General features: G+C 28.0%; 4 protein-coding genes and 1 long non-coding RNA gene across 13 annotated transcripts in view; 3 read left to right on the forward strand and 2 right to left on the reverse strand.

Moving 5' to 3' along the window:
* Positions 1-6716, forward strand: part of LOC101238528 (uncharacterized) — a 23885-nt gene extending 17169 nt beyond the window's left edge. For 4 of the 7 annotated variants that reach the window (XM_065790792.1, XM_065790796.1, XM_065790797.1 and 1 more), the window contains 7 exons: positions 2199-2385; positions 3001-3036; positions 3452-3814; positions 3913-4308; positions 4531-4971; positions 5316-5525; positions 5901-6716. In XM_065790792.1, the coding sequence (XP_065646864.1) occupies positions 2199-2385; positions 3001-3036; positions 3452-3814; positions 3913-4308; positions 4531-4971; positions 5316-5525; positions 5901-6274 (2007 nt within the window). In that variant the 3' untranslated portion in view covers positions 6275-6716. The remainder of the gene's footprint in view (positions 1-2198; positions 2386-3000; positions 3037-3451; positions 3815-3912; positions 4309-4530; positions 4972-5315; positions 5526-5900) is intronic. The other 3 variants (XM_065790793.1, XM_065790798.1, XM_065790800.1) reach the window with 1 other exon arrangement.
* A 26290-nt stretch (positions 6717-33006) lies between these two features.
* On the reverse strand, positions 33007-92937 carry LOC100215466 (valine--tRNA ligase). 3 transcript variants are annotated; one of them, XM_065790802.1, is made up of 27 exons: positions 92840-92922; positions 92531-92669; positions 88291-88366; positions 88039-88115; positions 87898-87921; positions 87651-87775; positions 86489-86855; positions 82295-82403; positions 78009-78097; positions 75794-75884; positions 73613-73755; positions 70989-71092; positions 70824-70905; positions 68742-68818; positions 63097-63358; positions 53712-53837; positions 41290-41542; positions 36161-36288; positions 35889-36044; positions 35757-35821; positions 35377-35509; positions 35195-35306; positions 34944-35028; positions 34657-34747; positions 34471-34584; positions 34355-34390; positions 33007-33168 (listed from the first exon to the last, which is right to left on the reverse strand). In XM_065790802.1, exons 2-27 carry the CDS (start codon positions 92654-92656, stop codon positions 33094-33096), a joined length of 3126 nt encoding a protein of 1041 aa, XP_065646874.1. In that variant the 5' UTR covers positions 92657-92669; positions 92840-92922; the 3' UTR covers positions 33007-33093. The 3 variants fall into 3 exon arrangements, with proteins under 3 accessions (XP_065646874.1, XP_065646875.1, XP_065646873.1); XM_065790803.1 differs by having other exon boundaries at positions 92531-92679; positions 92840-92900; XM_065790801.1 differs by having other exon boundaries at positions 92531-92937.
* Positions 92938-101265: 8328 nt separating this feature from the next.
* On the forward strand, positions 101266-102507 carry LOC136076053 (uncharacterized). The gene has a single exon (XM_065789518.1). The coding sequence runs from the start codon at positions 101266-101268 to the stop codon at positions 102505-102507; it is 1242 nt and encodes a 413-aa protein (XP_065645590.1).
* A 27037-nt stretch (positions 102508-129544) lies between these two features.
* Positions 129545-132823, reverse strand: LOC136076512 (uncharacterized). Its single transcript, XR_010636329.1, has 2 exons — positions 132687-132823; positions 129545-129931 (listed from the first exon to the last, which is right to left on the reverse strand). It is a non-coding gene; the product is annotated as an uncharacterized LOC136076512 (long non-coding RNA).
* Positions 132824-140449: 7626 nt separating this feature from the next.
* The window catches only part of LOC136076921 (prostatic spermine-binding protein-like), a 5682-nt gene continuing 1952 nt past the window's right edge, over positions 140450-144179 (forward strand). Inside the window, exons 1-2 of the mRNA XM_065790804.1 lie at positions 140450-143268; positions 143441-144179. The exon at positions 143441-144179 is cut by the window's right edge and continues 1952 nt beyond it. Of these exons, the coding sequence (XP_065646876.1) occupies positions 143854-144179 (326 nt within the window). The 5' untranslated portion in view covers positions 140450-143268; positions 143441-143853. The remainder of the gene's footprint in view (positions 143269-143440) is intronic.

Below are 144179 nucleotides of genomic sequence, written 5' to 3' on the forward strand. Positions count from 1 at the left end.
TTAAATATAGGGGCCAGTTTAGTATTAAAACTAAAAAAATTATGTTTGATATATTAAACGCTTCTATATGTTTTCACTTAAACTATAACTTTTAGGATGCTATTAATTGAGCTTGAGATAGTCTTAGCCTAGAAATTTTCATTTTACTTAGCCTTTGCTTCATTTTCTAACAGGCGTTTAGAAAATGGTGAGTAAGCGCTCCTCCAATCAAGATTATCAACAATTTGCTAAAACATGTTTTTTTTTTGTTTTTGCTTTTTTGTTAGCCTTAAAATTTGTGATAAAAATTATACTTTTTTCCTGAAAGCGAGGGATTAATCAAAGTGAAACTAAATTTTTTTTTTATTTGAATTACAAAATCTTATTTTTATTTTTAAAGCACTCTTTAAAAATAAAGGGTGAATTTCCTTGTAAATTTTCTTGGAAATTGAACACTCTATTCTTTTTCTAATTCTAATTGAAAAGTACCTTAAAAACAGGGGTGTGGAGTCGTAAAAAAAAAGTACCGACTTCGACTTCAGTCGTTTAAATTTTCAGAGTACGACTCCAACTCCGACTCTTTGAAAAAAATCTTTGATATCTTTAAAAAATATTACGCGAAAAGTTAAAAAAATTTTTTGTGCCAAATTTACGAAAAGGTCTTTAAGGTTTAGTATGAATATAAGGTTAATTGAATATTTTGTACATGCACGTGCGATACCGAAGAGTTTTACTATTGGAGTCGGAGTCGCGATTTTGTTTAGCAACTCCGACTCCGCTAAAAATGTCGCGACTCCGCGACTCCGACTCTTAAAATTTCTTAAAACTTAAAATCTTAAAAGCCCTGCTTAAAATTTTTTAAGCCCTGCTTAAAAGTTTGTATTTCTAGATGCATTTTTATGAGTACTATTATGAAAAATTTTTATAGCGAAAATTTTGTATAAATGAAGTCTTTACTTTAACAGCACACTTTAGTATGTCCATTACATTTTTTATAATTTGGTCAACGAGCGTTACAGCTAGTTGTTTGTTGACATTTACTTTGAAGTTGAAATCATATTTACATATAATTGAAAACTAATCAACATTGATCTGACGTGACCAATATTGTCATAGTAAATATTACACTAAGTTGACCTTGCACTACCAAAATGCCAATATGGGCATTGTGATTTTTACTTTACAATACCTACGGAGATTTTTGCATACCCGACAAAAAAATAATTTTACTGAAAAAAATTATCACTTTAAGTTTTAAACTAAGAAGCCAACATTACTAAAACGTGTTAATAATAACTAGTAATCTATATATTTAGTATTAATTAAAACTGATACTTTTGAGAGAAACTGTGGCGCAATGGTTATAGCGTTTGCTTTAGATGGGCTCGAGCGAGTTCTGAACATATTTTGTGTCATCGGTAAAGAAGGAATGAACTTCCTTGTTAAATGCTTTTTCGCGGTGCTTTGTGACGAGACCGTTAGGTCTTATTGGTAGACCTAAAATAAAAATATAAAATAAAAATAGTAGCACTATAGTTACATGATATTACTATAGTTACATGACATTACTATAGTTACATGATATTACTATAGTTACATGATATTACTATAGTTACATGATACTACTATAGTTACATGATATTACTATAGTTACATGATACTACTATAGTTACATGATATTACTATAGTTACATGATATTACTATAGTTACATGATATTACTATAGTTACATGATACTAATGACAAGTTTAAATAAGTATTAATAAAAGTCCGACTTTTATTTTTTATACATAACAATTCCAGTTCAATAAACTAAAGTTTTACAAGGTCAGATGTTATTAAGAAATATAACTAAAACAAAGTGTTACTTTGGTGTTAATGCGACGCTAACCGTAACCGTTTTTTTGATTGCTTACACAAAAACGCCGTCGGCATATCTTCAAATCCAATACAATTACGCAGATAACATAAAATGCGTAATTATTTAATATTATTTTTTTTTTTTAATTAGCTGACAAGTAAAATTGCTTATTTTTACGTACGTTTTAGAATTAGGGTAAAAATAATGTTTGATAATCAGTACATTGAGGTCGATGAGGGATTAGATTTACTTATTAGTGAGGTTTGTAAATTTATTATTAAAAATATTAATATTTAATATTTTTAATAAATAATATATACTGTTATTATAAATATTTCAAGTTTTTGTTTTAAATTAGACAAACAATGTTCCTGCAAATCGAAGTCAAGATAAAAATACAGAAGAAGACAATCAAGTTAAAAAATCGAAGCTGCATAAAAAAGCTCCCAAAAAATATGTTATTAAAGGCTATACTGACTCCTTGAAGGCCGACAAAAAATCTTATGGCACGAAAAAAGATAAAGTTAAAGCGAGTTTTGGAACAAGTAAGGCTTTTTAATTAAATTATTTTTAAATAAGTAATCAACGTAATCAACTAAATAACTTTAATTGAAAAGAATAAAAATTTATATCATAACAGTTAATGTAATATTTATATGTGGTAATAGTTTAACAATTTTCTACTAATATAGAATCATTTAATAGATTCGTAGGAATACTTAAAAATAAAGACTCTTCAAAAAAAAAAAAAATTTTTTTTTCCTGATAAGTCTTTATTGATGAAACACAGTGTTTAATGAAAAAAAAAAATTATTAAGTGATTTTCTACTACTTTATATATATATATATATATATATATATATATATATATATATATATATATATATATATATATATATATATATATATATAATATATATATACATATATATATATATATATATATATATATATATATATATATATATATATATATATATATATATATATATATATATATATATATATATATATATATATATATATATATATATATATAGTAAAAACACTTATCTGATTTTTTCTTTTTTAAATATGCATATATAAACTTAAATATTTATAACAAATTTAATTTATGCCTTTGGTTTATTTTACAAGAATCTTTTTTTTCTCTCTTTAAGTACCGGTATTTACTATAAATCCTTTTGATGCTTTTGGTAAGTTCTTTATAATTTTTTTTACAATATTTTTATTTCATACACTTTTATTGTTTTGCTGTTCAAAACTTGTTTGTTGAAGCATGATCTATTTTCAATACACATTCCTATGTGCACTTATATATATATATATATATATATATATATATATATATATATATATATATATATATATATATATATATATATAAATGTACATATATATATATATATATATATATATATATATATATATATATATATAGAATAGCAAATAAAATTTTTGCTCAAGGTTGATTGCACACGATGACCCCCCTCCCCTCCCCTACGGTACGGGCATGTATAAAAGATAATGTATAAAGGATAATGTACAAATTTGACGCTTTTGAGAATCATAAACATTTTAAATAACATTTAAACTTCTCCTTTCTTTTAGGAAATAATGAGCCGAATTTAAATATGCCAAGTAATTATAATAAAGACCAAAAATTAACACCTGTGTCTGCATTTCCTCCGTTTCCCCAACATCCAATTGTATCCAGTCCGTTTCCAGATAATTTCGGTGTAAACATATTAAATTTGAACAATAAACAAGATAAGCAAAAACCTGACAATGTTGCTGATCAAAAACATTTGAATGAAGAGGTCAAAACCACAGCTGTCGAAATGTCAAACCAAAAACAATCAAAAGCGCCTATTGTGGCAAACAGTGGACCAGCTGATCAAGAACTAGATGAAGAAGGTGATGACGACGATGATGGGTTTATTTCAGATAAAAATAATACAGTTCTTCCAACAGGTGAGTTTATCTATTTTACAGACCAATCTTTTTTTAATTTTTTAAAAAAGCAAACAACAAGTATTTTTGATTTTTAAGGTAGAAAATTTTTTTTTTAGCATCTAGTCTTTCTCTTCCAAAAGGATCAGATATTGACTTCCAAACAGTTCCAAACAATCCATTAAAAAATAACCAAGGAACCCCAGAGCCAGTTGTTAATGCTCCTGATTCTGAAATGCCGGTAAACCAGAAGAATACAAAAAGTGATGAAGAGGAAGACGATCAAGATGTTGATGAAGTTGACAACTTGCAGTTACCTGCTTCTTTACCTGTGGTTCCCAGCCAACCATCAAGCGATATAAATAGAGAGCTATTGGATAAAGTTCAAGCAAACAGTAGAGGAATTGAAGCATTAAACGGCGATCTTGCAGAAACCAAAAGTAAAGTGGACGCTCTTGCAGTATCTATAAGTGATATAGGAAACGATTTAAAAAGGATTGAAAAAAAATTAAATGGTACATAAATATATACGTGTATATGTATGTGTATATATATATATATTATATATATATATATATATATATATATATACATATATATATATATATATATATATATATATATATATATATATATATATATATATATATATATATATATATATATATATATATAAAAACTATAAATGGTTTTAATATCATAGAAAAAGTTATAATGGTAAAGTTATTCTATCTTAGAAAAAAAAGCTAAAGAATCATTTGTAAAGTTTGCTGGACCACTTGCTCCACTACAGCAGCAAAATCCGTTTTTTGGTTCTCCAAGGATTATTGAAATCATCAAAAGACCCAGCTTTAAACTGGTTAAAAAACCTTTTTTTTTAAACCGTCCTATACCTATTAATATTATCCAAGGATCTCAGTTATTTAGTAACCAACCTCCTTTCCCTATCTTTAACAAAATAAAGCAGAGAAGACCAATTAATTTACCGTTAGAAAGAAGAAAACCTAAAGTGGTAAAAGAAATATTTTTACCGTTGCCTCCTCCAGACTCACCAGCAGCAAAAGACATAGAAGAGGGAAAACCTATGCCAGGTCTACCATGGCCCATCAACCAAATTGTTACAATGATGATGAGACAACTTGAAAAGTCAACTCAAGAACCAGTTAAAATTCCTAAAGGTATTTATCATTTTTTGTTTGAGCTTGTATTAAATATTACCCCTTCATTTTAAATTTATGAAAAATATAAAAGGTTTAAATAAAGTATATTAGTTTTAAAATAAACTTATATATATATATATATATATATATATATATATATATATATATATATATATATATATATATATATATATATATATATATATATATATATATATATATATATATATATATATATTATATATATATATATATATATATATATATATATATATATATATATATTATTATAATTTATTATTAACATATTTATATACTATAAGATTATCATTACCATGTTTAATAACAAAATTTGTATTAAGTTCAACTTCATGTTACAAAGCCACTTCGTCAACCGTTGCCATCACCTGATATTGACTACCCACCACGTGAACACGATATTGATCAATTGGAATTTGAACTTGGAAGGATACCGATTACAAGATTAGGAATTAAAGAAAATCAAAGACCAAAAATTGTCTTTTTTCCGAAAGAACAAAATTTTGTAAAACCGTTTGATTTTATAGGAAAAGGTAAATAAGTTGCTATATTAATTATAATTATATTTTTATAATTATATATATTTATATATTTATATATTGTTATATTATTATAATTATATATATATATATATATATATATATATATATATATATATATATATATATATATATATATATATATATATTGTTATATTAGTTATAATTATATATATATATATGTTATACTGTTATAAAAGTAAGACAGTTGTTTAATAATCAATGTTAAACTTAAGCACATTTAGGTTTGGGCATTGAATTCATGGGCGTTTAACACTTTATTATAAAAATAACAATTTAAATAAGTATAACTATTTGAATACAGAAGTTGTGTCTTTAGGTGTAAGAAAACCAAATAAATATTTTTAGATTGTGATGAACCATGTTTAAATGGCGGATTTTGCGCTGGAGGAAATATTTGTAAATGTCCAATTCACTTTGATGGCCCAAAATGTGAACGAGGTCTTCATCGGTCTTTTACAGAGTTAGTTGAAATCATTCCATCGGAAGAGGATATTGCACCAAAAAAATCAAACTTATTTACGTTTCCTCTGGGTGTTTCTACAAACGATAACGATGAAGAAAAAGAAACTGTTGGTCAAGTTGACCAGAAAGAAATAGTAGATGCTCTATCAAAGTTTATTGATCAAATTCCAGCTCTTTCTGAGAAACGGAGCTCTATACCAGAAAAACCTCAGAAATTTACTGAAGAAGAAATGCAGTTTTTAAAAAGAAAAAAATAGAAAAAACATTTTACAAATGTTTTTTAATTAGTTTGCAAAAAACCAGTTTGATTGGCTCAAAACAAGCTTTTGATTGATTTTGATTGGCTCACTGAAAATTCAACTTTTATAGTCATTACAGAATTAAAGAAAAAAACGGAATTAGTTTTTTTTGAAGCGACAGTTTATTTTTATATATCGAGATTTGTGAATTATATTTCTTACTTACATGTGTACTAGGTTTTTATTAACTTTGCTCACTATAGCAACAGCAATTACGCTTCATTCAGTTATGTTTTATTCATTTTCATTCATTTATTGTTATTGTTTAATTTATTCTAAACAAAAGAGTTTAACAGAATTATAATTTTGGTTAAAAATTTGTAGATATTTTGTTACTAATTGTTCGTTGTTTTAACCGAATTTTGTGTGTAATTAAAATGAAGTTATATAACTTAAAAAAGTTGTTTTTTTGCTTTTAAATCTGACTTTATTATTGCTTATATTTTTTTTTAAGAGGGACGAAAAAGTGGGAGTCTGGTTAATTGGTTGTCTGCATTAGCAGGGCCGACTACACGGATTTCGAAGTGAGGGGGGGGGGGGGAGGTGACACAATCGTCAATTTTTGAAAAATATAAAATATGGTCGTCCATAAATTATGCCACGCAGTTTTGACATTTTTTGCATCGTAACACTTAATTTTCCCCCTTCCCCTCCCCTCAATATTACACAGAAATTTTGTACCCCGCCTTAAAAAAAAGTTTTTTAATTTTTTTAGGCCGGGTTCGTAGAAATTTTACAAAATACAAAACGAATTTAGATATAATAATGTCAATAGTTTTCTGAGCTTCTTTGAGTTAATTAATTAGTACTTTTCAGTCTGTTTTAGACTGAAAAAAACTGTTTTTGTACCTGGTACATGTTATATTCTTGCAGAATATTTTGTGTGTGAATTAAAACTAAAAAATAGTATTTTTGTGTGTGCGTGTGTGTAAACTGATAACATATATAATACCTTTTAACACACAAACACATATTATACATTCAAAAATATTATTTTATAAATATAATTTTCTTGCAACTTGCAACAGGTTAACAGGCTGTAACTACTCTGTTAATGAAGTGTACACATCGACTAAGTAAGATTTAGTCGTAGTTGATTTTACAATCAACATAGATACATCAACTTGAGGGTTTTGGTTTGGTCAGACTCTCTCTTAATTAAAAAAGTTTTCTCTAGATTTGAAACTAAAAAAAAACAATGTTGCGTCACAAAATCGAGATCCCTTCTCCTCCTCGTAACAAATCGTCACAAAATCGCCTACCCCTACCCCTCTTCCTAAAGCGCGACGTAATTTGTGGACGACCCCTATTATCGTTAATTTATATTGTAAAAATAAAATTAAAAGTAGCATTAGATATTTTATTTCAAATGAGAACTTGTTTGACTGAGCTTTCATAACCTTTTCGTAAGTTCGGTCACTATATACATTTTTATCAATATCGCAATATTGCAAATTTAACATCCCAATAACAAATTGCAATACCACAAATTTAAGACCCTAATAACACATCGCAATAACATATTGCAATATCACAAATTTAACATCAAAATAATGAAAACTAGTTTTCTAATGTTACTTAAATAACATTAAACTAAACGATTAAAATTAAAGTAAACACACAAGGTTCGATTCTCGGACCTCTGTTATTTAACATTTTTATGTGATTAATTTTTTTTTTCCTTCCTGACGTTGGAATTGCTGGATATGCAGATGACAATACTCCATACTGCACACGAAAAGACGTTACTTATGTAATTACCAACCTCCAAAAAGCTGCAAATCAATTGTTAATATGATTTGAAAGTAATGGAATGAAGGCAAATCCGGAAAAATATCACCTTATCATTATCAAACATACTAACCTTGAAGTTACTATTTCTAATTTAACAATTAAATTATCTGAAAATGTTGAATTACTCGGAATAAAACTCAACAACAAAAAAACATATATATATATATATATATAATATATATATATATATATATATATATATATATATATATATATATATATATATATATATATATATATATAAATACGTAAGTGTATATATATGAATAAAGAAAATATCTTTATACTGAGTAATTCCATGTCAAAACAACCAGGCCATGCAACCCTATGTCTTTGGATTTTTTATATATTTTTACCATAGTTAGTACATTATAAAATAAGATAAATCCCAAAATTTCAAGGTCTAACTCCCAACGGTTAGTGAGTAATGGATGTTTTAATTTTAGCTAGTATTATTGATTTGGTCATTTTCCGCCATTTTTAATTTTACATTTCTGTTTATAAAACCATGCCTTTAAACGTGTGAATTCTAAAAATAAGTGACTTAGTCAATCACAAGGTGAGGAATTTAAATATATAAATAAAAAACTCATTTTATAATTAAAAAGTACCTAAATATCAATTATAAATGTTAAAATAACGGACACCTGCCACTGTAAAATTTTTAGGTGTGCGGTAAATTTTTTAAGCCTAAAATTTCAAATTAGGTCATTGTATGTTTGAGGAACATTGTGTGAAAAAATCATTTATGCCAAATACATAGTTTTGTAAATATTTTATTTTTGTACTAAAAATGTATATATAATTGCAGGGACGGACCACGATTTTTTGGTGTTTGAGTTAAATAACTTCCAGCTAAGTTCTATACTCCAAACCTTTGAAGGTTCATACTTATGTCATTTAAGAATGTTTGCAAAAAATTGCGCTGCGAAGAGCCTGGGAACAAAAATACCCTAAAAAGTAGAAATTATCCGCCCAAACGTGAAGGGAATTGATTTTTCCAAACAGAAAAATTACTTACTTAAATAAGACTAAAAGTTGTACATATTTTTAAAATTTTGTCAAAAAATCATTTAACATTCAGAAGGTATAACCATGTAAAGTTTACAACCCCCTCAAAACGAGGGGGTTGTTTAACTAGGTATGATTTCTAAACAAATCATTATTTTTCAATGAAATTTTATTACCAAAAAGAAATTTCTACCTAGTTTAGGATATTAGAATTCATATTTCAAAAAATTAATTTCCCCCACGTTTTAGATTTCTAATTTTTAGGGTATTTTTGTTCTCAAGTTCTTTGCAGCGCAAATTTTTGCAAAACATCTTTAAATGACATAAGTATGAACATTCATAGGTTTGGAATATAGAACTTACCTGGAAGTTATTTAACTCAAACACTAAAAAATCGTGGATCCGCTCCTGAATTAAATGTGCAATTTTTATTTCTTTTCCTAAGACTAATTCCATTTCAAAACAACCAGGCCATACAACCCTAATTTCTCTGATTTTTTTTCAATTTTCGCCAAAGTACTTTAGGAAAAAATAAAAATTCCTACCTAAATCTAAATCTAAGTGATTCTCAAGTTATGAAAGTTTTTTTAATGTATTTTTTGTTTCCTTTTTGTTCTTTGGTTCCTTGTCTTTTCCAATTATCAGTTTAATTGCTGAAAAAATAAGTTTAATTGCTGAATTCAGACACATTCATCTAATTTAAATGTTGCAATTAGTTCTACATAAATAATGTATTTAATACTTGTGCATTTTTAAAGTCGCAAGTATAACATTTTTTAATTCATTATCAAAATGATTTCATGTGATATTGGTAAAGTTTTAATATCAGAATGCCATAAAACCTCATATTCTTGAAATAAAGAGATTTTTTAACTACATGACCTAGACACTGATACTCGTCAAAACATTTTATGGAGATCTGAGTTGCGTGCTTGTGAAAAACTATTCAACATTTGTAATCACCATTTTCACTACTTTGGAAAAAGATTTGAAAAAAAAAATGGCAGTTGTTGTAATGTTTAAAAAGTGCTTTAAAAAAATGAAAGGTAATTTGATTTAAAATATTTTTTATGTAATTATATTGAAGAAACCCTTCTTTAGTTCTCAAATTGTATTACTTTTCTGATGGATGTGGAGGACAGTATAAAAATTTTCAAAATCTATGCCATCACTCAGAAGATTTTTTATTGAAAGCTGAATAGATATTTTTTGCAACCAGTCATGGCAAATCTTCTTGTGATGCAATAGGTGATACAGTAAAACGAACAACAGCAAAAAAACGTCCAAAGAAAAATCAAATACTAACAATCGATGCAATGTTTGAATTTTGCACTCAAAAAACGCTCACAATAAAGTTCTTTAAAATTGATAAAGGAACTATGGTTAATGTAAGAGCTATATAAAACAAACGATTTGGAAGGGAAAAACAATACCAGGAAGTCGAGGATTTCACCATTGCATACCAGTTTCGAAAGCATCTATATTATTTAAAAAAACTAGTAACAATATAAATCCAAAATCTATTAATATAATTAAAAAATCAAATTACCAAAATTTAAGTTTAATAAATTTTGAGCTAATGCAGAAATACAAATATTACGCATGTACATATGACTCGTTTTGGTGAATTGCAGTAGTTGAAGAAAAAGATGAAGAATATAATGATATAAAAATAAAGTTTATGCATCCACATGGTCCATCTGAACAGTTTTTCTGGTCGAATAGGAATAATTATTGTTGGATACCAATCACCAATGTAATAACATTTAATAAGTGCACCAACAATAATATCAGACAAATATGAACTTTCAAAAAAAGATTTTAACAAAATTATAAGTATATACTTGTAAATCAAAAATTTTTAATGGATATATTATAAAAAATTGTATATCAATTCAAGTATGCATCATTTTTATTTATTTTAAATACAACGATAAGCGAAGTATGCTATATTTGCTTTTTTTGTAATATTTTTCATTTAATTTTTAAACTATGTATTTGGCAAAAATGATTTTTTTACACAATGTTCTTCAAACATACAATGATCTAATTTGAAATTTTAGGCTTAAAAAATTTACTGCACACCTAAAAATTTTACTGGGGCAGGTGTCCACTATTTTAACATTTAAAATTGATATTTAGGTACTATTTAATTATAAAATGAGTTTTTTATTTATATATTCAAATTCCTCACCTAGAAATTAACTAAGTCACTTATTTTTAGAACTCAAATATTTATAGACTTGGTTTTATAAGGAGAAATGTAAATTTAAAAATGGCGGAAAATGACCATAACAATAATAGTAGCCAAAATTAAAACAACCATTACTCGCGAACCGTTGGAATTTAGACCTTAAAATTTTGGGATTTATCTTATTTTATAATGTACTAACTATGGTAAAAATATAAAAAAAATCTAAGGACATAGGGTTGCATTTAAAAAAAAAATTGGTTGTTTTGACGTGGAATTACTCTACTATCATGTATAATATTGTATACTTGAAAGAGTGCTCAATAGATAAACTAGAGCTATATAGTATATATGTTACTGTTACCCGCAGTACCAGGAATTAGCTAAATGCTAATGTTTATAATATATTTAATATTGCAACTCTGAGTTTCAGGTGTTATAACAATCATCAGACAAGTAGTAAAAGTTTAATTTTGCTACGATTTGCTTAGTGGACGTTACGGTTTATATTTGTATTTTAGATCGCTACGGGACGGAAATTGATTAGTAGTTAGGATAATAATATTATTAATTTGTTTTTAGTTGGCTAATAATTGTGAAATAGTTATATGTTTAATGTTGTTTAAAATATTTTTTATGTGTTAATGTGTATTATTTGTGTATTAAAAAATAATAAAATAAAAATAAGAAAATAAGAATTTAAATTGATATAAAAATATACATAATATTATGAAATATATTCCAAAAGCTGTGTATGTGAGTAATTTATTAGTTAGCCTTGAGATATATGGAGCAGATTAGTATAGTTATTTTTATTTATAGTTGTTAGTCAGGTTTGTAGCGAGTTTTATAATTTTTTAATTAGAATTTATTTTCATGGCGGCATTTTGATATAATTTCGGTTCTCTTATTTAACAGTTCTTCAGGTTTTGGATATGATATTATAGTAAATTTCTCATACAGACATAGTGGGCACCTTTTGGAAATATTCGAGTAGGGGGCTACTGATTTGAGAATAGACCATGTTAGCATAGGGGTTTCATTAAAACTGTTTTTTAAATCCCAGACATAGTCTGATAGGGCGGTAGAATTGTATTTAATATTGTTGAATGATGATTTATAATATATAATATATATATATATATAATATATATATATAATATATATATATATATATATATATATATATATATATATATATATATATATATATATATATATATATATATATATATATATATATATATATATATATATATATATATATATATATATATATATATATATATAAATTGCAGAATGAGTTCATAACAATAAACAAAAAGTCCTTATAGTTTACTATAAAAATTATATTGAGATTGTTCGATGTCACGATGGGGGCATTTGATGGTGCTGAAGTTTGCAAATTAATAGGTATTTTCATGCTGTGTCAAATTTCACAGAATTATAACAAAGAAAATTTCGGCCTATATCGTGAAGAAGGTCCTGCCGTATTTAAAAGCAAAAACGGTCAGTAAATGGATAAAATCAAAAAGCATATAACACATATTTTTACAAGAATCTTCAAATTACCATTCAATGTAATATAAAAGTTGCTAACTACCTCGATGTTACGTTAAATCTAAATAATAATACGTTACAACCATATTGTAAACCTGATAATCAAATAAAGTATATCCCTTCTAACCACTCTTCAAGCATAATAAAAGCAATCCCTCGTAATATTGAACAGCGGTTATTTTCCATGTCAATTAATGAAACTGTCTTTTATAATATGATTTGTGTAGAAGCTGTGACGAGCGTTATTATATGTAAGTTACATAAGCTAAATAAAATATTCAACCAAAGTTCTATTAATATTAGTTTAAGAAAGTCTATCATAAATTCGTATAACTTCAAAATTTTGCACAACGAAAATCAATTAAAAACCAACCAATGTAACTGTGTAGATAAAACAATTTGGCTTTTAAACAACCAGTGTTTGTCTAACAATATTGTCTACTAAGCAACCATAAGTTCCAGTGATCATGTTCATAATAAAAAGGTATATTTTGGCATTAGTCATACACCATTTAAATTAAGACCCAAACCATCTCAAGTCATTTGCATCAGTTAAGTATAGAAATGAGACAGAACTCTCTAAAGAAATATGGAACTTTAAAGACCAAAACATAAAGCCTATTATAAAATGGAAAATTATCAAACATTGCAAACCTTACAATCAAATGATAAAACATGCCACGAAAAATATGTAATTTTATTACATAATTGTAAAAACCTAATGAATAAAAAAAACGAAATTGCATCTCAGTGTCGGGATTCAAAAAAATTCTTATGACCTTTATTTGGCATAGGAGACTAGTAAACTATAACGACTTTTTGTTTTATAGTTGTTTATTACATCTAAAATCATTATACAGTAATTTTTACGTTTTTGTAAAGGTTTGTTTATGTTTTTTGTTTGCATTAACAGCTGATGATTTCCTTCGGGCATGACACTTTAAGTCCCGCTAATCAGTTGTTTTTATTCATCTAAATATGTATATATATCTATGTATTGTATATATATATATATATATATATATATATATATATATATATATATATATATATATATATATATATATATATATATATATATATATATATATATGTATATATATATATATATGTTAGGGTGTGTTGATTTTTTTTCTTCAAATATCAAAAAAGAGTAGTGAAAAAAAGTATTTTTATGATTAGAACAGAAATTTAAAAAAATTTCATTAAGCGCTAGGTCGGTGAATTTTTACACTTTTGGTCATTTCAACGTTTATAATTATTTTTTTTAATGAAATTGCGCTGATAATTGTTTTTGTATCTATTATCATTATAATCAACGTTCTTAATAATACTGAAATTTAAAAATGCATATTTATATTAAGTAAGCGCTGGTGTTACCTAATAGTCATTTTTACAAGGCAATGCCCTGGCCAGAGACCCCCCATCCCAAAAAAAAAAAAAAAACAGACGCAAAGGCTTAAAATTCTAAAAAACCTTCTACAATTACTAAATTACATCACTAATTTGAAAAAGAGGCTCTAAAATAACACCTTTTTCCAAATATCGTAGGGCCTACCCCCTCCCCCATTAGGAGCTTTGGGCAAGACTAGCCACGACCCTGTTACAATGTAAGCATTTTTCTTTACAAATTAAGCATTTTTTATTGTTCATATTATTCTTGCCCGCAAATAGAATATAAAAACTTACCCTGTCAATAGTTTTAACTAATAAAGGTATTAAAGATACAAGTTTTTAATTAAGATATCGCTTTTTAGTCTTTAGCTACTCCACCTGCATTTTAACAAGGGTTGCCATATCTTTTTTGCCTCTATTTCTTGACATTAAATGTCTACTTGCAAGCTGAGCACGTATATAAAATTTTCTTCTACCGTGTGTGTAAACATGGCCTGAAGCATCAGTTACGATTTTGACGCATCTTTCAACTGACTGTGTATGAGAAGTCCAAGAAGGAACTTCCATAGGATAGTTCACAAACTCTTTGATGGTGGCAAATGTAAGAGTGCAGATAAGTTTCGGCTCAGTTATATTAGGTCCCATGTTATAAGGTCTGCTAGCTGATCAGCATTGATTGGCTTGTAAAATGGCTTCCGAATGTGCATACCACGCTGATTGCCTAATTGCTGGCATAATAATACCTAAAACATTTTTATTCTGTGTTCTAAGTAGCTCAAGTTGATACAAAACATATCTAGGTCCCTCTTTCCAATTTGATTTCACTTTAATGTTAAACCAGTTAGATATGTAAACACTAACAAAATTTACAACCTTTTGTAAATTTTCTAGATTTTCACCAGTAAGCCCATGATTTGACACCCAAATTCTGAAAAGTCGAAGTGCTGTTGTTAGCCATCAAATGTGACAGACTGGTCCGATTTTCAGCATTGCTAACCTGCTAAGCAGAATTCCAGTCTTTATTGCTTGGCAAATTTGATAGGCACAACTTTGATCAGTGCTTAAATCCTTAATAATCTACTGACTGAGATATATTAAAGGAGGACCTAAATTTATTATGGTGAAGTTTGAATTGAATTCAATTTCAGTTGCTGTGTCAAGCATTTTCCTAAGTGGTCTAGACCATTTATTATAAGAAAGTGTTACGCCACCTAAATTTTCAATTAAATACCTTAACCCTAACTCACCAGTGTGTAGATCACAAACAATCCAAACTAACCTTCTATTTAATTTTTTTTTCTACCCATTGCATGACACCACCTGCCCAACCTTTATTTACATTTGTGCTATCTCCTCCAATAGCCATTAGATTTTGAATTTGATTCTTACTTTTTAACCAGTTAACCAAGTGATCTGCAATAACTTCTGCTTTTTTTTTTTTACCAGCTGTCGCATCTGGAACAAAATGAAAAAGATAGTCACCCCCAGGGTCTTTTACAACAGAGTAATGTTCCTCTTTAATAAAGCTGGGAAAATTTTTTTCATTCACCACTATAAACATTTTTGTAGCATCTACTCTCCCATCAAAAAAAAAGGCATGTAACTGGGTTTTTTTCAAGGTCTCAAACTGATTGTCTAATTCTTTTGCTAATTTTTCTTGAGCCCTTTTGATCTTGTTATGATCTATAATAAGATGGAAATCACTCTCGCTTATAAGTTTTGCATCTATCAAAGTAGCAGTGGCTATTTCAGCTGCTTCTCTTAAACTTGTTTGATGTCTCATGCTAGCCAGAACGATATTTTTGATTTTCATAGTATTGTACATTAAGAATGTTTGATTCAGGAAAGATTTACAGTTAGTTGGAATATTTACTTGGATTACATTATGCTCACTATCATCTTGAAATGCTATAGAGGAGCTATTTGCACAAACTGTTTCAACAGTTTCGTGACATACGTAATCCTAAAAAATATAAATAAGTTCTTTTTTCTTTTAATCAGTATCTAAACAAAAATATATGCAACTTTTATTGTGTCTCTAAACATTATTCAACAACTCATTTAACACCCCACTAACTAAATTTCATATTTTTCTACAAAAGTGCTACATAAATTTTTAATTCGACCAAATAAATGTACCCCCATTTGAATATAGAATATAAATAAACAAAATTTTTAATATGAAATAGATATTTTGACAAAAAATAATAGTTTTAAACTTACTTGCCCTATGTGTGACTGAAAAAAAGATACAGATTTATTTTCGTTCAAACAATCTAATTTTTCAAGTTGGTCATTTGTTTCATCTGGCTTAAAATAAAAGTAATATAGTAATATATATATATATATATATATATATATATATATATATATATATATATATATATATATATATATATATATATATATATATATATATATATATATATATATATATATATATATATATATATATATATATATATATATGTATGTATATTTGCATAAATATTATAATAAAGTTGGTATATATTATATTGTAGTATATGCAAAATTATTTATAAAGCCTTCTAATTAACCAGCTACATTTTTTTCTTTATCATTGCTACTTTTTGTTGTTGTTTTTTTATTCAATTTTTTTAGATTCTTTCCTATCTGCACCACCAAACCACCAATATGAAAGGTTTCAAAGCTTTCTATTTTCGTTCTCTGAGAATGAATTGAAGCTCTACAATTGGTATTTTCTCTTCTCTCTTACATTTGCCTTTTATATGAATTTTTTCCATACATTCTGAAGTACATTTGTACTCTGAACAAAGAATAACTTTACATTTACATAGTAAAATGTCCACACGTTAGTTTAATATTTTAAAAAAATCTTGCTTTTTCAGCTTTTTCCCACGTCCAATCAACAGCCGATTTCCATAAATATTTGAGTTTTTTAAAATTTGTTTATTTAAAGATTACAACTGGATATACAAAAAGTGCATTTGCATTTAACCATTGACCAAGTAAAGCTGGTACCATATCAGTTACTAGCTGATTTACAGTATAGTCGTATTTTTTTCACTAATTTCTCTTAACATTATACCATATCGTAAAATACCTCTGGCTGTTGGAAGCTCAGATACATAAAGTTCTTTTCCTTTGCCTACAAGTTTGCTCATTTTAATAAATAATGCATTCCTTGTTCTATTTGACATCTTTAATAACCTAAATAAGTTTACTAGAGCTTTCCTTTTAGTCCGAATATGAAGTATAAATGAAAAGATATACTTTAGTAATAACCAAAATAAGTAATAATAAAATGAAAAATTACTATGCTAGCACTGAAATAACTTCAGTTTTAAAAATATCACTCCTGTTAAAAACTTATAAAATTATATTTTTTCACAACTCTTTATTCTAAATTTAAAAAAGTACATTCTACCATAAAAGTTGACACACCCTATTGCTCGATAAGGTCTACTCTTTTACGGTGTTCTTCAAGTGTTATGAGATCAAACTGTTGGTAGTTTTATGCATTTAGTTTACTCCTCTTCTCAAAAATGGGCATTACATTCAATTTTTCTCACAAGTCGTGAACTACACCAGTTGCAAACGAGCACTTATAAATAAGCGAAAGAGGTTTGGCAAAGGTAGCTGCACATTTACTAAGGACCCGTGAATGTAAGCCGTCGTAGCCGGTTTACTTTCTTCAATCAAGGTGGTTTTTTTGAGGCAATTTTGTACTATATTGAGAAAAAAACTTGGTAGGTCGACGACATAAATTGCTTCAGTAGGACTTTCAAAAGCTGCCATTGGACCTTCGAGCTATAGAGCAAAAATCAATTGAAAATAGTTATTCAACAATGATATATCACAGCTTTTGGTAGTGATGTTGCTATTAGCTGTTTCTAGCAATGTAATAATGTTCCTGACACTCTACGTGCTTCGTATATAGCATGTAAGCGTTTACGGTTTCTTTCGGACTCCCTGGCGAGTTTTTCTTCGTAGTTGTGCCTAGCAGATTTTACCATTTTAGTAACCTTTTGTATATGGTGCATTGTGATTCTTTGAGTAATTTGTGCGTATTGCAACCTGCATTAATGCACTTGGCCCAATAGACGCGTCTTGATTGCCTTAATAAGACTTGGTGTTACCCATTGCTCCTGTTTCTCAGTGAAGGGAGTAGTTATTGATGGGATGTGTAGTTTGATGGCTTCATTATTTATGTTTACAAGGAGTTGGTAGTTATTGTTTGCATTTAGACCAGTAAACTCTGTTTCCCAATTAACAGCTGCAGTGTGCGCGGTTATCGCTCAAAATAGTTATTTAACAATGTAGTTTGCTTGGTTCCAAATAAGTTGAGGTCAAGGCCTACAACAAATAAGTTGAAGTCAAGGCCTACAACAGTGAGTTTACCTTTAATGAAGCAGTGTGCTTTGGAGTGTCGCCGAAATAGTTACCTTGTTTAATGAAGATGGTCATTTGTTATGACCAGATCAAGTATGCTTGACGTGTTGATTACTACGGCACGTTGGATATATGACAAGCTGAGTTATGTGACATCCATCAAGGCACCTTTGGAACCTGATATCGCTTTGACGCTTATTTCTCACGTGAGCAACAGTTGCAATACCACCTTTAACTTCGATAGACTCATAAGATCTATGACTTAAATTAAAATTATCATATAGTAGCATTGCCGAGCAGTTTATATTAAGCGGTATCTGCCGAGCGGCGTGATCGATGTGATACAAGATTTAGGCGGAGCAGATAGTCTTGCCAAAAGCTATTGGCGTTAGTCATTATTGAGTGAGCATCGGTTGTTTGCCCACTAGCATAGATGGCCAGATGGAATGGTGGAAATATTTTGCTGGATTGTTTTTATACTAGTTATTGGTTTGGGACGATTTACAGTGGAGATTTGTGAGTTAGGCAGTGCGACTAGCGTAGTCAGCCAGGGCTATGACATTGATACAACTAATGCGACATGTTCTAAAATCTATAATATTCCGAAAACGGATTATCTAGAATGTTAGCAGCGGCGAGTTCTTTGTTTAGATTCTTAAGCTGGATGCGTGCAGCGTTAAATTCGGTTTGTTGCTCCGGCGTTCTGTCTTCGCGTGCGTAGACACCCTTGAATCTCTCTTGTTTGTGATATGCGCATGTTTTGAGTGTTTCAGTTCAAGATGAAAGATTACATAGTGAAACCTGGGTAATGTTCGACTGTTTTTGCTTGTTTTGAGGCGGTTAACACGTACAATACCAGTAGCATCCTTTAATCCCGTTGCTAAAAAAGAAAAATTCTAAACAAGCTTTTATCGTCTACTGTGCGAGATTTGTTAAACCAACTGCAATAACTTTTAACTCGTGACTTTGTATATTTGTATTTTAAGTAGATATAAAAGTACTTAATGTTGCTGTTGCTGTTTGCTCCCGTCCGTTTTTTCAATAAGCAAAGATACAAATGATGGCGTGGCTGATGATTTTATTTATTTCAATCTGTTAAAACTTTTGACCAAACAATCAATTTTGTCTTTTAGGGCTTTTTCCATTACTTCACTAGATTTCAGTACAAGTACAGCTGTCTTGATCATTAGAGCGATATCGTTCTGGTAACTTCTCATCAGGGGCGAGTTTTGTCTCTCGTTAAGGAGGGGGCTAAAAAATCTTTAAAACAAATAATTATGATAATCAAGTTTATATACGTATAATTACGTTTAATAGTCAATTTCATTCGTCAGTATAATAGTTCAATTCTGTATAATAATTCTGAAAAAAAGTCCCAGTGAGGGAGGGGGGCTACTACCCCCATGGATCCCCCTAAAACCCGCCAAAGCTTCTCATGAGAGTAGCGTTTAAATCCTTTATACCCCTAATGCTACTTTAAAAGCGCTGATGGCTATTTCTTCGATTGTTGACATTGTTGACAAGTTTTCAGATTTTCAATTTTCAATTTAATTTATTTAAATTAAAATTTAAATTATTTTAAATATTTTATTTATAAAAAATACTTTAATATATTTATATATAATATAAACTTATCCGTATATAATAACTAATAATTACTAATAATAAGTAATTTGATTTGTCAAAGCTTATTGTGATGAAAATTACTTCGAAAACAAACTTTGAAGAAAAAAGTTAAGTGTGAACTACCGACACTTGAAAAAATTAGGAAAAGAAAAAATCAAACAAAAAATATATGGAATGCAAAACTCGTTTAAAAACTTATATATAGAATTAAAAATATGTTAAAGTCCTTTAACAATAATTATAAGATTTTATATATAAACAGGTATAAATTTATATAAATATAGATATATGAATAATTAAAAATAATATAATGTATATTAACTTACTCTTTGAGTCGATAGAATCTTGTAGTATCGATAGAATCTTGTAGTATCGATAGAACCGTGTAGTATCAATAGAATCTTGTAGTATCGATAGAATCTTGTAGTATCGATAGAATCTTGTAGTATCGATAGAATCGTGTAGTATTTAGTAGAAAGTAAATGTATAGTAATATGATTGTTAAAAAATTAGAAAAAAGAAAAAGATAGTAAGGAAAAAAAAGAAAAGTATTTTACTAGAAATATTACAAAGTAAACCTATATATATATATATATATATATATATATATATATATATATATATATATATATATATATATATATATATATATATATATATATATATATATACATATATATATATATATATATATATATATATATATATATATATATATATATATTATATATATATATATATATATATATATATATATATATATATATATATATATATATATATATATATATAATAAAGTTATATAGGTGCTCCAAGAAGGTTTTATCACTGAGCACCGCGGAGTAGCTATTTGCCAGGCAGTTCACGCCTCTTTCCTTACTAATGATGCATATGCAATATTCTACTACTTTATACAAAATTTCTTATCCAGAAAAATTTTTTTTATATAATTTCTTCAAACTTTTGTTACATATGGCCTGTAGAAATTATAATAGAACTTTTATAAACTATTAATTTATAAAAGTTCTATTATACACTAATAAGTGATATATATAATAAGTTATTCTATGAAACTTCAAAAAATAAAGTTAAATAATAAAAATTACTATAAGTAAACAGCAATAATAGTTAAAAAACATATAAACGATTAAAATTGAAAAAAAGATTTCCCTGAGGAAGATTTGAACCTGCAACTCTATCAGCATTTTACATCCATCGCACTTCATTAAAAATTACGTTAAAAATTTCCGGTAACCAGGAAATTTTCAACAAAAAAAAAGTTATTTTATAATTAATGGGTAAAATTTTGTCTTATTTAGGCAGTTGTTACGGACAAGTTGTTATGGTAAAATATTGTGAAACAGATTATAAAAATTTATTATTATAATCTGTTTCACAATTTTGAACTATTTAAAAAAATTATTAGCAATAAAAAACATGATTTCGATGATAAAAAGTACCGACTGGTTTCTAAAAAAAAAAAAAAAAGGTCCTTAAAAACTAAAATTTCCCCGACTGAATTATGTCAAATACCCGACTAGCTTACTAAATTCGTCAAAAAACCGACTATAACTTAAAAATTGCCTTTTTTGTGGGAGTGGAACACCCCTTCCCCTAAAATAGATTATGTATGCAATCTTTACACATAAAAAATCTTTGTTTCTTTAAAACACTCTACCATAATAACAACATTTGTTAATTTAAAAAAGATTTTATTCTATATATTTTGCGAGTATTTTACATCGTAGTTGAGAGAAAAAGCTAGAAATATGTTAGACACAAGCTCAAAAGACAAGCTAACTCGGAAAACATCTACTTTTTGTTGATTCATTAATGTAATGTTAGTAAAAGGAACATATAACCACTTGAGGGTTTTATTGCTTTTCTAACTAAATGCGCGAGTCTTAAATTGATAAACATGATTATAAAAATTTGACCAAAAGATGTGTATTTTTCGCCTGTGGGTCTTTAAAATTTTATATTTTTTGTTGAAGTATTTACAGAATGCCCAAATACTACGATAACAAAACGCATATTTTTGAAACAAAGAAATGTATTTTATAAAACTATGAGTATATTACAATAAAATTTTTTTTAAAATTTCCGAAAATTTTGAGTAAAATTCCCAGAAATTTTGGGAAATGAAATACATGACCGAAAGTTTAATTAGGTATAAATAATGCTAACACGCTATGAATTACATACTATTCTTATTAACACGTTAATAAACAAACAAAAATTAAAGATCAAAAAGTTAAATCAAATAAAAAGATATAAGGATTTTAAGACTTTTACTCGACTATTTATTTTTTCATAGTCGAGTAATTTTGACTTTCGACTATTCTAGACTTCGATTTAATCGAAGTCAATAACAACACTAGTTCTTTTCTATATAACACATCGCTCAATAAGTCCGTAGGATGACATATAGATGGCAACACAAATACCGAATCCGTATTGTTTTTAGAAAGTACCAACCTTCAAACGATATCTGTCAAAGTTTTATGACAATCAGACCATTATTTACCAAGTTAGTGTGTGAACGATTGAATCAACTTTTTTGAATTGAAAAAAATGGAAAAGTCAGAATTTCGTGTGCTCATTAAGCATTGCTTTTTGATGGGAAAAAACACGGTGCAGACCAAACAATGGCTTGATAAGTGTTATTCGGACTCCTCTCCATCGAGGCAAATGGTTGAAAAGTGGTTTGTTGACTTTAAACGTGGTCGTACAAACACCGATGATGCTGAACGCTCCGGTCGCCCAAATTCGGCAGTTACTGAGGAAAACATCAAAAAAATCCATAAAATCGTCTTATCCGACCGCAAATTGAAATTGAAGGAGATTGCCGAGGCCATAAAGATATCAGAAGGCAGTGTGTTTACAATATTTCACGAACATTTGGGTATGAGAAAACTTTGTTCGAAATGGGTGCCGCGTTTGCTAACACCGGACCAAAAACAACAACGAATCGATGATTCTGAAGCATGTCTGGCACTATTTCACCGAGATAAAAAGGATTTTTTGCGTCGCTACGTCACAATGGATGAAACATGGATCCACCATTTCACTCCTGAGTCAAATCGACAGTCGGCTGAGTGGACACCAGCGGGTGAAAGCCGCCCAAAGCGCCCAAAGGCTCAAACTTCTGCTGGCAAGGTTATGGCCTCCATATTTTGGGATAGCCATGGTATATTGTTTATTGATTATCTTGAGAAAGGTAAAACGATCAACAGCGAATATTACATGGCATTATTGGAACAATTGAAGGCTGTAATTGAAGAAAAGCGACCGCACATGAAGAAGAAAGAAATTCTCTTTCATCAAGACAATGCACCGTGTCACAAGTCAATGAAAACAATGGTAAAAATGAATGAATTACACTTCGAATTGTTGCCCCATCCACCATACTCGCCTGATTTGGCCCCCAGCGATTATTGGCTGTTCTCAGATCTCAAAAGGATGCTCCAGGGAAAGAGATTTGGATCGAATGAGGAGGTCATCGCCGAAACTGAAGCATATTTTGAAGGAAAAGATAAATAGTTCTACAAACATGGTACCGAAAAGTTAGAGAAGCGCTGGAATGACTGTATCGCCTTAAAAGGAGACTATGTTGATGAATAAAATCAAATTATGTCAAAATGTTGTTGTTTTATTAGCTATCCTACGGACTTATTGAGCGATGTGTTAATTATACGTGGAAAAAAAGTCAAATATATAAAGAGATTTTTATTAAGGCGTCTTCTGTAGGATTTTTTTTTTATAGAAGTTATATAAAATTTTTTGATGACCAAATTTTTAAATGTTTATAGAAATTTTATAAAACTTTTTTTCTGGGATACTTTAGGCAACTTTACTATACAAGAATTCAATGTAATATTTTCACTAAAGGTTTTAATCGACATAAACACCGAAAAGGTTTTTACTAGTTAGAAATGTAAGACTTCCCTAACCCTTAACGTAATATAAAAACAAGTTTTATTAAATTTTTATGACGGGAGCAGTATTATTCTATACAAAAACTGAACTTTGTCTCTGATAAACGTTTTTAAACAACTCTATCATTTAATGTTTCTTAAAACCTCAAGTTATTAGGTTACAAGACAGAGCAAAGATTTACCACTTATTACAGAGAAAAACTATGGCACCACCACATATACAAACTAAAAACATTTTTTATTATTCAGACAAATTTACGAGTGTTATATAAAGTTGATTGTTGTATAAAGTTTATAGCAAATTTATTGTTGTCAATGTTTTAACACTTTTTGTTGCTTTTGTTCTCTTGCTCACCTGATCGTCAGCTTTTGATTTATTTCTCGTCTAATGATAAGCACCAGTACCGACTTGTCATTATCTCATTTTTTGTACGTTTTTTACGAAAAAAATAAAGGTTGTTTTCATCCGACTGAGTGTCTGGCATTTGTTTTAATGAACATAATAAGTTCATTGTCATATTATGTTATTCTTAAAGAACTTTTGTATCAGAAGTTGTAAACCATTTTTCCTTGTAAACTAATTATTGAAATTCAAAACACTCTTGAAACTAATTTATAAGACAAATAATACCAAATACTTTTGAAACTTTCTTAGGTGACAAACAATGTCAAACAATTTTGGAACTTACTTAAGTGACAAACAATACCAAACACTTTTGAAACTTAAGTGACAAACAATACCAAACACTTTTGAAACTTAGGTGAAAAACAATGCAAAATTTTTAGCAACTACACTCGATGACAAATTAAATGTTTTAACAACAGCCACAATAACATTTGTTGTTTGAGCATCAAGCTCAAAACGATGTCCTTTTTTGGCATTTGAAATAACACTACGTATTTAAAACAAATATCATACTTGATAGTAAATTACTTATTACGCACTCAACTGTTGATAAATTATGCTTTGTTTAAACGTATTATTTAATAAACTTTCATTTTAACCCCCTCCCCTTCAAAAAAAAACAACAAATAAACAAAATTGATCCATTTCACCCTATAAATGTCAGTCACAAGCAATTTATCTTTTGTATCATCTACACTTAATTCAAATTATATTAGCTCAATAAATACATTAAACATTACATGTAAATTAAATTCTCCAAAAAACATTTTAAAAACACACAAGGAATAGACACCCACTCCTACCAACTGTAAACAATATTTTTAAAACTAAGGGAAATCTTTAATAGTTATGAGTAATTCTTTTTTTTTTTCCTTTCATTTAGCCGTACAAATATTTACAAGTTCCGTGTTTTATAATATATATATAAAAATGGCAGGGACGAGAAGAAGACAGATTTGCCTTATCACCAAGTCCCTTGTTTTTTCTAGACATTTATATAAATACGTTGTAACTAAAATTAAAAATTAAAAATGAGAGAAAAAAGCAAAATGTTTCAAAGAAGTTTATATAAAATACAAAATAGTTAAAGTCTTTCAAAGTTGTTTTTAATAAAAGTTAAGCAAGTAATTTATTCTCAATAACACGAAGATTACCTTACGGTCAAGCAATGCTATATATATTCAAATTTCAAAGTTATTCATATATATATATATATATGTACACACACATATACATATGTATATATATATATATATATATATATATATATATATATATATATATATATATACATACACATATACACACACACATATTTACATATACACACACATACACAGATATACACACCCATACACATATACACACACACACACACACACACACACACACACACACACACATATATATATATATATACACACACACATATATATACGTATATACACACACATACATACATACACATATACATATATATGCATACACATATATACATACACACACATACACATACATACACACATGTACATACATACATACATACATACATACATATATACATACATACATACATACATACATACATACATACATACATACATACATACATACATACATACATACATACATACATACATACATACATACATACATACATACATACATACATACATACATACATACATACATACATACATACATACATACATACATACATACATACATACATACATACACATATACATACATACATACATACATACATACATACATACATACATACATACATACATACATACATACATACATACATACATACATACATACATACATACATACATACATACATACATACATACATACATACATACATACATACATACATACATACATACATACATACATACATACATACATACATACATACATACATACATACACACACACATAAACAGATACACATGTATGTACACATGTATATATATACACACATGCGCATGTACACATATACACATATACATACATGCGCACATAAATGCGCATGTATGTATATGTAAATCTATATAATTACTTTTTCATAATATAATTGAATATAATGTTTATAATTAAAGACTTTAGACCTTTCTAGACAAACAAAGTATGCACTAATAGATAATTTTCAAATATAACATTTTTATAGATAGATTTAAAAATAATTCTTTGTTTTTTCATTATTTAAAAGTAATAGTTTTAGCTTTTGTTTAAACTGTTCAAGAGTTGTAAGTGTTTTAATATCATTACTAATTATCTTATTCCATACATTAGGTCCTCTAATAGTTATTGAGAACTTGGTTGACTTATATATAGTTTTGGGTTGTACAAAGTTGTTACTTGAATATTTAGTTATGTATTTGTGTTGAATTCTATTAAATAATGGTTTGAATATATTTGGTATTGTATTATTATTAGTTTTATACATAAAAATTAGCAGATGATATATATTTATTTGGTACAAATTTGATATTTCTAGATTGTTGAACAATGGTCCAAAATGTGAGAAGCGGTGTGCATTTGATAATAATTTAATTGCATGTTTTTGTTTGCTAAACAGCTTTTTTGTCTTTGTCTTATTGGTGCTGCACCAGGCAATGCTTGCATAATTCAGATAGGAATGAATAAATGAGTAATATATGTATTTCAAACATGATTGATCTAAGTACGGTTTGGCTTTATAGAGTAATCCGATATTTTTAGAAATTTTATTTTCAATCATGTTTATGTGGTTTTTCCAATTTATGTATTCATCTAAAGTTACACCTAGCAATTTCATTAAACATTCTCTTTTTACGATGTATTCTCCAATAATAAGTTTTGGAAGTGCAAGAGGGATTTTATCTTTTTTATGGAGGCGATGAAAAATAGTATAATTAGTTTTAGTTAAATTAATTGTAAGTTTATTTATATTTAACCTTTCGGTTAGTTTTAGAAGTTCAATGTTGACCGTTTTAAATAATGTTGTTATATCACTGTGAGAATAAAATAAATTTGTGTCATCAGTAAATAAAATAGAATCTAGAATATTAGAAGCTTTGCTTAAATCATTAATATAGATTAAAAATAAAAGTGGCCCTAGTATAGATCGTTGAGGAACGCCGCAAGTAATTGACATATTATTAGTTTTTTCATTCCCGAATGAAATATATTGTTTTCTAGTAGATAAGTAGCTTTTAAACCAAGCTATGCTTATATTTTTGATTCCGTAATTTTTTAATTTAAATCTAATTAAAATACTATGATCAACAGTGTCGAACGCCTTACTAAGATCTATAAAAACACCTAAAGTGAGCTTGTTTTTGTCAAAACCTTGAAAAATAATCTGAATGAGATGAAGAATTGCATGATCAGTTTTGAAGCCAAATTGCTTGTTATAAAGAATATTATTTTTTTCTAAATATGAGTATAATTTGTTATACATAATGCGTTCTAGTATTTTCGAGAAGCATGGAAGAATGGAAAGGTCTATAGTTAGAAATATTAGTATCGTCTCCAGACTTAAAAACTGGTATTACCCTTGCAATTATAAGTTATTTTGGAAAGACTCCTTGTTTAAACGAAAGATTAAATATATGCAAAAGAACTTTTTTAATATAGAAAATACATTTAATTACAACATTACTACTAACATTATTAAATCCTTGTGCTTTGTTTAATTTTAATGAACTCACAGCATCTAATAATTCTTTTTCAGTTAACTCAGCATTTTCCATAATTGAATTGCTTGGAGTCAAGTATTTCTCCTAGGTAAACTCACTGTGTTTTAATTTTGATGCTAAATTTAAATCTGCATTGACAAACACCTCATTAAATGTTTTAGCAATTATAGATTCTTTTGTAATATCTTGATGATAATAGTTTAGTTTTTTTGGAAGACCATTTAGCTTAAGTATTTTTTTTCCAACTACTTCTTTGATGACTTGCCACGTTTTTTGAGTATCGCCTTTAAATTTTACTATTTTATTTGAATAGTATAACTTCTTTGAAAGCTTTAGAATTGATTCAAAGTGCAATTATAAGTTTTTTTGGAAAGACTCCTTGTTTAAACGAAAGATTAAATATATGCAAAAGAACTTTTTTAATATAGAAAATACATTTAATTACAACATTACTACTAACATTATTAAATCCTTGTGCTTTGTTTAATTTTAATGAACTCACAGCATCTAATAATTCTTTTTCAGTTAACTCAGCATTTTCCATAATTGAATTGCTAGGAGTCAAGTATTTCTCCTAGTTAAACTCACTGTGTTTTAATTTTGATGCTAAATTTAAATCTGCATTGACAAACACCTCATTAAATGTTTTAGCAATTATAGATTCTTTTGTAATATCTTGATGATAATAGTTTAGTTTTTTTGGAAGACCATTTAGCTTAAGTATTTTTTTTCCAACTACTTCTTTGATGACTTGCCACGTTTTTTGAGTATCGCCTTTAAATTTTACTATTTTATTTGAATAGTATAACTTCTTTGAAAGCTTTAGAATTGATTCAAAGTGACCTTTATATTTTTATAGCTTTCTATTCACTCACTGACGAGTCCGCATTTTTATTTTGTGGAGGCCAAAACTTCACAGCGCTTTTTGAAGCAATTCTTTTGATCGTACAGCCCTGAAATTTTACAAATAATCTTTTGCCGACTAACAATAGCTATATTTGTTACATTTGATTCAATAAGTATTTTAGATTTACGATGCCCCACCTCCCCGTTGGTTAGATCTGGAACTCCGAAAAAAAATATCGGAAACCGAGAGGGCATCAAAAAGTGTTAAGTATCAATATAAATTTGATTAAAAATTTTACAAATATTCCACTTGTTAATTTCAGACAAATAAAAATGCGTCCAAAAAAGAACAAATACATCAACCGAGAAGAAGACCCAACCAACATTTAAATTAATAATAAAAAAAAATATGCTCCAAATATTTTTGTTAATTATTATATACAGAATTCAAAATAAATGTTTATTGAATATTAATCATAATCAATAAATGTAATAATTCAATTTTATCAAGACTAAAAAGTAGAAAATAAAATAAATAAAAAAAACTTTTTAAATAAATTAAATAAAAAAAACTTTTTAAAAATAGCTTTCTATTATGAACAAACTCATCGAAGTAAAGGAATAGAAAGTTTGGCGCCTTTAGCTTTATGTAGATTTAAAACGAATTTGATTTTGAAAGCATCTGACTTAAAAGGTGCCAAACTTTCTATTCCTTTACTTCGATGAGTTTGTTTGTTTACATACGTACATGAATTGCCTTCAATGTCTTCCAGTATTGGCTTTACAAAAGTGATTATTACTAAGTACATGATTTCCACGAGTACCAGAAACAGAAAAAAGTTATTTTCTACTTTTTAGTCGATTGAATAGAAAGCTATTTTTAAAAAGTTTTTTTTTATTTATTTTTTTTATACCTTAATTCATTTTCATAAGTTCTTTTTTTCAGAAACGCTTCATACAATCGTTTTTTTTTTTTTTTTAATGATTTTATTATTCCTGGTGTAATCCAAGGGTTTATAAATGTTTTAGTTTTTATAATTTTTGTTACCACCGGGAAAGCTTTATCATAGTGTTTTTTGAATATTCGAAGGAAACTGTTATAAGCAGTATCTGTGGTTTGAATTTGTAAAATTTCGTCCCAGTTTTCAGAAAATAGAGAATTATTAAAAAGTTCCATAGAAATGTCATCATATTTGATTTAATTCGATTTGTAATAATAATTTTTTTTTTGAGGGGTGTGTTCGACAACTTTATGCGCGATTATAAATATTGGGAAATGATCCGATATATATTCGATTTCGATGATCCGATATATATATTCGATGATCCGATATATATTCGATTTGTAATATTTTTTTTTTTTTTTGAGGGGTTTGTTCGACAACTTTATGCGCAATTATAAATATTGGGAAATGATCCGATATATCAGATATTATTATTCCAGTTTTTATTTTATGAATATTCATTATTATTTGATTAATTGAGGTTGCGGTATTCCTAGTAATTCGTGTTGGTTTATTTATTGTTGGAATGAACCTATTTTGAAATATGGTGTTCATAAAATTTTTTACATTTCTATTTGTGTTGTAATCAAGCGCATTATAATTAAAATCCCCAACAAAAAAGACACGTTTGTCACATAAAATTTTGTTTTTGAATAAATTTTTAAAGTGTTTTTCAAAAAATTTGTTATTGCCAGATGGCGGTCTGTACACAACATGTACAATGATGTTTTTAGTGATTTTATTTATAACTTCAATCGTTAATGATTCGCAATCATTACTAATTGCACTAAATTCGGTTAGCGGTTTAAAATTTAAAGAGTTGTGGATAAAAATACATACTTCTCCACCTATTGTCTCAGAATTTCTGACTTGATGAATAACTTTATGGTTTTGTAGTTGAAAATTTGAATCTTTTTCAACTTGTTTATCTTGACACCAGGTCTCTGTGAGACAAATAATTTTAAAATTAATTTCAACACTATATAAAAAATCTTTAAATTTATCAAATTTTTTTTGAAAGCTCCTAATATTTAGGTGTAAAATAGAGAACTCATTAATATCTATATCAGCAGAAAGATTAGAAATATCGGAATTATAATAAGAAGTGCATATGTTGCTAATTATTTTATCAGTGTTGAAAAAATAATGTCTGGATCTGAATGATTTTCTAAAAGTATATTTTTATTTGCCTGGAATGTCCTAAATCTTAATTTACGAAAATTCATACCTTCCGTAATAACAAGAAAGGTTATACTAACAAAATATTTAAAGTATAAAATAAAATAATTAAAGTTTAGAAGGTAATTTCCTGAATTCTTTTACTATTAATTTATCGTAATTTACAACCGAAAACATACCATTTTTCCTATGTATCTTTATTTGCTCGAATAGTTTTTTCCTGATAATGCAGTTTCCGATGAATAATCCTCATTGATATTCCCGATCCTTTTAGTTTACTCGCACTTTTTAAAACTTTTACTTTATCTTTGTAATTTAACAGTTTCATTACTATTGATCTTGGTCTACCTACTTCAATTTTTCCTGACCTGTATGCTCGTTCAATTACAATTTCTTTTAAAGTTTTGTTTCAAAAATATTTAATACCTTTAGTTCGGTGTCATCCCAATTTTCCTTTTCATTTTCAGATAAACCCTCTATTCGAAGATTATTCCTTCTTTGTCTATCCTCAAGCTGCCTTAGTTTGCTATCTTCCGTATCTCTGCTCTCTGATTTTGATATGATTTTTTTTTTCTTGCATGTCATGTGTAAAGTTTAGACTTTCTTCCATATCTTTTTGCACAATTTTATTTTTGTTTAATCTTTTAACATAATTTTTTTGTTCCTCTTTAATTAATATGTTTTCTTTTTGGAGTGTTGCACACAAATCTTTTACAGTATTTCTTTTAACAGACCATCAATTCTATCGTTTGTTAACTTCAGATATCCGCTTATTAGTTTTACAATATCACTTTGTTGCTTAATAAACATTTCGCTGAATATATCTCGTACAAGCTTTATTGAAATAATTTGTTCCTCGTTTGATAATTTATTCATGATGTATTACTTTATTTTATTTATGTTCTTTTTTCCGTTGATAATTCCTACTTTTAAGGATATATAAATACTAAAACTTAAAAATACTGCGATTTATAATTTACGATTTATTCGATTTATAACAATTTATAATTAAAATTGTACTTAGGCAAGAACCTGTACCAACTGGCGAAAGTACGCCAATCAGTATTAATAGTCCTTGTAATAAATTGATAATACAAATTATTGGGTAACAAAAATACAGCTCAATTTTAACTTAGAATTATTTACATTTTTCTGTTTCTTTAGGTCGATGCATGAAGCTCATTTTTTAAATGAATTGGCAGTTCGCACTTAGGCCAGTGTTTTTTAGCATACATCGCGCTTCGGCTAGTTTCTGTAACGAGTTCGAATTAACACAGGTTCGTTGTTAAAAGAGTCACATTTAATGATTGCGTTGAATAAAAGCGTAATTCACACTTAGCAATAGCGTTGATTTTCATTGTTATAAATATACAGGAATAAATATTGACAATAAATTTCTTACTAAAACTGCATATCACATGCCTAATGAAAATCAAACATTAGCATATCATCAGGGGCGCCGAGAGCCTTAACGCCGTCTGGGACAGCAACCCTGATTGGCGCCCTTATATTTCTATATATTTCTATATTAGTGAATGACCATATTTTTCTTTTTTCAGGTACCTTTTTTTATTTGGCGTCCCTTGGGTATCTGCCGCCCAGGATAAACTACTTTCGCCCCCCCCCTCTCGGCGTCCCTGCATCATATGCCAGCAGAAATGTTAATACAGCTTCAAATATATTTTTATTTCATTTTACAAAAACTCAAAATTAAAAAAAACTAACTAACTAAATATAGTATCATTCCGCTGGATCAATCTATTCTGCCGCTTCTTTGGTGAAATTAAGAAGAGCTACTTTAAGTTTTTCTAATTCTGTTGACAGTTGCGCAACCTGAAAAAAAAATGTGTATCTTCTCAAAAACAACCAATAATCGCTAAAACAGCGATAAGACTAATTTATAAAAAATTAAAATAAAATTTCACATTTTAAAGAGAAGAAATAAACTTAAACACAAATTTCAAAAATCAAATCAATAAAAAATACATTTATGAATTTATTTTTTGAGAATAAGTTTTTTATAAACTTAAATAAAGAAAACAATGATATGATGATAGACTAAATCTAAAAGTAAAAAATAGATTTTTTTTTTTAATGCCAAGTTTCAAAAGAGATGTTATTTGGACAAAAAAAACTTAGTCTTTTTTTGTCCAAATAACATCTCTTTTGAAACTTTATAAAGAATCAACTTAAAAGTTTTTAAAGCAATAAATGACAGTAAAAGAAAAGATTGTAAAAAACCCTTCTAATTTAAACATGTACTATATATTGTGCAATCCCACATGAATGGACACTTGATTTCATTTAAAGATTTAATATCACTCAGCATATTTTATATTTTTAAATTTGATTTGCTCCAAGCTAATTTTGGTCACCACACGAAACACTGCTACTTTCACCATTAACAAAAACAAGATGCAATTAAGGATGGAATTTTATGGAACACAAAGATTGATCAGTTTAAGTTTCATTTTAGTTATCTATTGGAATTGGATGTATAAAAATAATACAGGTTGGCTGGTCTAATATAAAAACAACGTACAAAAACAAAGTACATTTTAATTTTGAAGATAAAACTACCTATTAATTAAGCAAGTACAATGAGTTCATTATGTATAATCATGACAAAATGATGAGTTTTTGCAGAGTTTTTAAACGTTACTCTTTAGTTTTTGTATGAGTTTTTGCAGAGTTTTTAAACGTTACTCTTTAGTTTTTGTATGAGTTTTTGCAGAGTTTTTATACGTTACTCTTTAGTTTTTGTATGAGTTTTTGCAGAGTTTAGTTATGGAGTCTATCATTATTAAAGCTGGAGTCATGATCCCAAATGCACACCTAGAAATCCTCCAGAACTCTAAATTTCTATAATTTTTGTTATGTAGAGTCCAAAATCAATGCAATCAATCATATTTAGATTAAAAATAAATTACGGAAATATAGCCCGTACTAACTTGTTTGGAACCACACAATTCTTTTTTTACAAATGAAAAAATAAGCACAAGTACAAATTAAAAAATACCTTTTCGGTGTTCTGCTGTTGAACTTTTTCAGGTACCTAAACACAACTTGATGCTGAGTATTCTTTAAAGTTTGTATGTATATAAAAATTGTAGGAAGAAAAACCGTTTAATATACCTTTATCGCATAATCGTCAACATTCATATTTTCAATCAGTTTCTTAAGTTGCTCTTCAACTTTCTCCTGCTTAATTTTCATTTTCTCAACTTCTTTTTTAAAATCAAGAATACCCTTAAAATATAAGAGTAAAACGTTACCAAAGCGTTTCTGCAATGTTTAAAAAAAAAAAAATCCAATACAAACCTTTAAAAGTAACGACACTTCACAACGATCTCCAATTAACTGTACTGCACAGCCTCCTGGAGTTTCTTCGTCACTGTTTAAAATATGCATTCTAAAAAACAAAAAAAAACACCAAAAAGTAATAAAAGGGTTGTAGTATAGAAAGTCATCAGGTAACCTTACCACCAAAAACTAAGAAAATTAACAGTTTTATTATATTTGTTTCATATAAACTTATTTCCTTTTTATATTTCGATTCTATCAATTAATCACTATTAGAAAACTTATAATTAAAAAAAAAAACTTACTCATCCGAATTACATAGAGTGACGATAACACACTTTAATTTATTAAGTATAACTTTGATTTCATCATGATATGGTTTCAGGTATACTATGTTATCAACAAAATCAATTTTTTTAAATGATGATTATAATAATAATAATAACAATAATAAAATAGTATAACAATATAATAGAACTATATTAACAATACGCCATTATTTAAATTAATTCACAAAAACGTCACACAAAAAAAACATATACAAAATACTGCATACCAATCGGTTTCGCTTTAGTATTTACATATTCTTCTTTCATCGATCTAATTGTCTTAACAACTTCCATCATTTTATCAACTTCTGTTTCCAGCTCGAGGTCTGACCAAGGTAACTAAAAACGTGAAACAATAAAAATTAAAAGTTCTAGTTGCAGCGTTAATTTTAAATTAAATAGAGATTACCTCTGACGGGTAAGATGCAACACAAATAGATTCTGGAGAACCCTTTTGATGCGGCAACCTTTGATAAAGTTCTTCAGTAAGATATGGCATAAAAGGGCTTAACAAACGCAAACCATTATCTAAACACTTATATCTAGCTCTCTGTTAAGAAAATATAAAAAATAATTTTTGTAATTACTATAGCATATTTTGAAAGCAAATTTATTGTAACGCAGCAATTTGTAAAAATGAGCAAAATAAATAGCGAAGCTATCTTTAGCTATATGAGCTAACTTTAAATAAAATAACACATTAACCACCAACAACAAAATCGAAAATAACTTTGCAGCAAAAACCTGAAAAACTGTAAAAAGACAATTATCAATTCATTTTAAGGATACAACACATTTTGTGAACAAACTTTTTGATTTTCATCATTGCCATAAAACACAGGTTTTATTGCTTCCTAAAAATAATTTTTCAAGAAGTTATGAATTTATAAACCTTTTAAAACATAACAAAATAAAACTGACCAGATATAGGTCGCACAAATCATAGAGCCAAAAGTTGTAAAGCGCAGTTGTGCATTTGGGAAAATCATATGTTTTGAAGCCTTCATTTGATGCATTTGCAGCAGCAGAAAGTCGACTTAATATCCATTTATCCATTGGTGATTCACAACCGTATAACTTAAAATGAGCAAACCATTTTTAAAAAGAGTATATTTCCAAAAAGTAAGGGCAGAAATAATAACAAATTATAACAACAGATAAAAATGAAATTATAGTATGAAATCTTATATTACCTCGAACTGATCTTTAGGAACAAACTCAGGAGTAAAGTTTCTCATTGCAAATTTAGTAGCATTCCATAACTTGTTGCAAAAATGGCGATAACCCTGAATTCGGAGAACATCTAAGTTTACATCTCGTCCTATAATTTAAAATAAAATAAAACTGAACATTTTGTCATTTATCTTTATAGATTACTTATATTATATGTTTATATAGATTAAATAAAAACAAATTTAAAATAAATAAAAAAAGACGAATATTTTTATATATATATTCATATCTTCAGCTGCGTACTAAATATTAACTGACGTTAAATTAATTGCAAAACTTTGCATGGAGCTATGGAATAATCAAATTCATATTCTTAAAAACCGATAGTCCTATTGAGTTATCCATAATGGTAATAATCTCAGAAGTTTACTTACAGCTATTGAATATAATGCTATTCAACAAGCATTAACCATCGGAGCTGGGTATCGCTACCAAATATTTGAAAGCGCTATTGCTACCTTTCGCATCTTTGGTAACCAGAAACCGCTACTGCTCTTCCGCTACTTTATCAAACTTTAAATTAGTAGCACTAGTCTGCTTTAAGTCCACTTCCAAAATAATTAACACATGCAAAAGGTCTTTAATCATCTATCATTTTGCCCTAACTATTGTATCGTCTCGTGAGCATTCATGGTAGATGTAGCTGAAAACTAGTAGCTTGTAATATGGGTGCGCAAATAAATGGAAATACTAATTAAATGTAAACATTATAGAAAATTTAGATTGTTATATTTATATACAACAAAAAAACAGAAAATTATGTTTTTTGACTGATAGGTATTTTAACGCATCATAGCAGGAGTTCAAACTGGTGATCCTTGGTGTCTCCAACCATAGAACTACTTAAAGAGAAGTAGAAAATTTTTAATTCTCCTATTATGCCAAAATAATAAGATTAACAATATTGTCAACATTCCTATATTTATGAATGGCAACCCTCTCGCTGATCCCTCTTCTTTACCTCTTCTTGGATTATCTTTCACTACTAACCTCTCATGAAAACCATATAAAGAAACCATTGCAAAGTCAAATGCTAACTTTGCAATGGATTTGAAAACTTCTGACAAACTTTTATAACAATGGAATGTATAAAAAGTTAGGTTTTTCGAAAGATACAGCAAATCAACTAACTATTGTAAATACATCATTTTGTTGAGCAAGATTCCTTTTAATTATACGCTCACTAAAATTATCAAGTTTCTTATATATATGTATTAGTGTTTTCGTTTTCTTAAACTTTTATTTCTTAAGAACTCTTTTTCTAACTGTATCAGAAATGATGCATCATACATCTAAGGAAAAAAATTAAAATTTTTATATTTTTGTTTTATTTTATTTCTTTTGTTATAAAACCTTTTTATTATTTCTTCTCATCTTTAGCAATCAATCTAACCTCTTTCTATGGAAGAAAGTCTTCTGGTATCAACAGGGTGCAGCCTATATAATATATTGATATATTATATATGAATATATATCAGTCAGCCTATATGATATGTCCATTACAAATTATTATATAGGACATATAAAGCCTATACTGATAAGTCCATTAGCAATGCCTGGATTCTGTGGCGGAAGCATCATCTGTCAACTCCACTTGTCAGATTCAAATTGGCAGCAGCAGATCTGTCTAAGTACCAGGTGTCGCATAAACGCAAAATGGATGGCCCATCACGCCACATGTTGGTTCAAAAATTGCTATTTCCCATAAAGCGATTCGATCAGATCAAGTTGAACATTGGCCCATTTTCAATGAAAAGCAGGTTCGTTGCAAATATGACAAGTGCTCCACTATGACATATTCATTTTGTGAGAACAGTGACACTGCGCTATGCAGAGCCGGATTAACATATTCAGGGGCCCTGAGCACTTAACCAAGTATGGTACCCGAACATAACCAACCAATAGCAGGTAAGTGCAAGTTGCTGTGCAACATTAATATTTATTACAATATTGTATACACATGCTATAATCTATCCATCACACTGTCACACATCATGTAACTATGATGATATAAGTTGTAAACAACATGTATGAGTATGATGTTAGAAAAATTACACAGTAAAAAAGTACACAGTTATAAAACTACTACACTACTAGTAACTTACAATTTTTATAAATCAGACATTTCGCTTCCTAGACTTTGAAAGTGCAAAATCATTGATTACATTGTCAACGTCAACTGAAGTAAGCATATCTGTCTCGTTGCAGATCAGAGACAGAGAGTCCAATCTCTCCTGCTTCATTGTTGTTCTACATGGGTTTTTGAGCCTCTTCAGCTGTGAGAAGGATCACTCAGCAGAAATATTTGTTAGCATGTCGGTAAGGAAAATGCTAAGTGCAATATCCAGGTTTGGAAAAAACACTGCGAATAAATAACATCATACAGTTCAGCATAAGTGAAATCAATTTTTTTCCTCTGAAACTTTGAGTTGAGGTACTTATGCAACTGTTGCCGTTCACCAACGATTTTAAAACCTTATCTAGAACATAAGATTTCAAACAGAATGACCTTTTCCTATCTCTCTCATAGCAACGACAGTTCTATAATTTATTTCAAATGGTGATATTCCTGAACCATAATAAGAAAATTTCCCATAATAAAAAATGCACTGATAAACGAGGCTAGCAAATAAAGTAAAACACGAGGATTATAGTTTTTCTATAAGTTACAAATCTAAATATAATAATTGTTCCTAGAAATCATGGCTTATTCAGTTTAATAAACATAAAACAGTTACTGGCAGAAAAACATGAAACAGTTACTGGCAGAAACAATTATTAAAAGATGATTCTAGTGTATATGGCGCAAAACTCTAAAACACCAATTTTCCGACATAAACAACCCGTTGCTAAGGCCACTCATGCAGTTACAGTAATTTAGTAATTGCAAAAAGTTTGAAGTAGCTCGTCATGGTGCCCCTATCCATGCGGTGCCCTAAGCATGTGCTTAGTGTGCTTAATGGTTAATCTGGTACTGGCGCTATGTCCCAATAAGGACCGCAACTGTTTTAAAACCTTCCATCAATAAAATTTTTATTTATAATGATATCTTTATTAAGTGTGAATAACTCTCAAGCTAATATTCCAAGAAAAACTTTCTCTTTAACAACAAACATTAGTTTATCATTTCTTCACTACTGCATGATGTATTACATTAAGTTCCACTACTGCATGATGTATTATATATGATACAAATATATATTTTGCAATTTAAATAGCTTTTTTTAAATATATATATATATATATTTTTGGTGTTAAGCCATAGAATACTTCTAAATTTGTAAGTTAACTTTAATATAAAAAAAGTTATCCAAAAAGGGGTTAATAAATTATGTTTACCATTATTATCTCTTTTTTAATTATCTTTTATTCAAAAGGAGCCTTAAAATCACTTTATAAGGAGCCTTAAAAACAATTAACCTTTATTAAAAGTTAAATGAACAGATTTGCTAATATTAAAATTAAAATTTTAAAATTAAAATAATAGTAAATACATTTATTAAATGTTTATATTTTTTATTCAAATAGTTTATAATATTAAATGTGACTTTTTGTCACATTTAAAATTTTTCTAGAACAACTGTGCAATAATGTGTACAATTATACAATTATACAATATTGTGCACATTATCAAGACAGATAAAAATTTACATATTATAATAAAACATAGCCACGAAAAAATTGACTTTACTTAGAGAGCTTAAAATTAACAAAAAATGATATAAAAAAGTAAACTTTTTATATATGAACAAAACTTAGTTGTACTTTTTGCAAAAAAAAAAAGTTTTCTGAATTAATATTATCAAAAACAATGTCAAAAGAACAAATTAACAGTGAAATAATTTTTTGCATATACTTAAAAACTACTGGATCTGGATCTAGAACAATCTTAAAAACTAGGCAAAGACAGTCAGTCAACTGTTTCTCCGGCTCCAAATGTTACAAAAAATCTTTATCCATCAATAGCAAGTCAGGACCTGGAAGAAAGAGTTAGAAAATAAAGTTGGCCTCAAAAAGTTAACATTTATACTTGCAGAAATCTGGACTATTTGATTATGAAAGAGCATATAGATACAAATATATCACATTCTTTTGTGCAAAAAGTCAAGAATTTTTACGATATTCACTCTTATTGCAAGATAAAATATCCAAACTGTACCGAAAAGCAGCAAAAAAGTATCATAACATGAGCAAGAAAACTGTACAAAAACAATCTGACAAAGTTCAATGGCTGCCTAATTCTTGATGATGAAACTTATGTCAAATTAGACTTTAGACAAATACCTGGTCACAGATTTTATGCTGGCATAATGTGTGGAGCTGTCAGCGATAAATATAAATATACAAAGCTGGATAAGTTTTTCCTGTAAGATTTTGACCTGATTTAGCATACTGTCACTATGCTAAAGCAACAATGAATTGGTACTGAAAAAATGGCATTGAAATTATACCTAAAGATCCAACCTACCAAATTGTCCATAAATATATAAAAAACCTATAGAAAACTTTTGGGGTATTTGTACGTTAAAGTTAAAGAAAACACAAGGTAAAAAACAAAAAGCCATTACAGAGTCTGAGCTGCTTAAAAAGTAGAGAAAAGTTTGTTATTATATATACGTATATAACAATGTTACATACATGTATGTAATTATATTAACATTTGTATATGTATGTAAATAAATTATAACAATAGTATTGCATATATTTATACAATTAACTTAAAATTTTAGAATAATTTTATTTTTATTAAATATATGTATATATGTTATACATGAATAATATTATTATTTAAATATGTATATGTCACATAGATGTATGTAATTATATTAACAATTGTATATGTATGAATTGAAATTTTAGAATAATTTTATAATTTAGATGAATAGCATAACTTCAACAAGAGAGCTCAACAACAAAATTGAATACTAAATACAATTGAAGATAAAAACAAAAAAAATATTCAACAACAAGAATTGTTGCTTTTACTTTTAAAATTTATAAATAACTTTCAACAAACAAGATTTAAAATTTTTTAAATAAAATTTGATTACACAACTAATAATTAGATAATATAATTAAAAAAACTCACCTTGCGCAGTATAAGCGCACAGTGCGAATCGAAGAGCATCAGTTCCACACTCTGGTATACCATTTGGAAACATCTCTTTTTGACCTTTTTTAGCTTTTTCAAGTTCTTTAGGATCCAAATTGTATTCATCTAATCTAGATATCAAATCCTGTAATGATATACCTGTGATGACATCTAAAGGATCAATGATGTTTCCTAGTGATTTGCTCATTTTTCGTCCGTAAGCATCGCGTACCATTGCATGTAAATATACCTTAATTTTAAAAGTAGCAAAATACAAAGTAAATTACTATTCAACATATATATAGATATATATATATATATATATATATATATATATATAAATATATATATATATACATATATATAAATATATATATATAAATATATGTATATATAGATATATATATATATATAAATATATATATATATATATAAATATAAATATATATATATATATATATATATAAATATATATATATATATATATAATATATATATATATATATAAATATATGTATATATAGATATATATATATATAAATATATATATATATATATATAAATATATATATATATATAAATATATGTATATATAGATATATATATATATAAATATATATATATAAATGTATATAAATAAATATATGTATATATATATAAATATATATAAATTTATAAATATATATATATATATATATATATATATATATATATATATATATATATATATATATATATATATATATATATATATATATATATATATATATATATAGGGCTCAATTTAACGGTCGGACATTGGACATTGTCCGGCTAAAACCTCAAATTGTCCGATCAATATACAAAGTAATTGGACATTTTGATCCACGGGAATTAAATTCTACAAAATAAAGCTTGGACAGGAACGGCGTGCGATCAAGTGTGATCGATTTTTTTGTTTACAACATGATCACGACTGTTTAGATGTTTTGATGATTTAAATGTTTCAGAAATGCGCTGAAAAAAGTAATGTTAAGCTAAACTTAAACTAAGAAAAAAATTGAAAAAACTAAAGAATAACCAAAACAACTCCTTACATAAAAGAAAACAAATTAGCTTAAAAATAAAACTATAAAAACTCATGTTAAAATTACTTTTTGTTACATTTTTATTGCATTTGAAAAAAACTACTTTTAAAACTTATCTTTTAAACATTTAATTAAAGTAACACAAAATGCTTTTGCAAATTACTTTTATTGATTGATGATTATTGATAAAGAAATTTTATTTAAGTTATTAAAAAGTGAAATTATATTATTGAGAACAAAAAAATATAACATTTTTAAGTTCAAAAAGTTGAAAAAAAATTGTGAAAAAAAAGTAACATAGTCTTTTTAAAATCGTAATGTTTAATCATTTCATGCTTTAATTAGTAAGTCAAGTTGGAAAAATAAACTTTTAAACAATCCTTGTAAAAATAGAAACAAAAAAAATAAATAAAGCAATTAAATCATGGGAAGATTTAATTTAACTTTTAACTTATTCATAATTTAAAGTAACTTAAAAAGTCAATCTTTTAAAAGATTTTAAGAAAGACATGGAAAAATAGTTTCAAACATTTAAATTTATCATAAAAAAAAAAAAGATCAATGAATAAAAAATAAAAAAAAAAAAAGATCAATGGTTAAAAGTTATTCGTAATGTAAAGATTTTTTTATTGCATTTAAATTTTTAAAACATCAAAACAGCCATCGTCAAATTTTAAAGAAGAAAAAAAAAACGTATTAGTCACATCTAAAAAAACATACAATATTAAACTGAAACTATTTTATTAAAAAAAAAAAATCTGCAATGAAATACTCTGAATAATAAGAAAAGAAACTACAACTTCTCTAGACTAACGTTAAATAAACTGAATAAAATGTCAAAGATTTCGATAGCATTACTCGGTTCCATAAAATCAAAATAATCATCTTTTAAAAGTTTGAATGGACACTGTCCGACCCAAACAAGTTTTGATCAGACATTTTGTCCGGGACATTTTAAATAATTAAATTGAGCCCTGTTTATATATATATATATATATATATATATATATATATATATATATATATATATATATATATATATATATATATATACATATATATATATATATATATACATATATATAAATAAATATATATATATATAAATATATATATATATATATATATTGAAAAAAGTCATAACCCTAATATATATATATATATATATATATATATATATATATATATATATATATATATATATATATATATATATATATACGTATATATAAATATAAATATATATATATATATATATATATATATATATATATATACAGACACACACACATACATACATACATATATATATATACATACATATACATACATACATGCGGTAGTGGTGTAGTGGTAAAGCGCTCGCTTCATAAGCAAGAGGTTCCGAGTTCGATTCCCACCACGTCCCTGGTAGTACCGCGCTCAACTTGTTTCTCCGCGCAGCGGCTTTGTTCATCAAGGTTCGTGTTTTGGAGTTATATACAATGTAGATTCTCAAGACTTCTCAAGATATAGAAAATTTTATTGTTTTATTGAAAAAAATATTTAGTTTAATAATATGGCTATTTGTTTATTTTAATAAACAAAGAGTATAAAAAGCAACTAGTTATAGAGTTGAGAGAGGGTGATAACCACAAGTAGCCTCCTCATCTGTAGTGGCCTTCTCGGCTTTGGGGAGGTGAATTATGAAAAAAATATATATACATATATACATACATACATACATATATATTAATTCATATTAATACCATAGTTGCTTTTTATACTCTTTGTTTATTAAAATAAACAAATAGCCATAATATTAAACTAAATATTTTTTTCAATAAAACAATAAAATTTTCTATATCTTGAGAAGTCTTGAGAATCTACATTGTACATATTTTTAAAAATTTAGTTACTCAATTTTTTAAGTGTTTCCAATATCAAAACATATTTAAAAAATGCATTATAACTAGGGATTGCAATCCCGGGATCCCATATCCCAGACGTTTTTGGGTCCCGAAAATCCCGGGATTTTCGGGATTATAGCAGGATTGAACTAATTAAATTATTTTGTAAAACAAAATGTTCAAAGTTGGTACCTATACTGAATTATAACGAGTTATATAATGCTGCTTTGCAGGTTTATCCTGTTTATGCTTTATCCTTACGATAAATGGAACAAATTTTTGAATAGACCATGGAGTTCGGAAGTTTATCATTAAAAAAGTTTCACAAACACAAATTAAGGCAGGTTTGTTTGACTATTGTATAAAAAACAATCGTTAAGTTTGTTGGCAAGACTTCTCGCGTTAAAAAGATAAATTGTAAAATTGTTGAGCGAATTTGTGGTTAAGTGATTGCTTGAGTTTATTAAGTCGCTTGAACGTTTTGAAATGATAACCTTTTTATTGCTTTTGTTGTTTACCGCAATAATGTTTACCGCAATATATGTTAACAATAATGTTTACTAATGCTTGAGGCATCATTTTTTTGCAATGACTTTGGAATAACTGAAGAAATTAATTTTAATATAATGCTGCTTTGCAGAAAGAATAAAGATGATGAAAAAGAAGTCGCTTGACCCAATAAAACAAAGAAGAAAGCTGCTTCGTGCACAACGAAAAGGTTTTACAGATATAGTAAATGAAAGTGAAGGTGCATCTTAAGAAGCAGGATTTTTTTAGATATTGGTTTTTTGTTATTTTTTAAATTAAATTTATGTTAAGGCTGTTATTGTATTTTGTAACATATGTTATTGTATATTACCTTTTTATATTCAAGCTTTTTTTCATTGATTGAATAATTCTATTTTGGTTAAATGTTTTTCAAATATTAGAGTTTTCACATTTTTCTTTTTTCTGTGTTTTCAATAATGCTCAAGTCGTTTTATTTTTCAATAATTTTTTTACCTTTTTATATATTAAAAATTTTTTTTTTTCATCAAAAATCTTTATTATTGTTTTTCTCAATATATGAGTTTTTTGCACGCTGTGATAAATATCTTAAGATTGGTTTGTCTGATTGTGTTGAAATTTTCAGAAGTTGTTTATTATATATATGCACATTCACCTTACCAAAAGAATTCATGTTAGTTAACTGGTTCTTATAATAAGGTCTAGGTTCTAAGCCTTTTCGGGGCATTTTTTTTAGGCCTTAAACCGGTTTTCTTACAAAAGCTTCAATATTTTTTTAAATTACTTGATTTTGGCAGGGTGGGTGAAATCATCTGATATTAAAAAGCTGTGAAAATATCATGATCATACCATTATTAGTTTACAGGGTGTTTATCACAGCGCGTAGTTCATTTTTAGTGTCCATGGACCCAAAATTTTGACCAAAAAAAAATTAAAATTTTTTTTTTCATTTGCTGTGCTTTAAGTATAAAATACTATTTTTTATATGAAAATCATAAAATATGAGTGTATTTTTAAAATTTTGATTTTATTAGTATAGGACCACCTTAAAAAAAATATCCTTCTAAACATGAATGAAAACAGTGAAAAGGAAACATCATTTTTTCTACACAAAAAAGATAAAGACCCAACTTCAGTGTGGTCACATTATTTGAAGTCTGCGGATAATTTGGCAGCAAAATGTAAGAAATGTGGTGTTATTTTGAAAACATTGGGTGGTTCTACAAAAGGCCTTCATACGCACTTATCAACTAAGCATAATTTGAAAGTAACTTCAGCCGACAAAAATTTACCTAGTTCGAGTCAACAGTTGAATGATGCCAGAACCGACAAGAAGCCTCCTACGAAACGAAGAATAACGAGTTACTTTGCATCCGAAAAAAAAACAACCTTAGACGAAACACTAGCTCGAATGACAGCTTTAAACGGGCTAACATTTAATGTATTTATAATATCAAAAGATTTAAGGCAATTACTAATTACCAGGGGTTTCGAAAATTTGCCCAAGTCAGCAAACTCAATTAAAAGGATAGTGGTGAGTTACAGCTTAAATATTAGACAGTTAATTTCCAAAGAAATTTATCAATATAAAGCTTTGGGAACACGATTTTCTCTGAGCTTTGATGAATGGACCTCTACAACAAATAAAAGATACATGAATATTAATGTACATATCCCAAATAAGCACTGGAATTTGGGTCTTATTCGTGTATATGGGTCTATGAATGCTGAGAAATGTATTGATGTTTTAAAAACACCTCTAAAGGAGCATAATGTTAATATTGATACAGACATTGTTGCTATTAATACGGATGGTCCAAAGGTAATGGTTCGTGTGGGAAAAATTATTGAGGCTGAACACCAGTTGTGTTTAGTCCATGGAATTCACCTTGCAGTTTGTGATGTTCTTTATAAAAAAAGTTCTACGCCAATGTCCGACACCGAAGCACCATTGAAGGAAACTCAAGATATTGTTGATGAAACAGAGGATCACAAAGATGAAGAAAATATCGACGAGGAAATGGGATTAGGCTTTCTTCCCCCAACAAATGATGGGATAGCAAATATGGATTTACTCACCAATCAATAAAATATTAATGAACTAGTGAAAAAAGCCCGTAAGGTAGTTGTTCTTTTTAAACGATCCCCGACAAAAAATGATGCAGTCTTGCAAAAATATGTCAAAGAAGAGAAAGGCAGCGAGCTTTCACTTATTTTGGATTGCAAAACAAGATGGAACTCTCTTCTATCGATGCTAGAGCGTTTCCTTGCTTTAAAAACATGTATACAGAAAGCTTTAATTGACTTAAACCACCCAGTTTCCTTAAACGAAAGTTATTTTGTGGTTCTTTCGGAAATAATAGAAGTACTTGCACCTGTCAAATTAGCAGTAGATGCGTTATGCAGAAGAGATGCTAATCTATGCACTGCAGATGCAGTACTCATATTTTTATTCAAGCAGATTGCTCAAAAACAATCTCCCTTTGCTAATAAAATGTTCCAAGCTATAAAAACAAGAATGGAAAAAAGACGATGTGAAGAAATTTCTGGTGTTTTAAAATACCTTCAAAATCCAAAATATGATGCTGTGAATAATGAAACAAATGTCTGCAAAATTTTTGGAGTTCATCCTAAAACCCTTATTAGGAAGCAGATAAAAAAACTTTGAGACTAGCTGCTTTTAAAAATGATAATTTAGAAAAATCAAGTATTGATGTTGATGAAAATATAATGGCTGTCGTTAGAAATGAAGAATCACAAGTTCGAGCCTCCCTGTCTTTAAGAGAAAAGTTACAAGAACAAATTGCACAAAGCATGAAAGCCATTCAACCAGAAACACAAACTTCAAATTTAATGTCAATCATAAAGAAAGAAATGCATCTGTTTGAAAATGGTGGAAACCGGGGGCATAATTTGGAATTAGTATACCAATATTTGTTATCTATTCCACCGACGAGCATCGAACCTGAGCGGGCATTTTCTGCAGCTGGGTATTTGGGAAGTAAAATAAGGAGTAGGCTAAATGACCAAACCTTAAATGCTCTACTATTCCTCCGGGCATATTTTCAGACAAAAAAAGAAAGTTTGTAAATAAAATATGCATTTAATATGAATTGTTTTTTTGTTTTACATTTATTATTTAGCTACCATTTATTTATAAATATAAAATAAAGATTTTTTTAAATTTTTGTCTCTCAATATTAACAAACAACTTATTATGTTATTTTTTACAAAGTAGGTTGTTGCTACAGCAGCTACATCGGTAGCCAAATTTAAGAAAATTTATGTTTACAAATTTATTTTGAAATTTTGATTGTTTAGTTACTTTAGTAAAATACACTTTAAATGTTCAAATGTTATTCACATATCCAATTATTTGATGAAGGTTATTCTGTAAAGTCTGTAATCTTAAAACATAATATGGAAGGTACCGTATATATATTTCTGCATTATTTTAAGATCTTTAAATACACCTGCTGCCTGCTACACAATTAAAACAATTTAAGGCGCCATAGAAAATTAATTTAAGTCATTAAGGCATAATGAAATTAAATAAAAAATTGATAACATCAAAAAGTATATTCATATATGCAGTATTAAGTTCTGTTTTTTAGCAAATATCTCACATTATATAAAATCCCGGGATCCCGGGATTTTATTTACTTCAATCCCGGGATCATAATTCATGCCCGGGATTGCAATCCCTAATTATAACCATAAATGTATTATGCCATGTATTATATTATATCAAACAATTATGAAAACTAACTTAAAAACTCATAATTTTTTCACAATTGCATATATAATATTGTCATTATTATAAATGTTATTATTAATATCATTATTATTTACTATAACTATACAGTAGACTGATTATATTGCTCTTCAACAAAGAAGAGTACAAATGTTTAATTAACCAATGTGTTAAATTTGAAAATTTAAATCAGGTAAACTGCTGCAGTAAGCATCAAATCCTTCCATACTAATTGTTGTATAAAAGTTGTCCTTGATGGACAGCACTCTTCTTCATTTCCTGTAACTTTGGAGGTGCCTCAAGGTTCTATCTTTGGCCCTATACTTTTTTCAATGTACATTAACGATCTCCCAGATATTCTCACATCTAAGGTGGCATTGTTTGCTGATGATGCATTTTTCTTGTCTTGATATGAAGCCAACACTCTCTGATTGCTTGTAGGCAGAGCCTGATCTTCCACAAGGCATATAAGGCCCGGGCCTAGGGCCCCCAAAATTTAAGGGCCCCCTAATTTTCAGCTTTTAATATTTTTTTAGCCCATCAGAACTTTTCTGACGTAACAGTAGAATTTAAAAATATTTATTTCATTTAAAAAATTTTTAAGTAAAAAAAACTAAAATGTTTTTAAATATACCTCTATGTTTTACTCAAAATCTCAAAAACCTTATGTTCTGTTGCATTTTGGAATTAAAATTATGAACATATGGTCCACAACAGTCCAAAAAAACATTCAAGTCATTTTATCAAGAGCTTTTGGCCAAATGTTTACTTAAAAAAGTATAACAGTTATGACTTATAAAGGTCGCCATTTAGTTGAATCAGAAATTCAGAACTTCATAGATGAGCTAGAAAACAGTAAAAATGAAGATTATGAAGATGATTTGTTGATTTACACTGATGGTATATACATTTAGTGTGTTTTTCTTGCCTTAAGATATTTAAAATATGAATTTTTATGATATTTTAAGTTTAAGATTTAAATTTTAAGTTGTGATTTAATTTTTTCTTTAACCTCTTTCTATAAATAATTTTTTATGTGTAAAAAAGAACTGAAACGATTTCAAGATGATTTGTTTCGATTTAAGCGGTAAAATCTGTATATTCAGTAAACATATTATAATTTCTCTTCCGAACCTTATTGGCTTTTAGGATTACGGTAATCCTAAAAGCCAATAAGCGTAAGCTTATTTATATTATTTACATTTGTGCTATTTATATATATTTACATTTGTGCTCTTTTTTGTTGAAGAGCAATATAATCAGTCTACTGTATATTTCTGGTAATCCGATAACCTTCTCTAGCCTTATGCTTTCACCAAAATGCATGTCATTGGATAAATTTGTTGCTCGTAGTGCTCCTGTTGAAGAAATTGCTCCTCATGAAGAAATTGCTTTTCATGAAGAAACTGCTTTTCATGAAGAAATTGCTCTTCATGAAGAAAATGCTCATCATGAAGAAAGAGCTCCTCATGAAGAAAATTTTCCTGTTGAAGAAATTACAGTTGAAAAAAAAATTGCTTTATAAGAAGTAATTGCCTTTGGAGATCCCTGTTCAATGAATATTGAATATTTACCTGTAACATTGCAAGATAAGCCTGATAACTTGGATGATCCTGCTCTGTGGCCTCCTATGAATTCAACAATTCGAGAATATTCTGTGCTTAATCCACCAAAGCAAAATGTAGAATTTATATCTGATTCGGGACGACAAATTGGAGAAAAAGTTAGAATGAGTTCAAAGAACAATTTTTTCCGCCTAAAAAAATGGTGAAAAGATTCAACGGGAATGGCTCATATATTCTCCAAGTTCAAAATCAGTATTTTGCTATGTCTGCAAGCTTTTTGGAAACAGCGATCAAGGTCTTTGCACCACTGGATTCAGGGACTGGAAGAATGTCACATCAAGACTAGCAAGTCATGAAACGTCACTTTTGCATCGTATTAGTGTGTGCCAACTGTCTCAAATTTCCAAAACCGCTGGGCGTATTGACAGCCAAATGGCACAAAAAAATCAAAATGAGCGTGCATAATGGAGAGATGTTATAGTGCGCGTTGTTGAAGTATTAAAGTTTATTGCACAGCGAGATTTGGGTATTTTTGGCGATAATGAAACCTTTGGTTCTGAACAAAATGGCAATTTTTTAGGTTTATTAGAGTTAATCAGCAAGTTTGATCCTTTCTTAGCAGGCCACATCGGTGAACATGGTAATAATGGAAAGGGCCATGTCAACTATCTGTCCTCTCAGACTGAGGCAGGAATCTTAAAAGTAATGTCTTCTAAAGTCCAACAACATATTGTTAAAGAAATTAAGGAGGTAAAGTACTCCGGAATTATCAATTTATGTATGAAAAATCAAGGAAAAAAATATACTAATTTGGATACATGTAAGTTTTAACTGTCTAAATTCTAAATCCCTCAGGGTTCAATAAATGAGGGCACATTTATTTGTTCACACAATTTTTTGACACGGCCCCCAAATTTTGTTGTGCCTATAGTCCGTGTTGTTCTAGATTGAGCCCTGCATGGAGGAGGCATTTATGCTTGAAAAGGATCTCACTTTTGCTAGAGCATGGGGCTCTCTGTGGCTGGTTAACTTTAACTCAGATAAAACTTAATTTTTTTTGGCTAATCATTATCACAAAAATTTAGATCTTCCTATATTTATGAACAGTAATGTACTTGATGAGTCATCTACTCTTAGTCTTCTAAGACTAACTCTTACTTCCAATCTTTCTTGGAAACCATATATCATATGGCAAAATTAGCATCTGCTAAGGTTGTATCTCTTTATCCTGCTCGACACTTTCTCACTCCAGATTCTATTTTTTATCTCTATAAATCTCAAATCCGTCCTTGTTTGGAAAACTGTTGCTAGGGGCAGATCTGGGGCAGATCTTCCAATGATGCCCTTTCTCTTTTAGAAGATGCAAAAAGGCATTCTAAACATAGTTGGACCTGATCTTGCAGTCAACTTTCAACCATTGTTACATTGTTGTAATGTTGCTTTTTTCTCTTTTCTATAAATACTATAATGGGCGCTGCTCTAAAGAGTTACTGCCACTTGTGTTATTCTCATGTTACTTGCCATTTAATTAAGTCTCATCCTTCAATTGTAAATATACAGGCTTGGTTAGGAAGCGGGAGCGATTGCTCTCGATCACTGACAGAAATAATATTTAGTTGCAAAAAACTGGCCAGGTTTTGTAGTCGTTTTGAGAAAATTTAAGTTTATGTATGTCTGTAAAACAAAAAATTTTGTCTCACGGTCATACATGTAAACTTAATTAAACTTGAATGTTAAAACATCTTGGTGCAGAAGAATAAAAAGAATAATCGCCAACACTAAAAATCCACCAAATCTACGAAATAACTAATTTTATTGGTTCAAAAAATACGGTGACTAAACAAAATAAAGTTCTAGAGTTTTCTGTTGAAACTCTAGAACTATTACTATAATACTATGGCTCATTCTCTATCAAACGAACTATTACTATAATACTATGGCTCATTCTCAGAGCCACATCTGCAAAGCCGTAAACTAATATAATATCTTTTAAACTAATATTATTTGTTTACAAAAATAAATGTTTTAAATATATATCTTTAAAATTGTCAAAATTTTGAAAGTTTATTATGTATTATTGGTTTTTATTAGTATATTCTTATTTTTTATTTAAAAAGTACATATTTTTTATGTAAATGTAATTTTGTGTATCTGTTCCTTATTCTAATGTAATCTTTTAAATCAATTTTTACGATTTATTTTGTAAACAAAACGGCTTTCAACAATAATTCCATTTTCAATGAAATTGTTAATAATCATCGAAGTTAATAAAACTAATTATGAAATAAACTTAAAAGAAGTTTCTGGTTACTAAACTCAAACATACATACAAGGTAACTCATGCTATATATATATATATTTAGAAAGTTATTAAATATAAAAAGTTTTTAAGTTTTTAGATATTGGTTTACTAAATATTTTCGTTTCATTCTTACAAACTTGTTATACTTAAACTTTACTTACCTTGTTCTGTTTTAAATACTAATTAAAATTAAAAAGCCCACTCGCTAAAGATCATCAGCGATATTGTGAAGCAGTTCCGCTTCCTCTTCATAAAGTATTTTTAACCTTTTAACTTGATTTCTATCTAATTGATTTAATTTCTACAGTAACTCAATGATTTAATTATTTGGTTTGTTCATCTTACTAAGAATTGTTTCTAACTAAAAAAATTAACTTTTTTATTTATAAAATAATTTAGCTTAAATAAAACTAAAGATAGCATTAGTTTTATTAGAATCTTGTTAGACTTTTCGGAGCCGGGGCTATTTTTATATTGGAGGCCTTTTTATGTGCCACAGCGTAAAAATGATAAAAAAAAAAGTCTTGACTATTGCGGGGCCTGGGGCTATAACCCCTCTAAACCCCAACTCCATAATCCAGCACTGGAAATAAGACGAGAGTATATAAATAAAAATTATATTAAACTCTTTAATAAATTAAAGAACATTTGTTTCCTTATTAAGCAACCGTAAGATGTTACTTTATATAAAAAATGTCGCTTAATTTTATAAAAAAATTATGAAAGAGTGATGTTTCGAAAATATTTGTTCTAAACGTAATTTATTTTGCTTTAAGTTTTTTCACATTTAAAATTATTTTCTTTTTCTAGTTTATTTTTTTTGTAATTGTCTCTCATCAGTCCAATTAATCTTTTATGCGCTTTTTTTTGTTTTTTGAAATGTTCTCAAAACGACTAAAAAATCTTTAATTTTCCAGTAACTTCCAACTTTAATAGTGGTTACTTGCAGCCTTGTTAGAAGTGAAGATGTTTAAAAAAACAAAAAACAAAACAAAAAAACAATATGTTTACTACATCGCAATGAGATTTTTTGAAAAAAATGCTAGTTCTGCCATTTTTTTAAAATAATAGGCGGTAGAACCAGCAATATCTAACTACATGTTTACTTTAAAGTAATTTATTAATTAAATATAATAATTAATAATAATAATTATTATAATAAGTAATTTATAAGTTAAATGTTAATATGTTTATTAAATAGAAATTATTAAAATTTCTGATTTTTTATCTGTTTTTTTATTTTTTACTTTTTTATTTACTTAACCTTGATGGTTATTATTCATTACTATCTCAATTATTATTTTATCATCAACCAATATAAGTTAAATAACATACTTCCTTAAAAGGTAGTTCTCCAGTTAACTCTTGTCCGAACATAACCATACGTGCAACCCAAAAAAATAAAATATCATGACCTGTTTCCAACAATGTTGTAGGATAAAAAGCTTTCAAGTCAGCAGTCTAAACATTAAAAATTTCTATAATATTCATACTCAGGTAAAAAAAAATACTAATTGAAAAAAAATATATCTTTAGATTATATTAAAGTACTTATTTTAAAGTATATAACAAAAAAATTAAGAAGTACAATATTAAATCATTAATCATTTTTTATTATCAAAATAATTAAATAATAATTAAAATATTAACTAATAATTTATAATTTATTTTTAAATTATCTATAAATATTAAAATAAAATTATTAAGATAACTTAAATTATTAAATATTAATTTATATTTAAATTATTTAAGTTAAATTATAACTTATAACTTAATATATATATATATATATATATATATATATATATATATATATATATATATATATATATATATATATATATATATATATATATATATATATATATATATTATTTAAAGAATAATTAGTGCAACTAAAAATATATATATTTTCAGTTTTTAAAAATATATAAAAATATATATATTTTTTAAATATATATATATATTTAAAAAACAGGTATACATGTATATATATATATATACACATATATATACACATATATATATACATATACATATGTATGCATATATATATATATATATACACATATATATACATATAGATATATACTTATATAGATATATACTTTTACATACATATATACATATATATATACATATATACATATGTACATATATACATATATATATATATATATATATATATATATATATATATATATATATATATATATATATATATGTATATCTTTCTTTTAATTATATTTATATATATTTTTTAAATATATATTTATATGAAGTAATGAAGTAAATATATATATATATATATATATATATATATATATATATATATATATATATATATATATTTAAAAAACAGATATACATATATATATATATATATATATATATATATATATATATATATATATATATATATATATATATATATATATATATATATATATATATATATATATATATATATATATATTAGGGTGGAGTGATTTTGGAATCAGAACTATAGTAACCCTGGAGTAAATAGATAGGTTATCAAAAAATAATAATAAAATGTATAACATGTACTTGCTAATAATGCCTGGAAAGAGGCTGGTTCACAAAAATGTACATTTATTTAGACAATCTATTTTCGAGGAAAACCGCCATTTTTTGATTTTTTTTCAAATCTGATCTTCCAACATTTCGTCAAGTAATTCAGTTTTTTTATTTAACTGAAAGCAATAACCAAAATATTTCCAGAATCTACTAGAAGAGGTTGAGAATTCTCTTAGTACTTTGTGGAATAAAGTAAACCCACGTCTACCTCTTCTTCAGAGAAATTCAATCTTAAGAAAATTAGGAAATCTTTTGAAAGAGTAAAATCTATAAACCGAGGACGTTGTAAATCTAAAAGTAAGGAGTATCAACATATGATTTTTAAACTCTTTGATATATCATCATGTAATTGTGAATTAGCGACTGTTTTATGTAATGACAGGGATGTTAAGTGTAGCATCATCAATTGCCAAGTAGAGCACATCTTGCATCTTTGTAAAACTAGAAAGGTATTTGATTAAATTTTTTATATATTATTGTATATATTAGAATATTTGTTGTTTTAACTGCAATTATTGTACTAAGAATTTTTTATTATACTTTAATTTCACTTCAATTAAACTAAAGTAGTTGATTATTTTTAAAAATTATATTTAAGGTCCCTTCTGAAGACAGGGCATATATTCGTGACCAGAGAAACAAGATTGGTCCAAAAGGTATTTATCAGCTAGGAAAGGCTAATTTAAAATCTGGTACATTTACTCCGGAAAGGTTAGGTCAAGTAGAGCTTATAGATCATGTTAAAATGCCTTATGCTCATAACTCGTTGATTGATTCTGGTCACATATCTGAAGTTTCAGCATCCGATCCAGATGTTTTGGTAACATATATATGTATATTTGTATATATACATATATACATATATATATATATATACATATATATATATACACATATATATATATATATATATATATATATATATATATATATATATATATATATATATATATATATATATATATATATATATATACATGTATATATATATATATATATATATATATATATATATATATATATATATATATATATATATAAATTATGTTATAATAACCTACAAATGAGTACTCAATGTTCTTAAAGAACAGAGCAATAGTAAATTAGTAAAAACACTAATCTAACTTTTTTCTTAAATAACTTGTGTCACCATCTGTAAGTTTATCAGGAAGGTTCCTGACTATAATAATAGAATATAAGAAAAAAATTAAATGCCTTTTATCTAATTTATTTATTTATATATATATATATATATATATATATATATATATATATATATATATATATATATATATATATATATATATATATATATATATATATATATATATATATATATATATATATATTGCAAACAGCACACTGGGGCAACGCTAAAACAGCTTTGTTTCAACGATTTCAACGTTTTTTAAATGTTGGCCCTACAAAGTTTGCTGCTTGAGATCAATAGTTGTTTTTTTTTATATTTTAAATACTAAGTATTTTTACAGGTAAATGATTCTGAGGAAGAATATAATCCATTAAAAAGTTCTTAATATAATTTAATTAAACTTGATGGATTTGCAATAGAGGCTGTCAGGTATATAAAATTTTCATACATATTGAGTTTAGATGAGAATTTCTTATATATACTATATTAAAAGTATGAAAAAAAAATCATAAGTTCATTGTTCATCCCCAGTAGGAGAGGAGAGGGTGAATATAAAATGTTAAGTGATCACATATAGATAATATACTTTGCTTTTTCGGTTTTGTTTATTTATTTTATAGTTTCTTATTTGTAGGTATGATGTCTCATCTCATGCTGCAGCTGCACTAGCGAATGCTCTATTACTAGATTATGGAATCATTAAACATGGAGATTTGAATCAAGTTGTAGATCGAAGCAAAATTGAGAGGTAAAAACTATTTCATTATATATGTTAGACAAATATAAATATATCTCTTTATTTATTAGTTTATATAAATACTTATTTACAAACCATTTAATATGATATTTTGCTAATACTTTGCTATAATACTTTGCTAAATTTTTGCTATAATACTTTGAGTTGTTTTATAGAGAGAAGAAGAAAGTAATGTCAAGATATGGTGATCAACATGATAATAATTTAAGTAACTTGGTGTGTTTGGGTGTTGATGGTGAAGATGATAAAAATGTTCTTCAGTTTAAGGATGTCATTGAAAATGGAGAAACTTGTCGAGAGTTACTGAAAAAGAACATCATTTAACTTTTACTAATGAAAATAGTTCTAAAAATGGTTTATATCTCTCTCATAAAAATCTTGCATCAAATGATGCAACTGGTTTACTTCAAAGTGAAGTTGTATATAATGTTCTGAAAGAGTATGATAGTTTAAATTCAGTACAAGCTCTCCTTCTTGATAATACAAATGTCAATACAGGTTTCAAAACTGGAGTTGTTGCATGTTTAGAAAAGAAATTAGAAAGAAAAATACACCTAATCAGATGTACTTTGCATCACAATGAACTTCCATTTCGAAAAGTATTCAAAATAGTTGATGGCAGTTCGAAGTGTCCAAATAAATTTTCAGGACCTATTGGAAAGCAAGTTTCTATAGATTTCCATCTTAACCCACAAGTGAAGTTTAGCAAAATTGATACTCCAGTGGAGATACTAAATATTCCCATTGAAGTAGTTAATGATTTAAGTCACGATCAAAGACTATTATTTGAATATTGTCTTGGAATTTCTAAAGGATTTGTTATTCCCATATTTTTTAAAAGAAAAATTGGTCCACTAAACAACGCAAGATGGTTGACTTTAGCAATTCGAATTATGGCTTTGTATACTCATACTGAAGCACCAAGTCTAGGGCATGTAAGGCTTGTGAATTTTATTGTACAAGTGTATGCATACATTTGGTTTCTTATCAAAAGGTCTTCTAAATTTATGGATTCTCCAAGTATATTCTTTAAAATGACAGAACAGATAAGAAAGCAAGATGAGGAAATACAGAATATTTGTTTTAAAAATCTAAAAAAAAAATTCATATTGTCTATTGCCTGAGAACTTTTTATATTGTATGCTTTGATATGAAGATTCTAACATAAGGAAACAGGCGTTACTAGTTATTAAAAAACTCAGGACAAGTAAAGATAAAGAATGCCGTGTTATAAATATTGCTAATGTTGACATAAACTTTCAAGCAACTTCTTGGACAGAATGAATTGACTTTAAGAAAAGCAGTGAACCGGCATCAACAATATGGTTGAAGGATGACCAAATCGATGCACTAATTGCAACTAAAGAAGTTCAAATTAGATACAGAGGCTAGTGACCAAGTATATGGCAGGGAAGCTCGTCATAAATATATTTTGACCAAACTAAAATCCAGGGAAATTTATTTTGAAACTAAAAGCGACTTTGTGGTTTTTTAATAAATAATTTTGTTATGCATTTGATGTTAATAAAACATCTTTATATGAATGTACTTGCTTTTACTTATTTGATTGCGAGGAATATAAAAGTGTGTTTAGGATTTAGGACCAATGCAGTAGTAGGGTAGTGGTAAAGTGTTCGACTCACATTTGCAAGATATTTATTTTAGAAATATTTCGCATATGCTCGTCCCTTTGGCAATTGAAATCTTATATTCATGAGTTTATAATGTTTATAATGTATATAAAGTGTTTATAATGTAAAGAACAATTAAAAAAACAACTTAGAAACATGTTTGGATTTTGGTGATGGATCCATGACTATTTTTATTACCACTAATTGTACTTTGAAAAACTAAAAGTAACTTACATAAGTAAACTTTGTATATACAGTTAAGTAATTTTAAGTTTGCTGTTTAAAACTTGATTGCATTTTATATTAATAGATATGCGTTAAAATGAGGTATAAAAACTTGCTAAAAATAAATGTTTTAATGAGTATATTGCTTATATACCATTATATTAAATAAAATTTTTATAATTTATTATTAATTTATTTGACCATTTCATTATGAATAAATTTGTTTGAAAAAATAAACTTTTGAATGGTTTTGCTATTTTTATTAATTGATTTCATAAATTGAAGAAAAACGTGAAAATTAAGAAAAAATGCGTTTTTTCGCATTTTTTTAAAGTCGATTAAGCTTGCCATTTTTTATTTTGGATAGCTGAAATTTTTCATGAGCTTATATTTTACCCCGTTGAACTTACTCCCGGGTTACTAAAGTTGAATTTCCAAAAAAGTATGAAAATCACTCCACCCTAATATATATACACATATATATATATACATATATATACATATACATACATATATATATATATATATATATATACATATATATATACATATACATATATATACATATATATATACATATAGATATATACATATATATATATATATATATATATATATACATATATATATATATATATATATATATATATATATATATATATATATATATTTATATATACCTTTTTTTTAATTATATATATATATTTTTTTAAATATATATTTATATGAAGTAATGGTGTGATGCAGAATTATTTCTGGTGGTTTAATTGGTCTATACTTTTTCAATGTTTCAATCCCAGGTGATTTTTGAATCCCAGATATTTAAAAATGCTAGAAAAGCTTTTATGACAGCAAGTTAAACAATATAATATGTACTTTAAACAAGGTGGGACATCATATATATATATATATATATATATATATATATATATATATATATATATATATATATATATATATATATATATAAATTAATAATCATTTATAATATTATGCTTACCATTTTGATTTTAAATCAAAAAAATGCTGACCGCAATCTCCTGAACTAGTAAATTTTGAAAACAATTAACTTCAAATGATTAAAAAATATTAATTTCACTGCAATCAAATCCCAGTTTCAAAATCAATTGCATAGTGATATTAGCAAGTTTAAGTCTTCTGAAAAAACTTTATTTTGCAGCTAAATTTAATATTCATGAACTTAAAAAAACATTTTTTAATAAGCTTTTGGGAACAAAAATAGAAAAAAATCTGATAAAAAACAATATGATACCATTATTAAAGTAAAAAAAAAAGGTGCCTATTTATGAGTTAAGTATTTATAACTATTGAAGACCACTGGAAGATTAAGACATATGGAATCTTTTGCTAACAACTCAAAGTGTCAATTGATCAATCCATCTAACTACTGAAAAAAGTAAAATTTATCTTAAAAATATCAATAATATAGCAAGAAACACGTTTGTGAACTAGTGACATAATACAGACGACATGATAAAATGGTTTAATACATCTGTGATAAAAAAAATGGTATTTTTTTCAGTTTTACATTAATAAATTTTATCTATTAAACTCTCAAAAACAACATAAATCTTTACTTCACTCTAAGCAGTATATAGAAACATCAGATTAAACATTTGGCCTTATAAATCACTCTAGAAAATCTTTCCATTTTAACTGATTACAACATGTGGGTTAAGAAAATTGGAGATCTAAACTTTAACTTTAATGAAAAGTTTTGATGGGGTCAAATTATGCAAGCTTCTTGGCCACTATATCTTGCATACTATAAGCCACATATATGTATCGCAATCCAATGGATTATATAGAGATGATGGCTTGTTTTACATTTAATTTAATAAATAGTTTCTTCCAATCATATAGAAAACCAGGTGATCTCTCTCCATTTTGGCTGAACTAAAAAGTACCAATAACATCAAAATTAAAGTTATTAAACAAAAGATAAGTTAAAATGAGCTGGTTTCAAAATATTGCCAACAACCATAACGTTTTCGAAGGAGTCACTGCATCAAATTTTTGTTATTAATTTTTTTGTCATTGATTCCTTTGTAATACATAATGATCACCTTAGACATGAAAGTTAGATAAATGTTTTTTTAATAACAGTTCTTATAATTTAATTTTACATATTACATATTACATAAGGAATATAAATTTGCTCTAGTATGTATCAAGCACTCTCTACCAGTATTTTTTAACATATATACTTATTAAATATATAAATGTAATGCAAGTTTTATATATACTTATTAAATATATAAATGTATATAATATTTTAATGTAATTATATTACAGGGCTCGAATTAACGCAAAAAAATCTAATCACAAAAAAAAAAATTCACCCCCCTCATTCCACGTGAGGCTTCTCGTATTTTATAAAGATAAGTTTTTATAACATTGATAACATAAAACGTGTTTAAAATAAAACAAATTAAATAGAAATGTTTAATTAAAAAAAATAAAAAAATGCATAAGCATCCACATACGTAGACCAAACGAGTAATGCCAGAGCAAAAAAACATGAGATACCACCTTTTTTATAATTTATTGCTTTACTATTAAAAATCTAATTACAATAAACGTACCATAAAAAATTTAAGTATAAATAATTTTTTCATTCAAATGGTTTTTAAGTTTTCATTAAACTTTTTTGTAACAATAACTGAAAAAAAAAATTGGTTTAAGAAATCAAAATTTCGTTAAGTTTAAGTATATGCTTAAATTATTTTTTTGGAAAAAAAATTTCCTTGAACAGAAGTAAAAAAATTTATTTTTTTTTTATTTAAATTTTTTTATAATTTAATTTTTGGTTTAACGTTTGCAATAACCATTGAATAGTAATTTTAAACAGAAAGTTATAAATCATTATAAAAAAAACTTTTAAGTACTATATTTTTTTGGTTAACAGGAAGTTACAGAAAGTAATTATTAAATAAATTTCTTTGGAATGGGAATAGTTTAATTTGGTCATTAATTTTTATAATTTTTAAGAGGTATTTATTTTCGTGCCTACATTTAGAAATTAGTTCAGATTTTTTATTTAATAAATTTTCCTGATTTAAATGAGTAATTATTTCAAATTTTTCTTGCAAACATAGCATACATTTTTTGGAAATGTTATTACAGGCAGGGGCAGATTTTAGAATAGACCATTGTAAATTAAATTTTTTATTTATTTTTTTTAAATCCCAAATATATTTTGACAGCATAGTCTCTTTTGAATATTTTTTATGTTTTAATGATTGTTTGTGGTTGGCATAACGTTTTTTCCATTCCCCCTCGGTTAGGCCAATATATTGTTTATCAGGATTATTTTGTGAGGAACAATGCACTTGTAAACTACATTTTTTGAAAGGAATTTTCCATTTAGAGGGCAATCTATTCTTTGTTTACAATTACAATAATCAGTGTTTTTTTCTTTTATATGTTCATTTTTATTAATTAACACGTAGTTGAGGCCTTTTATGATAAAAAATACTGCAAATAAAATTCGGCAAGGCTACAGTTTAACGGTCTTAAATAATTTTATTTTCTCGCTTGATACTCTAATGCGTGGAGACTAATGCTCAAAGTGGTGACTTTTTAATACTAACATAAAGAAAATTTATTGGCTTCAGAACATACATCAATTATCTTATAGCCTGCTGATACAAGGAAGTGCTGCAACAATGACTGAGGATTTGGCATTTTTTCTTTTATTCTTTTAATTCAAATTTCTAATGTTTAAAAACCCACCGCTAACAAGAGCGCAACAAGCAAAAAAATAAAATTATTTTAGACCACTAAACTATAGTTTTATCTAAAATTACATTGTATTTGTTAGGAATTTTTTTTATTTTTTACCTAGGTTTACCCATAGCTCTTCATTGCCCTGTAGTGCAATGATTTTTTGATTTATTTTACAGTCTGTGTTACATCTTAAAAAAAAATTAAAAAAAAAAATTCTGGCATTCCGGCCTAAAATATTGTAAATCCGGCAGGAACCGGAATGACGTAAAAGTCACAAATTCCGGCCGGAATTCCGGTACATCCCTACTTTTAAGAATTGTTAAAAAAAATGTTATATTAGAAAAAAAAAAAAAAAAAAGCAACAAAAAAAAAAAAAAAAACCAATTGAAAGTGTGAAAAGCAATCGCGATATGCTTAATTTGAGCCCTGTATTATATTTTATATATCCAAATTTTACCAAACTTTAGAGCAAAAAATTAAATAAACAAAATTATTTAAATCATGTGCAGTCAAGCATAAATTTACGTCAAAAAAAAATTAGCAAATTTATTGTTTTTAACTTTTAAATAACAACTTAATAAATTTAATAAACTTAATACAAAAAATTACTTGTTCTGGCCAACCAAAAACTGAGAAAGGAAACAATGCAGATGAAAACCATGTATCAAGAACATCATCATCTTGTTGCAAACATAACTTATCCTGTGTAACTTTAAATCTTTCAACAGCTTTTTCAAGTGCTTCTTCCTTTGTGCGTCCACTGACCCAGTAATCATTTGATTCAGCAGGACCAGATGGTTGTCCTTCAATGGTAACAAAATATGCTGGTATTCTATGACCCCACCATAGCTGACGAGAAATGCACCAATCTCTTAAAATATATTAAAATAAGTTCCAAAGCATACTTCAAATAAAAAATCATTTTAAATAACCATGAGTGAGATCTCGTCTCGTTCTCGTTTCTCGTGAGAAATGGGACTTCTCGTGAGAAACAAGAAATAGAAAATTCTCGCGAGAAGTAGAACGAGACTTAAATATTATATTATTTTCCAAACTAAAAATTATTATAATTTACAAAATGCTTAATAATTTGTTTTTTTAATTAATTAATATTTTGACTCCGTGATTTTAATAAATCTAATTAAAAATTTAATTTGTTTTTGACAAAAACAAATTAAATTTTTAATTAGATTTTTAATTAGATTTTTTAATTAGATTTTTTTTTAAAATCTAATTAAAAAATTTTAATTAGATTTTAAATATTCTTAATTAGATTTTAAATACAAAAACTTTTTGTATAAAATCGTGCACTTTCGACTTAATTTCATTAGTTTACCAGTGGAATTCAACTTGACACATATTGTTCATATTGAAAAGAAATATTCTTGCCTCATTTCAACGATCAAAAATGTCACCAAGAAAAAACAAAATCTGGAGATATTTTCAAAAAACAAGTGACGGTGCTGAATGCAAGGCGTGCAAAAAGTCTTTGAAAACAAAAGATGGAAACACAAGCGGACTTCATTGTCACCTCGAAAAAAAAACACAGCCAAGATTACGTTGAGTATTCTGAAAAAACTGACGACTCTCTTTATCCTCCTCCTAAGAAGAAACAACGAACCATGGTCGAAATGCTTGAAACGCAGTCCAAATATGACAAAGACAAATTCCATTCAAAAACAGTTTGACTCTGCAATGCTGGATTACTTTTGCACTGATCTGGCATCCTTTTCAGCAGTCGAAGAAAGAGGTTTCAAGAAATTGTTTGACATTGCAAACCCTAAACTGAGCCTTCATCACAGAACAACATATTCAAGAAAGCTTTCAATTCGGTCAAGAGAAGTTCAAGCTGGAATGAAGAGCATAATAACGGAGATTACGCCAAATCTAAAAAGTGCTGCTTTTACTTCTGACCTTTGGACTTCTAGAGCTCAGGACAACTACATCTCTTGGACTTTTCATGCTATTGTCAAAAATTGGAGACTACATCACTGGACACCCCATGTTCAACGGTTCCCAGGCAGACACACAGGTATCTTAATTGAAGGAAAGCTGGATTCTTTCTTAGAAGAACAAAATTTGCCTGCTGATTTGCCAATGTACTGCGTGAACGACCAGACAAGAAACATGAAACTTGCAGTCAAATTGTCAAAGCGCCTTGACCAATACTTGTGCAACAATCATATTTTGCAATGTGCAGTTCGAGATTTATTTGGAATGACTGCTGGAATGGATGATGCATTGCAAACATGCTAAGATTTGGCTTCTTTAACTCAGTCAACAGTTGCAGTCAACAGTTCAGTCAACAGTTGCAGCTGAGTTGCTTGAATCAGAATCAGACGCTCAAGGAATCAATTTTAGACAGTTATGCCAATCTGTTGACACAAGATGGAATAGTGAACTGGATTGCATAGCTTCTGTCCTACATCTAAAGAGTGCAATTATCAGCTTATGTGCAAATAAAGATATTTTTTCTTCAAAGACCATCAGTGCATCACAGTGGAAATCAATCGAGGGAGCAGTAGAAATTATGGCACCACTTAAAGAAGCTATGGAAACGTGGTCGGCTGAGTCTATTCCAACAATTAACACTGTCGCCGAATCTCTTTATTTAATCCATGACAAAATTGATCAATTTATTGAGACGGATGGAAAAAATGGCTACGGTGTCTCGTATGCAAAAAACTTGAAAAGCTGCATTGAGAAAAGATTTCCTCTTTGTCACACTGGAAACTTATTCAGTGCTGCAGCAAACTACTTAAATCCTGCTTTAAAGGGACTTCACTTGAAGCTCTTCAAAAAATTTTAAACAACAAAAGAATGATTAGCCTCACAGGTTAAGGATAATGTTGAGTGCCAACCTGTTGCCAGAGTCCTTTCAGCAGATTTGTCCCCTAATTCAAAACTGAAGCGCAAGTTAAACGTCAGACTTGAAACACAAAAGCCAACATTTGAACTGAATCCTATTTTGAGCGAAATGTGCCAGTATGAATATCTCCCTGATGCCAAAAAAGACTTTCCGATTCTTGATTGGTGGAAATTGCATTCAAATACATTGCCAGAACTCTCTTCATTAGCTAGACAAATTTTAGCTATTCCAGCAAGTTCAACTAAATCAGAGAGAGTTTTTAGCTCAGGTGGAAATGTTGCCCGATCATCAAGACACAATTTACACCCAGAAAAAGTAGAACAAATCATCTTAATCAGAAAAAACATTGTCTTGTTGGAAAAGTTTGGCAAAAAAATTCTGAATTAATATTTGAAAAAGTTGTTTACATTTGACAAATGTCATTCGTGTCTATTTGTCAAAACCATGTTTACATTTTTTTTTTTTTACGTGGATTTTAATAAATTTGTTTTCAAAAATTGTTAAATTTCTCGTCTCATTCTCGGTCTCATGAGAAGTACTAACTTCTCGTCTCGGTTTGAAAAAACCTAGTCTCGCTCATGGTTAATTTTAAAAATAAAATACAAACAAAACATTTAATTTGTTCTTTATTTTTAGATAAAGATATATACATATATATATATATATATATATATATATATATATATATATATATATATATATATATCTTTACCTAAAAATAAGCTTCAAATTAAATGAATAAATTAAATCAAATTGACTAAAATTTCCATGTCACCAAGCTATCTGGGATGAAAAAATTGCAGCACTTAAAAGTACTATTGACATATCTAAAGCTTCCAACAAAGTTTGGCATGCTGGTTTTCTCTATAAGCTTGCTTCATATGGTGTGTTTGGGAAAGTTTTTGAGATTATCAAATTGTTTCTTTCTAACCGCTTTATTAAAATCATCATCTAAAGCCAACACTATTTTTCATTTCCAGTAACTTCTGGGGTACCTCAAGATTCTATCCTTGGTGCTATTTTGTTCCTTATCTACATTAATAATCTTCCTGACAACCATACATCTAAAGTTGCTCTTCGCCTGATGACTCAACTTTATACTTTTAGATTGTTTAAAACAAGCAGCCAATCTTGAATCTGATCTCACTTCTGTAACAGATTGGGACTTGCAGAGGCTTGTGAATTTTAACTTCAACAAAGCAAGTTATTTACTGCAAACAACTACCGCAATACTATTGACATTCCTATATTAATGAATGGCAACTTCTCAAAGAGTCCTCTTCTTCATGTCTTTATGGAATATTGTTCGCTACTGATCTTTTATGAAAATTATATATACAATCGATTGCTAAATTAGTATTGCTAAGGTTGGTTCTCTTTATCATGCTCGCCATTTTATTACTTCTGATTCCGTTCTCTATATCTACTAATCTCTTACTTGTCTACATATGGAAAACTGTTGTCATATTTGGGCTGGTTTTTCTTATGATTCTCTTTCTCTTCTTGACTACGTCTAAAAGCGCATTTAAACGTAGTTAGACCCGCTCTATATGCCAACCTTAAACCTCTCTCCCATTATTGTAAAATTGCATCTCTACCTCTTTTCTACAAATACTATCATGGTTGCTGCTCAAAGGAGCAATTATCTCTAGTTTCATCAACTAAAAATAATTCTGACTTGACTACGCCATCAGTAAAATCTCATTCTTTTACTGTATCTGTTCCTGTGTGATCTAAAAAATTTTATTTGTCTTGTTTTTTTACCATGTTAACCCTTTGAAACTCTCCCTCGCTTCTTAAAGTTTTCAAGGCTCATACAACCTAGAACTTTTCAAGTCTTCTTGTAATAACTCCCAACTTAATAGTTGTTGCTAGTTGTTACTTTGTTGGGAGTGAATCAGAGTAAAAATAAAAAAATAATAAAAATAATTATACCAATAATTAAATAATTAAACCAATATATATTGTAACATATTTATACTGCAATATATATATATATATATATATATATATATATATATATATATATATATATATATATATCTATATATATATATATATATATATATATATATATACATACATACAAATATATACGGACAATTCTATTTTTGACTTACGTTACATGCGCAACAACTTTATAAAATATTTGCCTATTTAAACTGTAAATTAAATTTTCAGCTATTTTGTATGAAAGCTGTCTTGAGAATAAAATAAGCCAAAAAGTTTTGAGTTTAAAAAAAGAGGGCTTATTACTAATATTGCCACTGAACTTATGTGATGCAGAAAACAAGATAAAAAAATTGTTTCAACTTTTAGGTCAGATTTCTGCAAATTAGTGACGCGGTTTGTATTGGAAATTTTTACAAGAAGTCTATACCAATTTAAAAAATATATAAAAATTCATTAGAGGCTAAGGAAAATAAACTTGTTTTTTTGATACTATATATTTAACTTTTTATATCACTTATGTTACCAAGCGATTATTACTGTGGATTTTTTATTATTAAGAGTTAGACTTTTTATAGTTCGTAACAAAAGAATTGCAAAAGTATTAAACTCATTCATTAAAAGTAATTTTAAATAACTGGTGGCTTTCTTCATGAGTGATTTTTCATAACATTTATGAAAGTCATCAAATTGATAATAGTTTTTTTCGTAAGGGCAACTTTAAAAAATTACTTTAGTATGATAACTTTATTAATACTTATTCAGTCATTCAAATAAGAAAATTTGTCAAAAATTTTACTTACACTTCTTAGATTTAGGTGTATTGCCCTATTTTCATTAGGTTAAATTTTTAAAATGTGCAAAATAGATTACATAATTTACATTCAAATCTTTTAAAATACTTTATCACAGTTTAGGAGGGAGAGGGGGTGCAGATATATCTGATTGTTTGTAACAGGATCATGTTTTTGTTAACTTACTCTACATGAAAATTGCAAATGTTCTTTCATTACTTTCTTGAAATATATATACTTTTTAAAGTATAAAATCTGATCAACAACAAATCAAACATGGTAGCTCCATTTTCACATTAACTTATTTCGGATTATGCAAATAAATTCATGGTTAAATTAACATTTTATAATAATACTTTTTTAATGATGCAATAATAAGAAAAATCATACCTTTCAGAAGCACAAAAACGACTTGAATAAATTAATTTTAGTACTAAAGGTACATTTTAAATAGACTGCTATTTGTCTAAATCAATATTCATTTGCTAAAAATTAAATAAAACTTGACAACTTTTTGATTTTCTGCCATGGAATTGCCCATACATATATTTATACACGCATGCGCGCAGACACACATGCACAAAAAAGATACACATATATAGTGAATGTTTTTTTTTTTAAATATAAATTATAAAAACTACCTGCAGTTTTCCATCCATTGGTACCATGTCTTCTCATGCATTTGAGGTATTATCTTTAAATCACCATTACGTACAGCCTAAAGCCAAAGTAAAAGCCCATAAAAAGTAAATTTTTATCAACTAAAATATTTTAGGTAATAATAAGTATAACTAAAAATTAAAACTACATATACAAACTACATATACATACTACATATAACTACAGTCAGAGAAATAAGTATATGAACAAAAACATTTTATTGTGAAAAATAAACTTTGTCAGGTTATTTCAGAAAAAAAAAAGTATTTGATAATTATTTTTATATTTATTCTCAAAGCAAATTTAATCACAATTTTAAACAGCAAAAAATAAATCTATGTTAATTAATTTGGGTTCCTAAAATTTAACGACTCCCTTAGAGGTGTAAAAAACCTCAATAAGAAACAATTATCCGAACATGTAGTTTTGTAAACAAAGTTTTAAAATTAATTATTAAAAAAAGTTCTTTAATCAATTGTTAGAGAAATATTGTTTATTGTTGTTGAATAACAAGTAACTTTTAATAATTGAATGATATTTTTTAAATTCATTTAGATTTTTAATTGATACCAATAAGTATGAGAGTTAAAATCAAGTAATGGTCACACAAGCTCAGCACAATTTGGTTATTGATTTATTTAAGCAAGGTAAAACATTCGGTCAATAAATAAAGCAACTGAAATGGCATTAGGAACTATAACTGATCTGATTAAAAAGCACAAAATGTTTGAATATGTGCAAAATCAGCCAAGATCTGGAGCTAAGTGTAAAATAACATCCAGATTTGATTGATGAATTGTCAAGATTGTGCAAAAAATAAAAAATAACCCATCGAAAATGAAGACTTGCATTTGCTAAAAATTATGCCAGTATCATTCTGAAGGAAAGTTTTGTGGACTGACAAGTCAGAGTTTAATCTTGTGGAGTTTAATGGAGCTCAAAAAGTACGGAGAAAAAAAGGTGAAACATTCACACTCAACTGCATTTAAGAAACAGTAAAATTTAGTGGAGGGATTTTCATGGTCTGGGAAACTATGGCTTGAAATGGAACAGGAACTAGAGTTTATTGGTGGAATTATGGATTCTGAGGTTAATGTTAGCATTCTCAATAAAAATCTTTTGGCCTTAACTAAAAAACTTCAGTTGGGAAAGAATTTTATCTTCCAACAAAACAACAATCCTAAACATACATGAAAGAAAGCAAAAGAGTTTTTTAATCTGGAAGCAGATTGATTTACTTGAATGGCCTGCTCAAATTTCCAGATCTCAATCCAATTGAGCACCTTTGGGCTTTTCTGGATCAAAAACGCAGCACTAAATGTCTAACAAGAAAAGAAGAGTTAAAGATCTGTTCCAAGAAACATGGATTCATATTGATCCAGATACAAAAATCAAATGAATTGAATCAATGCCATGTTGACTTGCAGAAGTTATAAAAGGTAAAGGCGGTTCAATTTGATATTAAAAAGAAAAAAAAATATTTACTTTGAGAAACATTTAATCTTTAAAATTCTGTTAGGATACTTATTTATACTTTCAGATTTCTCTCATCTTGAAAATCACGGTCTCGGAAAATCTCTGATATCTTTTAAAAAAACATACAACATATTAAAAACATAAAACAGGGCAGCTCTTGATAATCAATGTTCAATAATATACTATTTTTTCTTTTTATAGCAGTACCCATTACCCATTATGAGGTCACCAAACTTGTGTTAACCTATATTAACTCTGTTTTTGAGTTAGATATAACCTTTTAGAGTTTGAGACCATTAATTTCTCATAACTTTATATTATATTTGTATTTCAAAGTACTATACTAGATGAAAATTTATAATAAAGTCAATTTTCATGCAAATATTTTTTAAAATAGTTTTTGGAATTTACCTACTAGTATGAATAGCATCAAAATACTAAAAAAATAGCAAACACACAGGCAGAGCTCAATAGTGACCCTCTTCAAAAAAATTTTTGAAGAGGGTCACTACTGAGCTCTGCCTGACTCTTACACAAAGTTGCTCCTAAAGAGCAAGAACTCTTTAAAACAGAAAAACTGTAAATACCTGAACAGCTTTTGCAGCCATTTCTTTACAATCCACATACCACTGAGGAATTAAAAGTGGCTCAACAATATCTTTTGACCGACTAATAAAAAAATTCATTTAGACTAGACTACATTCATTTAGACTAGATTTAAACTAAAAAATATAAAAAGTTTTTTAACTTGCCTGCACATAGGAATAACCATGGCATTATCTTCAGTTTTTATATACATATTTATTGATTTGAGAGCATTTAAAACCTCATATCTTGCAACAAATCTTTTCATTTTCTGAAAATGATTTTAAAAATAGAAAATAAACAAAACAATACTTTTGAATAAATTTTTAAAAGGAAACAAGAATTTAAAAATTTCACATTGCTATAAATAAAGTTATCAGGAATGTGCTTCACAGTTATAACAAATTAATCCAGCCACATCATAAATATTTACAACAGTTTATTAAATAAAATACCAATCATTTGTGTTAAAAATTAATCTTAAATTTGAATTCTATTAAGCATTATGTCAGGATGAAACCACATTTGTATGTTATTGGAATTTTATTCTTCTTAATTTTTCATTCATTTTTTTTTTTTTTTTTACAAATTTTAATACACTTATATTTTTTTAGAGACTTATTTTTTATTATATTATGTTCTTAGCATTGTAGCTGATGAAAATACAAATAAATATTAAATAGTTGTAGATATTTTAAAAAAACGTTTATAACCAACAAAAATATGTACACAATAATAATATATATTTTAGACCAAGAGTATGCTTCAAATACATTTTCACTTCCTATAGTATAATTAAAACTTTGAATGTTCCATGTAAACTTGTGAAAAAAAATCACTAAAATGCTAGTTAACGCAGTTTGTCTATTTACAATTTAACACTGAAATTCTTTTCACTCATGTTTAGGACTTTTTATTGGTATCACCAAGAGGCTTTGAGAGAAAGGTTTGTGGAATCATTCCACAAGCTAGTAAGCTTTGTGGAATCGTTTTTTACTTGTGTTTAATTTTTTAATTTACAACATTAGAAATCATCACTAAGTTTAATAAAAACATTCAGATAATCTTGATTTTTATTTCAGTCCACAAGTATTCAGTAGAACTGTGGATTTTTATTTCAGTCCACAAGTATTCAGTGGATGTTTTGCTTTTTGTTCTAGCTGTTGCTCAATGCATAAAATATTTTAGGATCAAAACGTGTCTTCTTTCCAATGGCATTGAACATACTTAAAATTCTAAAATTTAAGTATTGTTTTTTTTGCACCACCTGACCCAAAGAGCAAATTAACTCAAACTTACAAGATTGAAAAATTTGTGAATAAAAAAATTACAAATTTATTGCAACAAAAATAGAAACATTCGCTGAGACACTCATAACTAACATGTTTTAAATACTATTTGTACAAAACAGAAGTTAATCCAGGTAATAAAAATACAGGATAAAAATATTTATTGTCGTGTACCAAAATTAAAAAAGAACAAAAAACAGAAATATTGTAAATAAAAGTGCAATACTATATTTATCAACTTCAAAAGCATTTACAAATAAATATACTTAAAAAACAAGCATTTCTTAGTAATCATGGTGCAAAAAGTACATGCTTTAATTTTAAAATAAGCTTCACCCAACCTAAGACAAAGGTAATATTCATAACAAAGGTAATATTCATCCAATCAGGTTATTTTGTGTCAACATTGTTGTAAAACATGATTTTTTTTCATGAAAATCTTTATTCAGAAATATAAAAGTTAGAGATTGCTTCAAATAATATGCTTTCAAAATTGCTAAGTGACTTTAGCCCATTGCAACTCGCAATCGCTTAATTTGCCCCTTGTGACCAAAATATTTTCTTTTGCAAAGTTCCCTATGGTGACTTAATATAATATAATATTTAAAACTCCTCTTTCCTATAACCGAGCAGATAAACCATGTTTTAAGGAAAATTGTGAGGATTTAAAATTGATAAACACTGCCGAAATTTTATTTCTTTAAACATTTTTATCAATGTGATTTTAAATGAATGTATAAATTTGTAATAATTACCTGTTTTGAAGTTTATATTGTGCAAACAACTTGATGCAGATAGAGATGCTTAAATGTTATTAGCAGTAGACTTTATTTGTTAGTAAATTTTATATGTAAAATATTTTTTTCTCCCCAAGGTTTACTGTACACCCTAGACAATATTTTGTCTGACATTCAAAGTTCTGGAAATCAGACAGAAACCTCAGTTTCAATAATCATGCAGAAAAAATAATCTTTTTTAACAATAAGGATACTAATATTCTTAAAAAAAAAATTAAACATTTACTTAAAACAATACTCTGAAATACCAAATTTTTTATCATACTGCAACTGTGAACATTGAAAACATTGACTTAAATTAAACTAATTTTATTTTTTAATGACTAAAAAAAAAAAAAATTATACAAGATTTTGTTGTTGTTTTTTAAGATTAAAAAAGGAATGTATTTGGTCCGTTAGATAGTTAAAAACATTTTTAATTAACTTTTAAAAATTGTTTTTTTCTGACTTCCAAAAATTGCAAAAAAATATCAGACAATATACATTTAGTGAGTAAACCTTGTATAGCCTTTGTGCACACCTGAATTGCTTTCAGGACAGCTAACATCCTGTTAATTAATCTTAAAATACTTAAGATTTTCAGAAAATTTTGTAATGCAAATGAAATGAATGAGAAGTCAGCAATTCAATTTTAGAAACTTAATTCTATTTTATTTATTAATTGTAATGAAATATTAAAGCTTTCAAAATAACAAATCTACTCACAATAAATGTTTTGTACTCATCCTTGAAGTCATCAATATCTTTTATAAGACCAGATTCGTCAAAAATGGTTATAAATGGAAGGTTATGACGTTTACCTACTTCATAATCATTGTGATCATGAGCAGGAGTAACTTTTACAGCACCTATAAAAATTGTTTAATAAAATTTAAATAATTTTTTTTACTACTTTTAAATGTATACAGTTTATGTTTATTTAGTTTACTGTTTTTATTTTTATATTATAAAAAAATTTTCAAAATTTTTACTGCTTTCAATTTTACTGCTTTTAAATAATATTATTGACATAGAGAAGACATTATAATTTTTATTTGTAGGGGATTTATTAACTAGTTGATTTTGACTAAATTACAAAGCTTTAGTAAATTGCAAATTAATATCTTTCACTGCATAACCTCTTAACCCAAAGATTTGTGCTAAAGCAGTTCTTTAGAAAGATTTTCCTGTTCTGATATAATTCTATTCATATAATTATTATTGGGTGTAGGTGTTTAAAATTGGAAAAGCATTTCTCCCTCTTATAATGTTTATATAACTATATATAATATATATTATATTACATGTTTAATCACCCATCACTCACGATGACCACTAGCTTTACCAATAATAGCAAGTGTTACTAATGGAGCATTCATAATGAAATAATTTGGATGGATGAAGTTATATTGAACATCAGCTGATTTATGCTCATGGACTTCATTGAGCAGCATGTGATTTCCATACAAAAAGTCGAACCAAAATGTGTTGAAAATGATTTACAGATCCAAGATTATGATAAAAGTGGTTGTAATGAGTATGATGATACAATCATCAATCTTATTACAACCACAAAAATTTTTTAGTGGTTGTAATTTTTACCATTGATAAAATTGAATACAACTTTATAAAATTTATGAAGCAGAGTAAATATTTCCTTAATGATTCAGCAAAGTGAAAATAAAAGTGAAATTTCTTTAATAGCTCAACCAGGTGCCGCTCCATTATTAGATAAATGTAGCTTGACACTTGAAGAAAAGTTGTATGCATTTTGTAATGTCAAACAAATAGAAACAAGAGCTTATATTAATTTTTGCTTTATATTAAATATAAATTAATTAATTGTTTATACTTTTTACAATTTTTTAATTTGAAAAATAATTTAGATTAAGTGTTAATACAAATACAAATCTATGGTAGAAACTGCTTGTTTGTTATAATACTTAAATTGAGATTTTAAAAATTATGTCAGAATCCTGAGAAATTTTTGTAAAAAAAAATTACACACCAGGAATTCTGAGATGTAAAATATTCTGGAAGCAAGAAACCCTATTTGGTACACACTAATGCGTGAATAAATTAACAGTTTATAAAACAGGTTCGCCACAAAATTTTCATAAGCAAAAGAGGATATTAGAGGATTATAAAGGAGATTTTGCATTTAGAGGATTTTTTTTGAGAAACTACAAAATAAAAATAATTTGAATAAAAATAAAGGATTTTAAATTTTTTTTTTTTTTTTTTTTTATAGGTTTAACTTAGATTACTTAGAAAACAAGAATACAGCAATTCCAAAGAACTGATGTTAAAAAAACTAGACAAATAAGAATTTTTGGAGCACTTAGGAACAGTAGGTTGTTACTTTTACATTATGTTAGTTTACACTTAGAAACAGTAGGTTGGCTCCAAGTTTTGGAGCACTTAGAAAAAGATTTGATCATATTTTTAACTTTTTAGAGGATAAGAGATTATTTCAGAAGAGAATTTAAAAAAGGAGGAATTTAAAGGATTTTAGAGGAGTTGCAAAAAGGTTTTGAATAGATTCTTATTAATCACTTCATAGTGGTTTTAGCTTTTTTTGTGAATATTTTTGAAGAAAGACCTGAACATTTTTTATCCATAGCATTTACTTAATAAACACCTGTTAATTACAATTTTTTACAACTATAAATAGATAGTATTATTAATGTGTTACATCATATAGATAATATTCGAACTTTATTCTTATTTTTATATAATTTTTGAGGCACAAAAATGTGGGAGAAAAATAAAATAAAAACTTCATTTTGAACTTTTTATTATAATACTTTAGGTATAAATTTCTAAATGGTTTTTTAAATCCAATCTATATATACTTTAGTAAAGAATAGAAGCACAAAACTTGAATAAAAATAAAATATTTATTACCAGTTCCAAATGTTGGATCCACCGTATCATCAGAAACAATAGCTAACTTTCGATTGCAGAAAGGATGCAGAGCATACTTTCCAATCAAATGCTAAAATCATTAAATGTTTGATAACAAAAATAGCAACAACAATTTTAAAAAGTCTCCTGTATTTATCTTGAAATTAGGGAGCTGAATAAACACACACACAAAGATGTAAATAAAAAAATTATAAAATGCATTAGTTTGTAAAAAAAAGCAAAATCAAATTAGCAAACTTTTTGTTAAAAAAAATACTTTTCATCATATTTTAACATATAATTGCAATTAAAACCTCTACAAATTGAAATATAAATATTTATTTTATTTAGTTTTAACTAAAGTTTATTAGTCTAAACATTTTATTTATAAAAAATGAAACAGTTTTAAATATTACTTGTTCACAGGGCATTGATCTAGTAGAATGTTTTTTCATTTTTAAATAATACAGTCGTGTGCAAAGTTAAAGTTCAATTATTTTTATGATTTTCTTAAAATATTGCATTTACGTGAAAAACTCACAATAGTTTGACTAAAAAAATGTTATATTTTGAATAAAGATCTTTTTAAAAATAAATATTAAATTCTGCACATTCTTAAGTATTTTCTATTTATAAATCTTTTAAGATCCTTTAGATAAACTTTTAGATCCTGCTGGTTTGGAAACTAACATTTGAATGAGAAATTCAAAAATTAATGGTTCAAGTCAGCCCAATTCATCGATAAAATTTGTGTATATCTAAAATACATCAAACAAATTGATGTACTTTAGAATGGTTTTCAAAAAAATTAAAACATTACAACTTTCTTGGACTTCCTTAATATTAAATTAATAAAATACTTTCTGGGCCACCAGAAGATTTTTATGTAAGTTAAAATACTAAAGACGCAATATTAGAAAAACAAACAGATATTTATTTGTGCAGATATTTAAACTTCTGAATAAACATATTTCATATATCTTCGTCATACAAATTTTTTTCCCACAAACATAAATGCTTTCTCTCCTGTCTTCATGTTTTCTTAATGATTAACTTTTTCAGTCTTGTCTTATTTCACTCTTTAACGCTCTGTTTTATTTTATCAAAACTTAAATAGAAGTTGCTTGCACCCTTTATGAGAGCAAACTTGTGAAAAAAAAATTGAACACTTAAGGATTGATTATTATTTATTAATTATTATTCATTGATTATTAATTTAATGCCAAATTTTTTGACTTAAACTTTTATTATGTTTTTTCTCCGCCAATTAATTTTCTAGAACAAATATAAAATCAAATTTACTTATTCTAGTGTTAACAAATTGATTGGTGGATTTATTCTCTAATATTGTCATGGATAACGTTTTTGAACATAATTTAAAATATTAGGAATAGTCGCCATCAATGCTCTAATCATTTTTTGTTAGATTAAAGCCCTAAACCAAGATATGGGTCTATGGAATTGGTCAAATGGCTAAACAGATTAAGACTAAAATGTTGCATGATGAGGTTTTAAAAACATTTGTCTGTCTGTTCTCCAGCTTTCCGCTTCTATTTAAAAAAAAAAAAATTTTTATAAAACATGTGACATAATCAATAAAGACTTTTGAACTTCAAATCTTCAACTCTTGAAAATTTTTGCAAAGTTTTCACATTTTTTGTTCAGGAGAAAATCTAACATTTGGCATAAATACTTTTAAAATTGATACTATTTTATTTAGTCTTGATTGTAGCATATTTCAAATTACACATAGGACCCTGACTCTAATTATAATTGAAAAAATAACAAAATTTTGATAATAACAGTTAATTGTTAAATAATTAACTACTAGTTGTTATTATTAATGTAATTTAAAAAAACTTAAATTAGAAATTTTAAAATTAAATTAAATGAAAAATAAAAAATAAATGATAACTTATTTTGCACTTTTTATAAAAAATAAAAACCTGGTTTTTAGTACAAATCTCATTACAGCCTATTCAATTTTATTATAAGCTCCCATTTTAAGCAATTTAAGCCAGCATAGTTAACATGATAAGCTACCACTTTAAGCATTTTAAGCCAGCTTTTTAGAACTTTATTTTTGCTATCTATGTTTAACATATATTTAAAATATTTGAGTAACTTATAACAACTTATACTATGTAAACATATAACAACTCCTATAGTGTCATAAACATAAAAAATATAACTATATATCAATAAAAAAATATACCATATATCTTTGATCACTAGGATGCACAGCAATACCAGTATCTCCTAACATTGTCTCAATACGAGTTGTTGCAACAGTAATCTTTTCATCTATAATAAAAAAGATATATATCAACAAGTGCCATCTCATACTGAAATGCAGCATGAGATGGCACTTGCAAAAAATAATCATCTTAAAATTAAAGCCATCTGTAAGGGTTTTAATTCTTATATCAACTGAGAGTTTGGGGAGGCAGGACTAATGCATTAAAGGATATTACAGAAATTTTTTTTGATTGTTTTATTACTTTCTGTTTAAAAAGTGTCAGGATTATAATTGGCATGTTAAAAACTAAGCAGAAAATATTAGAACTGCGCCAACCTAATCGGCAATAATAGACACATACATATGTTACACACATATTGCTTGGTGAACTTTAATTAAAGATGTATACTTAAACTACCAATTTAAAAAGTTAAAAAGGAAACCGAAGTAGAGGATTGCGAAGTGCTGGACTTTTTGTTGTCCCTGGAATAGGGGGTAAATAATTTTCCAAAAATATGCAAATATGTAAATAAACTATTCTTATTTCTAAACTTTTAAAATAACTTTTGTAATTTAAATCATAATTTAGAAAAACCACCGAGATGAATGTATGAGAAAAACCCGTTCATTGAGATGACTATCCAATGATTTTAGAAACTTGGTTTATTATTTTATCTGTGAACAATCCCTAGGCTGAAGGAATTTTAAAATATAAAAAAGTAAGACTTTCTAACTGAAATAAAACCTTAAGATAGTGTGTGCACCTTATCAGCACCTATGGCAGTGACGTATCCAGAAGTTATTTTGAGATAAAGTTTTAAAATATTCATTAAAAAATTCATACACCTGTAAAAATTAATACTGATGTAGCAGTACATAAATCCTGCAGATGTTTTGTGGAGTTTTTTTTTTTAATCTATAAGTACTGTAGTTTGGAATCAAGTTTGGGTGCCCAAACCGGTATACCTGTGTCAGAATCGGCCTGGATACATCACAGTATGATAAATTAATTAGTCAATATGCATACACTCACGACGTCCATCTCTAAAGAATTTGGGTGATAAAATAAAAATAAAACAAAATTATAATAAGCAATAAAAAATAGCAGAAAATTAAAAAATAAAACTATACAAATATTTAAACATTTCAATTATTGTAATGGTTTTTATAAGAATATGTACTTAAAATACCAAGCATATATAAAAGATGTTTAACCAATTGTGACTAAAACTGAAATATATACATCATATACAAATAGTTATTTTTTTTTACTTTATGTTTCTTAGTTTTTAGTTATTGACTTTTTGAAGTTAAGACTTGCATATAAAAAAGAATGCATGGTTTGCGTTTTTTTTTTTTTTAATCGTTAATTATTAATCAAAATTTAATTTTGAATGAAAAAAAAAACTTATCGTAAAACTAAATAATTCGGTGATCATATTTCTTGAGGCATAAGTCAATAATTGCTTTCGGCAAAAGTTATAGAGCAAAACATACAACATTAAACATGTTTAACATTTGGTTCTATAACTGTCAAAAAAAATATATCTATTTTCTGTATTAAAAAAATTAATAAACTTTTCAATTAAGAAACATTAAAGAAATATTTAAAGCTTCAGTCTGAAGCTGAAAAGCTTCTTATCAAAACAAAGATTCTCATTAAAATACAGTACTTTCTCTTGATATCAGCAATAGCAAATAAAATTACATAAAAAAGATGTTAGTGAATAAACCTTGAATTATGTATGTAGTATGTAATGTATATAAATGTAATGTAGTAATGCATTGGCAAAATTTTGAAAAGTCAGTGAAGGAGAACTAAATTTCAAACCACATTCCCTGGAAGTTAACTCAGGTTATTTCTCTGTGAAACTGATTTTATAAGGTTATGCATGTAAGTCTCCCTCTCAACCCTGTAAGATGTAAAAATGTAGTATCTTTCTGTTTAATCTTTTAATTTTGATTTTATACTTTAAAAAATGGCAAACTACAATACTCTATAGCATGATGATTAAAATTTCCAGTTTTAATATTTACTTAGTAATATGGCATTATTAAATAAATATAAATATAAATATATATATATATATATATATATATATATATATATATATATATATATATATATATATGTATATATATATATATATATATATATATATATATATATATATATGTATGTATATATATATATGTATATATATATATATATATATATGTATATATATATATATATATATATATATTTATATATATATATAAATATATATTTATATATATATATACATATATTTATAATACAACCCTCGGAATTAGGAAAAAAAAAGGTTGGCAATAATTTGCCGACCTAATTCTTTTAGAGGTCGGCAAAAATTATTTGATACAAAGGTCTTACCATAAAACATAGAAACAAGGTCGGCAATTTTTTGCTGACCTGAAACACTTTCAGTTCGGCAGTTAGGTCGGCATTGCCGAATGCTGACCCTAATTCCGAGGGTTGATAAAATATTTATATATATATATATATATATATATATATATTTTTTTTTTTTTAACAAATAGAAGTTAATCCATAAATAGAAGTTTTTTAAAAAATTATTTATATTTATATATATATAAATATATATATATATATATATATATATTATATATATATATATATATATATATATATATATATATATATATATATATATATATATATATATATATATATATATATATATATATATATATATATATATATATATATATATATATATATATATATATATATATATATATATATATATATATATATATATATAAACAATTTAAAAAATTATTGTACAAAATAGAGTGCTCAATGTTTTTAAAGAAGTGAGCAATTAAAATTTAATTGCTCAATGTTCGTCAAGGTTCGTGTTTCAGAATTATAGAGTTGAGAGAGGGTTATAACCACAATTTAGTAGCCTCCTCATCTGTAGTGGCCTTCTGGGCCTTGGGGAGGTGAAATAACAAAAAAATATATATATATAACAGCGACGTATCCGTATAATATCGTATAATTTTATATTAGCACCAAGTTTATCATGGAAATATTAAAATAAAACAATTCTTTATTACTTTTTGTCTTGCTGTTTTGTAATGATAAAATTTGTGATGATAGTTACAAAATTGTTATTAATGTCATTTAGAAACGACTTTAAAACAGATTATTTATGTATTTTAACTCTATAAGCTTTCAACTTTCTTATTATAAATAATAGTAAAATTGCATTAAAAATATTTTAAATAATAAAAAAAATTAAAGTTTTTAAAACGTAATACTATTCATGCCTAAAAACTTGATTTAAAAAATAAGGAGAAGAACAACAGAAAAAAGTTATTAACTTTGCTGTACAAAAAATATGCTATGTGATAAATCTTTTTAGTCTATTTAAAAGAAGCATATAAATATATTTATTGAATGTTATAGTTATAACGCTTCTCTCACGAGTACTTGCAATAAAGTGTACTCATGGAAGAAACTATAAGGAAATAAATTTGATTTTATTCTTTATATTAGTTAGCAAATAAAGCATATTTATGAAAATTAGAGGCGAGTTGAGGTTAGCGTTAAAGCCGTCTACATAACATAATGACTATTTTGGTTAATTAATTATATTTTATTTTTGAAAAACGTAAATTACCAGGGCAAGGTATATTATATACATATTTTTAAGTTTGTCTTCTAAAAAAATAAAGAAAAAAAAAAGGTCCTCCAAATGACAGAATATTTAGACCGGTATGCCCAAAAAATTTCTGGATACGTCACTGTATGTATATACATATATATATATATATATATATATATATATATATATATATATATATATATACACATATACATATATATATATATATAAATATATATAAATTAAAAAATATATATATATAAATATATATATATATATATATATATATATATATATATATATATATATACACATATACATATATATATATATATATATATATATATATATATATATATATATATATATATATATATATATATATATTATATATATATATATATGTATATGTATATGTATATGTATATGTATATGTATATGTATATATATATATATATATATATATATATATATATATATATATTTATATATATATATATATATATATATATATATATATATATATATATATATATATATATATATATATATATAGACCAAATTAAAAATACAAGTTTTTTGTGAATTAAAGAAAATTTAACCTACCTGATCCTTCAATTGAATACATAAAATGAATCAAAACTCCAAATTCAATTTTTTGATTATAGCCTGGAACATCTAACAATGTTCTTCCACTAATTTCTTTTTTATCAACCTAAAAAAAAAATTAGGATTAAAATTAAAGATAAAAAACTTTAGAACTGGTTTGTAGTTATTTGTATTGGTATGTAGCACACTGGCAATGTGTATTTATTTAGTCCATTGGCTGTGTGTATTAGTATTGCCTGTGTGTACATGATTATTAGCCAAGTTTTTTAAATTAAATAAAAAATAAGATTTTTGAAATTAGAAAACAGAGCCACCGAATTTATGTTATATCACTGTGTAACATTATGGTACCACAGTTGTGGTTGTTGTATAGTGGTTGAGCACCCAACTTGTAAAAAAGAAGTTTGATTATCATAACTACTTTTGGTATTAGGGGTTCAAAACTCTATATTTTTTTGTTTAGCTTGTTAATCTTAATCAACATTATTTAGATAAGCTCGAAAAACAGTTAATTTTTTTAAAAATTTTTTGTGATCATCCTTTTACTTAAATTTTTAAAATTTTAAAACAAAAAATAATTTAAATCTTTGCAGTGATTTCTTTGTGAGTCAATTTTTGTAATATCGTGTTAAAATTTATGCAATTTAAATTTTGATCGGATGAATTTGAATTAAAATGAATACTAGTTAAAACAAAAATAAATTTTATCTGTAAAAGTTTTACTTCGCTAGAGAATACTTTACTTTATTTTTGTGAACTAAATTTAGATACCAATTAAAAAGAAAAAATTGCAACAAGTAGTAACAACTAGTTTAAAATTAAAATAAACAATAAATAAATAAAATCTCCTCAAGTAAATCTCCTAGTAGTTGACAAATTTTATCATACAAAGTTGCCATTACTCAGGAATGTTCTTGAATTCATCTTAATTGAAGTTAACAGTATATAATCTTTTGAAAGTGCTAGCATTGAGTTGCAAAGTTATTCAAGTTACATTTTGTTCACTAATTATCCCCTGTCTTTGTTTATGTGATTTTATTTGCTGTTGCTGATATCAAGAGAAGATGTGGCTACAAGCTGTGTTTTAATAAGAATTATTCTTATTATAAATAGTATAATTATAGAATATACGTTTATTTATAAATAGTATGTAACTTTTGTAAACTTTTGTTTTTAGAATATATATAACTATAAATTTTAAAAACCACTGGGAGAAATGTTATGCAATTGTCATCTGTGTGTTAAACTTTAACCCAAAACCTTGCTATTTAAATGAATAACTTTTATACTATTTACTGAAAATATTGAAGTAAACCATATAACCATATTAAGAATAAGTATAGAAACAGTCAGTCTGAAACTTACAATAACCCGTATTGAATAAGAGCATCAGTGTGGCACTCGTAGCAATCAATCATTCCCACAGTTTTGCGAGGTAACATTTTTGAATATTCAAATCATTTGAAAAATTAAGAAACAGGTAATTTAGGAATATTTTAAAAAAATGGGTCCTATTGTAAGAAAAATTGAAAGTATAGAATACAGTTGGAACCAGCAACAGATTTAACTGAGACAAAGCGGGTTATATAGTTGAAGAATGTGATAACTTTATTAAGGGATACAAGTAGATCATTGCCTTGGAGATCAACAACAATTTTTGATAAAAATACAAAAAGTACTTTTTTATCAAGACAGAAGTTATTAGCGTATTCTTTTATATTCTTTTATATTTTCATTTATATACATTTTTATTCTTCTACAGAAGAATACACCTATAATTTTAAGGTTTTACACGGAAAGTCCTCACAGCAATCCAAAATCACTAGCGATGACTTTCACAAAGTTACTTCGCATTTTAACAAGTAGTCGAAATGAAATGTTCCTAATATAAAATAATTTGATGATATATATATTTTACTCAGGGATGCAAAAGTTCAGGAGCCACTGAACATTTAAAAACATGCAGGGATACATTTGCAGTTATTTCAGAATATCTGAGTAGAAAAATAAGGGAAACAATTAAAATCAATAAAGCAAAATTTCAACTTAAACTGGAAAGTGGGAGGGTTTTTTCAACCAAAATGACACGGACAATGTGAAAACAATAATTTTGGACCATTTATCCCAAATTATTCTAACTGACATCACCATTACTTTTTATAATTTTATATGGTTTATATAAAGTTTTGAAGATTTTTTTATTACATTTATATACATTTTTATTATCTGACGATGCTGTGGTCAGATAATGCTGTGGTCAGATGATGCTGTGGTCAGACAACCCTGTGGTCAGATAATGCTGTGGTCAGATAATGCTGAGGTCAAATATAATAAAAAATCACAATAGGTAAGCGAAATATTGCTAATTTATAATTAAATCATAATATATTTTTAAAAGTTTATACGCTGCCTTTTAATTGAATTCAACAAATCAAATCCTCCTTCTTCAAAAATGCATATCAAACAACATAATTCAACCATTTAAAATAAGAAGTCCATTACATACCAAAAAAGCTAAAAATATAAAGAATGAATACATGAAAAAAATTACCAGTTTATGCTCATAACAAAGCAAAAGAAACATATTTAAGTAAAAAATTAATTGACCTATTAAATATATATCTTCAATCTCAATTAACACTTTTAATGACCAAAATCCTTCTATAAAATATACTGTTGAACTTAAAAACCAAAAAAAAACAATTTATAATTGTTTTTTACAAAAAACATTTTTTAATTGTTTGTATTACATATATAATGAATGGATGAAACTCTAACATGTTGTCGCTATCATTTCAACAGAGATGATGAAAACAATTGTGAACATGGGGACCATTTTCGATTAAATTTTAAATTTTAAACCTTTCAATGTCTTCTTTTTTAACACTTTGTTTTATGTAATTTTTAAAGATTTTTTCATTATACCTGACGACACTGATCACAATAGGTAGGCAAAATATCGCTAATGTATAATTAAATTATGATATATTTAAAAAGTTTATATGCTGCCTTTTTATTTAATTTAAGTTTTTTCTCTTAAATTAGAAATATTTTAATCAATTTTTTATTTATAAAAAAGCAAATCTTCTAAGCAAATTATTTTCAGATCTAATTTGTTTTTGCAGATTCAAATTCCTCATAAAATTCTTCAAAAAAATGAACTCATTTTTGTGAAGAATTTTAAGTTTCTAAAATTAGATAAAAACAGGTAGTTAGTGTGACACGTTCTAGTACCACAAGAAAGATTAACATCCAAGGTTTACCTGCTACTCCTTTCCTAATTCAAAACTAAAATGAAGGTTTTATATCAGACTTTTCTTTTGTTAAAACAATGTTTTATGTGGTAACTTGTTAAAACAATGGCCTATAATAAATGAAATTCACTTACAACCGTAATAAAAAATACCTTTCAAAAATATATTTAACATGCATAATTAAGAATCAGAAATAAGTTCATTTAATTTATTGATTACAAAAATTAAAGTAGAAATTATTGTAGATTTTCTATTTACATAAGTTCGACATGTTGAATAGTTTTTTGATATAAAGTTAGCATGTTGATTGACATTATTTTTTGACATGATTAAGTAATTAACTTTAAAGGAATTTGTTCATAATTTTTTCTTTTAGAAATAAATTAAGTAATTAACTTTAAAGGAATTTGTTCATAATTTTTTCTTTTAGAAATAAATTAAGTAATTAACTTTAAAGGAATTTGTTCATAATTTTTTCTTTTAGAAATAAATTAAGTAATTAACTTTAAAGGAATTTGTTCATAACTTTTTATTTTAGAAATAAATTAAGTAATTAACTTTAAAGGAATTTGTTCATAATTTTTTCTTTTAGAAATAAATTAAATAATTAACTATAAAGGAATTTGATCATAATTTTTTCTTTTAGAAATAAATTAAGTAATTAACTTTAAAGGAATTTGTTCATAATTTTTTCTTTTAGAAATAAATTAAGTAATTAACTTTAAAGGAATTTGTTCATAATTTTTTCTTTTAGAAATAAATTAAGTAATTAACTTTAAAGGAATTTGTTCATAATTTTTTCTTTTAGATTGACTAAGTAGTTAGTTAATAGAAACTACTTTTATGAAATTTAAATATTTTTTTTTAATTATTATTTTTACTATAATTAATAATTAAAAAAATTCTAAAATAATAAAATGAAGAAATAAAAACTAACTTCAATATCAGATATTGCTGAATTTAGAGCACATGACCAGTTCACTAATCGATTGGATCTGTAAATTAACTTTTTGTCATGCAACCGAACAAAAGCCTCCTTGACAGCTGTTGATAACTTTTCATCCATTGTAAAACTTACTCTATCCCAATCTACTGAGATACCCATCTTACGCATCTGATGGTATATACGATCTCCTTTAGTATTTTTCCATTCCCAGACTTTTTCTATGAACTTATCTCGTCCTAAATCATGTCTGCTTATATTTAGATCTTTCTTTAATTTGCGCTCTACAACTACTTGTGTTGCTATTCCTGCATGATCACAGCCTGGAACCCATAACGCTGATCGACCATTCATTCTATGCCTATAATTAGTAGCAATATTATATCACATCAGTGTCAAGTAAAGATAATAAAATACATAATTTAGTAATTTACTCAAAAATAAGCAATTTATTTATTATTATTTATGAGTTATACACGAATTCATATTTTTTTCAAAAAAGCAAAAAATTTAACCATCTTGAACTTCAAATAACAATTTTTAAATGCAATTTTTCTTTTTTTTTAACTTTTGTTTTTAACCTTTTTTTCTTTCATAAGTAAAAATAATTTTTGGAACAAAAGCTAAACTTGGTGTGTTCAAAGCTAAAACACTTGTATTTTAATCAAACCATAAAAGTATACATCACAAAATACTTGAACATCACTGATACTTTGAATAATTTGTGCAAGAAGCTAACATATCTCTAAAACCTCTTTACTTCTGAGCTACCACACTATCGCTGCATTACCGCTAAACTTACCTCTGTATCATAATTACTTTACCTCTGACTCTAAGGAATTAGATAATATCTTTAGATACAACATAACCTTAGCTGCTTTGATTATGCATCTAACTCTTTAACTTTACTAAACAACCTTAGCTATCTTATCTCTATTTCTCACTCTTTACCAATAAAATACTGAACAAAATGAAGCTGATGTGGATATAGTGTCTCATAACATGCAAGCAAAGATTTACAAAAATGCTTTAGATAAAGTAAATTATTAATTTGTAAAAAAGTAACATAAAATAACAAACAATCAATTTTAAAAGTGTTTTAAAATTTTTTAACTAACCATGGCATATAATACATTTATCAAAAAATAACACATACCATCTTGTAATACAATCTTCAATAGAGTTTGTGAGCCCATGACCAAGGTGAAGATTACCAGTTACATTTGGTGGTGGAATCACAATAACAAACCTTCCTTTGTCATTTTCTTGATGAGCAGATTTCTAAAGGAATTCAAATTTATTCAAATTTTAATTTCAAAAAAGTTTACTTAAACCCATAAATTTTGAAGAAAGAAAAAAGTGAAAAAAAAAGTTTTTATTTAATTATTATCAATTATACTTACATTATATTCAGGCTTGAAAAAACCCTAAAAATAAGTAATTGTACAATAGTTTAAAAATTCTTAACAAAAAATAATTTTCAATTAAAAAAATAATCATTAACTTCATGTTATTAAAATAAAAAATATAAATATGTAAATAACCTTTTTCTCCCACCAAGAATACCAACAACTCTCTACGTACAATGGACTGTATGCATCAGGAAACACTTCATTTGTATCTAAGAGATTAAATTGTTCAAGTTTTGGTTTATAAAACCTTACAGAATATTGTTGTGAATGTAGAACATCATTGTAAGACCATGTATATGTATATGTAGGACCATGTAGGACATCAAACTTTAGTTTTTAACATATAAAATCCAAAATAAATATAAAGAACATTAAAAAACCTACTTTTTTTCTCTCCTTCTGCAGTTGAAATATCATAAGTAAACAACTTTTTTACTTCTTTTTTAGGTTTCAATTTTTCCTAAATTTTTCATTTAAATTGGAATAACATTCATTATACATATATATATATATATACATATACATATATATATATATATATATATATATATATATATATATATATATATATATATATATATACATATACATATATATATATATATATATATATATATATATATATATATATATATATATATATATATATATATATATATATATATATATATATATATATATATATATATATATAGACACACTGTAGCTTATAGATGATTCTGGCCACATAATATTAGAAAAAAGGTAGTCTATCATTTTGCTAAAAAGGGTTTTTTACTAAAACATTAAAAACATGGCTTTAGTGATGTTTTTTGTGGCCTAATTCCATACACGTTTTTCGGGAAAGAAAAAATAATAATTGCTGCAGTTGCTTAGCTAAATACATAATATACATACATACATACATACACACATAAAAATCAGTATCTGCATCAGCATTTTTTTATTAATTTACCGATTTTCCAACCGATGGCACTTTAATATTTTTATCCTGCTTTATGATAATAATTAAACAATAAATAAACTAAAATTTATGCATTACTTAAAAATTTTTTGAGAAATTGTTTATTTTGACTTAGCTTACATGCAATATTGTTTATTCACAAAATGGTGTTTAAAAGTTTTAATTTAACAGCTGAATGTACTTGTATTTTAATTACCATAATGTTATTTTTAGAATAAATTTACTTTGTGTAATTCTATTGCTACACTTAAAAGTAACCTATTTAAGCATTGTTATCTATATGTGTTCAAGTATAGCCTACTATATTTCTATATTTTTTTTTTTTTTTTTTTATTTCAATTTAACTCCCCAAGGCCATGAAGGCCATTCATTAAGGAAGCTACTTTAGTTGTGGCTACAATCCTCTCTCAACTTTATAACTCTGAAACACAAACCTTGATAAACAAGGCCACTGAGCGGAGAAACAAGTTAAGCATGATACCAGAGACGTGGTAAGGATCGAACATCACGAAGTAAAATTATTCTAAAAACAATTTAATTATCTAAGAATAATTTAGATATCTGAACAACATATGATTGTTGTTTAGATATCTAAATTATTTTTCTAAATTACTAATAAATTAATAAAGAATTCTTTGTTAACTGCTTTTGATAGTACCATTTTCTTTCTAAAATGGAAATAAAAAATGTTCCTCTAAAATTGTATTTATTTTTTTTTGAAAGTTTTCTTTTCACAGTAAAAAAAACAAAAAATTTATATTTTTTTAACTGAGTTTTTCTAATATCTCTTAAAATAATGGCTTGGCTCTGATTTGGATCCAAGTATTTGTTTAGTAGTACTGATTCCATGAAAAAGATTACATGATTTAAAGTTGTATGGTTTTATATTTTCAAAATTTTAATAATAAGTTAATTCATCGGTAATGGCATCGGTATCGGCCTAAAATGTGTTATCAGTGCATAACTAACATACATACATACATACATACATACATACATACATACATACATACATACATACATACATACATACATACATACATACATACATACATACATACATACATACATATATACATACATACATAAAAACACTCACATAAGAACTTTGGGAACTTTAAACACAAAGAGTTGTTAAAAGCCATTATTTTACCATATTTGATAATCATAGCTTTTACAATAGAGTATGTGTATATGGGCTCCAACAGTTTTTACTTATTTAGGGAAAATAAACTTCCGTATAGTGTTGTAAAGTACAATTGACCTTACTTAGACTTTAATAGTTTAAAAAACATGATTAAGTGCTAAATAAATGTTTGTTTGTTTTTTTGACATAAACTAGGTAATGTTTTTCTTCATTTTAATTGAAATTTATCCTTTTTTATCTTTTCAGATTCAATGTGACCGACTGAAAGTCTTAAAATGAATGTATCCTGTGATTTAACAACTTGTACTTTACCTGGACTACTGGCACCTTTGCCAAAGGAAAAAACGACTGATATTATTTTAATAATGTCATGTCCATTAAATACTCATGTATCACACTCGAAACAGTGACCACAGACTCACTAGGCTGCCGAGCACCTCAGCAGTCTGTGAGTAGTTAGGCTATGCAATGATTCAGCAATCTGCTTTGATGATGCAACAACCACTGGTTGCAGACATTTAACTTGCTTACAAGTTTTGAGATGTATGATGACTACTGCAATGTGGCATTGCACAGTCAGCAACCTGGGTCTCTTGATGCATCATTTTGATTTACAATGGTAAAGGTAGTACTGCAACAAATTATAACTTTTTATGAAAAAGCCAACATTCCAATGTTGACAAAGTGCAGAGCATGCAAGAAGATTGTGAAGATTGTAGAGAACAACAAACTTCATTCAATTGGAAAAAATTCTAGTGACATCCCAATCACTCAGCATAAACTGGAAAAAATGCAGTCGGTGTTGGTATCAACTTTCCAACTGTGGCCACCAAATGTGGAATGTCTTATAAAAAATGCTGAGGATCCACCATTGGATGCAACACTTAAGATGCGGCAGAATTGAAACGTCAGAAACATGCATGCAGAGGTATTGCAAAATTATCCATGACTTTGCCATCTGAAACTGTGATCGTTGAAAGCAGAAATGATACCACTGAAGAATCTGACAATTCTGCATCTGAAGATGACATGATAAGTATTGAAGAGCTGACATATCAAAAAGATGATGCCTCTAAACACAAAGTTAGGAAAACGAACAGGAACTGTGGTGTTTGTACGTCTAGATGTTTCAAAACATCTAGACGTACAAACACCATCTATTTCAACAAGATTGAAAATGATGCCAACACAGCAGGCTGCATTTACATAGGGTCTAATAAGAATCATGGTGATGTATTTATAGTTGCTTCATCTTATGCAACCAAGGATTGTTCCTGACACAAGCTAATAGAAGAGTTAGCATGAGAGATTCACAACAACTGGGAACCACTGACACTTTGTACTGGGATAAAAAACTGATTCAGACTGTCATAAATCAGCATATCACGGAAGAATCCATGAATTGTTGGTGATTCAAAGCAGCTAAAGCTTCTACAAGTCCCAAGTTACACAGAAGAGACGCATAAAAGTTTCTGATTTCTGCAGCTTGCCTTGCCATAAAAGATAAAATTCAGTATGCTGTTCTTTGGTCTGGATATCACCACCACATTGGTGAAATTCTGCTCTCCTATGTGTATACTAACCTGAAGATTGAAGTCACTTAAATCACAACTCAACTCGAATACTTCCATACTGCTCAAATGACTATAATTCAAATCCACAATTGTATGCAACAATAAGGGATGAAGTTATTGGTCATTCGTTGGAACAAGTGAAATTTCTATGAGATGACTACCGTGAATTGGCATTGCTCTACTCACAATTAACAACTGAGTTGACATTGCTCAACTCCTGTCACTCAAATTAATACAGTGTGGTGGCTCACATACAACAAGTGCATGTATTTCTACAAGTTCTGAACCTTGCAATGAACTACAGCTTTAAAAGGGATTACTGCAATATGAGGCTGTAAATAAGGATATCAGTCGGTAATTCAAGCATTAAATTAACATCTTTGGTATCTTACTGCTGAAATGATCTTGCACAAAAAATCTTTTCTAGAAAGACAAGTTTTGGCAGATGCTTTGCTTACACTCAAACCTGTGAACAATCTGCAGGGGCCATTGAATCAATTTGGAAAAAGATAAGGCAAGCCACAGTTTCTTTTTAGCAAAAACAGGATAACAACATACCTTAATCCAGGAAAACTGTTAATGATGCTGGACTGAGAAAAAAATGCATACTTTTAACTGAAAAATTATTCATTCTATTGTATTTCATAAAGCTCTTTATAGAATGACCCTAAAGATTTATTAAATGGCTTGCTCTTGAAAATGAAAAATCACGACAAGAGTTCAATTAAAAATCATCTGCGTTTTAGAACTTTATCTCCATATAGCAATATGCCCTTGATACAGATACTTTATCCCTTGATACATATAAAACTAATTATACATTTATTTACACATAAGTTATATGTAATTTTTTGAGTAAGTCAGTTATGTCAAAAGAATCGACAAAGATTTTTTACGAAATGTTTATGATATTATTGTTAATAAGTATAATATATCTACCTCAACTTTAGATTTTGGCTTTGATTCTTGTTTTTTTGCAAACTTCTCCAATTTAGCAAGTTTTTTAGCATCCTTTTTTAGTTGAGCAGCAGTTTTAGTAGAATCTTCATCTTTAGTTCCATCCATTTGGCTTTTGTGTCTAAATAGCACTAAAGACTGAGGTTTTATAGTACTAGTTCTATTTAAGTTACGAAAAGTAATATCACCATATATTTTGATTAACCCCTTGAACAAACTGCTTTGAGAGTATTTGTTAACACAATGCAATCGAGAAATACTTTTTGTAAATGAAAAGAAAGAAAACGAAACCTTTTCAGAAAAGATGTATTTAATGTTTAGCACACAATTCACCATTGACGCGTGTCATTAAGTAGTTTTGAACAATATATTATAGTTTAATTCAAAACACGGAAACAATTTTTTTTTTTAATATTATATTATAAAACGTTAATAGTCAAACTTTAAAAATTAATCAATTCAATCGTTTTTGTTTTTGTGGATAGCATTATTCCTTGGATTTTTTGTTTGTAAAATTTAGTAAGTTTATTTGGAAAACTTTTTAGATTACATGACAAATAATTAAAAAAAAAAAACGAAACCAATACATATCCACAAATTTATGATTTGTAAAATATAAACTTTAAGTAAAAGAAGCATTTGTTATTTCATAGCAAGAAATTTGATATCAAAACTGAGAAAAAAAGAAAAAAATTCATTTAATTAAAGTTTACGTTTATAGCAAATAATATCTAAAAAGTTAATATTTCTAGCTGCTAAAAAACGAATTAATTAATGCAGCTCATCTCCAGTTAAAGATGTACTATTTGCAAGCTGTAGAAGAAAAATATATTTGTCAATTCTGTTCTTAAAAACGTTAACTGACGGCATCTGCATGCTATTGGCAAGTTATTCCAATCATTAACAATACGATTTTAGGACGTTGGATGGTGATCTGAGAATTGGAGGATTATGCCAATTGATGATCTCAAAACCGTTTTCAAGTTTGAACTGTCGGATCTAGTTACCACGTCGCAGGTGAGTTTCCAAAGTAGTGAAATTGAGAAGCCGACACCTTTTATCAAAAGTTAATCCTATTAAATCATGAGGGACTTTTGTTGCTATTTTTTTTTAGGTAACGAAATTGAAAAACTCCTTTGATGTTATCTTTTAAGTAAGGGCAACATACCAGAACAGCGAATTCCAGATGCGGCCTAACATATATAATGTATAGATTACTTCAAAGCTTCATCTTGATCTAAATGTCTTTTTTAATTGGCCAAGTATCATATTTGCTTTATACGTGTTAAAAAAATGGAATCAACACATACGTGTTGCAAACTGTAAGTGTTGATTCCATTTTAGATTGTTAGATATAAAGATACCTAGGTCTCTCTCAATCTCCCTTGCCTCAAGAGTTAATGTTATATTTCTATCATTCATTACATATTCATGCTTACTATTTCCATAACCAAGATCCATAGTTTTACATTTTGCAACATTTAATTCCATTAGTCACTCCTTTGATCATTCTGTGATGTTTAAATTGTTCTGAAGAATCAGACAATTAGCATCGTGAAACTCAGGTCTTATTTCATGTAAAAGTTTAACAACTTTATGAATTAGTTTTATCTTATCAGTTATATAGATGATAAATAATGTTGAACTAAATACAGACCTTTGTGGAACTCCGCTTAGAATTTTGGTCCATTCGCTAGAGTGTTCACCTAAAAAGTTCGTTGTTTTCTACAAATCAAAAATGACTTAATCCATTTAAGAACATTGCCATTGATCCCATATGCTTTCAATTTATGAAGTAGTCTACTGTGAGAAACTTTATAAAACGCTTTCGCAAAGTCCAAGAATGCAATGTTGATTGAATTTCTTTTACCTAACGCTGTGGTAATGTAGTCGACACTTTCCAATAAGTAAGACGTCCATCCTTTTTTTGGACATAAATCCATGTTGGTAATGTGAGATACAGCTCTTTTTTTCGAGGTATTTAGTTATATATTCCCTGATAATCTTTTCTATTACTTTGAATAGAACTGACGTGATTGACGCTGGTTTGTAAATATGGGCATCGAGACGACTTCCTTTTTTGAAGGACAGTGTGACGTATGACTGCCTAATGTAAAATATATATATTTTTTTTTTATTTTTGATCAAGATTGTTATTTTCATAAAAAAATTTGAAAATCGATAATTGAATTAAATTTAGTTTCCATGCTTTTGGTGGCAGGAAAACATTCTCCGGGAAAAAATCCGACTGAAACAATCCCTTCAAAAAAATATCCCCCACCCTCCGTAGGAAATGATCTACCCGTAAAAAATTAAACAAAAATTTTTTTTTTTTTTACATTGCATGAAAGTAACGATATATCAATATAATAGTTGTTTATAATATAAATATTTTATACGGAGAGTTGGCAGTTTAGGACATGGGTAGTTTAGACAATGCGAATAATCTAAAAAATATTAATTCTTCAACAAAGTTAAATATATTAGTCAACTGAAAATACTTTCACACGTAAGCGTGATAGGATTTCTTTCAAAAAGGCAGTCAGGTAGCTTTTCTACAAACGTTTTGTGGTTTTTGATATTATTTCTAATTATTTTAATTCTTAAGTGTAAGGACTTACAAAGAAATTTACTTCACCCAAGTAATTATTTTTTGCATTTTTAGTGAAAGGGATATGTTCTGCGATGTTAATAAAAAATTCAACGATAAAAAATAAGTTCTTCACAAAAAAATTGTTGAATGTTTCTTGAGATCAGAGTTGAGGCAGCATTGGACGATTTTCACGGGGCACATTAGGACGTGTTGCGCGGATCATAAACTTATCTTCAAATAAAATTATGAGTCAGTTTCGTATTGCGATGGTTTTGTCGCAACTAATGTTGTATGAAAATAAAGTTTGGACTATCTATAAAATTTTAACAAGTTAAAATTTTATAGATAGTCCAATTTTAAATGTTAAATTTCATCATTAGGGATGTACAAAATAGATTTGGTTTTGCACGAATCTGCTTTTTAAATGTTTTTGGATATCATCAAGTAATAAGGCCCAATAATTTTTTCCACTCCGTTACCGTAACATAAATGTAACTACATCAGTGAATTATTATTATTTTTGTAACAAATTCTATTTTTGTAATGAAATATACTGGGTACTATAACTACAGCCTACGTGTTAAGTATATTAGCTAAATTTAATGACATAAAAAATTAATTTATGTGACAATGTCTGCTTCGTTACTGACATTTGCTAATTATTTATTATTTAAAAGCAAAACAGTGTAAGTTACATTTTAAATTAAAGGAAAAATCTTAGTATACAAATAAATTCAGTACATTGTCTTTTTAAAAAAGGTAAAGCGTCTTTAAAAAAAGAAATTAATTCGACAAAAATCTTTTTCGGATTTCAATTGCACAAATACTGTCCGCTCCGTTACTGGATCATTACCATACATCATTAATGTGAAGAAAGTCGTGGTAGCTTACAACATCACTTGCTTCAATCAACAAGATATTCAAATTTTCATCGAAATTAACCAGATCAATGATATTGTTGCTTAAATGTTGAAATTGGTAATCATTGATATCCATTGCATTGGCCGAAGTAATGCTTTCATCACTGTTAAAGTTCTGCTATAATTAAAAAGAAATTCACGGAAGTACTTAAAATAAATTTAATTATTGTAGAAACAAATAAATTAGCAAAATAATAAAATATACAAATATCTTTTTACCGTGCTAGTGTTTTTGGAAAACATATATCGCTTTAAATTGTAGCATGTGCAAACTGTAGCCCTCTTACAGAAGCAACTTAAATCTCGATGCAAAACATTAATTTTTTTGTCTGTGTGCAGCTGATGCAATTTCATAGTGCCTGTAATAGCCTTTAATGTTTTGGAACATTTTGAGTCAAAAGAAGTAATTTTTTATCCCTCAATATAGTAAAACTTTATTAATGAATGTCCATTGTTAAGAAAATTATATAAACTTTCTGCATCTGGAAGGTCACAACCCATATTAAGCAATTGATCTGCCTGACGTTTCACAGATCCTCCTATCGCATCTGGTGCTCCTTTGCCATGCCCACTTTAAAAAAATTCCAACTAGCTAAACTAAATTTTAATTCGTATATCAATGTAGAGAATAAGAAGAAGTTTTACTTATTCCTATATTGTGTGGTTGGTCCATCAGAAAAAAAATGAAGATCTGTAATTTGTAGGTTATCTATCGTGAGTTCAATTAGCACGGGTTCCAGATGTGCCCATATAGAAGGAGGATCGTGTCTCAAAGAGTCGGATATAGTTGTAAATGACTGATGTCCATCCATTTTATAAATTACTCCTGTATGCAATGTAGCTTGTTTGTTACTTGCTCCAAAATGTGAAGATTGAATTGCAGCAAAATTCTTGCACACATAGTTCTCAGAAAAATCTATATGTATAACAGCTTCGTTCACATTTACTGTTTCTTTTAATTGTTTGTCTGAACTGGTGTCTTATTATAAAAACATGCTTGCATCGCTCGTTTCGAATTGATTCACAGAATTTTAATTTAAGATCTTTAAGGTTCCACGCTTCACACTTTTCCTGATAACATTTGTTGTTTTCTTTTCTCCCATCTTTTCGTATTCCTGTTTTTCTTTTTCCCACTGGAACCAAACTATAATACTTTCATCTTTTAGCAAACCTTTTGCTTGAAATTGAACTTGAGACTTAAAACAAATGTTACATTCTCTGAACATGCATTCTCTTCTATCAGTACTACAACAAACTTGTTTCACTACTTCTTCAATATTTTTTTCTTTCAAAACACGCAGGTTAATAAGTTTATCACAAAGTAGTTGTATGTTCTCGTGTTTTTTGTACAGACATGTATCTCTATCTTTAGCCGACGGTTTGCGGACAAAAAATGGGCGATAACAAGTAAACGTTGTATATGAAATGTTGTTTCTCGTATATTCCGCGCTAAATTTTTCATGAAGGTTTTTTAATGAATTGAGTAGTAGCCGCTTTTGTTTTTTACCTTTATTTTTTGTTTACAGTCTGTTTCCTTCCAGTTTTTATTCTAGAATTGTCATCACGTGTAAGAAACTCTCTGATCAAATCCTGTGTTTTAGCATCAAGCGATGCATTACCACGATGGCATTCTCTGTTTGGATTTTTACTTTTTGATGAAAAAGAAGCGTTTGGGGTTTTATTACCTGCTAATAAATTTGACATCCTTCTTGTTTCATTTGTAAGAAAACCGTTTTCTACAGAAGAAGTAGATGATCTATCAGTGGTTGTAGGTGAACCAGGCAGGAAACTATTAAGCCTTAACCAACGTTTTTTGTATTTTTGGGCTAAACAATTAGCCGTTTCCAACTCGTCCGTTAATGTTTGTATTTTTCTATAAGCCTTTGTTTTTTGGTAAGCAACCTTTGCTCTACCTCTTTGTTTGCGTTCGTTATTCCTACTCAACTCGCGTTCCGGTTACTCTGATAACGATGTTTCAATCTTTCTTTTTGCAGCTCTAAATTTTGCTTTCTGGACGCGCCAACAACGACGAACAATTCGTTTTTTTCTTTCTGATAATTCTGATATCACTTTAACCTTCTTCTGCTCACACCGCATATGCCAACGTTAGCGTTCTTTTTCACAAAATATTTTTTTCTAATTGCCTGTCTCAAAACGCTTTCTGAATTTCAGTACGAGATTTCTTTGAAGTTTTCATATTATATGCCTAGTTGTATTTCTTTTGGAAAAATAGTATAATAACTATAAGTGTTAATACACCAAAAGTTTATTTATTATTTATTTATTATTATTACAATATATTTCAAGATTTACATTTATTTTAAAAGCCAAACGTATTAGAGTCAAATTTAAATAAAAACAAAACATTAAATGAAATCCTAATACTAAAATACTTACAAATTACTCTTACAATAACTTAAAAGTAAAAGAACGCAGCGTACATATGGTAATGATATTTAACGCTGCAAGGTAATCATATTTTATCGCTGCAGTAAGTCCCTAATGGTTGACGTGTTTATTTAATGCAGAAAATGGCTTAAAGTTTAAAGCTTTTGATTTTTTTTTATCTTCGTGATGTCAGCTCCGTTATGTTGTTGTCAACTCCGTCATTAAGAGGAAATCGCGGAGTTGACAGTAACGGAGTAGACATAATTATACATAATCAATAATATCTCATTATTACTTATTGGAAAACATCTTTAAAATCTTTTATTGCTGTATTGTCCAAAAGATTTAAAGAGTACTAAAACACGCCGTTTAAAAATTTGTAATTTTACGGAATAAAAAAGCGTAACGGAGTAGACTTCGAGTAAGATTATCATTTTTAAAATAAAGTAATTAGGCTCTCATTTTTATATAAATAAGGCTTGCAGCACGATATAACTTTAAATATTAATAAATTCCATAGAACTGGACTTTTTTTCATTATTTTAATTAGTGAATAAGTAAAAACTACAAACCTGTGACTATTTTAGAATGTAATAACGGAGTGGACAAAAAATGTGGGGACAGCAAGTTTTTGACAAGAGCTACAACCGGATAAGGTGTAAATTAATACATGTATTAAAATTAATTAGCCTTAATACTAAAGAAAAAAAATTATTGAGTATAACAATATAGTCCTAGATACAGGACATCTACGGAGTGGACATTTTTGATTAACAATTGTGCACACAAAATTTTAAATTTTAGTTGAAAATATCCGATAAAATGCTAGTTTATATTAACGATAAGTATTACTACCCATGGTGCTGTTTTTTATGTTACTTGTACAAGAATTGCGTTTTTACAGCTGTAGGACAAAATTTCAGTAACGGAGTTAATTCCGGAAAGTTCTAGAACATTTAATGACGTTAGAGATTTAATAGCTTTGATAGTTTTTACCAATAATAATTGTAAATATGTTTTTGCGCTGATTTATGACGGTGTTTTGAAGGATATTTTAGGAAAAGCATAGAGTATATATATTGAGGAAAAATTTGTAAATAGGAGAGTTTTAGTTAGGAGAAAAGATTATCGTTTATTGATTTAATTTATCTGTTTATTGATTTGTTGATTACGAGAAAAAACTACAAGCTAGCCGGGCATGGAACCAAGTATGAGATTATTTGATATGTTTGAAACGTATGATGGCACTTCGGATGCTGCTGTTTGGATTCAACGAACGAAAGTGATTGCTGAAATTCAGAACTTAAAGCTTGAACTACTTTTTCCGATTCTTCTCAGAGAAGCTGCTTATGCAGTGTACGATGCTTTAACCGCGGAAGATAAAAAAGATGTTGTGGAAGTCGAGCGTGTGTTATTAGCGGCGTTTTCTGTAGATGCCTATACTGCATATGAACTGTTTACAAAACGAAAATTATGTGACAGAGAAAAAGCCGACGTGTTTTTGGCTGATTTAAGACGATTAGCCTATCTTGCTAAATTATCAGAGGAGTCTGTGCGTTTGGCGTTTGTTGTGGGTTTGCCAGAAGTTTTATCATCAAGATTTCGAGCCGTAATGGACCCGATTGATATAATGTTACCCAGAGTGAGAGCTGCTTTGAACTGTGCAAATGTGATTGACAGTGACGCTGTTGGCGCTGTATCTAGACGCCATGCTACAAAAACCGCGTTAGTGTGTTACGACTGCAAAGGTTTGAATCACATTACAAAGAATTGTTTGCTTGCGAAGAACTTGTCACCGAAGACTGTTAGATGTTTTAAATGTGGTGAGGAAGGACACATTGCATCGAAATGCTGGAAGCTGCAGGGAAACGATTGCAGCGAGGAATCTGCGCTACCTCGCTCCTGAGCAACGGTGGAATGAGCGCATTATCTGTTATTCGTTTAAAAGTTAACGGTATGGTTGCAACAGCTTTAGTGGATACAGGATGTTCGAAGACGATTTTGAATAAAAAATTCCTGCCGAAAAGTCAATGTAGGTACTCAAACTCTCAAAAGGTAGTAACGTTTGAAGGAAAAGTTCATCAGTGCACTGGATCAGCGGTCGTGATTCTTGAGGTTGATGGCATTAAAGCACGTGATGAAGTTATTTTAGTGGACTTCCAACCGTTTGGAGTTGATATGATGCTCGGAATGAGTTCCATTAAATTACTAGAAGGAGTATCCATTTCTCCTTTGGGAAAAGCGAAGTTCGGATTGAGTTACTGTGGAGCATCGGCTTTGAACAAGGGCAAAGTTAAGAAAATCGAAATAAAAAAGAAAGATCGCGAAGCAGTTTTTAATGGTGTTGAATGGAGAGTCAAATGGAAATGGAGAGATGGAGAAAGCCCCGACCGATTGCGCAATAAAGTGGCACAGTACGGAATTCCACAACACGCTAGAGCAGACTATGAAAACGAACTACAGGATTGGATTGATCGGAAGTGGCTGTTATAGTATGACGAAAATGAATTGGGGCCGCCCAAAGGGCAGATTCCTTTAATGGCTGTCATTCAGAGAAACAAAGACCACAAAATCCGACCTGTTCTGAACTGGAGAGAAGCTAACGATTTCATTGAGACATACACGAGAGATGCAGATGTGTGTGTCGAAAAGCTTAGAGAATGGAGAAGAATGGGTAACAAACCAGCAAATATTGATTTACGCAAGGCTTATCTTCAACTAAAAACTCTCTTTGGCCCTTCCAAACAGTGGTGTTTCGAAATAAAAGGTATTGTTTGACACGACTTGGTTTCGGATTGAACGTTGCGCCAATGATCATGAAATCCTTTGTGAGTGCCGTCATTGATCAAGACGAATTAGTGAAGAGTGGAACGTCCGCTTATGTTGACGACATTTTCGTAGACGAAAGTGTGGTGAGTCTTGATTATGTCAAGAGGCATTTTTTAAAATATGGTTTAGAAAGTAAAGAAGGTGAGCAGATTGGTAATGATGGAGTTCGTGTATTAGGATTGTGTGTGCGCAAGGTTGGTAACAAACTGATGTGGTCCAGAGGGAATCGAGTTGATGCTATCTCGCAAAAGTTAACCAGGAGAGTTGTGTTTTCAATCTGTGGACAGTTGGTAGGACATTTACCCGTGTGTGGTTGGCTGCGAGTGATTTGTAGTCTCTTGAAGAGGAAAGCTGTCAGTCTGACGAAGGGTTGGGACGATGAAATTTGTGATGAGAACGTTAAGTGGGTGTTTAAAGAAGTATTTGCTGAGGTGGAACGTTGCGAGCCTGCTTGTGGTGATTGGGCTGTGTGTGGTGATGAGGGAAAAGTGTGGGTTGATGCCAGTTCTTTAGCGATGGTTGTTCTTATTCAAGTTGGGGAAACTACTGTGGAGGATGCAACATGGCTGCAAAAAGAAACGTCTGATATTCATATAAACATGGCAGAATTAGACGCTGTGATACGTGGAATGAATATGGCTCTGATGTGGAAGCTGAAGAAAGTGACTGTTTTTACCGATTCCGTGACAGTATTCCACTGGGTTTCTGACGCCCTTACAGGAAAATCAAGGTTGAGATCAAAAGCGACGGGTGAAATGCTGATTCGAAGAAGACTGAGCGTGTTGCAACAGCTAATTGAAGAATACAATGTTAGCAATGAGGTAAAACTTATTCCTTCTAAAGATAATTTGGCTGACGCATTAACTAGAGTTCGCAGCAGATGGCTCAACAAACTGACTGTGCCAGAGTGTCGGAATAGTTGTATGGGAATCGTAGCTACGAAGGCTGAATCTATTTTCGATATACACCAAAGAACTGGACATTTCGGAGTGAATCGAACGTTAAACTTTGTTCGTAAAGCAATTCCGACTGCTACTGAAAACGATGTTCGAAATGTGATAAAAAGTTGCGAACCATGTCAGTCAATAGATCCAGCGCCAATACGGTGGGAAAAAGGGAAATTGGATGTTGAAGGAAACTGGGAGAGATTGGCCATGGACATCACGCATTATGGCACTGACAGGTTTTTGAGTCTAATTGATTGCGGACCTTCAAAATACGCGTTGTGACGACAATTATCAAGCTCATACGGAAGTCTTGCCATAGTCCAAATACTCAGTCCTGCATTATCCCTGATGTGGAAATAGAGATGAATACTGAAACTGGTCTAGAGAACGCTAAAAATCAAGGAGAGCAAGTTAAAGATGTATTAGAGACGAACGAGGAAAATGTCGAAGCTGAAGATAGACCCCAAGAATTCGACATGCTTTTGCGACGGAGTGGTCGGGAACGGCGCATGCCTTCGAAATACTTTGATTGCTATTTGGATGATCCGTAAGGATCAAGGAGGAGTGTAATTCCGGAAAGTTCTAGAACATTTAATGACGTTAGAGATTTAATAGCTTTAATAGTTTTTACCAATAATAATTGTAAATATGTTTTTGCGGTGATTTATGACGATGCACAGTGAGCCAGGTGGTGGACAAAACCTCAAAAATGAAAGTTTATTATTTCAATAATCATATTATAAAACATAATCGCAATACTCTACTGACTAATTAAAACATTTGTTTGAGTTTAATAGTATCTTTCAAAACCACAAAAATCAATTGCGGTTCCATGTATGATAATTTTATTTATTTTTTTAAAAAAGCGCGAGTTTTTTTTATTTTTGTGAATATCTTTTGTTAACAGTAGCTTTAAAAAAAATACGTGATGCGCAATTAGTTTATTTATTTTAACTATTAAATTGTATAGCTTTATCAAAAAAATCAATAGAAAAAATCGTTGTTTATAAAACATTTGTAAACTGGCTTTATTATAACAAGGTAAGTTTATAACATTTAATACTTTTATTTCGTACAAAAAGTGTCAGATAAGTTAGGGAACCTACGAGAACCTATATCGAGTGCTTGAGCTAGTAAATGCTACATGTCTATAACCTATTAGAACTGTATACATCGCCCATTATTTCCCATTTTGAGTTTATTTGATACTTTAAAAATACGAGTTTCAAATCGTATTATTCGCTTGAAATCGAAATACTTATTTGAAACGTCATGTTTTTTATTAAACCAAACAATAACAGATGTTATTTTTCTCCAATACAATTCAATGCACATTGTACTGTTTGAATAATACTTTTTTTGTTTTTTACTTTAGTTATAATATGAAAATTGGTGAGATTCACACACTTATAAGACAAAACAAACTACTTCCTAATGATAAATCATTTTCTTCATCAGTATTAACTCTCCTATCTTCAGTAGATATTACACTAAACGATTGTGAGTGTAAAAACTTTATAAAAGTATATCGTAAAAAGTGGATAGCTGCAAATAATGATGCAAATTACTTTGAAAAAAGCAATGAAAAATGGTTAGCTCAAGATTTTCAGTTTACGTACATTATGCTAAATTCTACAGTTAATGACGTTGGAAGACCTTGTTGCTCTTTTAAAAACTCATGCAACAAAACAAAAAAGAGAAAGCTTAACAAAGTTATTAACAGTTTATCTGGCTTTGAATTACTTCATGCAACAAAATTAAAATTTAGAAATGAGTTTAAGTACGAGACTGCTAGAAAAATTGCCGAAATTTCAGATGAAAAACCAGTTAAAAATCTTATGAAGTACACACCGGATGAAGGTCTAGCATTGGTTGTTGATGGTGGTTTATCAAAATCAACATACCAGCTTTTACGAAATGGCGCAGAAGAAAAAGGCTGCCACATTTATCCTTTATATAATAATATACGGTTTTCAAAATCTAAATGTTATCCCAAAAACGTTTATGTAGATGAGTATGCCGTAAACATACCGCTAAAAGACCTTCTTATGCACACTCTTGAAAGACTGTGTGACGTACAAGCTCCTGCAGGAGCTTGTACGTCACACAGTCTTTGTTATTAGCACATGTGCTAATAACAATGTTAGAAGAACTAACTAAACTAACATTTAGATGCAAAGCTGGGTTTGATGGTGCTACAGGGCAAAGCGTTTACAAGCAGGTTAGCCATAATGAAAACATTTGAACGAAATCTAAAAAATGAAGAGTGCTTATTTATGACTTGCATAGTACCATTAGAACTCAGCGGATTTTATAATAATAAAAACGTAGTAGTGTGGAGAAACGAAAAGCCGTCATCAACTGCATATTGTCGACCCGTTAGATTTTCTTTTCAAAAGGAAACTAAGAATGTTGTGGAAAAAAAAACTATTGATTCCGAAATTGAGAACTGTGATGTTATTAACATTACTTTTGCTGGGAAAGAATTAGCTGTAAAATGTTTTATTGAGCTAACCATGGTAGATGGTAAAATTCAAACAATTTTATCAACTATGACAAACTCGACACAGTGTTGTCCAGTTTGTGGTTTATCTCCAAAAAACATGAATAACTTGGAGAAAGTTATGAATTTAGACACCAATAATTTAGAGTTTAAATATGGTTTATCTAGTTTACACGCTTGAATAAACTTTTTTGAACTAATACTTCATGTTGGATATAAAAAGGAAACCGGAAAATGGCAGGCTAGAGCCGTAGCTGATAAATTAGCGGTAGAGCAAGTAAAGTGCCGAATTGAGACCGATTTTATGAACCAATTAGGATTGGTTGTGGATTTTCCGAAAAGATGAGGTTCGGGTAAGTCAAATTTTGTATTATATAAAATATATATTATATATCCATATAATATATTAAATATAAGATATAATTTTCTAATTTTTAAGGTACTAGTAACGACGGAAATACTTCCCGCAGAGCTTTTGCCAACTATAAATTAACCGCCGAGATATTAAAAGTTGATGAAACTCTTATATATTATTTTTATATTATTTTAGTCACTTTGTCATCAGGATATGATATAGATACTATAAAGTTTAAAGTTTTTTGCATAACCGCTCTAAAACTTTATATATCCAATTATTCATGGTACTATATGTCACAATCTGTCCACAAAATTTTGGTTCATGGTCATGCTATAATTGAAAGACAATTTCTACCAATCGGAATTATGTCTGAAGATGCCCTTGAGGCGCGAAATAAAGACTTCAAGAACTTTCGGGAACATTTTAGCAGAAAGACTTCAAGAAAAGATACAAACCAAGATTTGATTAATAGGCTTCTTGTATCCAGTGATCCCGTTATAACATCTCTTAGAAAACTAAAGTTAAATAACAATCAAAGTTTGCATAAATTTCCCAGTGAAGTTCTAGAGTTGTTGAAAGAATCAGCTCCGTAATTGAATGATTTGTAATATATAAATTAGTACAAGCTTTGTTTTCTTTTTCCTACAAGTAACCTTTTTTCTATATAGTATAAAAAAACTTAAAATAATGTCATTCAGAATTTGGGGGTAATAGATTTAAAAATTAAAAAATGTAATTCTTTAGACTAGAATTTTACTAATTACTACCATAATTAATCTATAGAATTTATATTTCATCATAAAATATAATTAAAACCTCATAAGCATTTTATGAGAACTCAAATATAAAAAATTACAAACCCGCGTTTTTTAAAGTTTTTTCTATTATTTTCAGTATATTCAATAATTTAACTAAAATTTATAGTAAAAGCGAATATTTTTTATTATAATGTGTTTATTTAGACATTTAAAGGACTTTAGTAAAAAAAAAATTATCAAAATAATTTTGTCCACCATAAGTCTAATATCCGGCCCACTGTGCGGTGTTTTGAAGGATATTTTAGGAAAAGCATAGAGTATATGTATTGAGGAAAAATTTGTAAATAGGAGAGTTTTAGTTAGGAGAAAAGATTATCGTTTATTGATTTAATTTATCTGTTTATTGATTTGTTGATTACGAGAAAAAACTACACTTATAAACGAAAAAAATATAAAAATTGCAGTAAAACATGTTTTTGAAGTTAAGAGAAGCTGCAGGTGTGTTTGGGTACTCTAAAAGTACGTTAGCCTACAGAATAAAAATGCTCAGAAATAATAGAAAATCAAAAAGTGATAACTTTTCAACCAAATATTCTGTGAATCAAGTATTTACGAATGCAGAAAAAGTTATGTTAGAAAATTATATATTGAAATCACCTAAAATAAATTATGGTTTAACTTATTACCAAGCTAGAATTTTAGCATATTAATACAGTAATGCTTTGAAAAAATATCCTGAACTATGGAGCCAAAATAAAATTGCTGGTATTGAATGGATGAAAGGATTTATGATAAGACACAAAAAGCTTTCTCTGCACAAACCAGAAAATACAAGTCTATCAAGAGCAACAAGTTTTACCCGTCAAAATGTGAATAAATTTCAAATCAACTTAGAGTACTCTGTAAGTCAAAATGATCTCCAGAACGCATATTTAACATAGAAAAAACAAGTGTCATGACCGTTGTGCAGGCACCAAATGTCATAGCTCAGTGTGGTCAAAAGCAAGTTGGCCAAAACGTCTCAGCTGAAAAAGGGCAGCTTGTAACTATGTGTGCTATTATTAATGCAGTTGGAAACACTATACCACTAGTTTTTATTTATCCTAGGGCAAGATTTCAAGAGCGTATGCTAACAGGAGGACCTTATTGTTGAGTTGGATTTGCTAACAATCCCAGTAGTGGATGGATGACAGGAGCACTTTTTATATGAGTGCTCGAACATTTAAAGTTATATTCAAAATGCAATAAAGAAAAGAAGATTTTGTTATTGCTAGATAACCATGAAAGCCATTGTACTATTAATGCAATCAACTTTTCCAGAGAAAATGGAATTGTTTTACTTATATTCCCACCACATTGTACACATAGACTTCAACCTCTTGATGTTTCAGTATTGGGTCCTTTTAAACAAAAACTTTCTGTATCTCAAAATGACTGGTTGGTAAATCTCCCAGGAAGAACTATAACAGTTCATGATTTAGCCAGTATAGTAACCTCTGCATGTAATAGCTCATTTACACCAAATAGTATTACTGCAGGGTTCAAAAATTTGTTTTGTTCTTTTTCAAGGAATGCATTTACAAATCAAGATTTCGACTATTCAGAGGTTACAAACTGAAGCCCAAATGACATCTCTTATCAATCTAGTAATAATGACAACAACAAAAAAGCTACGTTGATTTTAAAATTTCAAATGTTAGTGATCATTCTATAGTAAAAACTTTTGAAGCTACTGTGCCAAATAATGAGTCACTTGATGGATATAAAAACTCAACTGATGAGCCGTCACAGCCATCTGCACCAGTTTTATTTCCTGAAATGATTAGACAATACCCAAAAGCACCTCCAAGTAAGAAAACATCAAGAGGCAGGAAAAAAGGAAGATCAAGAATTTTAACAGACACATCAGAAAGACCACCAAAAACAGAATCTTTAACTTACACAAAGCAGAAAATATTTAACAAGCGTTTCAACTCCAAAAAAAAATTAATTACTGCAACAGTCTCTAGCTCTACCTGTATGCACAATAAAAGTAATTCTTGTTTGCAAAATAAAATAAGTTTAAATTTTAAAGAAAAGCCTGTTGTATACACAGATAAAATACACAGAAGCATTAAATCATGGAGATTTTTGTTTAGTCCAATGTGCTTCAACAGTTAACAACGCAACATTAGCTTTTGTTTGCAGAATTGAAGAAATAAATTGAAATATTTTGGTTGTTAATTTGTTGAATAAAAAAGTAGGATTTAATATTTTTTACTTTCCTGATATACAAAATAGGTGGTCGGTGCCAATTGCAGAAGTCTTAGAGAAACTTCCTATTCCAAACAATGCAGGAAGCATGTCAAGAGGTTCTTGTATGATATTCAAATTTGATTTTTCCACATTTAAACTAGGTTGAATGTTATGAATTCTCTCAATTCGATAAAAATAAAATATTTATGTTTATCTACATCCATTTTGTATTCACGCTCTTTGTTTTTTTATTAATATCTTTTTATGAATAAGAGTGATATGTGATTGAATAGCATTTTTATTTTAGTTTATTTGAGTATACAAATTAATGGATTGAGATCTTTATAAGAATAATTATGTTACTCCAAATAATTATGTTGATTCTGTTATTGTTAATAATTACTGCTGAACGAAAAAATTAGGATTTAAGAAACATTTTTTGTCTTAATATATTTCCTAAACTGCCCCAACATTGTCCTAAACTACCCCCTCTCGTGGGGTAGTTTTGGACAATGGGTAGCTTCGGTTTTAAGAAAAAAAATCAACTATAATTTATTTGAACTAGCTCGACTTTACTTTTTTTTGAAGAACGAATACCAAAATTACCTTTTTCAGCAAAAAATTTATTTTTTTGTCAAACAGTACAAAATCTGTAATATCTTTTTAAAAAAGTGTCCTAATGTGCCCCCCTCTCCCCTACATATCCTGTTACAAGTAAAACCTTAATCCTTAAGCTAGAGCATGCAAGTAGTGTACACACATCGACTACAAATAGGTAGAACATGCGAGGAGTGTACATATATTGACTGAAAAATAGGTAGAACATGCAAGAAATGCCGCTACATTAACTGACATTAAGGTAGAACATGTAAGGAGGGGCGCTAAATCGACTGAGATTTTTGGTTTGGAAAGGCAATCTAACAATTAAAAATTTTTTTTTTACAAAAAATTTTTTTTTGAAAGGATTTTTTTCCCAGGGTATTTTTTCTAAGCGTGATTTTTACCTGAGGGATTCTTTTTTGAAATAATTTTTTAACGGGGTAATATTTCAAGGGGCTTTTTTCAAGGAGATTTATTCCGCGGGAGTTTCCTAAAACCGTTGTTTTGTAGACTTTTTTCAATCTTAGATCTAGTAAAATAAATGGTGTAATAAAAAGTAGAAATAACAAGAAGTGAAAAGTATAATTTAAAATAGAACAAATAAAATTTTCTAGTAATAAAAAAAAAAAATTTTAACTACCTATACATTAAGCAATATGCCTTGTATCTTGTTGTTTGTTACTTGTAACCTTTTAACTTGTTGTTTGTAACTTGTAACTATGTAATTTATTAACCTTGTAACCTTGTTGTTTGTCACTTGTAACATTGGAACCTGTTAACCTTGTAACTTGTTGTTTGTAATTTGTTGTTTTTAACTTGTAACCTTGTAACTTTTTGTTTGCAACTTATTGTTTGTAACCTGTTACATTGTATCCTGTTAACCTTATAAATTGTTAAAAATCATGCTTTATTCAATAAAACTTTTAAATAACAAAAACCACAAGGATTGTCACACAACTATGAGCTTTACATGTTTACAAAAATGCAAAAGAAAACTTACAACATTTATTAACTAAAATGTGTGCAAACTTGTAAAAAGCGGTTTTGATTTTAATAATGAAATAAGATTTCAAAAGGGAATACTTCAGGTATACTTCAGGGAATAACAAAAAAAATCCTTCTTTACAAGCTATTTGCTATGTTAAAACATTCATGTTCAACATGAATGTTTAAACATTTTAAAAAACAAAATTTTGGCAAAAAAATTTACAATTTACTATCAGTTGTAAAATCACAACAAATTAAAATCAATAAAGTCGATTTAAAGAAACTACTGTAATGTACAATAGTTTCTTTAATTACGTTCCAAGTTTTTTTCCTTTTTTTGTCAAAAATATTTTTACAAGTGTTCGTATATATATGTATTTTTTAATATATGTATTTTTATTTTATATATATGTTTTTTTATTATATTTGTATTTTATATATATGTTTTATATAAAGTTTGTAATATGTTTCATTTTTATAAGTTTGCATTACGGCAATAACCAAGAATGAGAGGTCAGAAAGATTCCTTTAGCTAGAAAACCTCAAAAGGAAGAAGGAAGGTGATATAGCAAGGTTGATATTAAATGTGATGGAAAAGAATAAGCTAGGCATTGAAATTTGTTGTGGTCAAGGCTGCCGTGGTACAGTGGTTAGAGTTAAGGCTCAGGACCATGAGATCCCAGGTTTAACGCTGGCTCTAGCCCAATAAGCGACATTTATAAGGAAGGAGGCGTAAACTTCCTAGTTAAATACTCTTCCGCGGTGCTCTGTGATAAGTCCGTAAGGACATCTGGGAGCACCTTAAATACCATTAAAAAAAAAGAGGCTACAACAATGGCGCTAATATGGCAGGTATTTAAAACGGAGCTCAAGTGGTGTCTAGACAAAAAATTGACAACCAATTTCTATTCCTTGCTCTGCTTATGTGGTGCACACGTTATTAAATTGTTGGGTCCTGTAAAATCATATTTTGAAGATATTTAAAAACTCTACCATCTGTTGAGCTGCAGCCCAGTTTCTTAAGAAATCATTTAACAGGAGACAGAGCTACCATCGCAAAAACTTTCTCTTACGTGATGGAGCTCAAAGGTTGATGCAGTCAAGCCACTTGCAAAAAAAACAAGATCTTGAAAGCATTAAAGAGTTTGACCTTCGAGATAAATTTTATGATGAAATAGATTATCGGATTATGGAGATGTACTCTATTGAGATATTTGCCGACAAGTTTGTTACACAGAATCTTTCTGACATTGCCTGTTTCAACCTTTGAAGTTAAAAGATCTTTCAGCAATCTGATTATTTTCAATGACTATCTTCGTTCAACAATGGATCAGAAACAATTATGCTAATCAATAACCCTTTTGTTTAACCAAATTTAGCCTATAGCGTATCTTATGAAGAGGTTATTTTAAATTTTGTTGCAAGAAGACCTGGAAAATGACGTTATTACAATAATGTCAACGTGACTTTAGATTTTCTATGAAAATAAACAAAAAATAAGTATACCAATTTGTTTGCTATTTATTATTTTAAGATTTGCAGTATGATGGGGTATCCATTAAACATTTGGACACGGGCATTGCAAAAAGTTCTGGACGGGCCTGGCTATATTAATAAACAAATATATCGGGCTTTGTTTAACAGTAACATAAAAAACGTAAGCATATTACTTACTTTAAAACACATAAAAAAGAATTAACTAATTCTAGCGCATAATGGAAAGAAATTAATTAATTCTAGCACATTATAACTAATAATCGAGCCGAAATTTATTTCAATGTTTTTTCAAATTATAAACCCTTAAAAACACTTGCTTCAAAAATTCAATATCAGTCAGAGTGAATTTCGAGTTGACCCGGTTGAGCGTAAAAAAAAGCCCCGTTGATTGCGCTACGGAAACATCCCTTTTGGGGCAGTTTGGGGCAAAAAATGGGCTAATTTTGAGAGCACTAAAATATCATAAACTATATATCGTTGGATAGAAAATTTTATGCTGATCTATATTTATAGAAAAACTATGACTTGAAAACAATTATTTCAAAAGTATTAACGTTTGAAAAGTGTAAAAGCGTTAACTGTTTAACGCTTTAACACTTTTACACGCCACAAAAACTTCATTAGATTTTTTGTTTTCAGAATTAAATTGTTACAGCAAAAAACTCATTTCTTTTGTTTTCATAACAATGTTTTTCAATTGTTCTTAACTGTTTTCAAAATATCATAATGAATGCCGTAAACTGGGGTAACTTTGGCCAGCGGGGTAACATTGGCCATTTTTAAAAATTTTAATTAAACATCTGTAACTTTTAAACAGTTAAGTAACATTTTACTATTTTTGTTTTATTTGTAAATGCAATCTTTCTTGCTTAATTTTTGATATGAAGTTTGTTGCAAATGCTCTTTACTATAAGTGAAGAAGAATGAAAATTACATCTTGGTAAACACAATCAAAAACTGTAAAACAGAATGTTGTCTGGGCAAAGATAAAAATTATAGCAAACAACTCAGTTTTTCTTCTGTTTTAAAGACAAAGGTTCAGATAAAATTATGCGAAAAGTTTCTATCTTAAGTAACAAAATTTTGGTTTTTTTACAGGGTGGTCAAAGTTACCCGTAGGTTTATATTCCTTTGGGGTAACTTTGGCCAAATAAATATTATTCATTTTAAAGTAGTCTGATTGTTATTTATTATAACTAGAATATTTTTTTTGAAGCATGTTATCTAAATAATTTATTTTGAAAAAAAGTTTTTAGCATGAATGTATTTTAGGATTTTAAAAAAAGAATTTTTTTTTTTTGTTAAACTGTTTGTTGTTATTGTTGCTAAATCATAATTTTATTAACTTTATAACAAAATTAAAATGTATAGACTCTTAGTTTTAAATTTTATTGCTATTTAATAAAATTATATAATAAATTGACAAATTACTACATTGCAGTTTGCTTGTGTTGTTTATATTTACTTTTGTTTAAAGCATAATGCCTCAAAAATATAACAAGCATAGTGTTGGAAAACGTGCATACAACACTTGTTCTAATACCATTCTTTTGAAAGAGTGTATGGGTGCAATTAATGAAGGTATGTCTATTCATCAAGCCTCAAAAAGGTTTAGTATACCAAGAATAAGGTGACCATATGTACGCGTTTGGCGCGTACAGTAAGCGTTTGACGGTAATTTTGCGCGTTTGGGGTTTGTACGCGTTTGTGTACTTTTTTCCCTTATTTTTGTAAATAACGCTTTGCAATTTATCTTAGTAAAAAGTTCATAAAAATAAGTGTTTATAAAAAAGTATTTTTAGGTTATTATAACTATTTATACATCTAGTTCAAAATATGAATAATAAGAAGAGAAGATTAAACATATTTAATGATAATTTAAAGAAAATATTTTTTTTCTTAACGCAGAGCAAAGATGATCTCCTCAAATGTACTATTTGTCAAAGCCTATTTGACATTAGTATTCGTTGACGGTCTGCAATTGAAGATCATTTCAAACTTATCAAACACAAAATGGCATTGAATGCTTCTATCTCGTCAAACAAAATCACAAAGTTTATGAAGAGTCACAGCTTTGGTAAAAATGAAAAAGTATTTGCCATTCAAGTAGGAACAATTGCATTCCACACATTTAAACACAACCTTAGCTTTAGTAGTGCTGATTGTACATCAAAGCTAATTAAGAAATTTCGTAATCCAAGATTTGCTATGGGGGCGTACAAAATGTGAAGCTATAATTGTAAACGTGTTCAAGAAATATTGTAAAACTAACTCAGAAATTGCTTTAATTAAAGCATCATATGTGTCAATTTTTTCTGATCCATCAAACCACAAGGACGTTAAAATGTATCCAATTTTGATTCATTATTTTGATGTTAAAGTGGGAGTGCAAATTCAGCTGATTAACATGGATTGTGTAAATGGAGAAAAATCAGATATTTTATCAAAAGTTTTCTTTAAATGCATTAGTGCTAACAATATTTCTTCAAAATTTTTGGCTATTTCTGCAGACAACACCAATACCAATTTCGGAGGTTTAAAACGAAACGGTAATAACAATATTCACAAAAAGTTTAATGTTAAGCTAAACCGTGAAATCATTGGTATCGGTTGCAATGCTCATATTTTATCAAACGCAATAAGCACTGCATCTGGTTGTTTATCTATTAATGTGGAGATAATTATTCCTCAAATTTATTTATTTTTTTACCATTTTACTGTTCGAGTTTCTAGTTTAGAAAATTTCTGCGATGAGCCCCGGTGTGGAATATCAAAAAATTGCTAGGATTCTCAAAATTTTCATTGGTTGGCCTTACTTCCAGCTATCGAAAGATGCTTAAGTTATATCAGCCATTAAGATCATACTTTTTAAGCTTAGAAAATTGTCCGAAACTTTTATTTGACTTTTTCAATAACGAAATGGATAAAATAAAACTGTTCTTTGTTCACAGCGAAGCCAATGTTTTTTATAACACGATAAAAATTGAGAAAAATGATATTTCTGCTACTGAAGTTGCCGTAGTATTAAAAGATTTAAAAGACCAGATAAAATCTAAAAGAAGAAAAGTTTCTACCTTTCATGGTAAGACAGCATTTGCAAGTTACCGAAGAAAGTAGTCATCATTAGAAAAACTAATTTCTGAAAGAAGTAGACATTTTTTACAGTGTCAGAGTATATAGATGAGTGGACGCGTCACTTAATCAGGTTGAAATTTTTAAATGGTCTTTACTTAACTGTAAAGTTGAATGGAAATCAATAGAAATCACATTCGATGACACATTGTTCGACGAAATTGGGAGAACTGCTTTATATTGCCGAAAGAAAAAGTTTTCTTTTTGGAACTTACAGTTTGTTGAATGTGACAAGCGATGGGTTGAAATTTTTTCTCATTTCGAAAATAATCACGTTCCTCATAACAATTTGTTAAAATTGGTGGAAACCGCTTTATGTTTGCCAGGTACAAACGCTTCCGTAGAACGATTGTTTTCGATTGCCAATGATATTTGGAATGAAAACTTTGGTAACTATTTTGTTCTTAAAATTTAATTTAAGGAAATAAAAGCTGCTCAGAATTTGCAGAAAAAATTGAAAAAGATGACATGTTGCTGAAAACAGTTCATTCTTATGAAAAATATTTATGATTTAAAAATGCAAATATTGTTTAATATTTTTTCCATAATTTAGTTTCTTCACATGCTGTTTTAAAATAAATAAACGAGTTTTCAGTAAAACCCATTTAAACCAGGCCCGAAGGCAGGGTGGAAGCGAGGGGGCACGTGCTTCCCTGCGCTTTATCCTGTTTGGCCACTAATACTTGAAATTAGACTTATATTCAAAAATTGTTAGTACAACACAAAAAAGGGCAAGGCGAAACCTTCTTGAAAATATAAAAAATATAATTAATCATTTTATTAAATTTCTGCAAAATCTTATCAAGAAATAGGTGAATATAGACGCAAAAAAAATTGCTGTTGGGCGCCTTCATTTTTAATTTATTTTTGGCTTCTATTGAAAAAGTGCTCTCCCTTTAAAGAAATGATATTTAAATCAGACTACGGACCTGATTTAAATACCATTTGTATTTATACATACCAAATTTATTCATTGTACGCGTCTGGTATTTTTCAAATATGGTCACCTTAACCAAGAAGCACTATACATAATAAAATGAAGCCCAAGCATAAAAAATGCATTAATGCACCAACCATATTTACTTATGATGAGCAGTTATTTTCATCTAGAATCAAGATTATGTGTGATTGGGGATTTCCATTAAATAAACTTGATGTTAAAATGTTAGTAGCTGGCTATTAAAAATTGCAAAATCAAACTGTAAAAATATTAAAAAACAATATTCCTGGAGATGATTGGGTCTCAAGTTTTATGAAACGTACACAGTTAACCTATAGAATTGCATCAAATATTAAAAGAAAACATTCAGCTATAAACAAAGAACAGTTAAAAGTTTATTTTGACAATATTAGACTTGAGCTTGAAGGAATTCCACCTTGTAACATTTGGAATTATGATGAAACAAATTTGCGTGATGACCCTGGAAATAAAAAAGTTATTATGAAACGTGGAACCAAGTATCCTGTTGAAGAAATTCTTCCACCATACACAGTTTTTAAAAGCACACATTTATACAACTTATGGATAAAATATGGTCCAAAAAATTCTCGCTTTAATAGAACCCAATCTGGCTGGTTTGATGAAGTTACTTTTGAATTGGTTTTTTTATTGGTTTTTTCGAACATTATTGCCATGTGTTAAGAAACAATTTGGGGAAAAAGTATTAATTGGTGACAATCTCTCTATTCCCATTTAAGTCATAAAGTTATTCATTCTTGTGAAAAATATAACATTAGATTCATATGCCTTTTGTCCAATGCAACCCATTTACTTCAACCTCTTGATATTGCATTCTTTGCACCATTAAAAAAAGCATGGAGAAGTATACTTCTGGATTGGAAATTTACTTCTCGTGATAAAAAATTTGGAGTTCTACCAAAAGAAGATTTCTCTAAGTTGCTGAATGATTTAATGACATCCATTTATGAATGTTCGAGAGAAAGTTTAATAAGTGGATTTAGAGCTTATGGTTTGGTGCCATTTAATCCTAATGCTGTGTATATCAAATTACCAAGTGAAAACGTCTTGAGTCCTCGTAAAGCTTTAGAACAGAGTCTTTTAGACATTTTAAATGAGAAAAAAAATGAAGGTGGTGATAAGAAAGATGTTACGCAAAGTAAAAATAAGAATAAAAAAAGTATATCCAAAAAAAGCCTTCTAATTGAACCAGGAAAATCTATTTTTGTAGAATACGATAGTGAAACAGAAACAGCATCTGAAAGTGTATCAGTCTCTATTGAATTTTATGATACTGAAGAGATACCTAAATTTTTTTTAAAAAATAGAGTTTATGTTACAAATTGTTTGTTTATTTTTTAGTACTCTCTTACTTTTTACTTTTTCTGACATTAGTAAAAAACACTTATCTAACTTTTATCTTCTACTTTGTGTTTCACCATTGCTGGATCATAAGGAAGAGTACTCTTCCTGATGAATCAGCAATGGTGAAACTCAAAGTAGAAGATAAAAGTTAGATAAGTATTTTTTACTAATTTAGATATATATATATATATATTTATATATATATATATATATATATATATATATATATATATATATATATATATATATATATATATATATATATACAGCGGCGGTTTTAAGCACAGGCAAAGCAGGCATTTGCCGGTGGCCTCGCGCTCAGGTGGCCTCGCTTTTTTTTTCTTAGTACAAGTAATATAAAAAAATTTTCTAAGTACAATAAATATAAACAACGAAACTCATTTATTAAAATTCAATATAATGTATGCGTACAGTATTTTTATAAACAGTATTTTATGAAATATTCAACTTTACATATACATCTATTATTATGTATGTAGCAAGTTTTTTTTTGCGTTATACATAATGCCTGGCAACCATATGAAAGAGTATGCGGTTTCTAGTCTCATATACATTGATAATGACTGTAACAAATATATCTTTGCCCATATACACCTACATGTCTCAAAGGCTTTTTCTGTTTTTCCATCCTCCTAACTGAATGACTTTTTGTTTGTTTGTTTATTTATTTTATATATATTGTCTTTACATTTTTACTGTTGCACAAGACATAATCTGAGCAGTGATGGGATGTTATGCTGGTTCCGGGTATTTGTTGTAATGAGATATCCTCATATCAGTTTGTACTTTCACTTAAAATTTGGCATGATTTATTGTTTGAAATTATCAAAGTAAGTAAAGTTGTGCAGAATCCCTCGGCAGATATTTCTATTATGATAAAATTGGTGGAAACTACGAAAATTTATTTAGAATCATTCAGAAGTGATGAATCATTTGAAGCGATTATTAAAAAATCTGAAGAAATAGCTATAAAATTAGGTACTGAGCCAGTGTTCCCTCAAGTGCGGCTTAGCCGAAAACGACGTTTTTTTGAATATGAAGGAACTGATACACCTCTAAATGGAAAGTCTAAATATAAAGTAGATTTTTTTAATGCAATAATTGATGTTGCATTAGTAAGCTTAAATGAAAGATTCAAAATTTTTTATTTGGAATATATATATATATATATATATATATATATATATATATATATATATATTTATATATATATATAATATATATATATATATATATATTATATATTTATATAAATATATATATATATATATTTTTATATATATATATATATATTATATATATATATAAATATATATATATATATATTATATATATATATATATTTATATATATATATAATATATATATATATATATATATATATATATATATATATATATATATATATATATATATATATATATATATATATATAAATGTATAAATGTTTATATTTCTGATAATATTTATAAATATTATTTTAAATAAATCTGTTATTAGTTTATTGTTTTAAAAATATTGAAATAACATTTTTTATATAGATTCAGCTAGAGCAAGACTTTTACCAGGATCTTTACCTTCACAAAATATACCAAAAAATAGTGTTCAAACGTCTAGGTAAAAATTCTCAAAAAGAGAATCTATGTTTTAATTTTTTTTTTTTCATTTAAAAGTAGTTTTTTTATTTTCCTTTTTTTTAGTTCTTTAGCAACATCAAAACTTCCAACATTAAGTATTGAGTTGAAAAAAGATTGCTATGAAATTGACAAAGTTCAAAATGGTGTACATTCTAATAACAGATTTATTTATAAGCAGCCATGGCGCAGTTAGAGCTCTGGCTTAGAATCCAGAGGTCCATGGTTCGACGCCGGCTCTAGCTCAATAAGCGACATTGGTAACGAGGGAGGCGTGAACTTCTAGTTAAATGCTCTTCTGCGATGTTCCGTGATAAGACCCTAAGTACTTTAGGTTGCACCTAAATTACCTAAAAAAAAAAAATTCTTTTTATAAATCATTTTGAGAATTTGTAGATTGTGTTAGCACTTTTTATTTTTAATCTTAGGAACTTGTTATATCAAAAGATTTTGTCAAAGTTTTTAAATTATATATATAAGTTTTTTAAGTATATATTCAACCTAGCCTAATATTTACAATACGATTTTTTGCTTGGAACTTACCTGATAAGCATAGATATATTCTAATCATAACAAATCAGTTAAAACCATTACTTTATTGAGTATTATACTCTTTTATCGACTTACTAATTATCTCAAGGTGTTGCCTCTAGTTCAAGGTGTTGCCTCTAGTTCAAACATTTGAAAAAAATATTCTTACAAAGTTGTGTTTTTTCGATTACTACATTTGAGAGTGAATTTAACAGGTCAACTTTATGTTTATTTTTGATAAAATCTGGTGATATTTGTAATGAATGTAAAACTTTGGAATTGTCAGAAAAATAAACATCGTAAGGCTGTAAAACATAAAGCTGAAACAACCACAAAATTTGCTCAATCAAATGCCCCTATCTCAATAACTTCACCTGATAGAATTAAACTATCGATCTGAAAATGCTTTTTTGAAACAAGAAATGAAAAATATGCAAGATGAAATTCAAAAAAATTCATTTTAAGTAACCTCTGGCCTTGATGATGATATGAAAAGCCTAATGTCAAATGCTTTTGATCAATATAATATTTCACCATGAAGTTCTTTTGGAGTGAGCAACAAAAAGACCTATTATCAAGTTCAACATCCGTAAGATCCTATGATTATATGGTATTGCCTTAGCCTTTGTGCTAAGTAGCGCATATGAGGATATTCACATGAGGATATCCTAGCGCATATGAGGATATTCACTTTGATAAAAAGTCTGGTACTGGTTTTCTTGTATTACCAAGCTGTCGTCGTCTTCGCGACTACAAGAATTATATTCATCCTCAACGTGATTTGAATTCTGATATTGTTAAAGAGTTGATATCAAAAGTAAAAGATTTTAGTGAAATAGAAAAATATATTGTATTGTGTTTGATGAAATTAAAATTCAAGAAGTTCTTGTATGGGATAAACAGACAGAAGAAATTATAGGATTTGTCGACCTTGGCGATATTGACTTAAACTATGCAACTTTACAAAATATTGATGTAGTAGCAACTCATGTTCTAGTATTTATGATACGCAGTATAGTTTACCCTTTTAAGTTTACACTAGCTAATTTTGCTACACTTGAATATCATTAACCCAAATTTTTCCCTTATTTTGGAAAGCTGTTGTTATATGTGAACTAGAATGCAAGTTAAAAGTTATAGCAATAACTTGTGATGGTGCTGCTCTTAACCAAAACTTTTTTTAAATGCATTCACGTTTATCTAATTTTAATGATAAAAAGAATGTAGATGTCACATAGAAAACTATTATTCTACATTGTCCTGATAGGTATATTTACTTTATATCTGACCCCCCCTCCGCCCCATATCTTCTTAAGAAAACAAGAGACTTTAATTTTAGCTCTGGCTCTGGTAAATGAACTAGATACATGTGGAATGATGGTTTATACATTCTATGGAGTCACATAGCAGACATTTTTAAAGAAGACCATGTGAAAACATGTGGTTTACATCTACTTCCAAAATTATCATTAATGATATTTTTGGAAGCAGATGTAAACCACATGATTGCATTAAATTATCATCTTATTCTATTATGAACGTCAAACTGGCAGTTCAAGTTCTTAGCAATACTGTTATTAGAGTCCTTCTTAACTTCTTAGCTGTGGCGAAATCATCTGAAGATCCAAACTTTAGATGATTTTGACACAGCTAACTTTTGTTCAATGATTGACAGTTTTTTTTTTGATATTATGAATATTAGTAAACCTATGGAGTCAATTCAAAAGTCAAAGCCATTCTTAGTCACATTTTCTTCTGTTGATGACGTTTTAACTGGCTCAAAACAGAATTTTTTCCATACTTCGAAAAGTGGCTAAAATAAAATCGAAAAGATTCCATCAAAAAATGTAAACCTATGAAGGAATTAAAATTACTGTTAATTCTGGTGTTGAGTTGAAAAAATTTTTACTTTCTAATGTTTATTCTTACGTCAAATAAGGATGCTTTGTAAAAAATAATAATGATTGGAACCTGCGAACAAAAAAGCTCCAAAATTTTTTTCCACCCTGTCCCAAATCTGAGGAAAAAAGTTGATGAATATTTTTTGTATTATTCTTAACTATGACCATATTAAATTTGTAACCCCCTTAAATTGAGAAAGTTTCAAACTTTATTAGGTCTTAATTTTTAAACGCTAAAATATTTTACTATGACATTTAAAGTTTATCGAAAATTTTGGGTCTTTTTTGTTCTCAGGCGTCAATCATCGCAATTTTTTGCAAAGCATGCTTATTTGACATATGTATAAACAAATATTTATATAAATAAGAGTATTGGAGTTATAATTGAAGTTAGAGTGAGTCTACTGAATGATTAAACTTGGTTACAAGGGGTAAGGGAGCTCAAAAAATGATTAAAAAGATTTGAATGCTTACGTGTGACATTAGATTCTAGAACAAAAGTTCAATACTCATTTTACTAAAATAAGTATTGAACTTTATACTAAAAGTATACTAAAATTTTAACAACCCAATTTTTTCAATATTAGATAAAGATTTAGCTTTTTAAGTATGCAATTTGTAGTTAAACTTTAGGTTAATAAAAACAAATTAAAAAAAAAAGGAAACAAAACCCAAAATTTTTGAAAAAACATTCTAACTTTAAAACATCATGATCAAAAATTTTAAACCTTAACCCTCCCTGATAGTTGCTTATTTCATATACTCTCAAAAACATGTATTGATCAAAAATTATCTTAGGTGCCAAATAAATGCTCTTGTTTATTAATTTCTAACTGGGGACTTAACAAACGAATGGGTGGGAATATTTATTTTTATTAGTGCATTATATTTATTTTAAAGTTGGTTTACCCTAAACGTTTTTTTAGTTTTGAGATATCATGTCCTTGTTGATAGCAAGTAAATTATAAAAAACAGACAGATTTTTTGACTTAATTTTATTAAATAAAAAAACTTAATTAACAAACTCAATAAGCTCAGAATAATTAGGGAAGTTTCGTTGGTATGGTAATAAAAACCATAAAATGTTGGCCCTAAGTATTACCTAAAAACTATTAACTATGTAAAGATTCCAATCCCCATTTCAAATTAGATTGATCGTAGAAAACTTTTTCCAATGAAAAGATAACAAGTTAATAAAAAACTAGTAATATATATATTCTGAAACCACAAAAATATTCTGATACCACAAAAATATTCTGATACCACAAAAATATTCTGAAACCACAAAAATATTCTGATACCACAAAAATATTCTGATACCACAAAAATATTCTGAAACCACAAAAATATTCTGAAACCACAAAAATATTCTGATACCACAAAAATATTCTGATACCACAAAAATATTCTGAAACCACAAAAATATTCTGAAACCACAAAAATATTCTGATACCACAATAATATTCTAATACCACAAAAATATTCTGATACCACAAAAATACTCTGAAAACAAAACATTTAGTGTTACGGTCATCGATCACGACTATTTTCCAAATCACAATTACTGTCACCGCGGAAGAAGTTGTTTGTCTCTGGAAGACGCATGGGCTAGTTTTTCAGTCATAAGTCAGTTAAATCCATGCATAAATCCATGCATATGTGTTTAATCCATCATGGTTTTCTGGAGTATGACTAGGCTGGACTATGACTCACAAAAATGTTTTTAGCCATTTGTAGCTATAAAAAGAGCTTTTTGAAAAATTGAGATAATATCAGATAGTTGTTTTCAATCGTCAAATGTGAAATAAACATATTGTTGATTAAATATATATATATATATATATATATATATATATATATATATATATATATATATATATATATAAATATAAAGCGAATCTAGAAGGTCAGAGGGGGTTTCTAAACACCATTGTAACCCTAAAAAAATACAAGTTTTTAACATGAAAAAGTGTTTTTCAGAAGAAATTTGTTATCTTTGTACACGCAAAGTTGTCACAATTTGCTTCCATTCCACTTTCAAATATTAGAGGTGTATCGTGGGTGTCTTTGTTACGATCTAACACATTCTTAGTGAAATGTTACATTCTTATAAACATTTCAAACTATAAAACACTGATTATTTTTTGTGTTCAAAAGTATAAACTATATTTTCTTACTTTACAGTATATACGAGTGGTGTATAAATAACCATATATTACTTATAAAAAAACTGGAACTCTATGGAGTAAAAAATAAAAACTTACTTTGGTTTGAAGATTACCTGGCGAACAGGTCACAATGTATTATTTATAAAAAAATTGAAAAAGAAAAACACATTACATGTGGTGTGTCCCAAGTATCAATCTTAGGACCATTATTATTTATATTTGTATATAAATGATTTATACTTACCATCAAATATTTTAAATGTTATATTGTTTTTTTTATTCCAACAAAAACATAAAAGTTCTCTTTAATAAATTTAATGAAGAACTATTAAAAACAAACGAGTGCTTTACAAGTAATAGGCTTTCGTTAAATGTAGATAAAACTAAATTTATTTTATTCTTTAAACCTAGTAAAGCAAAACCTAGTAAAGCAAAAACACGCATGCAGGATTGTATTTGGTGCGCCCAGAACTTTTCATTGCGAACCTCTTTTAAGGACGCTTGGTGCCCTAAGTATCTATAAACTTAATATACATCAAGTTCTACAATTCATGTTTAAAATAAAACATGGGCTTTCTCATATTGTATTTCAGTCTTACTTTAGTGAAATCTCGCACAAGTATCCTACTAAATTTTTAATTAACAACTTTATTGTACCAAAAACTAATTTAAAACTAAGTTTTTACCAAATCCAATACGTGGACCGTTTCTGTGGAAACACTTTTCAAAATTTATTACAAAAAAAAGAATATTCAAAACATCTTTTTGGAACAATTCAGGAAAGAATCTAAGAGTCTCTTATTACAAAATGACTTTGATTTAAAATATCTCTTTTAAAATAAATACATAAATACTATAAATTATCTAAAAAAATAGTTATTGACACTACTTCTCTTTTGTTGCAGTTTTATTTTTATTTAATTTTTGTTTTTTGTTAAAAAAACTTTTGTTTTTTAACAAAAAACAAAAATTTTTTAACAAAAATTTTTGTTTTTTGCATACCATGCTTGTTGCATGGTATGCAAAGGGCTGATTACAAAATGCAATAAATTTTGAACTATCCCTTACAGAATTTGTAGTCCATTTTTTTGCAAAGTTAATAACAATATAGAGTTTATGTTTACTAGTTTTTAAGCAAAATAACTCATTTACTTGTGTAAGAGTATTAACAATTGACTCACCGTTATTGGTGAATAAAAAGACTACATCTCCGTTTTTACAGTGTGTATGTATTTCACCACACAAAGTGAAGTTTACAGTTAAATCTTTTATGACTGCATCCGTAAACACACCTCCACTGTTTTTTGGACCCATAATTCCTTTAAAAGTATATATAATGAGTTAATATATTATAGTTTTATTTAAATTTTGTGAAAAATAAACAAATAATATATAATAATTTTATAACATAATACAACATGTAAAGATGTATTAAATAATATAGAATTAAAAAATCTCATACATACCTTCTACAAACAAGTAATCGTTACCATAAACTAGTATTTCAACCTCAATAATGCAAATATAATTTTTAGGAACTGTAAACATAAGCCAAACTAGTTTAAGATCAAGTAACTGTTACTTTAATCAAACAAACAGATTAAATAAACTAAAACAAAAATAGTAGCAAAAAAATAAGTATGTAAAAATAAGTATGCAAAAGACTCTTCACGTTTATCGACATTTAAAATACAGTGGAGAAAATAGAATTAGCCTCACCATGTACTGATCCAATATTTTGTAAATCTGGAAGCAAACTTGTGTGGTGTATCTTTTGCATCTACACACATATAATTATTGTTACAAACAACAACTTTTTAGATTATAATATAGCATAATTAAATTGCGGTACACTTGATAAAACTATAAAATGTATAATACTTGATATTTGCGGTAACAAGTAGAATCAGCTTCATCAATCATTATTTTCAGTTTGCTTGTATATTTGGATCTGTTGATACGCATTTGTGACATGATTTTGTGTTATTATTTGTAAGTTAAATAAAGACTGAAATCAGTGCTCATAAAGTTTTTTAACATTTGGTTTTTGATACCTTAATTTGAAATGGGACGTGGTAAGCGTTTAACGATGAAGTAATAGCAGTAATCAAAGCATACAAAGATACGGGCTTATCTCATCGGGAAATTGCAAACAAAATTAAAAGATCTCCAAAGTGGTTAATAATTACTTCATGATCGGCGTTAATTATGGAGCTTATAAGGAAGTGGCGGCAAACGAAAAATTGATAATTGTACTAAACGAGTTATTGTACGTCGTACTACTGCTCAGCACATGACTGCATCTCAAATTCGTGCTGATTTACAATTACCTGTATCTGTTCAACGTGTGAGACAAATCTTACATGAAGATCTAAACACAGTTTGGAAAAAACGTAAACCAAAACCAAAACTTACTGCTCATCATAAAGAAGTTATATTACAATTTGCAAAAGAACTCATGTCTTGGCAGGAAGAGTGGCGTCAAGTTCTCTTTAGTGATGAAAAAAAGTTCAGTTTAGATGGTCCTGATGGCTATCAATAATACTGGCACGATCTTTGAAAAGAGAAAGAAACTCAGATGAGTCGTAACTTTGGTGGTGGAACTGTTATGGTTTGGGGGGCTTTTTTCTTTGCTGGAAAACTTCCTCTGGCATGGATTTCAACAAAAAAGAAAAAAAAAAGTTTGCTGAAAATGGTGAGAAATTGATGGGTGAAAACTTCACTTTCTAACAAAGTAATGCTGCTATCCATAATTCAAAGGTTACAAAAACTTGGCTTAGAGAAAAAAATATTCACGTAATGGAATGGCCCGCGTGTAGTCCAGATCTTAACCCAATTGAAAATCTATGGGGAATATTTTCTAGAAAGGTTTATGAAAATGGTAAGTAATTTGAATACACCTTGGAGCTAAAAACTCGTATCAAAGAAGCTTGGAATGAAATATCTATAGAAACCATCCAAAATATTGTGACCAGTATATCAAGTCGCGTATTTGAAGTTATTAAAAATTCAGGAAGCATTACTAAATATTAAATTAGCGTAAAAACAAAATACTTTCTTTATTTTTTTGTATATAACGTTAATGAGGCTAATTCAATTTTCTCCACAAATTGAATACTTTTAACTTTTTTCCATTTGTAATTAATTTAACATACCAATTTATAAACTTTTTAGTTGTAGTAGAAGATAATAAGAAATAAAGTAGATTTAATAATTGTTTCACTGCCATTTTTGTTAAATTAGAACTAAAAATAAAGGTGAGGCTAATTCTATTTTCTCCACTGTATTGCACATAAATTTCATTGGAACTATTATAATGTTTTGTTATTGTATTATTTTGGGTGAAATTTTTAAAATAAACAATTAAAATGTTAAAAATTGGGTTAAAATGGAAAATAAAATTGCTGATTTTTCTTTTTTTCTTTTTAAAACAAAAACAGGAATGGTGGCGTCTTTCAATAATGGTTGATCCCACCATGAACAACAAAGCTCCCACTACTTTGAATATGATCTCCTCTGCTGCGCCAACTTCCGCAGGCACCTCCTCGTCCGCTGCCACAACCGCTACGGTTTCTCATTTTGCTGGAGCTCCCAGCACTCTTCTAAGGAGAATGATAGGCCCAGCTAAATGGTTCCTTATCCACTCCTCCTAACTTGACCCATCGCAAAAATGATTTATTGCTAGTGGGTCTAGGGTGCTGGGACCTATATCGACGATTGGCACCATATGTAAGCTCTAAATGGCAAAGAATTGTAAATAGATTAGTACTGAATGGCATTATGTAAAATTCAATATAAACCGATTACTTGTAAAAGTGATAGGCTGAATAATTAAAATGAACTAATTAACCAATAATAGAAAATGTTAACAAATGTATCAAATAGTGTATGTAAATAGAAATATTATGAATTCAATAATCATTTAGAAGCATTTCTAAATCATAAATTTACCAGCAAAAAGTTGTGCACATTGAACTAAAGGTAAAAAAGGTTGTTAAAAACTATTTAATCTAGTTTAAAAACAACATAACAGTATACTGAACATCAAAAAAAATAATAAAATATTTATGCTAAGTAATGTTTATATAGAAATAAAAACTTTGCTTTACTTAGGTCACAAACAATTCATAACAGAATAATTAACAATAACAAATCATTTAGTCAAAACATAAAAAGTAAATAAGCTTCTCACCAGTCAATCATCACGATGGAAATTTGTTAAACTAATCAGCCAAGCACACTTTATAAGCCTTTTTCCTTTAAGCAGAATCTTTTTCACAATTAATGACTAAATTTTTAATTTTACATGCAAAAGATCCAAAAAACATCATGGAAAATAATTTTTGGATTATTGGCATGTTTTTATACTACAATAAAACACATAATGCAGAACTTCCTTCAAACAATCTTTTAGGCATCAACCAAGAAGAATCCTCATAGTTATTAATTAAATCATATCCTTAAAGTATTCTAAAAAATAAAAACAACCACAATACAAAATAAGAAAGTAGTCAAAAATAAAATAATCTTACACTACCTCTTGTAAAATGAATTATAAATAAGTTTGTCTAATAACATTATTTTTAACACAAGTATTAAAAAATTCACTTTGCCTTGCAGATAATTCTCCAGTAAATATAACTGGCCGATATGATGGCACATAAAAGAGAATCACTTCTAAAAAATCCAGTCTTTATTAAAAGTTATTCCTCTCATAAATGATGCTAAAATTTATATTAGTCGAAGCCCCATTGATAGTTTGATTCTATTAACTGATTTCTCTGATTCTATAAAAATACCTAGTCTTCTGTCCACTTATTCTTGTCCTATATGACCTTTGAAAATTAGCACTTTTAATATAAATAGTCACTTCAAATGACTATTGTTGTCAATAGCGTTTTCCTTTTTAAATTTAACTCATTTTTATAAAAATATTAATGTTACTAATGTTATTAAAAAATTTTTCTCGCTTAACCCATCCCATTCGCTTTTAACTTTTTCGCTTTTAAAATTTTCGCTGTTAAAAGTTTCGCTTTAACGACACCGAACCGCGTATTTACCTTGGTTGCGAAGATTTTTAACTTCTTCCCAAAGATTCTTTCTCTCTTTTATCGTCTCTTTAGCAAAGTCTTCATTTATATAAATTCCACTTCCTTTTAGGTTTTTAAGTGAACTTAAAATTTTAATTTTATCTTGGAAGTTTAAAAGTTTCGCTACAAGTTCTTGGTGGTTTGTCTTCTTTATACGACCCAACTCGATGCGCTCGTTCCACAAAAATTTCAGTTTAAATAATAAGGTTGTTTGTAAATATTTTTTTCGCAGATTTCTCACAATCACTCCAACTTTCTCCTGGTGAATCTTTCAGACCATCGACTTTAATGTTGTTTTGACGAGAGCGGTTTTTCAAGTCAGTATTTTTCTTATTTATATTTTTAATTTCAAGATCATATTTCTTCCTTATTTGTTTTAATTCTTTCTTTATTTTTTCTTCGCATTTTTTACTTTGTTTGCATTTAATTCATTTTCTATTTTGTCGAGTTTATCAGTAATTATTTTTATATTTCCATTCACTATTTGTGTGAAGTTCTTTTCTTGGTCTTTTAATAACCTTTCTGTTTTTTTAAGCAAAGTTCTTTTTTGTTCTTCAAACCTGTTTGTAATAATTTTTTCGATATTTTTAATTGTTATTTCCATTTTTTAATTAATATTCTTGAAGAGGAATCAAAAACACCTAGATTCAAGTGATGAAATTGAAAACGAGGGAAATTTGTTTGATGATTTGTTTTGAAGGTATCGGAAATCTAATTTTAAAAAAATTTACATTAAAGTCTTAAAGTTATTTTAAAATAATAAACTTCTTTTTACGATTTTTTTCCCATTTAAAGTTATACACAGGTTAAATTATGTTTTGAAAACAAAAAAACATAGTAAAGTATTTTAACGCTTTTACAATTTTCAAACATAAATAATTAAAAAAATAATTGTTTTCAAGTCATAACTCTTATATAAATATTGATCAGCATAAAAGTATCTAATTAACAATACATAGTTTATAATACTTTGGTGCTGTAAAATTTACCCTTTTTTTTACCCCATTGCCCAAAAAGGGATGTTTCCGTAGCGCAATCAACAGGACTTTTTTTACGCACGTCCAAAGACTGTCTATTTTCTATCTGAAAAATTTTAACTTTACACCATTTTTTTCCGGGTTCGACCCTATTTTTCGCTAATTCTCTCCTACTATATGGATCAAGAAAAAAAAAAGATTTTATTCGGTGCTATACTGTTACTAAGGAGCAATATATTGTGTTAAAAAATAACTCCATTGTTTTCAGCATGTTTGAAGGTGCAAATCCTAATTGATGAAAAAATAAATGATTAATTAAAAACACTAAAATTGGTTCACTAACAGTTAAAAGCGCAAGTTAACAATCACAATTTAAATAAAAATTTCGTTATCAATCCAGGTAGTTATTGAATGAATTCTATTTATACCAAAATTGAATAAATATTTCAAAGCTAATACTTCAGCAATCACCGGTAGTTTGCCAAAACCGGTATTTCCGGTTCTTTCTTATTATTATTATAATTTTTCGTATATTAAAATTTACAATGAAATAAATAATGTTAATAAATAAGAGAGCCGGAGCAAGCAAAAGAAATAAACTAACTTATCATCGAGCCCCATTTACATTGAAAAAATCGTCAGTTAAAATACAAAATGAAAAGTAGTTAAGTACATAATAAGAATTTTACACACGTTAGTTACAATATAAATCTTAATATAATATAAATAGGCAGTGTCTACGCGTCCAGCAACCGGACAAATATCTTCTGCACTATTTGTCCGGCGATGTATCACGTGACTGAACGGACTTATAGCGACTGATATATTCGTCCGGCGAGCGTACCACTTGACCAACCGGACAAATAGTGATAGGGATATACGTCCGACGAGTATTTACTTTAAGTTACGTCAAGCTAGAGTTGCCGGATTACAAACTTGACAGCTATTCTTCTGGCGGAAATAACACTGTCGCGCAGATACTGATATTATTCTAAATAAAATCTTCTGAATATAAAGCGCAGAATATAAAGAGTTAATGGAAAAGCATTATTAAAAAAAAAAAAAAACCTCAAATCTGAAATTGATTTGTTTTTTTTCTTATCTATTGATTGCGTATAGACTCATTACACAACATAACTTAAAGTTTAATTGAATAATTTGAGGGAAATTTTGTCTTAGTCACGAAATTATTTAATCTATTAAAATGTATTAATCATACATTTAAATAGACGCTGTCTACAAATTTAATAACGGTACGTCCTTTTGTAAACTGCATTTACTTTAAAATACCTCTGGAATAATGTCTCATACAATATGTAAGTCTTGCCTATAAAATTGTACATAACTAAAGTCCTTGGACTATGATCAAACATTAACGTGTGATGCGGAAGTTATCGGACAAAATAAAAACGTCAATAACTTATTTATAAATAAAAAAACAAACTACTATTATATTTTTTTTAAATAAAGCATTTATCTTTTAATAAAAATATATTACTTTTTATATGAAAAAACACCACCATCTGCAATTGATCTCAATTTTGTTTGACGCGTTTCTTATGCGACTGTAAAAAGTTTAAATCAATTTCTTGTAGTTTTAGTTTAATGTGATCAATCAAAACTTGCTCTGTTGAAGCTTGCCAATCTCCCTCGTAAACCTTCTGTGCTAAATGTCCCCAAAAATTTTCAATTGGTCGTGCTTGAGGCACATTTGGGGGATTGGATTCCTTATCAACGTAATAGACATATTCGTCCATCCAATTTAGAGAATCTTTAGAATAATGAGAACTTGCTAAATCTGGCCAAATTAAATAGTTAAAGTCTCCATGATACTTGTGAATAAATGGAAAAAGTCGTTTTTCTAAACATTCATTAATATAGATTGATGAATTGATCGCTACAGCCTTGGAAGTGCGAAACAATGGCTCGGACATACCACGGTCAGATATGGCTATCCACATTAACAATTTTTTTGGAAATTTCTTTTTTCCTATAAAACGAACACTTTCTGGGCATGTCTTTTTGTTGTTTGGGTAGTATCCAGAATTTCCAGCCATGTTGTCCCCTGCAAAACAAAAATATTTTTCGTCATCGATGACTAGAAGCGATTTTGTGTTATAGAGTTAGTTAACTAGTTTCCTGCTTCTTTTCTTTGCCTTAATTTGTTGTTCTATAGTGTATTTTGAAGTCTTTTCACGTTTTCTATATTTAATATTCATTTTTTTTAACTGACGACCAATTGTCGATTGATTTACACCGAATTTAATACTTTTTTTTCTCTGACTGGCCCCTTTTCGATTGTTGACAAGTCTCGTTAGTTCGGCTTTCTTTTCTCTAGTCCAGGATGTCGGACAACCAGGGTGCTTTCTATCAGAAAAAGATTGAACAGTTTCAAGTCTTTTTAAGTTATCATATATTGTACTTCGAGCAAATCCTTCCTTTTCAAAATGATTTACGATTTTTTTTATTTTTATTTTAGGTTTATTTACAAAAAATATTATTAGTCGCTTTCGAAAAGATTCTCGTTCAGCTGCATTTAACCTCATTTTAAATAATTGTGTTTCAATTAATAAAATTTATATTTTATAGAACGTTTATGCCTACGCATAAAACCACAAAAACTAATTATTATGCTCAAATAATGAAATTAAGATTTGTCCGATAACTTTCGCATCACCCGTTAGTGTTGGCCTTACCTTTCCAACCTCAGGCGAAATACAAATACCATATATAGATGAAAATGATAGCCGATAAAGACTTAATTTGGTTCAGTTACTTAAATTTTCAGTATTTTGCCACGGAAGTTTTTATAACTAAATGCAAGCAGACTACCAATAAATGATAGTTGGAAATTCAAATTTGAAAGTTCTCAAATTTCTTTCAAAGATCTTACAGAAGTTAATTATTACTATCTATCTCGAAAAACAAGGGTAAGGGAATCTTTTTATTGTTTGATGAGGCTTGTATTTTAAAAATATCGTTATATCTTGCTACATTATTTGAAATAGACGACAAGCATAAACAAGCGGCATAGCGCATCGAAAAAATTTGCAAACCCTGGCAAAAAAGCAAGCGTAAAAATAAAGTACTTTCAATAACTGATATATATATATATATATATATATATATATATATATATATATATATATATATATATATATATATATATATATATATATATATATATATATATATATATATATATATATATATATATATATATATATATATATATATATATATATATATATATATATATATATATATATATGCACACTCGCAGAATAATGTTCACTAACGGGTTTAGGACAGTTAAAAACGTTTAACGCACTTACTGCACTTAAAAAAAATACTAAAATTGAATTCTTTAACGATTGTTATATTGTATCTTATTGCAAATTTGTAATCTTAACTTGTTGAATTTGATCAAAAAGTAAAATAAATCTGCATCTGCAGACTTTAGCATTAGCTGTAATGAGCATAGTTTACATCAGCACAATTACGCACATAAAAACCAAAACAAAAGCAACCCTTAGGATGTGTGTGTTTTTGCCTAATTAATGGATCATACGGAATTTAAACAATATGCCGTTCATCATGCAACTATGTTACAAGGGCTTTTGTCATGCTGTAGAGGGTGATTAAAGATCCTAAAGGTGTCATATATGTTTTTATAATAAAATTAAATTTTTTTATATCGATTTTCTTGAAAACTGTTAAAAATACTTGAAAATTGTTAAAAATACCTCTTTCATATCATAAAAACTTAGACTATTAAACATTACGTGCTAACAGCCCTAAGAGCAGAATTTTCAAAACATTAAAAATACAAATATAAAAATGTAAGCAAATATAAAAATCTAATGCTGCTGCAACTCTAATGAATTCTAAAATCATATTCTAATGAATTCTAAACTCATATTCAAATAAATTCTAAACCCACATTCTAATGAATTCTAAACTCTTAATCTAATGAATTCTAAATTCAATTTCTAATGGTTTATTAACTTATATTCTAATGAATTCAAAACTCATATTCTAATGAATTCTAAACTTATACTTGAATTGCAATTAGTTATATGGCTATAATTTTAATACGTTTACAACTGTTACATTTATTTTGTTTATTGTTGTAATCAATATTTTATAAAACTTCAAGAAAATAAAATATTTAAACACAAGAAGAATTAGGATAATATGCAGTTCAAGATAATATGCAAATAACTTCATCATCTTGTTTTCCTGATAATACAATGCCTGAAGTTGATTTTGATCATTAATAACAACCTCTGTCACAGGATCCTTCTGTTTAAGCAATTCACTTAACAGAGTTGTTAAATTGCTATCATCCTGATTTTTAAGAGCTTGATTTACATTTTGAATATCCTTAAGTGTAATAACTTTCCCAATAGATTTCATCATGTTGCTGTATCAACTTTTTGTTAACTTTTACAGCAAGCATATAAATCATCCCACGTCAATTGACGTTGACGTGGCAGATGCATAAATGATTCCTGCAACAAATTTATTTAAAATTATTTTGTAATACATTATATCACTATTTTATAAAATTATTACAAGTAATTTACCTCTATGATACAATGAGAGTGTTTTTCAATCATTTTAACAACTTGAAGTTTCTTCCCATCATCACTCAGTTGAAAGTTAATGTATGCTTTGCAATTTTGTAAGAATGTTCTGGAAAAGTAAATAGTTTGTTTTGTTTGTTTTGTTTTTATCTAAGAATGTACTGAATCCAAGATTTTGGAAAAGTCGAAGCTATAGTTACCCATTTGAGCAGTCATAAAATTCATTTATATTTTTAACAACTTTAAACTTTTTTCCCACCCATTCAACCTTCACTTTTAACTTTAATTTTTTCGACAACTTCACTTTTTATTAACTTTGATTGTTTTTTATTGGTTAATTTCCAAAAATGCCTAAGGATCAATATATATATATATATATATATATATATATATATATATATATATATATATATATATATATATATATATATATATATATATATATTTGTCTAGATCATCACTACTTTTCTTATCGTTTAGATTCACACCATAGATTTGATCATTAGCTTTGTTTGTTCCAGCCACTATACAACATCAACCCTCATGGCCAGTGTTTCACTATCACTTATCTTAATACTCTGAATTCTTGTAGTACATAACTTTCCTTAGATCTACAATAATGCACCTCATACTGTAAAAAACATAGATGATTTTGTAAACTTAGCCCATACTCTTGTCATTGAAACCAAGTCTCCACCGGCTGATCCAATTTTATCTCTAAGAATATTAAAACTTTCCAACACACTTTATCTTTCCTTCACTATTTTTTTTTTCAATCTATTTTCTAACTTTTACATTATGCTCAAGTCCATTATAATATGATGACCACTTTGATAATAATACTAGGAGCACATTGTGTTCTTAATATAAGAAAACCAAAAAGGGTTCTCTAACGCTCTTTCTACACACTTCATTTCGTCACTCTTCAGTATTATTTTACTTGCTCGTTCTTCACTTTACAATGCATAAATTTCTCTTATTTATCTAATCTAAAACCTTTAGCTCTCATTCCATCTTTGCAATAATGTATTCCCAGTATTGAATCTAATTTGCCTCTCAAATCAAACATAAATCATTTATAAAAAAATATAAAAAAAAGCAATTTATGTTTATATAATTGAGTTTATTCCTTTTCGCAAAGGAATAAGCTTTATTTAATACCAAGTTTTACTGTAAGTAATTTATTAAATTTAAGTAAATAATTTATTAAATTTAAGTTTTACTGTAAATAATTATTAAATTTAAGTAAATCTTTATTTTCTCTTTAATTTTAAAATAATTTTTATTTTTTGTCTTACATAATAAACAATCTTAACCGTACTAGAATAACATTTAGAAAGTTCAAATTTATGATTTGCTATGTTACATTACTGATTTACCAGAGTTCAATATTAGGATGTATATTGAAAAGAGTTTTATTGTTTTTAGTTGTGACATAATCAATTGACTCACCTTTATAATATTGATTTCTTTCTAGATGTCTGTCTAATTTTTTATATATACCTTTTAAAATCCTATAGCTTTAATTCTATTTTTTCTATTTTTCATCTGAGGCTGACGAGTTCGTGTTGAATGAAGGTAAACAGACTTTTTTTATTCATCGGCATGCGTGAATTTAATACATAAAAGTAGATATAAAATTGAATAAGTTAAGCTTACCTTTGCTTTAGTCTTGCAATAAATTTTTAAAAGTGTTTCCACAGAAACGGTCCACGGTATTGGATTTGGTAAGAACTTAGTTTTAAATTAGTTTTTGGTACAATAAAGTTGTTAATTGAAAATTTAGTAGGATACTTGTGCGAGATTTCACTAAAGTAAGACTGAAATACAATATGAGAAAGCCCATGTTTTATTTTAAACATGAATTGTAGAACTTCATGTATATTAAGTTTATAAATACTTAGGGCACCAAGCGTCCTTAAAAGAGGTTCGCAATGAAAAGTTCTGGGTGCACCAAATACAATCTTGCATGCGTGTTTTTGCTTACTATAAAGTTTTTTTAATTTACTATAATTATTACTCCCTCATACAATATTACAGTGAGAGATAAAACTATGAATAAATGAAAAGTATATTTTTTTTAAGGAAGCAGTGTTAAGATATGGTTTAGTTTTATATAATATGGAAATATTTAATGAGATTTTATTTTCTATGTATTTATATATGGTTTCCGTGACAAATTTTCATCTAATATTACTCCTAAAAAATTAACTATTGGTTCCCTTTGAATAAATGTTTTATTGATTAAAAGATTAGGTAATTTTAAAGGAACATCGTCACCTTTACTAGGTTTGGAGAATAAAATAAATTTAGTTTTATCTATATTTAACAAAAGCCTATTACTTGTAAACCACTCGTTTATTTTTAATAGTACTTCATTAAATTTATTAAAAAGAACTTTTATGTTTTTGTTGGGGCACACCACATGTAATGTGTTTTTCTTTTTCAATTTTTTTATAAATAATACATAGTGACCTGTTCGCCAGGTAATCTTCAAACCAAAGTAAGTTTTTATTTTTTACTTCATAGAGTTCCAGTTTTTTTTATAAGTATCTTATGGTTAACAGAGTCAAAGGCTTTTGACAGATCGATAAAAACTCCCAAGGTAAAATATTCATTATTGAATGCATCTGATACATGATTAATCAGTTCGATTACCGCATGGTTAGTTGAATTATCTTTTTTAAATCCAAATTGTTTACTGTACAGCAAACTGTTTAACATCAATTAGTTAATAAGTCTGCTGTACATAATTCGTTACAATAATTTTGAGAAGCAAGATAAGACGGAAATAGGTCTTTCCTTTAAAGCATTAGTTTCGTCACCAGATTTAAAAATTGGAGTGATTACGGCAACTTTAAGTTTTTTTGGCACAACACCCTAGTTTTAATGAAAGGTCAAAAATATGAAATAATGACGGTTCAATGATATGGAAAACTGACTTATCAACATTTACACTAATTTTGTAATACCCGCACTTTAATTACTTTTAAAACTATTAAAAGCATTCCTTATCTCGCTTAGATTTAAATTAGATTCTTCCATAATAGTATTACACGGTTTAATATAAGATTCAAACTCTATGGTACTTGGAGGAATTTTACTCGCCAAGTTCGGCCCTACTTCAAAAAAAATGAATTTAGTTTTTCAGCTATTTTTTTTTTTTATCATAAACCATTTCCCTGTCAATTAAAAGTTTTTGGGGAAGATTATTTTTTACACATTTATTTTTACCAATTATTTGTTTAATTATATTCCACGTTTTTTTAGTGTCGCCGTTGGTTTTTTCCAACAACTTTGCATAATAAATTTTTTTAGAGTGTTTTTTGTTTTTTCAAATAAGTTTTTATAGTTTTTGAAGTTTATTTCATTTTAATATGTTTTATGCCTTAAATATTTAATATAAAGTTTTAGTTTTTTTTTAGACGATTTTATTAGTGCCTTGGTCATCCAGGGGTTTAAAAGAGACTTGGATTTTACGATTATTTTTTTAACCGCAAATGCTATGTCATATTGTTTACTGAATTGCGCTAAAAATAGTTCAAATGTATCATTGACTTGGGATTGTAAAATAATATTTAAATCGATATTTTCTGATAAAAGAGTTTGAAAATACAATAAGGAGTTTTCATTGATTTGTCGCGTTAAAAGTGCATAGTTCGAGGGGGGATTATTTTGGGTAATGTTATGAGTAATTAAGAATATTGGAAAGTGATCTGTTAAATCAGTTTTGATTATGCCCGTTCCTAAACGACAGTTTTGAAAATTGTTAGTAACTATATTATCAAGTAATGACGATGTGGTCTTAGTTATTCTCGTTGACTTATTTATTGTTGGTATTAGGTTATATTGGGTTAGAGTATCTAAATAGTATTAAACGTTTTTATTTGAAGCATAATTAAGCAAATTTAAGTTAAAATAACCAGCTAAGTAAACATGTTTCCGTGTTAAACTAGTTTTAGTTAAAAAAACTGCTTAAATAAGTTTTAAATTTTCTTAAACTACCAGATATCCATCTGGTAAGTAGAATTAATTACAATATTTTTGGCGTTTTTTTTATAACTTCTATGCACAACGACTCACAATCTGTTTCATTAACATTAAGATTATTACGTAAAATAAAGTTAATTGATTTGTGGACAAAAATACTAACACCACCACCAGCGTAGTTAAAACGCGGTTAGTGAACTGATACGTAATTACTTAATTCAAAATTTGAATTTTTTCCGTTGTAGGCCGGTGGCCAACATTGATTATCGCTTCATCCCGTTGAACACATCTAATAACTGAAATTTCTATATTGAATCAAGCGTTTCTTAGTATTAACATTTTAAAAATGTAAACTTGCCCCTTTTTTACTCTGCAGTTTTTTCACAATCTATCATTCTACTTTCCTTTATCGTGCTTTATCGTTTTCTAACGATTAGTCTATCGTTGATAATTAGTAATTTACGGAACAACTAAAGCGACCGAATGTTATTTAAAACTTTATAATAAATCTTTCCGTAAAATATCTCTGTCACGTTTGGTTAAAAATATAAACAAACAAAATGGCAGCTACATCGTTAAGCGACAATGTTTGTTTAATTCATTTTGATGATATACAGAATAAATGCATTTAAAAATGCAGTACTAAAGCTATAAAAAAAATATTTAGCACACAAAAAAGGTGGTGCAAGCTTTGAAATAAAAATGGAGATGCGGCAAGATTTTCTTGTAGAACCATTAACGCTAAAACAGAAGAAGAATTCAACTCAATTGCAGATATTATTGAAATGGAAAGCTTTGCCATGGGTTATTTTTACCATTCAAAATGTTACGAACGTATTTGTAATGTTTTCAAACTTGAAAGAGCAGAAAATAATAAGCAGACAGAAAAAATTGACTGGGATGAACACCAACAAACTGAGCTAAAAGAATGTAGGAAAACTAATATAGATGATGAAATGCAACAATCGACATCTATAAATGCAAGCACTGACAAAGCTCAGCCAAAAAGAAAAAAATTTCGGTGTAGACAATTGGGTGAGAGTAATTATTTGTGGCCAGATATATGCATAATATGTCAAAAGAAACAAAAATGGAATAATAACAAGGTAAAATTGTACATTATTAACTAATTTTATTTAATAATCTATAGCTAATGCATACTTTATACCATAGTTTTTCTCAAAAATCTGTCTATATTTTATTTTTTAATTTGTTTGATTTGGTTGACGTCAATGGTGCGAAAATAAGTATTATTAAAATTAAAAAAATAATTTTTTGTTTGTATTGCAAACAGTTTAACAGGAAAATTATATTTTTACAATGTAAGTAATTTTTTTTTTTTTTAATTGCATTAGAGTAACTTTTTGATGATAACTGTTGAGAGGGTAATAAATGTTTAGAAATAATAATTTTCAATGCTGGTTTCAGGTATCTCTACAACAAACGCTTGAATCGCTCTCAAGATCAGAAATATTCGATTGTGGGAGGTTAAGAGAAGCAGCCAACTATAAATTCGATGAAAATATTCTTATACATATTAACGGAAAGAACTGTGTTGCTCTTGAAGTTAGATATCATCAAACGTGTTACATAAGTTATACAAAGTGTTTAGCAAATCAACACAAAGGTCAGCCTAAAGTTCAATATTACAATAAATCTTTTCATATATTTTCAAATGAAATAATAATAGAAAAATTAATTAAAAAGAAGAAAATCATGTTTATGTAAAAGTTGTTTAGTCTGTTTGTTTCAATCGTTTATCGTGAAGAAAATATTGATACCAGTAATTATAAAGTGTCCCGTATAGAACAGCATTGCATTTTCGAAATATAATAAATACAACTCCTGATTTCTTTTCAACATGGCCTCCATTATCTTCTGAATTCTCATTTAAAAATATAGAGAACATTGTACCACCTGGTTATTTAATTTTTTTGTTTGGCTGTTAGGTATTGATGATGAACCAAAAATTGAATCCTACATATGTATAGAGGAAACCATTAAAAAAAAAGTTTTATCTTTAATTCAAGATTGCATTTATATATGTTCAAATGGGCACAAATAACACCTAAATCTGTGGCATTGTCACAATGGCAACAAGGCAGATAACTGGATTTAAAGAGTTGATAAAAATGTTGAGTGGTTTTGGTCATTGTATAACATATTCGGCAACAATGAGGTATGAAACAACATTAGCATCTATCAATCTAAAGGAAGATGTAGTTTTACCACAAGGTAAGATTAAACAATATCTATGATGAAATGAATTTTAATTATGAATGATGAATTTTAATTATAAAGTGATCAAAACAAGGCGTTATTGGGTTTATACAATAAATTTCTGGTCTTCTAAATCAAATTTTTAATCAGAAACTAAAGACATATCACTGTCAATTTTGGTTTGGGACAACATCGATTTCGGTGAGAAAACAAGATCTGGGAAAGGAACTACTCATATGGCTAATGGAATCATTGTTCAACCTTTAAATATTGGACCAACCCAAGAAAAAAGAGAGGTATAAACAGTGCGCAATGTAAGGAGAAAAACTAAAGGGACAGTTTTCACTAATTTATAAATACAATTTTTCTTGTCTAATCTTTGCTATGTTAGGAAAGATATAGAAAAGAATGGATTATAGTTTTTAAAAAGGTGGCTGTATGACATCTTGCCCTTCCCCCCTCACATGGAGCGCTTCATATCAATTATACTAAATCAAAATTAGAAACTTTATGATCTTTTTTGAAACATTTATGTTGTTTGTTAAAATTACATAGTTTTATAGCTAACAATTCTTTTTTTTTAGTAGGTGTTCATTCATTTATGTTTCATTCATTCATTTATGTTTCTATATTGGATTTAGCTATTTTCTATAAAAAAAACTTCATTCTTTTCGTAACCCACTTCATACCATTTCACTTTTTTTTACTAGATAACAGTTTCAAAACAACCTCGATCTATTCAAGAACCACTTTCTAGCATATTACGTTATCAGATTGGGAAAAAAGAATCACCCAAGCTTAAAAAGCTAATCGAAAAAATAAACATTGATCTTGTCATTTTATCTATATCAATAGAGAAAGTCAAGGATCAAGATAGGGCTTATCTATTATGCAAAAGTCAAATTCAAGAAAATTCCTTTCCAAGTTGGACTGCTTTCAATATTGGTCAAAACAAAGCTGCCTCTCATGTCTCGTACATTGGATATTTACGAGTTGTTGATGCTCCTGTTACTGATATTGCAACGATATACACAATATTACGTAGAGGTGTTGATATTATAAACAAACTAAATTTGAAGTATGGAGTAATTGTCTGTGATGAGGCTGTGTATTCAAAAATTCAAATGGTTCGGTGGAAGGAACCTGAGTTTTCGAATAGATTTGTAGTAAGACTTGGCGAATTTCATACTATAATGTCATTTATGACTGCTATTGTTAAAAGATTTGATGGATTCGGTTTTAAGGTATTTAATTAGTTTTAAACATAAGGATGAAAGTTTTAGAAGATAGCTATTTTTATTTAGAGATAAAAAATATTTTGACAAATTTTGATTTTTTGTGTTAAAATTTTTGATAAAATATTTGATAAAGTTTTTGATAAAATAAACTTTAATTTTTTTAAATATTTGCAAGCTATCATTTATTGGTTTATTAAAACTGTAAACTTTGGGCATTAATATATCAGTCTCAATTTAAGGATATTGTCATTGAATCTGGTCTAGTGGCAGAGGGAGCAATTAAAGGTATTCTCACAGGTAAATACTAAAACAGAAGCATAATGGTGCATAAAATCATGTTTGAGGCTTTAAGTCGCCTTAGATTTGAATCATTCTTGAACTTCTTGGATGTTGACAACCGACGTGAAGTAGAAGATTTCTGCTTGTTATTAATGGAATTACATGGAATTTCTGAATTCCAATGGTATATTGAAAGCGGTTTGTTTGTTGAAATTAGAGTAATTATTATTGAAATTAGTATTCCCGCCTCAGTTGGTATCATAAAATCAAGTCGAAGCTTATAAATATACTCGAAGATAAATGTATCGATAAGTTATCAGTGGATATTCCTAAAAACAACGCATTCAATATTATATTATTATTATTCAGTGATCAAATACAAATACAATAATCTATTTATAATTTGATGAAGAGGTGCTACACCAGGCCCCCCTATGCTGACGAACATGGAGATACAGAAGCTACAGACAAAGCAGCAATTGTATCTATAAAGTTACTTTCTTATGTTGTTTTTGAAAGCGTTGATGGATTGAGCGTTCACTGCTTCTTGCGAAAGCGCATTCCATGGGGCGACAATTCTATTTGAAAAAAAGTTATACCGCTCCTCGCAGTTTTTTACCATCTGACGTTCTAGTTTATGGTTATGGCCTCTTAGAATATACTTATCTTTACTTTTTGAAATTTTTTGCGGGACAACAAAACTAACAAGCTCGAGTTTACGAGTGATTTTGAATTGCTCGATAAGATCTGCTCTTTTGCGGCGTTCTTCAAGAGTTGTTAAACCGAGCCGTTGGAGTCGATCTTCATAGGTCATGTGTTTAATAGTCGATATTGTTTTTGTTGCTCGATGTTGGACTTGCTCGAGAATGGCAATGTCTGATTTTAAATGCGGTGACCAGGCTTGTACAGCAAACTCAAGATGGGGGCGAATGTAAGTGAGATACAGAGTGCGCCATAAATAAAAACTGCGACTGCGAAATGTTTTTTTGAATCGCCCTAGCACTCTATTCGCTACTGATACGGCTGACTCTATTTGCGGTCTAACGTTAAGGTCATTCGAGACCATCACACCAAGGTCTCTTTCGACTTCGGTTTCTTCGAGAGGACGACGGGTGCCGTCGACGTTTGACATTGAGTATTTGTACGTTAACTTGTTACATCCGCGCCCAACATGCATTACTTTGCATTTCTCAACGTTGAAATGCAAGAGCCAAATATGTGACCATTTCACTGCTTTGTCAACGTCATCTTGGAGAGTGATGTTGTCCGACTCCTTTTTAATTATCCCTATTATTTTGCTGTCGTCGGCAAACAGTTTCATATGATGAGTTTCATATGCATTAATTTTGGACGGTATGGCTATATTGCAAATATTTAAACCTATACCCAAAAATTTTGAGAAACTCAGTTGATTGATATTCACTATGGTAATGAATTTTGGCATAAGTCAAATAGAGTTGACTTTGTTACAGACAGGTATCGAAATATTAGTATCAAAAACGCCAAGTGACAAAGACGAGCTGAATCTGGTGTCCAGAATGTTACTATATTTGGGCCTGATCAAAAAGTACCGAAACAATGGAAGAAGTTTATGAGTGTTGACAGCAATAAAGAGGAACTGGTTAAGTTTCTTTTGGAAGAATGGAAAGATTATGCAATAAATGAAATAGAGATATTTATTACACATGGTGATAGCACATACTGCTTCAGAAATTCGATTTGTACGGAATTGTCCGAACTTCGTAGCGACCAAGAAGAAGCTGATACTCGGTTATTGTTACATTGTAAGCACGCTTCGGTTTCATATGCTCATGTTATACTTGCAAGCCCCAATACAGATGTGTTCGTAAGTGCATTTTACTATAGTTCGTAAGTGCATTTTACCATCTCTGCAACTCTTCATTTTGAAACAGGATATGGAAACAAACAACGTATCCTTAATGCAAATAAAATCGCAAAAGAGATTGGTTACGATTGGTGTGATGCAATGATTGGGTTCCATTCCTTTACAGGTAAATTCAAATTAAATTTCATAAGTGAAATCATTATCTTTCTTGCAAAGAATTTATTTCATGCACTATTTTGCTACTTTATCAAAAATAATGTATTAAATTGTGCTGTTTATCTAAACTAATTTTGTATCTGAAAACGTAAATGTTTGAAGTGTTTCTACTTATTACTTAGGTTGTGATGCAGTATCTGCTTTTCAAGGAAAAGGTAAATTATCTGCCCTAAAGACGGCAAGAACGAAAAAAAAATATTGTACAGCATTCCGAGATATCGGAATGTCATCAGATGTATCAGATGACGTTGTTAATGGCATACATAATTTTATTTGTCACCTTTATGGTGCAAGCAAAGAAGATGTTGTCAATAAAGCACGATATTACTTGTTCAAAATGGGCAAATCTACAGAAGAGATGCTCCTCCAAATTATGATTCGCTTTTTTTACATATTAAACGTAATAATTATGATGCTTACATCCAAAAAAATGCATTGAAAGGTATATTAAATGTTCCTTCGCCCTATGGCTATGGTTGGTCTTTAAATGGAGACCAGGTAAACTTGGTTTGGACAACAATTCCACCTGCACCCGATGCACTTCTTGAATTTGTTCACTGTTCTTGTGGTTGCGTCACAAATCGATGTTCTTGTAAACAAAACGAAATCACATGCACTGATCTATGTGCATGCGGTGAAGCGTGTGAAAACACCTCGTTTGACGAAAGACTATGATGATGATGATGATGATGGTGATGATGATGATGATGATGATGATCATAATGATCATGATCATGATCATGATCATGATCATGATGATGATGATGATGATGATGATGATGATGATGATGATGATGATGATGATGATGATGATGATGATGATGATGATGATGATGATGAGGATGATGATGATGAGGATGA

This window comes from Hydra vulgaris, chromosome 02 (genome assembly GCF_038396675.1).
Source record: "Hydra vulgaris chromosome 02, alternate assembly HydraT2T_AEP".
Taxonomy (NCBI): domain Eukaryota; kingdom Metazoa; phylum Cnidaria; class Hydrozoa; order Anthoathecata; family Hydridae; genus Hydra; species Hydra vulgaris.

What these genes read in the sequence shown, in the direction of transcription:
- LOC136076053 (XM_065789518.1), top strand. Translation starts at nt 101,266, where the DNA reads ATGAAATCCTTTGTGAGTGCCGTCATTGATCAAGACGAATTAGTGAAG.
- LOC100215466 (XM_065790801.1), bottom strand. Translation starts at nt 92,884, where the DNA reads ATGGTGAATTGTGTGCTAAACATTAAATACATCTTTTCTGAAAAGGTT. An exon ending in CTAGTGATCAAAGATATATG is followed by an intron (nt 75,885 to 78,008) that starts GTATATTTTTTT and finishes TAATGATTTTAG; the next exon opens with CATTTGATTGGAAAGTATGC. An exon ending in TGGCTGCAAAAGCTGTTCAG is followed by an intron (nt 68,819 to 70,823) that starts GTATTTACAGTT and finishes CTTTGGCTTTAG; the next exon opens with GCTGTACGTAATGGTGATTT.